Source organism: Chionomys nivalis, chromosome 6 (assembly GCF_950005125.1).
Source record: "Chionomys nivalis chromosome 6, mChiNiv1.1, whole genome shotgun sequence".
Taxonomy (NCBI): Eukaryota; Metazoa; Chordata; class Mammalia; order Rodentia; family Cricetidae; genus Chionomys; species Chionomys nivalis.
Genome location: NC_080091.1, coordinates 64,470,154 through 64,614,332, shown reverse-complemented (window position 1 = coordinate 64,614,332; position 144,179 = coordinate 64,470,154).

The following is a 144,179-nucleotide window of genomic DNA, read 5'->3' as shown; positions in this document are numbered from 1 at the left end:
TTAAATAGGTATGAGAAATTAAAGAAATATATGTAAAATTTCAGTTAGAATGTTTTATCTTTGGATCTATGTTTTAGTTACCTCTCTTTTGCTATAAGAAAATATCAAGACAAAGATTAATTTGATTTATTTTGACCTATGGTGCCAGATTTTTTTTTTTTTTTTTGTCCACAATGCTAAGGGAGACATGGCAGCAAGCAGTCAGGATATACAGCGTAAAGTTGAAAGTATACACATAAGCAGTGAGAATGAAGTGAGGTGAAGCTATTGACCCTCTAGGCCTAGCCATGGCAGCCAACTTCCTCCATGTCTCCACCTTCCTAAAGGCTCTATAGACGTTTAAATACATGGACCTACAGGGAACATTTCCCATCAAGAAAACAATAAAAGCACCACACTATCCATACTGGAGAGAGGCATTGAAAAGAACATTTTCTAGGAAATAGAAGATTACCAAATCGGATGGCATTGCAAAATAGAATGAGTGTCTTAACAATTCATGTGGTAGTAACAATGAGGCATTTTAATATAAGTTGTTTTTCTTTCCATAGAGTTGATTCGCAATACTTCTTTTCTGAACATTGCTTTGTTTGGCCAGATAAATGTCTTAGATAAATCTCATTATCCTCAAGGATGATTAGTTGCCTGTGGTCAGAGTAGGTGTGTTTTGCTGCTCTTTTACTGCCTATAATGTAGTTTAAAGGAATTTTTATTACGTTTGAGACCTAGAGCCCTTGTTTCTATATCTCTGTAACATGGCTTCAGTGACTTGAAACACCAATCAAGTAGATACAGACTGGTAAAGTGGAAAATTTAAAGAGGTCCAGTGAAATAAGAAGTGTCAGATTCTCGCTATGATAAAGAAAGGAGAGATGCATGACTATGATTTGCCAGCACATCTCTGCCATTAGATAAATCAGTGCCTTTAACCTCCACTAATGTTTTCAGGTGGATATGCTTATATTTCAGAGGCTTATGAGTGTGGAATGTTCAGAGGTATGGTATTGTCCAGTACAGGCTGCTTTATCTATCACATTCCTTGCCAGAAACAACATTACATATACTTAAAAAAAGTGTGTTTCACAGTGATTGGCCCTATTGATTCACTCCCTTCCCTATTATTCCTATGAACACTTACTTTATTTTAAGCACATTTATTGTGTACCATAATGAACCATACTATGGTCAAATTTAATGAGGCGTGATTCATTAACTATAATTCTCTGCCTTTAGGATTCTCAAGATATCCCAGAACAGAGTTAAGAGATGAAATAGTAGTTGAGGTAAGAAATTGTGTGTCATCTATATCAGGTACACCTGATGTTGTACACTAGAACTGTAGGAAAAAAGGAACATTTAGACATTATAAGCACCACTATGTAGAAAAAGGAAACTAGTCCTTATTTACATAAAATATATATTTTGAAATTTTATTTACCAAAAAATATAAGATACAAATTGACATTGACTACCTCAGGTACTGGAAATCAGAATGCGGATGACAGTCACAAAATTTTGAGTTGTTATTGCTGGCCCATTGTTTGCCCATACCTCTAGAATCAGAGTAGCATACCATGGGAAGGCCAAATGTCAAGCCTAGATATAGTATTGTCTATCAAAAACTGGATGAAAAGTATGAACCACAATGGAATCAACATGCTTATTTTTGGGGGGATGGGTGAGTGGGAATCAAAATAATAGACAGGAATCATTTTATCCACCTAGCCATTTTCCACTGCCAGATTAAACACAGTTTTGGCATCATTGCTGCATTTTTTCTGAATGCTAGATACAATTCAGTTGTAAGTTTTTCATATATTCATATATTTGTAAATATAGTATTAACTCCTTTATCTATAAGTGAATATATACTTCACTATTAGCTATCTGTTTTCTAGCCCTTTCTCTAGTTATTGGAGAAAGTATATAGAGAGAATGTTGTTTTCCTGAACTCCATTACGAATTCTATTAGATTTTGCTTTAATGTTTTTACATTGTCTATTTAGCCTTCAATAATGTGCAGATCTGAGGCTGTTATTAGAATGCAGGTATTGGTGTATGTAATAAAAGGATACATTTTTATATGTTTTCTGTGCTGTGAGAACTGAGTATTGTATTATTCTATCTATATCATAAACTATACAGTGACAATTGCATGAAATTAAAAGATACACAATGATGTGTCTGTCATTCATAAGTAAATAGTGTACCATGAAATTTTTATGGAAAGTCTTAAAAAACCACTTAGAAAACCTTGAAAGAAGTGTGGAATGTGTTGATTGTTATTTTGAGACAAAGAGTGTTGAACCTTGTCAAGATTTAAGCCCATCAAAATAGTTTCCAGTTCTTCACTTTCAGAAGTACGTTTTACATTCAACACAGTGTCTTGGTGTTTTTGAGGCTCCATCTCACATAACAGATTTGTTTTAGACACATGTTTTGAAAAGCCTCATATATTCTCTGCACATTCAGTCTATCTCTTAAATAATTTAACCTTGAAAGAGTGGTGAGCTATTATTCTTATAAAAGGAAAACTAGAAACGAGAGAGTCTTACACATCTCTTGCTTTTAGGGAAGCAAGAATGTACTCTCTTCTCTATTTTAATGTTGTAACATGATTTTGTCATTTCTAGACTGTAAGAATAATGTTTTTATAATTAAATCATGGGAGAATCTGAGTTTACTTATGTTTACCTTAAATTTAAGAATGATATTGTCTTTTTTTTAAATCAACAAACACTAGAATGTATGGTTTGTCTACTCTTTGCAGCCCTAAATTCCAATAAAATTTATTGGTGGTATATAAACTCAACAGCAACACAGTTCAGTTATTAATATGACTGCCCTTAAATGTAGAATGGGGACCATAGAGGAAACTCACTCACTGGTTTCTTTTATGATATCTCTGTCTTCATTTATAATTATATTTATTTGGGGTTTGTAGGATAGAACATCACACTACACTAAATTAGATTTCTCCATATATAATATATATATATATATATATATATATATATATATATATACACACACACACACACACACACACACACACACACACACACACAAACTATAAGGTTTGATTTAAAAGATAAGTCTACTTAAATTCTTAATATACCTGAATTAAACACCTGAATTAAATGCCTTATGCTAGACAATATAATCCCCAGACTAGGAATAGGTTCTTTCCTTTACAGTTGTTGGTCACTGAAGTTCAATATATGTCAAAATATTTTTAATTGTAAATGCTCTTGTTTAGTCTTCAGATATTCATAGTAGGAACCCTTTGCTGACAATACTACTCATCTAAGTCATATACCGTCATGATATAAAGCTGATATTTATCTGGAAGTTTCAAGAATACTGACTAAATTTTATAGAAGAGAGATAATTCTAAATGTCACCGAATTGAGAATTTTGTAATCTAGAGTAATGGGTACTCTAACAAGATATACCCACTGGTATTATAGTGACATGAATATTATCGGAGTAGCTAACCATTCCTGATTGGTTGTTAGGACTGCTCAATAAGATAGGACCCATACCTGGAAATGCTAACAGACTCAAAAATCTGTGGATTTATGGATCTTAATACTTGATGGAGAACTTATTACTATATCTTGAGAAGTAGACATAGAATCAAAATGATCCATAATGGTTTATTTTTTGCACGTAATGGCTTTGTGGGAGCCCAGGTAGTTTGGATGCTCACCTTAATAGACCTGGATGGAGGTGGGTGGTCCTTGGACCTCCCACAGGGCAGAGAAACCTGCTTGCTCTTTGGGCTGAGGAGGAAGGAAGACTTGATTGGGGGAGGGGGAGGGAATGGGAGGTGGTGGCGGGGAAGAGGCAGAAATCTTTAATAATTAAATAAATTAATTAATAATAAAAAAAGAAAAATAATAAAACCTATAAATAAGTTCAACTCTCAGTTCTTATCAAATAATTCTCTCCTTGCAGTAGATGACAGTTAACCCCAGAGAACCTCAACTGGTCCAAGTGCAGAAAAGAAGACACATAGAGTGCTTGGCTCTAAAATTTAGGTTCATAACATATTGGTCCAGGGATCATTTTGGAAAAGGGCAAAGAAAGATTTTAAGAGCCTGAAGTTGTGAGTGACTTTAAAGGAGTTATTTCTTCTGGGAACAAAGGGAAAGTTGCATATATAAGCTCACAATGATTGTGATGGTATTCACATGACTTATTGCAAATTCAAGCCCAAATCTCAGCATGGGTTGGGAAGGCAGGCAAGAATTCCCACCACCAACTGAGGAGTTATTGGTATTTGATATGTTTTAGGAAAGGAAAAGTCAGGTTTTTTTTTTTTCACTGTGTCTCTTGGTATGGGAGACCATACATACCTAAAAGTAGTTAGCCAGCATAAATAGGACTTACCAAAGTAGAAGGGGGAGGAGGAGGAAGATGATGAAGAATGCGTCTGTATGTTATTTCTATATTCCTAAGTTGTTTAACAGTATGCTGAAAAGAATCTATACACTCTTTTTAAAAATATTATCCCTATTTTATTATACTCTGTCGAATACTAAAAATAAGAAGTAGTAAATGAATAAATTCATTAGGAAACATTTTGTTGTTTTATCTTAACTTTTGAGAGTTGCGGTCTAAAAGTTGTTGTGGGAGCTGCGGGCTGTGTTCCTGCAGCTCCAGCTCCTGGCCGCTTGGCTAGCTTATGCCCCGAAATAACAACACACAAACTGTATTCTTTTAAACACTGCTTGGCCCATTAGCTCTAGACCTTACTGGCTAATTCTCATATCCCGATCAACCCATCTCTAATAATCTGTGTAGCACCAGTCTTACCAGGAAAGATTCAGCATGTCTGACCTGGCGGCTTGCTTCATCGTGTCTGCCCTGAAGAGCAGCTGCATGGCGTCCATCTGAGGCATCTTACCTCACTTCCTCTTCCTCCCAGCATCCTATTCTGTCTACTCCACCCACCTAAGGGATGGCCAATCAAATGGGCCAAGGCAGTTTCTTTATTAGCCAATGACCTTCCTCCATCAAAAAGTGATATATTTAAGTATCAATTTAACAAGGGGTAGATCTGTGAAGACTAATTTTGTCAATTGTCTGAATCCAAAATCACCTAAGAGATACATTTCTAGACATACAATTGAGAGACTCTTTAGAAATGTTTAGCCAAAGAGGTAGACTCAATCATAAATATGGCTAGCATCATTTGTTTCTCTGAGGACCCAGACTGCATATAGATATTCTCTTTTCTTCCTGGTTGTCATCATGGAGCAATCTGCCCCTGCTAATGTGCCTTTCCTACTATGATAGACTCTGTTTCTCTGAACTGTGAACCAAAGAGCACTTTTCTTTTAATTTGCTTGTTTTGTCAAGCATTTGGTCACAATAATGAGAGAAGCAACTAACATACTGGCTCTTTTATCTCTCTGTGTTGTGTTTGCCCCTAACAAACCTCAGTAAATATGTTGAGTTCACAGAAGTTACAAATTAGAATTTAGAAGATCACAGATAATCTACAAATATATTTTGTTTGACTCATTTAGTATTGGCTTATATATATTATTCTATATTATTATATATAGAATATATAATATAATAATATATATAATATAATATTATTATTATATATTATTCTTAAGTAGAATTGGGACTTCACTTTATATGTGGATAATTGCCACATATCTTTGAAAGTCCTTAAGTTACTTTATATGTGGATAATTGCCATATATCTTTAAAAAGCCATAAGATAATTTATGTGTGGATAACTACCACATATCTTTAAAAAACCCTAAGCTAATTTATATGTGGATAACTGCAACTTATCTTTAAAAAACCCTATGCTAATTTATATGTGGATACTGTCACATAGCTTTAAAAAAGCCTAAGTTACTTTATATGTGGATAACTGCCACATATTTTAGAAAAATAGAAAATTTGCTACCAGTAGGTCCTTTACTAAATCTGGCCATTATCAGATAAATTGAGAACAAATTCTTTAGTTCACTCTTGGTTACCATCATTTTCTCTTGTAATCTTATACTAACAATAATTACCAAATTTTATTTATTTTAATACTTTTAGTGTTATGTTTCTTATTGGTTAGCAAGGGGAAAATAAAATATTCCATATTATCCTACTTATTTCTTTAAATGTTCAGTATTATATTTCTATTAATCTTCCTCTAAAAATCACATGATTTTTAACATCAATTTCACTGCATTATAACCTAAATAAAGCAAACAGAATCAAGTAACTTCATATTGTGGCTGACTTGGATTCAAAGCTAACTTTCATTTCCCCACTAGCAGTAATACAAAAATTAATCCAAGAAATAGCTTTGCCCAGTCTTTAATCTGGCTAAGATAAAAATTTAAATACATTTCCATACCTTTAAAGATGTTTCAAAGTGCTTAAAGAATTAAGCTTATGGATACCTTTGAGTCATAGGGAGAAAGAAGTAGATGATATACAGATGGATGATAGATAGATAGATGATGGATGGATGGATAGATAGATAGATGATGGATAGATAGATAGAGGAACAGGGAGTTTCAGACAGTATTCTTATTGGTCCAACATATATGACATTGCCAATATTGATTATTGAGTTTGGTAAGACCTGTGCTTTATGGACATACCTGAGATAAAATTAGTTACTTGGGTTTATTAGGAGAGATATAAAAAAAGAAAAGGCAAAAACTGAAGATAGCCTTGAGTAATTAATACCATAGTGATTTAAAGTTAAGAACTTTATTTATTGATTTGTGTCTTTTATACTGTTATTTTGTAAAATAGCCATTACATTTTGTGTGTGTGTGTGTGTGTGTGTGTGTGTGTGTGTGTATGAGCCTAGCCTATATGTCTGAGCCATCTTTTCAGTATGTACAGGATCTATTCAGCCCTAAGCCCAATGGGATCCCATCACTAAGAGGGGGAAGAAGTAGACATGATTTTCCATTCCAACTCAGAAGCTCTCTCAAATTGATAACTGCTCACAGAAGAAAAATTAGTTTTCTATAGCATAGTCTTACTCAGTATACAAATGACACCTGAGGAAACCCCTTGCCCATAATACATATTAAATTGTATTTTTGCAGATTTTTGTCTGATAATGCTTCGTCTCATCCTTTATTTATTTATTTATTTATTTATTTGCCTTTACATATTTACCTGTGAGGTAAAAAAAAAGTGTAGACAAAAATTATGAAATAAAAACCTCCAAAAATTGAGTTACTTCTGCATTGGCCATCTATGCTCAGGATGAGTCCTGCTCTTACTGTTATGGGGTTAGGGAGAAATCTGATGCTAGGAAAGCTCGCAGGATCCCCAAGGATGACCCCAGATAAGATTCCTAGCAATAGTGGAGGCAGTGCCTAAAATGGCCTTCTCCTGCAAGCAATCAGATTGGTGACAGTGGAACCAGATTCTACTCCTGGTGCGTGAGTTGGCTTTTTGGAGCCCATTCCCTATGGTGGGATGCCTTGCTCAGCCTTTATGCAGGGAAAAGGGGCTGGTCTTGACTCAACAAGATGTGCTAGGAATTGCTGACTCTCCATGAGAGAGCCCTTACCCTTTCTGAGGAGTGGATGGGATATGGTTGGGGCGATGTGGGGCAAAGCAGGAGGAAGGGATGATGGAGGAAGGTCATTGGTTAATTAATAAAGAAACTACTTAGCCTCATAGGTTAGAACATAGGTGGGTGGAGTAAACAGAACAGAATGCTGGGAGGAAGAGGAAGTGAGGTAAGATGCCATGCTTCTGTTCTCCAGGGCAGATGTGGTGAAGCAAGCCGCCAGGTCAGACATGCTGAATCTTTCCCGGTAAGACTGGTGCTACACAGATTATTAGAGATGGGTTGATCGGGATATGAGAATTAGCCAGTAAGGGCTAGAGCTAATGGGCCAAGCAGTGTTTAAAAGAATACAGTTTGTGTGTTGTTATTTCGGGGCATAAGCTAGCCAGGCAGCTGGGAGCTGGGTGGCAGGAACGCAGTCCGCAGCTCCTACCTACAACAAAGGGAGAAAGGGGGAAATGTAGTTAGTATGCAAAATGAATAAAAAATTTAAAATAAGAAAGAATAGCTTGCATACCCAGTGAAACTCCTTCAATAAAAAGGAAAGAAAGAATAAAATTAATTTGCAACTAAAACATTTTAAAGTGGTGTATTAATGGCACTGACATTAACCAGAATAGACATAGTCAGTTTCCATTGTGAGTAGTAAGTTTTCTGTGGTCTCTGATTGTACTTGGTAAGTACATATGATGTGAGCAAGGTATTTATTCTAAATACTCTTAAATTTAAAAAAAGAAAACAAGACTGAGACCATCTCTTTTTCTTTTCTTGATTCTTCCTAACTGGACTAAATAGCACTGTTTTTTCAGGACAGTGGTTTAGACACTCCCTGAAAAGAGAGTGAATGCAGAGATAGGCAGCTTCAGCCAGGCCCTTCCTGGTGAGGAGATAGGTGAGAAACCTGATGCTCAAGTATCTCCTTGCTCCACCTTACAGCCACCTGTGCTGTGTTCCATGCTTAGGTTCATTGGAGCAGGAAAGCTTCTATCTGCTGCAGTGGATCGGAAAGCATAGACATGTATAGATCTGTCTAGGCAGAGACTGCTCGTTCATTTCCCAGCTGACCAGACCCAAATAACAACACAGCAACTATATTAATTGCAACACTGTTTGGCCAATAGCTTATACACATTTCTAGCTAACTCTTCCAACTTTAATTAACCCATTTCTATTCATCTGTGTGCCACCATGAAGCTGTGGCCTACCACATAAGGTTTTGGTGTTCTGGCATCTATCTCCTTCGACAGCTACATGGTTTCTCTTTGACTCTGCCTGCTTTCTCTCTATATCCCTGTTTGGATTTTTTTTGCCTTGCCTTATTCTTCCCTTCCATAGTCCCAAAGCAGTTTATTTATTAACCAATGTTTATAACATATTCACAGCCTACAGAGGGGAATCCTACATTAGATCTGTTATGCATGGAGTATGTGTAATCAACAGGACAAAGCTTCTCTCTTTTTTTTCACATTTTAATTTTTTTATCTATTTAGTTTCAATTAAAGTATTTTCAATGGCTCTCTAATATTAATGAATTAAATACAATTAAGATAAATTTTAATGGAGGGGGAGTGGATTTTGGCAAGAAAAGAGATGGGAAAGAATTGGAAAGGCTGGATCAGAGGAGAAACTGTGGTCAGGATATGTTGCACGAGAGAAGAATCTATTTTTAATAAAAAGGGTAAGACACTGAATTTATCTTTCTTAAGAATGAGGATGATAAGAATACAACTTGTAAAGTGCATTTTTGATGTTTTCCCTCCACCTTGGAGTGACTGGTGTGGTTACATGAAATTCAGAAGAAATAGGAACATAAGAACAAATCAATGCTCAATTCCAAAGTTCAAGTTAACTTGTCCAAAGAGGATCTAGCTCAATAAATTGCTATATATAACTCTGAAAAACATGACTATTCATCTCACCAGAAGCTATACTTGTAGATGAAATATGTGTTGTGGAAAATCCTTTAGCCAATAGTCTTTTGGATATCATCCCCTTGGGGTATGGTCTCAGGTACTATAAATGCAGACAAAAATCATGCATGGCCCTCTTTTCTGTTGAATTCAGTTCCCAGTTTCCAATGTACACAGAGGACTGCAGATTGCTACTCTTACAGTGAATTTATCCACAAAACCTTTGATATACTCCATTCTGGGCTATTATAGAACTCTTTGATATGCTTACATAAGGGTTCCCAATGTTCAGCAATGTACATTCACATAAAACCTAGGAAAGCTTTTTTTAAAAAGCTGGAAATACACTTGAACACATTGGCACAGGAGACCACTTCCTAAATATAACCCCAGCAACACAGACACTGAGAGAAACAATTAATAAATGGGACCTCCTGAAACTGAAAAGATTCTGTAAAGCAAAGAACATGATCAACAAGACAAAACGGCAGCCTACAGAATTGGAAACAATCTTCCAGAGGTCTGATCTCCAAAATATACAAAGAACACAAGAAACTGATCCAAAAAACAAATAATTTAATTAAAAAAATGGGGTACAGACCTAAATAGAGAACTTTCAACAGAGGAATCTAAAATGGCTGAAAGATACCTAAGGAAATGTTCAACATCCTTAGTCATCAGAGAATTGCAAATCAAAACAACTCTGAGATTCCATCTTACACCTGTAAGAATGGCCAAGATCAAAAACACTGATGACAACATATGCTAGAGAGGTTGTAGGGAAAAGGGAACACTACTGCATTGCTGGTGGGAGTGCAAGCTGGTATAGTCCCTTTGGATGTCAGTGTGGCAATTTCTCAGAAAATTAAGAAACAATCTTCCTCAAGACCCAGTAATACCACTTTTGGGTATATATCCAAAGGATGTTCACTCGTTCCACAAGGACATGTGCTCAACTATATTCAAAGCAGCATTGTTTGTCATATCCAGAACCTGGAAACAACCTAAATGTCTCTTGACCTACGAATGGATAAGGAAAATGTGGTACATTTACACAATGGAGTACTACATGGCAGAAAAAATGACATCTTGAATTCTGCAGGCAAATGGATCGAGCTAGAAAACATTTGCTGGAATGATTTTCTCCCTCTGTCTGGTATACCCAGGAGATTGAACTTATGTCATTTATCTTGGTGGTAGGAGACTTCACCTGCTGAACCATCTCATCAGCCTGCAGAATATATTTTAGACTGGCCCACGTACACTCATAATTAATAATCACTTTTAAATAATGTAAATAGAAGCTATAGCTATCTAAACTGATAGATGCCAATACATATGAACACACATGTAAAAAGTTAGTATCACTCAGCTATACATTATTGATAAAAGTATTTCATAACAGGTAGTATATCTTAATGAAAGTGTTACCCTTTCTGTCATCAATTATAGTTTGCAAATATTTGATTCATAAAATAAATTCTATGTACAATGACAACATGTTCTACAGACACTAACTGTTCTTCAGTGAGGTTATATATTTTGAGAAGTCCTCTAAATTGGTTTGAGTTTGTTCAATATCAGCTTTGAAGCCCATCCTGGAACTATCTCTTGTAGACCAGGCTGGCCTCAAACTCACAAAGATCCGCCTGCCCCTGCTTCCCAAGTGCTTGGATTAAAGGCATGTGCCACCATTGCCCGGCGACAGGAACCCATTTTATAGGCACGGATATCCTGCATTGTCTCCAAGGAACAGAAAAAATTTCTTCCCTACACATGAAATAAGCCTCATAAAAGTGCATTTTCATTTCTGCGATATAAATCCATCTTTTCCTTTATCAAACTGAAACAGATTCTGCTCACAAAAGGAGAAGCCCCTTTCCTTCAACTGTTCCTATTCTGACACCATGGTCACTCCTCTGCCATTGATTAAACTGGAGGCTGATATTTACATGTTTTCATTTTTCTCTCCTCAGTAGAAAACGACATGGTTTAATATCTGTTCTGTTCAGATTGTACTAATGATTTTATGCTCTCTTTCTATCTCCACCATTGCTGTAAAGTATCTGTTTTAGAACCTGGTTTATGCTCATTCGAATACCAATTATGACAGATTAAAAAGAGATTCAAATTCATGATGTTTATGTTCACGATATCCTGTTCCTGATTTCAGTTGTCAAACTTAAGCAAGTCACCCGGTCACATAAACAGTATTTTTTAAAGTTTGAATTCTATAGCATTTTTGATTCAGTTATTACTGTTAAGCTTTATCAAGCAAAACTAATATTTATTCTTGGTCTTCACTCCATGTATATTTATGCAGTTACATTCTAGAAATGACCTTGTCACTGATGAGGTGACCATTGGGGACACATCTCATCATCATTACCATAAAGTGCCTTATGCTTTCCAATCCTAAAACCTGAAGTCTGAGAGAATCATGCCTCTGAGTTATTATTCAGCACTCAAAATATCATTATGAATTGAGGTTAATGATAATTACCTACATTAAAGTCAATGTAGGACTTGTGTTTGGAAATCATCAGCCTTTTTGTCATATGAGGTCACTGTAAATTTCTCCTTAGCTTTCCTAGTGGGGAATTGAACTGATGCACACTCTACATTTACTTTTAGTTAGTATAAGTTCATTGCGAGTCTCCTCCCTTGGGAGGCATAAGCATGTTTCTTCATACACAGGTATTAATTTAAGGATAAGTTATCAGAAAAAACCTATACTTGTTGGTAATGACATTGTCAAATACACATGTCATGTATGAAATTACACAATGATTTTATTTTAATGATATTTTTTTGCCAACAAATTCTATGCTTAAAGGAGAGAAAGCAGGATTTCATAAAAAAAATGAGTCAGAGTACTAAGAAAACTGTATATGAAATTAGCTCCATTTCTTGACTTTTCATCAATGTAAGTAAAGCAATACACGTATTGGTGCTGTTTGGATTGCATATTAATAAGCTGCCGAAGAAAAGCATATTGAATCAGTTAAGCCACAAAAATGAATGAAAAGCCGACTTTTCAAATTATACTTTCAAATTTCCAGACAAAATTGTACCTATTTGCTTCACACCCTGTCTAAGATACTTCTCTGTCTGTATATACCATGGATGGATTTTCATTAGGAGACTGACTGCAGATATAAGTAGAAGAAACCAGTTCATATAGAGCTAAGATCTACTTCCACATTTATAAAATTTGTTTTGTATCTAAGCTCCTATAGTATGATGGGCTACACATATTTATAACAGTTAACAACAAATTGGATGATAAAAAGTAACAATTATGGAGTATAATAAAAATTCATATTTATCATCTCTGATAACTGAATGTCATTAAAGAAATTTGGATTGTTATGTGATAAAGTATGCGTGTCTTCTCAACTAACATATTTGTCATCCAGTTATCTCATCACCCATGATGGTTACAATACAACCAAAGAGGTTAAATCTTTCTAAAACATGAGAGAAATCAAAGACCACATCTAATTAGCTGCTAAATCAAATCTAACTTCTTGTTTGGAGCAAAAAATACCAGTGAAGCTTCTGGAGCCAGAAAATTCCTCCCTGTGAGGTTTTTGTTGTTGTAAGATGAATTTGTTTTATATGTATGAGTGTTTTACCTCTAACCTAGATGTCTATTTGTGGACCAGGGTACCATGGACATGTGTGCTGCCCTTGAAGGTCATAAGGGAACATCAGATACTATGAAAATGGAGTGTAGGATAAAAGAGAACCAGTGTTGGTCTAGAAAACTAAACCCTGGTTCTCTGTAAGAGCAACAAATGCTCCAATCACTTCTCTCTGGATTTTATTGGTTAATGAATAGGGAAGATTTCCCACAGAAGTGCTGCCGAGTGAAACCTGATATTGATGTCTTAACTTCTGAATACCTCATGACCTGTAGCAAAGACACCCACTTCTAAAACATTTTGGTTGTTAACGCTTATAATGACATTTATCAGGGCACTTCCTTATTTGTTTTATGTGCTTTATGGATTATGGATCTAATCTAGCACATATTCATAGACAGTGAACATAGAGCTAAATACAGTCGAAGATTAATACTGAAAAATTGTCTACTTTGATATTTTATAACCTTGTGTTATGATAGCTGGAGTTTTGAGTTTTATGGACTTTGTAACTGAAGATAGATATAACAAATTTTAAAACTGTAGGACATTTGATCATTAACGACTTTATCTAGACTTTTAAAGACCCAAAAGCTTGTCTCACTCAAATCTGTCACAAAAATTGATTCTTTTTTTTTTTACAGACTTTTTGTTCTTCCAGTGTAGAGAAAATCTCCACGAAAAGCTTCTTTTAAAATATCAGCAAGTGGTGAAAGTTTGCCTTGTTGTATCTAAGAAAAAATCTATATAAAAATAGAAAACCTTCACATGTAGTGAAAGGCATCAAGCTGAAGTCTCTGTAGAATCATGCAATACCAGCTACAATCTCTTCAGTCCAAATTTTTTCATAATTTTCATTTAATCCTGTCAAGCAAGGCATCCTAGTTCCTAGAAGTATGAGAGAAGGTGATAGAAGAGGAAAAAAATGGAAATAGAGCTCCCAATATCCCCTTCATAATGAGAAGACACTTTATATATGTTCAGTCTTGAAAGCTTAAGAAAACCAAAGATTTGTTACAGTGAACTGATGCTTTACTGACTTGACTTACACTGAATTTTTTGAAATCCTGATGACAAAAACAAAACAAAACAAAAACCCAAAATAAAACCACCCAAGTTCAAAGACGGTGTAGCTCTAGGCTGAAGATCTGTTGAAAATTACGTATTTATTCTCACTTACTCTCTGTGCTTATTGCTGTTATTTCTAAATTTAGGAACCTGATAATACATGTAGAGAATTATGGTGCATGTTAATTTGATAGTCTTCTCTCATTTTCATGCAAAATAAACACATATCTGTATACGAAACAGAAACAGAAGGCAGCAAAGAGATGATCAGAATTTTTATTTTTCATATGTCATGAACTATTGCTCTTTTTACAATAAAATGTACTTGTAAGGGAAAATTGATATTCTTTGGAAATATGTTTACTGTAATATTTCACGGAAATTGCAAAGAACAGTGAGCGATGGACAGTTCTCAGGAACAATTCCAGGGATTTAAATGATTAGTTCACCTGTTGTGCTATTGTTTAATTCATTCTCCACTGATTTATGTTCATAATTTCTGTAACATTGCTCATGTATATGAAGAGGATGGGCTTACCACACAGTGTAGATACATCATGTAACACTAAAATATGGTGATATGGCTCCAGAGATGGGGATGCCAGACACATTTCCATCATTCTAACAGTACACACAGCAGACCAATCCTTTTCTGAAAAGAACCTGTCTCTTCGCTCCATCTTCAGCATGTGAAGCTGACAGCGACTCTATTGATATTATTTAACAGAATATTCTATGTAGAAATATATTTCTGTGAAGAAAGACATCATTGTTATTATAGAATTCTTATCTGAAAGTAAATGGAATTTTTCTAAACAGATCATGCTTCATCTACCTTCCTAATTAATCATCTGCTGCTTGTGATGTTTATTACCGAAATTGCTTCATGTTCGGAGGAATATTGCTAGAACATATCACAGTCCTTATTAGACTACAGAATCAGAGCTATCGGTTACCACTGCATTTTACTGACTGTTTCAGATATGAGAAAATGAACAATGATTTTGTTAGTGGGGAAATTTCTTCCCATCAAATAAACATATATACCAGGTACTCAGTTTCTCTATGGATGCCATGATCATTCACTGAGTATTTTATGTGTTTATTAGCTTGCTAAATTATGTAAACAATACTAAATAAAAACAGGTGGAGGGTGATAAGGCAAGCCATTACTAGGGAACTCACTATGCAGCAATTGTGCATAACGTCATAAGGAAAGCTGTGTTTTATTTTTTTTGATGACATGTTTTCTGAGTACTCTAGCCTTGTTTGCCACCAGCTCTCCCAAACTGCACACTTTAGCATTTTTAGTGTTTATATTATTTGCCATATTTTCACTTTGTAGCATTGCTACCACATGATGCAGTCTTTGGAAACAGTTTTTCTTCTGTTCTCTGACTATAATATGCTTATCACAGTGTTAGAAACAAAACAAATTGCTGTTTATTAAAGCAAATAAGGTTATCAACACAATGACCACAATTAATGCAAATATAGTGAGTTTAAAATATGTTTCCTTTCACTGCAGCCTCCATGGCATGAATGTTTTTAACACTGCTTTTTTGAAGTCTTCATAGGTGTTAGACTAAGAATGCAAGGGTTTGAAGGGAGAAAAGGGAAGGGATAACTGATGAAATTATAATTTGTAACACAAAATTTCATGGGTTTCTTTGGATCCAAGTGACAAGAAATAGTGTACAAAATTCATTGTTCTCTCTAAGACATTCAAAAGGCCCTTGGAAATATTCTATTTTTTTTTTGTGTGACTTACTTTCTGATGTTAAATCTCAAATTCAAATTTTATATGACATCCTTAATTACCAAGGTTTTCTTGGCGTTCTGCTGTCTATCCAATAGCACATGATACTTTTATATGAAAGGATGACTTGATTGCCTTACAATACAAAAATCATTTTAAATACATCCCTAATAACAATGTCTAATATCTACATTATAATGGTCTCAGTATTTTAGTTGTGCTTTCTCATTTTTGCTGCTATCTTTTCAAGCCATTTTATAAGTTTATAAACCTTAGCCTTTCATAGTCAGTCCTTTTATGAAGACGTTTTCTGTGGTTGGATGTCAATATGCATCTTCTGTTACTGTTTTCATAATCCCATTTCCCAATGAGAGTCCATGTAACTTAAGTAAAGCTAGTTCTCAGTCTGCTCTCAAGGCTAAGTTGCCTGACCCAGGATCAATGTTGGCTGTTATACTCTATTCAATGTGATCAGTATGTGGAGCCAATTCTATGTAGAGTAAATTTCCCTAATCTTTCTGATGTTCTGGAAATTATTATTATTATTCTAAATGAAAGGAAAAGTGTCTATAGTGAGCAGGGAAACACAGTTTTAGATCATGCAATGGCTCAGAGCAGAAAACGCAGTAGAAGACAAAGGGAATTATGACCTGGTTTGGTGATGTCTTTGTCATCCAGAATCATACTCAAAGAAAAACTGTTAGAATTAGATTTGGATTTTCTTGAAAGTGAAGTCTAGAGAAATATAAACCTTATATGTTTTCAGTCACAGATAAAATGGATTTGTGGTTCCATCTTTAACTTCTATGTTTTCAATTTTGAAACATCTCTCTACGAAGCCTAGAAGACCTCAGACACTTGATCCTTCTGTGCCAGTCTCTCAAGTGCTAAATTTAAGAATATGTCACCATAACTAGTGTGAACACATTAAAAAAAAAACACACACTTGAAGAATTTGACCACCATTCTTTCACATACTGCTAACTTTTCTCTGTATCCTTTCAATTTCAATGTATGCATTACTGAAGTGAATTCTATGATAACATTTTATTCAAAGTCAAATACACTCAACATGTTTCTGTAACTGAAAGAATCCATAAGCTCTTGGACATAGGTAAGACTAAAATTTAGATCTGTGGATTTTTAATATAGATCTTTACCTACCTCAACATTTCTCCAGCAAATGACCCTCAAAATGTATCTCCTAGTTAATAGCTTTTTCAGGGAAATATTACTTTGTGTTTTAATAAATTAGAAAATTTTATCTCACTGCTTTAAATATATTTAAATGAGTTTCTTTTCTGTCTTTGTATCTTAGAGACCATATAAATTACAGAAGGGAGAGAGAGAGAGAGAGAGAGAGAGAGAGAGAGAGAGAGAGAGAGACTGGAATTCAACATCTCGAGGCCTCATCTTTCATGGGATCTGTATTGATGCCCTATCCTCAGGGTTCCAAGCAGTAAAACACTAGTAGCTTCACTCTTACCTCATGCTTGACACTTTATAATGTCAGTGGTTATAGCAATACAAAGTTTTTTGACTATAGCACTTTTATTTATGTTATGTGAAAGCCAAACATATCTTAAACCCTTCATTTCACCCTTGTCCTACAGAAGGCTCTGAGCTATCCACAGTGCAAAATCTGTCCATTTCATCACTGAGACTTCTCACAGTATCAAAAGTTCCAACAAGAAAAGGGGAACTCTAACTAATGAGACTTAAATTCAAAATTAGAGTTCCATATTTGCAAAATAAAATAAAATGGAGAAATTATTTACATTCCAAAAGAGAGGAATCAGGGATTACCAGGAATAATGAGACCAAAGCAAGACCTTAACACACCAGGTAAACACTGTAGTCTGTAATGAAATGACTGCCATCTGACGCGTGTGATATTTTCATATGAGTTCCAGTGGGCTTGGGAAGACCTACTTCTCAGTCATTTCCATTCACAGAATAAACAGCCTTTCCTTTAGGCTAGCTCTATTTGTTGGCTGGCGACTTACATTGGTGGACATTATACATTCCTGGCATCTCCAGCCTTTTGGGGACTCAGTTATCACTTAGGCTTGTTTCTCATATCTATTTCTCCAGGGCTTCCAGCAGAAATTATTTCCTTGTCATAGGTTGTTTTTCTTCTGAAATGTTGCTACAAACCTTCAAGACTTAATCATTTCTGTGTGTTTGTAAAAAGAGAATCTCACAGACAATATCAAGGTTAAGATGTAGCTGGGTTCTCTTGGACGGTAGCTAGAGTTGTCATTAAGTGACTAGCAGCTGAAAACAGTAAACAAATACTGTAGAAAGGGATTTCCTAGGAGATTATATTTAAAAAACAAAATTTTCCAAGGTCATTGTTTTCTCAAGGGAAAATGTTAAATTACTTTATTCTTTACCCTTGAGTCCTTGGTTCATTCTGACATATCTTCAAGGCATTTTGCCCATTGTTCTAAAACAAGAAACAAACTTGGTTTCTGTTTAATTGCTTTAATTTCTAGAAACCACACCTTCCTTGGCAATAGGTAATATACCCCTTTTTAGGGCAAACTGCCTGTCTTGAAAGTTCTTCTGACCAATATTTTTCTTGTAAATTACTTTAAACTTAAGCTAAAATGAGCCTGTTATACTCATCCTACAACACCAAATTTTCTTCACTCATAGCAATTAGTCTGTCATTTTTATATACAGCCTACCACATAGTTACAAGCCATGTATAGAAGACAAACAAGTTTTTTTCCCCCATGAGCCAAAAGAATGCTTTCTATTCTAATTCTCCAGAGAATGCCTGGTTTTATCTGAAATCTCATGTGCGTAGGCTTTCCTCCCCACATCTTCTCTCTATTCAGAGCTAGCAGCAGAGCAACCCATTAAGCTCTGTCCTTCAAACTGTAGGGCTTTCTTCCTACTTTGGTGCCAGTGTTTTGTACTGATAGGTTCTTTGGTCATTGTTTTGACCAAACACCCGAGGAGAAAATGCTAAAGGAAGAAATATTTATTTCAGCTTCTAGTTTTAGAAGATTCAGGCCCTTCACCACGATGGAGAAGTAGAAGAGAACACTCTCAGTAGCTATCCCTTTATCTTTAAACCTTAGACTTTATTTGCACTATTGTCCATGGCACAATGTTGCCCAGCTTCTGGATGTGTTTCCCTAGTTAGTCCTTCTTTCCTGAAAATGTTTCGCAGTCACACACAAATATGTTCTTTCCAAATGTTCAAAATGTGTTTCAATCTGATCAAGATTATAATCAAAATTAGTGTCACAAGAATGAAGGAAATAACACAATCATTTGAATACATTTTATAAAAATTAACGTTTTCATTGGTTACATCTATGGCCCAAACTTTACCATAGGTAAGTACTTTGATTTTGTTATTCTCTTAGCACTTAGTTTTATTTTCAAAATATTGTTTCTTACAAGCCTTCTAGGTACAAACACCTAGTCATTGTGTGCTTTAGACAGTCAGAAAAGGACCAATTGCTATAGACTTGAATAGGTAGAAGATTTTCCTCATGGGACAGCAGACACTTGGCAGTGAAGAGCTGATAGAATCTGGAGAGGTGAGGAATGACTGATTTTTAAAAGGAAAGTAAATGAACCCCTGTGGGTACCTTCAACATTTCATGTATGTGTTTCTGTATAATAAGGAATGACACATATCCAACATATATTATTTTATGTAAATGGTTCCTATTGACTGAGACAAATTCCAGTGACTTCCTAAGATTCTTTTATAATTATGTCCACTTGCTTTTATAGGCATTGCTCATTAATCATGTACTTTACTTCAAGATACAAAATGAGAGCAAAGAACATTTTAATGTCAAGAAGAAAAGAACATACCTTAAAAACTTAAAAACTGAGAAGTTAGTAAATTCTGATCATAATTTGGAAAATTCAACAGTGATAGTTATTTGTTAACAAAACTTCCTTGTATATTTTATGCATGGAATTTTCCTTTTATTTTGAGATCACAATTGAACTGATACATTTAAATGATTACTAGATGTTCATGTGAGCAAAACCAAGAAGAGTAGCAGAGCTGTTCGGGTAGATTATTAATAAAAGCATCAGGTCACTTGGCAATATGATATGAGTGCTAAAATGAGACACATTTGAAAGTTAAATAAAGTACCTGAAATTACGACAACATTGTAACCGGCTTCTAAATATGTACTCCTGTTCCTCCACCGCCAATTGATTAATAACTTGAGAAACCATTTGTGAGAAGGTTCCAAGACAACAAACTGAATTATTCTACCCCCTTGACATTCATTGTTTCAGAATATTCTTGGTATAGTGATTCTTTGGGTGGGAGAGGCATGTACCTTCAATCAAAAATTAACTTTAAAAAGGAATTCGCTGAAGAATTCTACAAAGAAAGTTTCTATCTTTCTTGGTTTTTTTTTTTTATTGTTGTCCACAAGATAAACATTTCTAGTCTCTGATAACAACTTTGTTGTGTAGGAGGACCCCTCTTAGTTTTACTGGAATCTTTTACTGACTTCTGAATGAAGCAGTTCAGGAGAATAACTCAAGCCACCTGTCCACACAGGCATGCCCTAACTTGTACTACTGTGGCTTACTTACTACTTAAGCACAGTCTTTTTCTTTTCTATTATTACTTTTAGGTGGAAAGTCCTTAGCCAATATAACACCTAGATTAAAAAAGAAAACTATTTCCTGAACTCTCATACGATAGACAAATGGGGCAAATGATTATATTATTCACAGAAGTTATAAATCACAGAAATATTTTACTTAAACTTAAGGAGTATGACAAATTATTTGAAATTCTCATTAAAGCCACTCTTTAGTTTGCCTTCATCAACTTGAGCTGTGTTTCACAAATTTTGACACCAGTTGGGGCAATACTTAACATAGGAGATGCCCTACAAACCACAAGTGATATTGATGAAGTTGATCCATGGAGCGAGCACACTGAATACTAAGGTCCAGGCAGAAAATAAAAATAAAAACTTTTCTTTATTAGACAGCAAGATAATTATGAGCAATTATTAAACGCTATCCCCTGTCATGTATTGTATATCTTCATAGGATTTTGTCCTAAGAAGATAAAAAATGTAAATCTCATACTTGTTAGCACTTTACATATAAAAATTCATCTCACGAGTTTCTAATGCATTATGGGAAAGACAGAGTGCTGGAGGGGAAACTTCTTGATTGAATTTTCTTTCAGCACTTAATTCAATTTCATAGAATTGAATTGACTGACTATGCAAAAATGGGAAAAATTATTGACATATAAATTGGATAAAATAAACAATTCTAAGATACTTACACAGATTTATATAAAGAAGCATTGTGCATAACATGGCTACTTAAACAGCTAAGCCTATTCATCTTGGAAATTTAAGCTATGCCCTGGCTCAAATGAATTTTTTTTATTTTTGCTCTAATTATTTGTTTATGGACTCTAAAATTGCCTTAATTATTTGTGTTTCTTTTCTTTCTAAAAAAAAAACAGTTCTTTTGTTTTTTGGGCAAAGGAACAGTGGTTATTAAAATGAAGCAATTTTATAAGATAAATGTTGTATATATTCTGACAAATAAAACTTGCCTGGAGATCAGAGGGCAGAGCTAGACACTAGTCAACCATAGAGGCCAGACAATGGTGGTGGCACATACTTTTAATCTTAACAACTGGGAGGAGGAAGCAAGAAGATCAGAAGTTCAAGGATACCCTGGTTACCTGAGATTGAACCAGTCTAAAAGAGAAACAGTCTGGAGGTTGCGACATACACCTTTGCTCCCAGTACTTGGGATCTCATGTCTCTAATCCCAGTACTTGGCAGTCACAGTCCTTTAATCCAAGCACTGGCAAGGGAGAGACGGGATCTCTGGCCCATTCAATCAGAGAATTCATAGAGACAGGATCTCAGCTGCCCATTCGCTCTGAGGATTCCTAGAGGTAATAATTGACTGTGGCTGTGCCTTTGCTTCTCTAATCTTTCAAGATTTATCGTGATATCTGACTCTAGGGTTTTATTGTTAAGACTAGTTAGGATCCTGCTTCATCCTGTCTAAGAATGATACATTAAATATCACCATTGGTAACTAGTCATATTAGTTATGTGGGAGTTGGAAAATAGAGTCCACATTTGAACACATTTTCCCCAGTAAACTGGCTCACTATTATTAACCAGGAAGTACACCTTGTGGCATGGAGTCACCTCTGTTCCAGTGTTCTTCATATATTATCTGTGAGCTGACCCAGGTGAGTCAAGAGAAAGGCAAGACCTGGACTACTAAAATATGAGGAGAAAAGCGTGTGGGAAAATAAAACCCTTGTAATGCAGTATGGTAAGTAATGGGAAGTGAAAATATCTAGAGAACAGAGCTGAATTGAAAAACTGAGGAAAGTTAATTCTTTGATAGAAAAAATGAGATTCAGGTGAAACAAAACTTAGAAGGAAATTGATATTGTTTATGTTAGTATTAACAAGAGCTTGAAGCTCCATATCGGCAGTGCAAGACAGAATACCAAAGGCAATATATTTATCGATCTTAAACATACATTGCACAATAAATAAACGGAGAAGAAAATGCAGTACATCTTATTTGATGCTGACCTTGACAAAAAGGGTGGCTGATAATACTGACTGTTAAAAAGAATTAAGAAAGCAAAGCAGACTGTGAGTGAGTTACAGTAAACTGTTCATTTTGGGATGAACTATGTTGGTCTATGAATGAAAGCTATGTTCTTGTTCTTACAGCATGAGGAAATGTCAGAGATGGAGAGTGACAGAGAGAGTTCTAGAACTCAGGTTTAAAGACAATGACTAGAGCCTGAAATGGAGATGAAAGAGTAAGGAAGAGCCTGGACAGTTACCGTACAAGATGATTAAAGTAGAAATATTAGTTATTTCAAATAAAAAAGAAAATGAATCATAAAGGAATTCAATTTACTCTGTGATTCTTTTTCTCCAGTTAAAAGAATATTGACTAAGTGACACAGCCTTCAGAGAAGCATACATTTGGATGGCCTTTCAATGATTTAAGGTTTTTGTGAGTTATGGACATTTGGTTAACTTGACCATGAAAATGAAGCACAGATACTCGATTAAGCAATATGTGTGTGTATATAGATACATACACACACAGTATAATAGGCTGTTTCTACAAAACGCTAACACATAAGGTGGCAATGAGTAAAAAGAGATTTCCCTCTTAAATATGAATTATCATTGGTCAGAAAATAAATACAGCAGAAAAAAAAGAGGGGATGTTTGAATGATTTTTGCAGCTAACGCTTAAACTGGAAAGCAGATCTTCTGATTATGGGTTTTCAGGCATTTTACTTGTACTAAAATTATGCTACAGACTCTGCTGGATCTCCAGTGTCTACATGGTTTATTGTGGCAATCTATGGATTCAATGCAATTCCCATCAGAAACCCATTTTGTAAAAAGAGAAAGAGGGAGGAATGGATAGAGGGAGGGAGTGACAGATGCAGACAGACACAGGCTGACTAAATGTCTGAATGTTACTTTTGAAACATCAAAGGTCACTCCCTATAATACACCTTCTCCAAAAAGATCACATATCCTTATCCTTCCCCAAAATCGTCACCAAATGGGGACCAAGTATTCAAACTTATGTACCTATGGGGACCCTTCATACTCAAACCACCACAGTTACTTACACTAAACGTTGCGAGTTATATTAGAAGCCTTAGGCTATTATGATAACACTGAAGCAGATTTCTTTGCCTGTTCATTTTGTCACTGGGTATTAAAGGCCTTCTATTGATGTTTTTTCTTTTACCCTCTCAGTTCCTGTACTGCAGCTCTCGTAGTTCTATAAATAGACTATATTTACATTTATGACAGCAATTTTATACTTTGAAAGTAATTGTTTTTAACAGAAATGTGGCAAGAGCACAAGGGGGCTCTTTAGAAATGCACCACTGCATGGTAAGATTGGTAACACTTCCTGAACAACAGAGGCATAGTGAGCACAGTATAGAGTAAGTTATAAAGGCAAGAGTAATCAAAACTTAGTGGAAATTTACAGAAAAAAAAACTGAATAAGGCATTACCACATAATTATGGAGGGTTTCCTTCTCGTTTTCCTCTCCCATTTTCTTTTTTTTTCATCTATTGTATATTTATTAATGTAATTTTTGTAAAGGTCTTGCTCAAAACTTTATGATTATTTAATACTACATAGTGTACATGCACCAAAATCAATAAAAATTTTACAGGATGGATGAAGTTTTATCTGTTCCTAGCATGCACTACTCAAGTTACATCAATATATAAAATAACAGTATACTAAACTTATTGGAAATTTGGGTGACTAACTTCTCAGGTACATTTTATTTATTTTTTTTATTATTTTTATTCTTTTTTAATTAAAATTTCCACCTGTCCCCGTTTCCCATTTCCCTCCCCCTCCTCCCAAATATTGTCCCCTTCCCCCCACTCCCCTTTCCCTATCCCCACTCCTCTTCTCCTCCCCCCACTTCATTCCCCCTCCCTCTCAATATTGAAGAACAGTCCAAATTCCCTGCCCTGCCGGAAGACCAAGGTCCTCCCACTTCTATCTAGGTCCAGGAAGGTGATCGTCCAAACAGGCTAAGCTCCCACAAAGCCAGTATGTATCAGGATCGAAACCTAGTGCCATTGTCCTTGGCTTCTCATCAGCCTTCATTGTCCGCCATGTTCAGAGAGTCCAGTTTCAACCCATGCTTATTCAGTCCCAGACGAGCTGGCCTTGGTGGGCTCCCAATAAATCAGTTCCACTGTCACAGTGGGTGGGTGCACCCCTCGTGGTCCTGACTTCCTTGCTCATGTTCTCCCTCCTTCTGCTCCTCATTTGGACCTTAAGAGCTCAGACCTTTGCTCCAAATTGAGTCTCTGTCTCTATCTCGATCCATCGCCAGATGAAGGTTCTAAGGTGATATGTAAGATATTCATCAGTATAGGATAGGATCATTTCAGGTTCCCTCTCCTCAGTTGCCCAAGGTACCAGCTGGGGACATCTCCCTGGACACCTGCAAGCCCCTCTAGAGTCAAGTCTCTTGCCAACCCTAAGATGGCTCCCTTAGTTAGGATATATACTTCGCTGCTCCCGTATCCACCCTTCCTATATCCCAACCATCCCAATCCCCCAAGCTCCTCCCATCCTCCCCTTCTCACGTTTCTCATCCCATTTCCCCTTAGCCCCAAGCCACCTCACCCGCAAGTTCCCAGTTTTTGCCCGGCAATCTTGTCTACTTCCCCTATCCAGGCGGATGACTATACGATTTTCCCTCTCCCATTTTCTGTTCCTAACATACACTACTCATGGGTAAGCAGACTATTGCCAAAGGCAGAAACCATTATCCTCGTAGATTCCACAACACTGAAGTTCTGTGACGGTGTCTGGAAGGCGCATGCAACTCAGAAATAATTGAAATGAACAGGTTTCTTCTTCTGCACTCAGTGAGTTGATCTTCAGTCATTGAGGAAAGCATAATTAACTGATTATTAGGCTTCTCCCTCTGCACTAGCGTGGCTCCTGCCTCCTCCAAGCACTTTGTACTTTGTGTAAGAAATGATTGAAAGAGGAGACTGAATTCCTTCAGGCACAGGCCAGGGATTTTTGAATTTGCTTGTTATTTACCATTTATTTATTTCTTCATTTACATATAAATTTTGAGATGTAAGTCGCCCGTGAACTCCTAACTTATCTTCAAGGCTAGGATTGCAGGTACAAGACACTACATCCAGCTAGTTATGATGTTAAACTGGCATAAGTTTTGAAGGATAATATAATTTGATACACACATGTAATTCAGTCATGAAAATTTGCCTATACGTTACCTTATAGTTTTTCTCCCTTTGTGTTAAGAAGTTTCAATATTTTCTCCTCTAATTGTTGTTAGATGCATAAGTAGCCACGGTAGAGTAATAGGGTTTGTTTTATTGTGCTGTCTAACAGTGGGTTGGTTGCCTCTGTAATTGGAAAACACTGTCTACTGTTTATACCCCTTCTCTTGTTCATCCTAGACTCTAGAGGTTTCTGTTCCACTCTCTGCATTGATGTAACTTTTGTATATTTTAAACTATAATACTGTGCTAGACATAGAATAAAACTCAAACACTTATTGGAGAAGTGAATAAGTTAATGATTATTTCTCAACTGAAGCTTTTGAATCATTTCTCAAATTAATATGAGATTTGTTTATAAAAATAATTGCTAAATTTTTAATGTATTATTTGCAAATTTATATAAATGAAAGTTGGAAGTTCTTTATGAGCGGGGAATTACTTTTATAGGTATTACAGTATAAATTGTATGATATGAAGAAAAATAAGAATGCAGTTACTTTCTTCAGTCTATGTCAGTATATTTGTGTGAGGATTGGGATTTGGGTAGGGTATAAATCAGTACCAGAAAGAACATGTAAGCCTGGGAAACAAACATTTAGCTTTCAGTTTGGGGCTTTTTAATTTTAATTTTCCTGCAATAATTTTATTTTTTGATGAATTGTTTAATGTAACACTGCTCTAAATTCCTCACTGATTGTGTTTGAGATTTTCTGATAGCTTTGAAGGTGATTTCAATTCTAAACAAAATGACCAATAAGCCAAAGGGCTGAGATCATGTGACTTACCACTAGTCTGTTGTTTTTGACATACCTCTTTTGTAGCCCAATGAATCTGAACTCGTTGAAGCTGTAGAATAAACTGTTATCCTGAAATGTTTTACTCACTTTGTGATTAAAGAAACGGAAGTAGTTAATCTACGTATGCTTAGAGACCAGTAAGATTAGCACCAATAAAAAAGGGTTTATTTTATATGTGTGTGTGAGAAAGAGAGGGAGAGAGAGAGAAAGACAGAGACAGAGAAAGAGAGAGAGATTTCAAAATGCATTCACCTTCTTTATCTAATACTATTTCTTATTCTATGAGACTAATTCTACCGTTTTGTAAATCAGAAAATAGATGACCTTAATGATGGTTTTTTCATGAACATAAAAATAGAAATTTATTTTCTATTCCATTTTTGATATGCTTTCTAGAGGATGTAGAAAAACTTGAAATTACAGACTGGATCTGCTAGGTTTTTATTTTTTCTGAGTATCATCTCTATTTTGCTCGTTCCAATCTGCCTGGCACAAAGAAAGTCATATTATTGATTAAAATTAGGTTCATTCCATCTCTATCCATACTATCTATCAGTAAGATTGCAGAAATTCTAATGTGTGCTGAATCAATCCCCAGAGATCCCAGGAGGTCATAAATATCATACTCTTCTCCATACACACAGACAAACACACACACACACACACACACACACACACACACACACACATATATTTGCCATTTAAAATTACTCAAAAGTTATTGTTCTAAAATGGGTATTTCAGGAATACTATTTTTTATGTGTTATACTTTAAAATATATAATAACTAATTAGAAAAAATACTTCTTGTTTTTCTATCTATTTTAAGATTTCATATGAGCTCTTCAATATGGATAACACCAGGAACAAGAGATTAATTTCTATAGCAGGAGTATGAGATCATTTGTCTTTGGAAAAAGCACAAAGATCTAGGGATTTTCTCCATTTGATGAAAATAATATGGTTCCTATGACCAAATGAATTGGGAGGAGTCTGTTTTAAAAGAATATCCAATATGCTGATACTAGACTTGAGTAACTCCATCTCATTTGAAAATATTCATTCTCTCAATTATGCATGTTGAGAGTAATTTTTTCTCTCTTATATAATTGTTATCTCAGTATATAGCTCACTGGAATACTAATGAATAGCATTATTTTAAAAGAATTAATCCTAAATTTAGTTTGATACTATTATTATTGATTATTAATTTTTTTTCATTCATGGTACCTTTGTCCTTATATAACATTCCCAGTCTCAAAATTCTTATTCAGTGGTAGACATCCTGCTCTTATTGTGGCTGCAAGTAATTCTGCTATGCTTAAGGATATATAATAGATATTAACAGCATATGTGCTATAAAACTTTATCTCAATAAGTAAACTAGTTTATGAGGAGGGTGAAAACTATGCAAACTGTATATGTTCAAAGAGTCATAGTGTAGAGAATGTGTGTAATGCTTAGCAATTTCCATTTTCTTACTTCAGTTCTCACAATCTTTCTTTGTAGTTATCAGATGGTTTAAGCTATGAAATACTTCTCCTTCTTAAGAGAAATATAGATATGCTTATAACTGCAAGATAAATTTGAAATTCAAAAGATGTAGAAATTACATCAAGAATACCTACACGTAATCTTAGGGTTTAATTACAAGTTTACCAATTTTTCTTCTTTCAAATCTGAAGTGACATGTGTGTAAACTTACCTTTCCCCAACATGGATGTCTTCCATGCTCCACTCACATTTCATTTAAAAAATGTGAAAAAATAATTCCAGGTCCAAGTTATTGGACACAGAGTCTTGAGTTTTTGAGCTAGAGAAAATTTGGTGTTCATTTGGCTGCACTTCTTCATTTTACAGATTACAAATTTGAGCAGGAGATAGAGTGGAAAATATTTCCAAGGTCAGCTGACTAGTTTTGGAGTAGAACTTAATTTGATCTCAGAACTAAGATTCCTCTGCTATTGGCAATCTTAATTCTCCACACTTCAGACTGTTTGCTTGGTGATAAGACTACACAATTTGAGGAAATAAATATGCATATAAAATAATCTGAATTGATTTTGTATGAATGAATCATATGAAAGTGATAAAATATTAGACAAAATGAGAAAGAGAGGATTTGTGATCAAATGAAAATGTTTAATGCCCCAGTATTTGAGGAACCAATGGAATTTGCTTAAATAAATATTACAATCAGATATGAAATGTAATCCATTACTAGTACATTAAAATCTATCTAGTAATTAAACTGTTTTTATATTTTTCTTCAGAAAATCTTTGGGAAAAATTGACAATGTGTTTGAAATTAAAAATAATAATTATTTTTAATTAATTATTTTCAACAGCTTGGCTTTAAAAATTTCCTGCTTCAAATTATTTTTATTATGCATACAAAATGATTTACTTAACTATGTCTTTTTCCTAGTGCTACATTTTGGTTTCTAACTTTTATCCTTTTTCTCAAAGTATTTTTGTTTCAGTCCTGCTTACTATGAAGAACAAAGACAAGAAGTTCATCAGCTTCCTGAAGTATTTTAAATATTCCGTAGAAAAGTAGCCTTATGTCTAGAAATATCGCCATCTTTTTTTACATAAAGGAGACAATGTGATCACTAAATGTTAATCAATACTAGGGAATCATATTGGCCACAATGGTACAATTTAAGTCTGTGTTTGTGTGCTCAGGTGGTGATTAAAGGTTAGCCAGTGATGGAAACTATTCCTTTTCTGTGTCTTCTATTTTATAATGATTAAATGGAAACACATTCCCTTTGCAATTATAAATTTTCTGTATTACAACATTTGGATACTCTGATTACAGTCTTTGTAACTGACAGCTACACATTGGATATAGACATTCACTCTTGAAACAGTTGCTAAAGATGATTCATCGGTATAAAATTACTGAAGGAAAAAGGTTCATATACAAGTATAAACTTCATTATATAGTTGTGAAATATATGATTTGTACAATGTTTTAAGGAATTCTAAAATTTACCCCGGTGGATTTTCACTATAGGTTCTTCTTGCCAGGGATCATTTTCCCCTGAACACTTTCCTTCTCTCTGAGATCTCTGTGTACAAAGCATTCTAAGAAAGAAGTATGTCGGTTTATTCATCTTTGCAGATTTATTGCCAATCTACAGATGCAAAGGAAATAACATCAGGCTATTGCCATTAAATTTTTTAAAATACTACCCATGCAGTAAGATTTCCTGACCTTGCAGGCTAATAAAATGCTTTAATGTTATCAGAATCAGCGGAGCATGTGGGTGGATAAGTCACTGAGCTAATTAGTCAGTCCTCTCCCAAGAGCCGGGTATGACTTAGTGGAGTGTGTTTAGCATCACAAGTAAATCAACATTGTTGCACAGGGAAGCATCATTTCTGAGTCATTTCCATAACTCTGCCACCTTGACTTTCCAATAAAATCCTCCAAGTTTATGATTCCTAGAGCTTGTAGAAAGAACGTGGCGGGATGGAAAATTGATGTCACGCATAATCATATGATAACCGTAACACACTAGCTTTGAGTCAGGATGTATTCCGTTCCAGGGTAACTGAAATAAACATGCAAATATACAAGATTGGGTGCATAAATGAAGAATGGTGAGTAAGTCACTTTTATTACAGTTGACCTGATGCTATTACGCTGGCATTTTGGCTACTTTATTTACCCTTGCTACTTTCTCATGTGAGTAGAATGAAATGAATTAGGAGGATGGATCTATAGCTTGGGCTGTGTCTCAGGCTGGCATCACATGAGAGCGAGCAGCTAAGAGAACTTGCATATTCGTTTCTGTGCATCTTCCAAAGAGCAGGAAAGAAGCACTATTTTTTTAAATTTATTTATTTATTTATTAAAGATTTCTGCCTCCTCCCCACCACCGCCTCCCATTTCCCTCCCCCTCCTCCAATCAAGTCCCCCTCCCTCATCAGCCCAAAGAGCAGTCAGGGTTCCCTGCCCTGTGGGAAGTCCAAGGACCTCCCACCTCCTTCCAGGTCTAGTAAGGTGAGCATCCAAACAGCCTAGGCTCCCATAATGCCAGTACCTGCAGTAGGATCAAAACCCAGTGCCATTGTTCTTGACTTCTCAGCAGCCCTCATTGTCCGCTATGTTCAGCGAGTCCGGTTTTATCCCATGCTTTTTCAGACCCAGTCCAGCTGGCCTTGGTGAGTTATTAATAGAACAATTAACCCACTTCCTGCACGACCGGACCATTTTAATTTTAACTTTTTGTCGTAGATGTTACAATATATTTTGTAAATATTTCTACTCTGGATGCCAAATAAACATAAGAGGTATACACCACTATGCTTATTTAATTGTATAGGTACAAAGTGACACACTATAGAAAGAAACAAAAATAGTAGATCTAGAAGACAAACTAGATAGCATCAAGACCTAGAATACCCAACTGCCAAGTGTATTGAATGGATGTCTTCATGAAGATTTGACAGTGATCACGGGATTGAAAACCTGAAAGTTAAAAAATAGGATAAAAGAACAGTTTATTTTCCCTCTTTCAACCTTTATATTAACAAATACAAAGAAGCAAGCAAACAGCAAACATCAGAAAGCACAAGTCTTTTCCTCCCCAAATGTATTGTCTTCGCTCCATTCTTTCTATCCTGTTTTTATCTCTCTATTCAACTGTAAATATCAGAAAAGAACAAACAACTGTTCCCTTTGTAAACATTTGCAATCTGGCTTCTGCTTCTCAGAACACTGGAACTGTTCTCTTGACAGTAGCCAATGCCTAGCTGTAACTCCAGAACTTAGTTCTCTCAAACTCCTCAGCCCTCTTTGGACCCTCTGCAGCATTTAGGAATCTTAAGATCTTTATTGACTTTATTCATCTGTCTCCTGCTTGGATTTAAATAATGTTGCCAGCCCAGAAAGAGCTCTTTTCTTAGTCTCCAGTGTAACTCAGTACTCTTAACTCTTTCAACGAGGCCTTAAGTTTCTTTGCTCAAATCTCTTTCCTATTTGTTATTTTGTAGACACTGAATGGATTCGAATTCCTTACTGGTTGCTTCAGATGTCTTTCCTCTCACTCAACTTTTTCTCTTCAGCTGCTACTTCCTGTTTCCAGTCTTCTCCTTTAAAAACACTGCAATGAATACTATCTCACCAATTATATCACAGTATCAAAATTAAAGCAAATCAGTATATGTTGGTCCATGGCTGTATCTCAAGACACAGGAGTCTGAAGTCCAAGAATTGTGAGTTTGATGCAACCCTGAACAGCCCTGTATAGGGAGATCTTGGGTCTGAAAACTACACATAAGTCTGTATGTGAGTGTACACACACAAATTAACTTCAAACAAAAATGTACATTTGACCTTCTTTCCTTTTCCCTCTCTTCCGTACTCCTTTCTTATCTAGGTAATAGAACCTAGGGGCTTGCACAAGGCAAGAAAACATTCTACTGATGATCTACAACGCCATCCCTCAACCATTTCTTTTAGATTCTGTTTCCATTCACTTGTATTTCCTCTATCTCTTCCATTTTCAGTGTTTCCTTTGTATATCAGATCTTAAAGTACTAAATGTCTTAAAAAAAAGGATAAAGTCTTTAAAGAGACAAAATACAGATAATTATAGATTAAAAATTAAATAAAATAGAGTCAGGCCCGGCAGGCAGGCCTAGGCGGCGGAAGCACCGGCGCACAGACAGTTCCGGGTGGCGGAGGCACCAGCAGGCAGGCCTAGGCGGCGGAAGCACCGGCGCGCAGGCAGGCCCGGGCGGCGGAGGCACCAGCACGCAGGCAAGTCCTGGCGGCAGAGGCACCGGCGTGCAGGCAGGCCCGGGTGGCGGAGGCACCGGCAGTCAGGCCCGGCAGGCAGGCCTAGGCAGCGGAAGCACCGGCGCACAGACAGGCCCGGGCGGCGGAGGCACCAGCACGCAGGCAAGTCCGGGCGGCAGAGGCACCGGTGTACAGGCAGGCCCGGGTGGCGGAGGCACCGACAGTCAGGCCCGGCAGGCAGGCCTAGGCGGCGGAAGCACCGGCGCACAGACAATTCCGGGCGGCGGAGGCACCGGCAGGCAGGCCCGGGCGGCGGAGGCACTGGATACAGGATAGTGCGGGCAAGAAACAGTGAAGCCTGCACTGAGAACAGATTGCCCCGCTACAATTAAATCAAACCCAATAGATAGCATCGGTAAGAGGAGATGGGCAGACGCCAAGGCAAGAATTCACCCAACAATCTGAAAAACAACATGAAAACACCAGAACCCAATGATCTTACAACACAAGGACTTGAACACCCTATCACCGGAGAAGAGGAAAAAACTGACTTTTTGAAAGCAATAGAGTCCCTTAAACAACATGTAAAAAACGCCCTCATAGAAATGGATGAGAAGTATAACAAAAAGTTTGAAGAAATGAGTAAATACGTAAATGATACCCTGGGAAGCCAAGAAAAAACGATCAAACAGGTAATGGAAACAGTCCAAGAATTGAAAACTGAAATGGAAGCAAGGAAGAAAACACAAACTGAGGACCAGCTGGATATGGCAAATATAGGTCAACGAGCAGAGACTACAGAAACAAGCATAATCAATAGAATACAAGAGATAGAAGAAAGAATCTCAGATTCTGAAGACAACATAGAGAAAATAAACGGACTGATCAAAGAAAACACCAAAACCAACAAATTCTCATCACAAAACATTCAGGAAATATGGGACACAATAAAAAGACCAAACCTAAGAATAATAGGGATAGAAGAAGGAGAAGAGGCACAGCTCAAAGGTCCAGAAAACATTTTTAACAAAATTATGGAAGAAAACTTCCCCAACATAAAGAAAGATATTCCTTTGAATATTCAAGAAGCATACAGAACACCAAACAGACTGGATCAAAAAAAAAGTCCCCTCGCCATATAATAATCAAAACACAAAATATACAGATTAAAGAAAGAATATTAAGAGCTGCAAAGGAAAAAGGCCAAGTAACTTATAAAGGTAAACCGATCAGACTTACACCTGACTTCTCTATGGAAACCATGAAAGCCAGAAGGTCCTGGATAGAGGTACTACAGAAACTAAGAGACCATGGATGCAAACCCAAACTACTATACCCAGCCAAGCTATCGTTCACTATCAATGGAGAAAACAAGACATTCCAGGATAAGAACAAATTTAAACAATACGTTGCCACAAATCCAGCCCTACAGAAAGTAATAGAAGGAAAATCACAACCCAAGGAATCCAACATTGCCAACACTGCCTACAATAACCCAGGCATCTAGCGACCCTTCAACAGCACAACTCAAAGAAGGGAGACACACAAACTCTTCTACCAAAAGCAGTAAGAATAACCGGAGTTAACAACCACTGGTCATTAATATCACTTAATATTAATGGTCTCAATTCACCAATAAAAAGGCACAGGCTAAGAGATTGGATACGAAAACAGGATCCAACAGTCTGCTGTTTGCAAGAAACTCATCTCAACCACAAAGACAGGCATCTACTCAGAGTAAAGGGTTGGGAAAAGGTTTTTCAAGCAAATGGTCCTAAGAAAAAAGCAGGTGTGGCCATACTAATTTCTAACAAAACTGACTTCAAACTAAAATCAATCAGAAGAGATCGACAGGGACACTTTATACTCATAACAGGAACGATTCAACAGGATGAAGTCTCAATCCTGAATATCTATGCCCCTAATATAAAAGCACCCACTTATGTAAAAGAAATATTGCTAAAACTCAAGGCAGACATCAAATCACACACACTAGTAGTAGGAGACTTCAACACACCTCTCTCACCAATGGACAGGTCAATCAGACAGAAAACTAATAGAGAATTAAGAGAATTGTTGGAGGTAATGAATCAAATGGACTTAACAGACATCTATAGAACACTCCACCCAAATAGGAAAGAATACACCTTCTTCTCTGCAGCTCATGGAACCTTCTCGAAAATTGACCACATACTTGGAAACAAAGGAAACCTCCACAGATACAAAAAAATATCAGTGTCCACCTGTGTCTTATCAGATCACCACGGATTAAAGTAAGAAGCCACCAACAAAGCTACCCCCAGAAAGCTGACAAACTCATGGAAACTGAACAGTCAACTACTGAACCACACCTGGGTCAAGGAAGAAATTAAGAAAGAAATTAAAGTCTTCCTTGAATTTAATGAAAACAAAGAGACAACATACTCAAACCTATGGGACACGATAAAAGCAGTGCTAAGAGGAAAGTTCATAGCACTAAGTGCCCACTTAAAGAAAATGGAGAAAGCATACATTGGGGACTTAACAGCACACCTGAAAGCTCTAGAAAAAAAAGAAGCAGACGCGCCCAGGAGGAGTAGAAGACTGGAAATAATCAAACTGAGGGCAGAAATCAACAAAATAGAAACACAGAAAACAGTCCAAAGAATCAATGAAACAAAAAGTTGGTTCTTGGAGAAAATCAACAAGATTGACAAACCCCTATCCAAACTAATTAAACGACAGAGAGAGAACACGCAAATAAATAAGATCAGAAATGAAAAGGGGGACATAACCACAGACACAGAGGAAATTCAGAGAATCATTAGATCTTACTACAAAAGCCTGTATGCCACAAAACTGGAAAATGCAAAAGAAATGGACACTTTTTTAGATAAGTACCATATACCAAACCTAAACCAAGACCAGGTGAACGATCTAAATAGACCTGTTAGTCGCGAAGAATTAGAAACAGTTATCAAAAATCTCCCTTCCAAAAAAAGCCCAGGGCCAGATGGTTTCAATGCAGAATTCTACCAGAACTTCCAAGAAGAGCTAATACCTATACTTCTTAATGTATCTCACAATATAGAAACAGAAGAGTCATTGCCAAATTCCTTTTATGAAGCTACAGTTACCCTGATACCAAAACCACACAAAGACCCAACCAAGAAAGAGAATTACAGGCCTATCTCACTCATGAACATCGACGCAAAAATTCTCAATAAAATACTGGCAAACCGAATCCAAGAACACATTAGAAAAGTTATCCATTATGATCAAGTAGGCTTCATTCCAGAGATGCAGGGCTGGTTCAACATACGCAAATCTATCAATGTAATCAACCATATAAATAAACTGAAAGAAAAAAACCATATGATCATTTCATTAGATGCTGAAAAAGCATTCGACAAAATTCAACACTCCTTTATGATAAAGGTCATGGAGAGATTAGGGATACAAGGGGCATACCTAAATATAATAAAAGCTATTTACAGCAAGCCGACAGCTAACATTAAATTAAATGGAGAAAAACTCAAAGCCATCCCACTAAAATCAGGAATACGACAAGGATGTCCACTCTCTCCATACCTCTTCAATATAGTGCTTGAAGTTCTAGCAATAGCAATAAGACAACATAAGGGGATCAAGGGGATCCGTATTGGAAAGGAAGAAGTTAAGCTTTCATTATTTGCAGATGATATGATAGTATACATAAGCGACCCCAAAAACTCTACCAAAGAACTCCTACAGCTGATAAACACCTTTGGTAATGTGGCAGGATACAAAATCAACTCCAAAAAATCAGTTGCCTTCCTATACACTAAGGATAAGGAAGCAGAGAGGGAAATCAGAGAAGCTTCACCTTTCACGATAGCCACAAATAGCATAAAATACCTTGGGGTAACTCTGACCAAGGAAGTGAAAGATCTATTTGGCAAGAACTTTAAGTCTTTGAAGAAAGAAATTGAAGAGGACACCAGAAAATGGAAGGACCTCCCTTGCTCTTGGATTGGGAGGATCAACATAGTAAAAATGGCAATTCTATCAAAAGCAATCTATAGATTCAACGCAATCCCCATCAAAATCCCATCAAAATTCTTCACAGATCTGGAGAAGACAATAATCAACTTTATATGGAAAAACAAAAAACCCAGGATAGCCAAAACAATCTTATACAATAAAGGATTGTCTGGAGGCATTACCATCCCTGACTTCAAACTCTATTACAGAGCTACAGTACTGAAAACGGCTTGGTACTGGCATAAAAACAGAGAAGTCGACCAATGGAATAGAATAGAAGACCCTGACTTTAGCCTACAAACCTATGAACACCTGATTTTCGATAAAGGAGCTAAAAGTATACAATGGAAAAAAGAGAGCATCTTCAACAAATTGTGCTGGCAAAACTGGAAATCAATCTGTAGAAGAATGAAAATAGATCCATATATATCACCATGCACAAAACTCAAGTCCAAATGGATTAAAGACCTCAATATCAGTCCAAACACACTGAATCTGATAGAAGAGAAAGTGGGAAGTACTCTACAACACATGGGCACAGGAGAACACTTCCTACGTACAACCCCAGCAGCACAAACACTAAGGACATCATTGAATAAATGGGACCTCCTGAGACTGAGAAGCTTCTGTAAAGCAAAGGACACTGTCACTAAGACAGAAAGGCAACCCACTGACTGGGAGAAGATCTTCACCAACCCCGCAACTGACAAAGGTCTGATATCCAAAATATACAAAGAACTCAAGAAATTAGACCGTAAAAGGTTAATCAATCCAATTATAAAATGGGGCACTGAGCTGAACAGAGACTTTTCAACAGAAGAAGTTCAAATGGCCAAAAGTCACTTAAGATCATGCTCAACTTCCTTAGCAATCAGGGAAATGCAAATCAAGACAACTTTAAGATACCATCTTACACCGGTCAGAATGGCTAAAATCAAAAACATCAATGATAGCCTCTGCTGGAGAGGTTGTGGAGAAAGGGGCACTCTCATCCATTGCTGGTGGGAATGCAAACTTGTGCAACCACTTTGGAAAGCAGTGTGGCGGTTTCTCAGGAAAGTCGGGTTCAACCTACCTCTTGACCCAGCAATACCACTATTGGGAATATACCCAAGAGATGCCCAAACATACAACAAAAGTATATGCTCAACTATGTTCATAGCAGCATTGTTTGTAATAGCCAGAACCTGGAAACAACCTAGATGTCCTTCAATGGAAGAATGGATGAAGAAAGTATGGAATATATACATATTAGAGTACTACTCAGCAGTAAAAAACAATGACTTCTTGAATTTTGCACACAAATGGACGGAAATTGAAAACACTATCCTTAGTGAGGTAAGCCAGACCCAAAAAGAGGAACATGGGATGTACTCACTCATATTTGGTTTCTAGCCATAAATAAAGGACATTGAGACTATAATTCGTGACTCTAGAGAAGCTAAATAAGAAGGTGAACCCAAAGAAAAACATATAAGCATCCCCCTGAATATTAACCTTCATCAGGCGATGAAAGAAGACAGAGACAGAGACCAACATTGGAGCACTGGACTGAAGTCTCACGATCCAAAGGAGGAGCAGAAGGAGAGAGAGCACGAGCAAGGAACTCAGGACGTCGAGGGGTGCACCCACACACTGAGGCAAGGGGGATGATCTATCGGGAACTCACCAAGGTCAGCTGGCCAGGGACTGAAAAAGCATGGGACAAAACCGGTCTCGCTGAACATAATGGACAATGAGGACTACTGAGAACTGAAGAACAATGGCAACGGGTTCTTGATCCTATTGCATGTAATGGCTTTGTGGGAGCCCAGGTAGTTTGGATGCTCACCTTAATAGACCTGGATGGAGGTGGGTGGTCCTTGGACCTCCCACAGGGCAGAGAAACCTGCTTGCTCTTTGGGCTGAGGAGGAAGGAAGACTTGATTGGGGGAGGGGGAGGGAATGGGAGGTGGTGGCGGGGAAGAGGCAGAAATCTTTAATAATTAAATTAATTAATTAATAAAAAAAATCAGCAAGAAAAAAAAATTAAATAAAATAAGCCTTGGAGCACCTTCCCCCTTTTTCTAAATTTATAAAAGCAACCCTGCAAAGGAAATTCAGGGAATTCTTACCACATTATCCCAGGCCATCTCCATTCCTTGGAGTGTCTTCTATGATTTTATGATACTTTTATTGTTGTTTAGAGAAAGTCTAAATGTGCAGCCATGGCTGTCTAGGAATTCCTTTGTAAAACAAACTTGTCATGAACTCACGAAGTTCCTCCTGTCTCTCTCCCTAGTGCTGGAATTAAAGATGATTACCCCCACGGCAAGCATACTATCACTTTGATGGGTCTATATTTTCATTACTATTCTATATTTAATCTAATATGTTGTCTAAGATACCAGATTATGAACATCATATCATGAAACAGACATCCAGCTATATAAGTTTCAGAGTCCATTGTATAATGAAAATGTGGAGCTTCATTTTAAATAAGCAGAAAAATAAGCTGTCAGTATTTTTCACCTGTCGTGCCCTAATCACATTCCAAAATCCAATAACAAGTGCACCATTAAGGAAAACCTCATTGTTCACTTGTTAATACTGTAAGATAAATTTTATTCAGAATTAGGAAACAGGAGCCAAATATTTTGCTGTGAACTGAGCTCAATTTTCCTTTTAGTTTGTGGAGAGTTTTTAAATGTTCTGTGTAGCATGAATAATAAAAACTTACCGACCGAAGTTGGAGTTTACCCTGATGGTCAGAAAAGCAAAACAGTCAGTTACTGGCTTTTACTTCTGCCTAAGTCCAAAATTGTGTTCCTGCCTTCAGGAATTACAGAATGAGACTGAGCCCGAGAGTTGTCTTCTTCCATTTTATAATCCTAGTTCTGGGATGAAGGCTGTGTACCACTACTGCCTGCTATCTATGGTAAGCTAGTGTGGCTACTGTGATTTAGGTGTGTGTCCTCATGGCCTGGTCTGTAAGACTGACCAGTGTGGTTGTTTTACTTTTTTGATCCTTAGGCAAGCTCTATTTATTAAAAAAAAAGCAAATGAAATGCCACTATAGTTCTGATAGACTAAAATTATTGAAAACATATAAGTATCTGTAGGTGTGTAGAACAATGTGCCTTGAAATCTAAGTTTGTTAATTGGTACATATCTGGAACAAAAACAAAGCATTTTTTTATATGGGTGGCGTATTTATATGGTGTGTGTGTGTGTGTGTGTGTGTGTGTGTGTGTAAACTGAATTCTTTCATCTGGGTATTTGCTATATATATATGATATATAGTATAATATATGATAATTATACAAAATATAAATAATTTTAATATATAATATAACTATATATAACTGGAAAGCTGGTGATTGTTCTGAAAATTCTAAGCAGTAAAAAGTGCTGGTGTTGAGTGTGTTCTCTGGCAATCATGTAAAATGTTTGAAAGTCAAAATATAAGTAAGCAAACAAACAAACAAATCCCCCACAAAACCAAAAACAACAGACACTTTCATTTGAATGAGAAGGCAAGATAAGGTTGATATCATAACATGATAATCAGACTTGAAGACATTCTTGCTATTCACTTGAAGAACATTTGATTAGATGTTCATCAACTTGCATGAGGATGCTTATATTATAGAAGCAATCTACTTTACTCAGGGTAGACCATCAATTCAATCCAAATGTTTTTCTCTTTCAGGTACACCCTCAGACACATATAGAACAGTATTTGGTGGGAAATATCTGGGTGCTTTGTCATGTGGTCACTTTAAAATCTAAACATTACCACTGCAATTGCATTTAGCTTTTAAAGTAGCCAATAATGGTTTTGGAGTCACCCTGGACACTTCAACTGGGACAACAGAAGCCATCACAATGCTTCAATGCTTTTCAGCTCTCTTACTGGGCTATACTCGAGTTCCCTACTCTAAAAGATTTTAGAGTTCTTAGCAATTAAGCACATTTTCTATACATAATCTCCCTTATAAAAAAAGTCACATAATTGGTAAAGATTTAAGGTCAGTTTAGAATTTTTAGAAAACTTAAATCAAAACTTCTGATGAAAATAATTCTACAGATTTGCATACCACTGTAGAATTATAAATTTAAAGTTAAATTTATTTGTATATTTTGTCTTCAGTGTTTTGAAAATATGAGAGCATGAACTCAACAATTCAGGTTTTTAATTTCACAGAATACTCTTTTGGCAAAATAAATAGAGACAGTTTTATGTTGTCTGTACTTTTCCCTTTCAAGATCAACATTCTTCAATTTATTATTATTGCAGACCTGGATCTTGTTATAGAATTTTATCACTGTAATTAAATAAATAATGAGTGCAATAAATATTCGTAAGTGCACATTTAGCACTAAGCACTATGAAAAACTAGTTCTATGTAATCCTTTTAAAGTTTATTGAATTTTACCTACACATCACATAAACTTACTCTCTTTCTTGAAACCTGCTTCCTAAGGGCAAATTCTTTATCTTCTAAAGGGAAGAGCAGACTCTATGGAAAGCTTTAACCTGTATATATAGCATTAGTTTTCCTTCTCATGATTCCCTAACTAGTCTATCAATAGCTTTTTAAATCAAATGGAAAGGATCCAGTTCTGAACTTAGTACACCATGGGAGAGTTTATTTAAAAGATTTCTTAATGCCATCTCTGCTTGCATATCCAAGCTTCTTAAAAATTTGCCTATCTTTATAAGATCAAAATTACTTATAATATATGAAACTCTTCTATTTGCAATAGAGAATCACTAAGGTCATGGGAAATAGTCTTGTTTGCATTATTTTATACATACTTTAATGTTTTTAATAATCCCATTTCACATTCCTAATCATCATGTATTTGCTGCATTTCTTTTGTGATCTGCACATACATTCTTCTAGGACTTGAAAATGCACTTGACAATGCTATAGAGAATGGACTGACGAACACTTATTTTCTATTTCACTCTCAGGTGTCTAATCAAATGTGAAGAGGTGTAATGATATCATAAGAAAACAAGAGGACTGACAAGTAGTGAAGCTACAACTTTTAGCATATAAAAAGAACAAGTTTTGTTTCCAAAGTAAACTTCAGAAGAGAACCATGAAGACTCTCTGAAAAGTGAGACAGGAAAATCCTTGATATTTTAAGGAATAGCAGAGATGCTATCGTGTTTGAAATGGTATGAGCTGTTGAAGAACTGAAAACAGAAACATAAGCTTGGAGAAATAATGCTGGCCCAGATCCCATAATGCTTGTACACAATTAGAAAGACATCGGCTTCCACTGCAACTGTAAAGGTAGTATCTTGTGCAGACTAGCAATATAGGTGCCCATATTTTATAAAGTTACCCTAACTGCTGCTCAGAGACCAGAATAGAGCAGAAGGGACTTGAAACAAAGAAACAAAGTACATATTTTTGATTGTACTTGGAATGATTGTGCTTGGATGAAGTCACCTTAATGAGAAGTGTATATATTCTGGATTAGTTCTCAGGGTAGGAATAATAATAATAGATTTGTAGATTAGACAATGAACGAGTAAGTAAAGTTGAACATAAACAACAAAACCATGAGCTATTTTCTAGAAAGTGGTAACGCCAGAAGCTCTCTGATAAACATGGTAAATCTGAAATTCTGTCATTAAGTGGAAACATAATATGCAGTTGACCACAGGAGACAACAATATCAGGAGAGTTACATTAAAGAGTTGTCAGTTTATAAATGATGCTTTTAGTAATGATATTGCATGAAGTAGCAAAAGAACGGTGAATATGTAAAAGATCAGAGGCTCAGTGATAAAGTCATGCCTGCTTCACAGGGTGAACATGTTGGAACATGATGAATTGTGGTATAATAGACTGCAGAGAGAAAATCATGAGCATTTCCTGGGGGCACATTGAAGAAAACTAACAATATTACTTTGCTTGAGAGTAAATAATTATTAATGCTTACTAGTTTTAGCAATGTAGAAATTATTCTTGACTGAAAAATGACAGTCAATGGAACGACTTGAGTCGTGGAGTAGTTTAAAAGAAAAGTCATTGGGATAAAAGTATTGAAAACTCTTGAATTTGAGGATTATTTTTGCTTGTAAAGGAGACACAGAAAGAGTACCTAAAGAGAATTTATTAAAGAGAGGAGAAATTGTGTTTTCCTGGAATGGCTGTAGGAGGAAGTTTTAGTACTGTTTATAGCTATAGAAAAGAATTGCTTAGTAATCTTAATGTCATCTAGAAAGTTATTTAGACAGTAAAATTTTATCTTTATCGGAGGCAGTTGCAAAATACAAAAGTGTTAGTAGTCCTACAGAAGTCATTGTGTGGGGCTGAGAGCATGGGAAACACTCTATTGCTACTTCAGGGAGTGTTGAACCTAAATATGAGGTAGATTTCATCGGCTTTGGATATATACTGTCATTTTCTAAGTACTTTTATGTATCATCTTGTTTTGCATCCAGGCAATAAGTGGAAGTTATAGTACTCCCAAATCAATGAAAGATACTGTTAAACTAGAGTTTTAGGTGCTGACCTGATTTCTTTGGCAAGTTTTCTTTTCACATATTAAACCAATGTCATAGCACTAAGGTCTTCAGCTGCTTGTTCTGAATGTAAGACAGAAAGTCCAGGAAAATCATTAGTTCTTTCTAAAAGTTTTTTTTCCATCAAAAATACATGAAAGAAGTTAAGTGAGGAATGTAGAAAACATGCACAGTAAAATAAATTATAATGCAGTTTCATTTAAAACAATGGCATTATAAATATAAGAGTTATATGAGACTTTTGTAACATTGAAATGGCAGATTAAAATTAGATTAATTGAGTTTAGTAATTTTACATCGATTTAATTACAATGTGAACTCTGGTATTTCTTGTACATAGCAAAGGTACAATTCTTCTCAGATTTTTAATTAATACAGGATTATCATGTACAATATGTAAGAAGGTTATCAATTTTCCAAACAATTAGAATACAGCAGAATGTTCTTATACTAAATTAAATCAAGCACAACGTCATCACTGTCATGACCCCAAGGTTTATATGTGTAAAGTAGATCCAGCCACTGTAAAACGTGACTTAAACAAATAGGTACAAACAAGGTTAATGTCTGTACTATAATTTAAGTATGGGAGTAGGGGAGCAAGAGAATTAAAGTTCAGAGTAGGGAGTTTGTATGGATATGGAATTTATTGGTTGTGACAAAAATTACCTGTTCATTTAGTCATTCTGCCTTTGCACAAAACATGAAACAGGCTTGGTATTGTGTTACAGGAAATGTGATAAGTACAAATTTCAGTCATGGAACTCCCTTTATGAAGTTGGCAGTGAAATTTGAGGTAGATCAGGAAAGTGTGAACAGAAAACAGCTTTTAGATGTTAGCTTTAAGGGAGGTAATTTATGAGAAAACACACATTTCTGAGATTGAAGTCCAGAGATTTCTTAGAACTGTATCATTAAGGCATATGGCAGCATATTTAATGGTAAAAGAGATAAATAGGTTATTTCCAAATAAATAAAATATTATTCATGTCCAGTGAGACTGCCTAAAAGAATGGGGAAAGTCTCCTGCTGATGACCTAGAAAACATTAGAAGACCAAGATCAGGCTACTTTCTCCCCCGAAGTACAGTTTTATATACGACTTTGCTTTCATTTGTAACGACCCCTAGAAATTGAAGTACATCTGAAAAATTCATTAATATTCATACATTGATTTCGTGTGTCAATAAACAAAATGTGTGCACAATAGGATTTAAGCAATCATTTATTAATCTGTAATGATGACATATGAGCCCTTCAGGATCTGCCAAGGACATAGAAGCCCTGAGGCTGCTTGTTTCTTGCTGTCCTTGTTAGTGGATTGTGCGTATCTCAAAATATTCCATATAAAGATATGAAACCACTTATGAGAGGTTTGAGGATGTATAAGGGAAAAACTAATGTACGAATTGATGCTAATTACAAGATGGTCCTCCTGAAGGTTCAGACTAATAACGTTCTGAAATTAGTATAAAGGGAAATCTGCAAAGCAGAATCCCAGGAGTCTGAGGGGGAGAAACTGCTCACTCAGAGAGTAGTGTCTCTGATGCAGTGGCATGAGCTTGGTTCTAAAAAGTGTGGGGAAAAGTGCAAACTGGGATAAGTCACTGCTGCTACTGAAATGAAATGTCACTATCAGATGAAAAAGTGTCACTGTGGTGACACTGTGAGCAGCTGGGTAGCAAAGGCGGGAACAGGAAGCTAAGAGGAAAGAACACCTCCCTCTTTCTCTTCTCATGTCAAGTGCTATTCTTATTCTGCATGGTGGAGAGTCAGCAGTCAGGTGAACACAGCAGAAATAGATCAGCAAGCTGTAGACCCAGTAGCTCAATGCAGAACACAGGAGACAGGCTGTGAGTCCAGAGTAATCATAGTACGTGGTTGATATTTATTTAACTTTTTTCTTTAGTTTTTTTGTGAAGATTTTGCTTTAATTATGCAAGTATATAAGAGCAAAGTCTAGAAATATTTATCATGAACTCTCATTGTTTAAAACTCGTTTCCTTACTCATGCCACTAAGAGAATAATGTTTTGCTCTGATCCTAAAGTGGCCTCATTTTAGGGTTATCCTTTTACAATTTTCTCAATTATCAATCAACAATTAAAATGAAAAGATGTTCTATGAGTCTCTGGTTATCTCCACCAAAATCAGAGAGAGCCTGAGATTAGAATTGCTGTGAGATAAACTTCTGGAACCTTTACAAAAACTAAAGAAATCAGACCACTCAAAGAAGTCAGTCAACAATGAAATAACATCTATAGAAAATTATTTATTTTACTATTTTACTTTATTAATAGTAGTGCTAAATTGTTCAGTTGGGCCTCTTGTCAAAGAAAGCTTTTCTGTCTTAAGGGAAAAAAGGTAGGCAGAAAAGTTGATCAGGCAGAACAAGAAGAAATAGGATTTTGTAAAATAAGTAGAATTTAATTGTACCAATCGCTAGTGTTGTTTTCCCTCAAGTGTTCTAAGGCAATTCTTTCTATGCCTCATTGCATAAGACCAGGGTTACTTATAGATCTCATCTAGAATATTCATTTCTCACCATTCTCTGAACTAGCCCTTGAGATGAAGCAATACATTTAATTAGCTCCTGCAGTTTTCTGAAAATATATTATGGACTTATAATTATCTGATGTAAGTTTTTAAATTCGCTATCTGAGATCAGTTATACACTGGGAAAATTTTAGTTTTAAATTGAAGTGTATCCCTATGAGAAATTGAATTGTAATATATGTTTATGCTGTAGAAGAAAAACAACTCATCATCTTTCTAGTTTAAAAGTAGTTGTCTTCAAATACACCTTTGGATAGTTTTTATTTTCAGATTACAAAAAGAAAGGTCAGGATGACATTTTTATATATAATTAAGTAGTAAACATTTTCAGTTTAGCTTAAATCGATGGAATATTATGAGATATTAATGTAATCTAAGGTTTAAAAACTGAATCAGAATAGATTATTTAAATATTCTTATTTAAAGCAAAAAAATTCTATCCAGAACTTTTCACAGACTAGTGACATGTTTCCCTTCTAACAATGGTTTGCTTAAAGAAGTGACAATTATAACTCTGATAATAATGTTAGTGCTAATTTCCAGTACAAAGACTCTTTTGCAGCACTTGGTTAGACTTGATTGCAAGATTTATTGAGTAGTTTCCTGGTTTAGGTACTATATCAAATCATTATGACTTCAAAATTAAGTAGAAAAATCTGTCTTTATTCATGGGGTTACAGGGTATTGTATCTGGGCTCTTGAACTTGATTTCAGTGAGCTACATCATTAACACCTATTATTTTTGTCCATAGAAATGTATATGTACTGAAAGATAAAAAATTATGATATTAAAATTTTGTTTATTTTTTTATTCTCATCATCATGTAATAAATAAAGTATCTACTTTACCAGGCACAGTATACAATTGTGTTAATTCAAAATGAATAATTGCAGAAAAAATACTTTTGTTTCTATTTTTTAAATTTTAATTTACTTTTTAAATTTCAATTTACATTTCTTCCATAGTTTTCCCCTACACCCCTCATTCTGCCCCAGTCTACCCCCACCAGCCCACCCACCCCTCATCCACTCCTTCCATTGGGTAAGTGCTCCCATGGGAAGTCAACAAAGTCTGATGCATTGTGGGGCAATACCAAGCCCTTCCCCTTGCATTAAGTTTTGGCATGTCAACCTACCATAGAAAATAAGCTCCAACATGCTAGCTCAAGGATAAATCCTGGTCTTACTACCAGGTGCCTCACAGATAGTCCAAGTTACACCACTCTCTCCCACATGTGGAGGGCTTAGTTCGATTCCATGGAGACTCTATAGTTCTCAGTCTAGATTTTCATGAGTACCACGAACTTGGTCAGCTGTCTTTGCATATTTCTCCATCATGATCTTGACCTCCCTTGCTCATATATTCTCTCCTCCCTTTCTTCGATTGGATTCTAGGAGCTTGGCATGGTGCCTGATGTGGATCTCTGCATCTGGTTTCATCTGTTACTGGATAAAGGCTCTATGATGATAGTTGAGGCATTCATCAATCTGATTCCAGGGAAAGGACAGTTCAGGCTCCCTCTCCACTATTGCTAGGAGTCTTAGCTGGGGTCATTGTTATGGATTCTTGGGTATTTTCCTAGCACCAAGAATCTCCATAACCAAATAGTGGCTCTCTCTTTTATTGTTCCCACATTCCATCTCTGTCCTCACTCCCACTCAATCATCCCATTCCCTCATGTTACTATTTTCCATCGCCTCCTATGTACCACCCCTTTACCCAGGAGATGTTACCTAGTTCCCCTTCTCTGAGTGATCCATGTGTCACTCTTAGGTTTTTCCTTGTTTCCTAGCTTCTCTGGATCTGTGGATAATACTCTGGTTACCCTTTCTTTTACATCTAATATCCACTTATAAGCGAGTACATACCATGTTTGTCTTTTAAGTCTGGGTTACCTCACTCAGAATGCTTTGTTCTCATTCCATCCGTCTGCAGATTTCAGGGTGTCATGGTTTTATACAGCTTAGTGATACTCCATTGTGTAAATGTACCACATTTTCTTTATACATTCTTCAGTTGAGGGGCATCTAGGTTGTTTTCAAGTTTTACTGTTACAAATGATGCTGTTATGAAAATTATTGAGCAAGTGTCCTTGTGGAATGGGTTATCCTTTGGGTATATTCTCAGGAGTGGTATCATTGGATCTTGAGGTAGATTAATTCCCAATTTTTGGAGAAGCCACCATCCTAATTTTCAAAGTGACTATACAAGATTACACCCTCTCAGCAGTAGAGGAGTGATCCCCTGATTTCATATCCTCTCCAGCATTAGCTGTCTTGAGTACTTTTGATCTTAGCCATACTGGCAGTGTAAGATGGTATCTCAGAGTCGTTTTGATTTACATTTTCCTGATGATTAAGGATGGTGAGCAGTTTCTTAAATGTCTTTCAGCCATTTGAGATTTTTCCACTGAGAATTCTCTGTTTAGCTCTGCACCCCATTTTTAACTGGATTATTTTGAAATACTTTGATTTCTAAAGGGCAGATTATAGAGAATATAGAAATTAACAGGATTAATTATATATTTTACATAAATTTTAAGTCACATTATTATAGGAACTAGAGTGGAATGAAACAGCAAAACAATGAAAGGGCCTGGTAGAAGTGTCTGTCCAAGTTTAAGGTGGTAACAAAATATGATGTGAGAGATTTGAGGACCCTTATATGTGGAGGGGAGATAAACCAGAACTTTGGCCAAAATAAGAGTAAATAGTACGGCTATAGGTGCTGGAAAGAAGGTATCATTTGAGAAATGAATTGATATAAGTATTAAATGAATAACAGTAAGGAATTAATAACTATTTTAGTAGCTAAAATCTGAGCCATGAACTATCTTTTTATTCTGAAATTTAAAGTTCTGTGTTGTTTTGGGGTTCCATAAATGACAATAAAACAATTTTATTCATGAAGGCATCAAAAAGTTAAAATTCCTAGTACAATACTTAATCAATAGAAGTTCCAAATGTATACACTAAAAACTACAGTTAAAAAAAGTTAAAACACAAATGAGTTTTAAAACATCTTATGCCATAGCCTTATACAGACCTTTAATTTCAATTTAAGAGTTTTTTTTCAACATATCCTCAGCCTCAAAAATTGATGAGATGTTTCAAATTTCAGTCACAGGTCCTCATGGTACTTTTGAAATAATTTATTTTTCATTAAAGGAATATCCCCAGCTCCAAGGAGATTCAAAAGAAAGAAGTGGATCAGGACATCTGTAGGGCTGGCTAGCCAAAGGAAATTGAGCTCCCCACCATGCACATTTGCCTCAGTTCACTGGCGGCTCTGAAGCCAGTCCAGAGAGAAGTGCTGTTCCTGAGATTCAGTAATTAAAAGAACATGCCACAGAGGCTAGGTAAGCCTGCTTAAGGATGTTGAAAAGATTGCTTTATCACAGAGGTAATAAATAGAAACAAGTCTTGGTTTTTGAACTCTTTCTGAAGGGCATGATTTGTGCACAAGAGTTGAAGACTAATAAAATGCCCTGCTTATCTTATGTAGCTGTTCCTTAATGCATTATAAAACACATCTAAAAAGCTCTGCGTCTCAGGTCTTTATTCGCAGCTGGTTTTGCATTTATTTTCTAGGATGCAGAACACTGCTGGGTTAGACTTGGGAGTTCCATATTAACTCTAACCCCAAATAATGATACAATAAGAATACAAAAACAAAGGAACAGCTGATATTTGGTTTCTAAACACAACGAAACAAGGGCTACTCCATGAAGCAGTGTTTCGGAAAATAAAACCCTATGGTTATGATTTTGTTATTCTAATTTGGAGTGTGATGAAATGGAAGCTTGAGAAGGACATTCACATTAAATTACATAACAAATAATGAGAAGAATTTTAAATCAAGCTAGTATCATTTGACTCCAGAATACACATTCCAAAATTCATTGTTACATTATGTTTATTCATTAGGAAGGATATAGGACAGAAGGTTACTATAAATAGTGAGCAAATCATTCTCCATATTTCCGCTGTTAAGTCAATAAGTATGTAGTTGTAATATGCACAGGAAGCATGGACTACTTTTTAGGGAGAAAATAAAGCAAGTAAAAGAGAATTTTAATGAATTCTGACAGAATCATAAAAGAAAAATTATTCTAGATCATCGCAAAGATTGGTTATTTAAATCCTTCTTCCATATTTGCAGGAAATACTTAAAAACATAGCAGGGTATTTATAATACTATCATTCTCTTCATTATTCATAAGATCCAGGTAAGAATGCAATAGTTACATTTTTTATTTTCCTGTCACTCTCTTACTTAAACGTTTCCATAAAACTTTTGTCTTTATTTTATTTTACATATGAACCTCAGTTTCCCCTCCATTCCTTCCTCCAATTCCCTCCCCTACCTCCCTCCTAACCCCCATTCACTCCCCCACCCCATCTTCATTCAGATTGGGGTAGGGTCTCCTTTAGGAATCCACAAAGCATGGCATGTCAAGTTGAGGCACTACCAAAGTTTCCACCTCTGCTTCAAACTGAGCACGCCATCGCACCGTAGGGAATGGGCTCTAAAGAACCAAATAACGCACCAGGGAAGAGTCCTGGTCCCAGTGCCAGGAGATACACAAAAGGCCAAGTGTCTTTACACAGCTGTCACCCCAGATGCAGAGGGCCTAGGTGGGTTCCATGCGGGTGTCCCAGTGTCTTCCACAGTCTGTAAAATTCAGGTGTGCTGTCTTTGTTGGTCTCCCGTCATGGTCTTGACCCTGACTTTCTCAAGTAATCCCTCCATCCTCTCTTGAACTGAATTCCCAGAACTCAGCCCAGTGCTTAACTGTGGATCCCTACATCTGCTTTCATCAGTTACTGGATTAAGGCTCTATGGTGACAATTAGGGTAAACACCAATCTGATTATAGGGAAAGGCCAATTCAGGCACCCTCTCCACTATTGCTAAGAGTCTTAGCTGGGGTCATCCTTGTGGGTTCCTGGGGCTTTCCCTGGCACCAAGCTTCTCCTAACCCCATAATGTCTCCAAAATATCTCTTTCTTTATTCTCTCACTCTGTCCCTTCCCCACCTCTACCATCCTGATCCCTTTTGTTTCTCCAGGAGTTAGTAAAAGGTTTACAACATGGCTTACATACAGACTTTCTTTTGGACTATGTGGCAGAATAAAAGAACCGATACAAGTAATCTATGTTGACTCAAAAACAATGTTTTAATTATATTTTTATCTCACTCTTGAGTGCATTGGAGGCTTGCCCATGTCTCCTTACTATAGCCAGGCTGGAAGGCTTTGTTCAGTAGATCAAGATTAATGCCGCATGTGAGTTCAGAAAAAAAAATGTTATGAAAATATGACCTATTTAGTTGTAAGTGTTGACAATATTCTGCACTCAATTTCTTAAAAATACAATTTGTAGTTCATTAGATATAGTTAAGATTTAATCATTTCTCTCCTTGTTTTTCTTGCTACATTTTACAGAAATGTAGAAAAACAGGCAAAAAAAAGTAGTGAATTTATTTTACTTTATTTAAGTAAAAGTCCACTCCGACCACAGGGCCTCAGTGTCATCTTTTGTATCTTTATTTTTTTAATATAACCCTTTTTTAAATGTTGACCTTAAAGTATGTTTTGATCATATTTACCCCACAATACCTTTTTATGACTCCTCCAAGATCCACTTCTTCTTGGCATACAATTTGTGTTACCAGTATATTCTTGTGTATGGGGTCATCCACTGGAGTTGTAACTGTCCTACCAGCAACTGTATACTTAAAGAACGTTGACTCTTCCTTTCCCAAAAGCCATCAATGATCCATAGTTTCTCAGTTAGAAACTGGGTCTTGTGAACCTTCCCCCACTCCATGCTAGAAGTTAACGAACCAGCTTTATCTTTTGCCAGTCCTGGTAGGCAAGCACAGCTGCTATGTATGAGCTCACATGACAGAGTGATGTAAATAATGCAAGTAGATCTATGTATCCCAGTCAAAATATTGTTATGCTCTGGTCCCCTCTGACCTGTGGTTCTAAAAACTTTCTGTCTGCTCCCCATTGATGGTACCTGGACCTTGCAGGAGAGAGACCATGTTATAGATATTACTGTCTTATTTGTGAATGAGCACTTTCCTGACACTCTCTGAATGTTGATTAGTTGTGTGAAATTTTTGTGATGGTGTCTGAGAACAGCACCAATCTATGGCACAGGGACATGAATGGAGGAGGCAGTTTTTAGTATGTCCATTTTTCAGAATAATCATTGTAGTTTCACTTAAAGAGACTATGAGCTCCAAAACGATGAAATTTTGGAAAGACTTAATGTGCCAGGAGCGTGTTCCCTTCTGTGGAGTGAGCCATAAATCCAATTGCAAAGCAGTTAGGTCTATCTCCTTTACTTATTCAGTGATAGGCTCCAAACATTGAAAATATTTATGCTCTGTTAAAAGTCTATTTTACATTATGGTCCTACCATATAAGATAATAGCCTGACTTATTAATGCCTGCAAAGAAAGTGGTTTCTGTCACTAGGAAATTATATGTATAATATTTGGCATTTTGTTAACATTCTCATATATTCCCTCAAGAAATTTATGATATAAAGTCATAATATCCAGTTTTCTCTATGCATCCTTAAAGTCATCTGAAAACAAAGGAAAATGTCACATTAATTTTTTCTGTGGTTCTTTTCAAGTTCAAATTAAACCCCAGCCTGCATAATTTTCTCCATAACCTGGTAAATCTCAATCTGTTTATAGAAAACCAATTCCAGGAAAGTGATTGCAGAAGGCCACTACACAACAGTGAAGTGAACAATGCTCATCTCAGCTATGCTAACTGAAACCACTGGTTAATTTTAAGAGCTACTGTATACACAATTAGGCAATTGTTCTATACTCCTCCCCTTGTTAACTAGTTTTGAGAGATTCTGCTGGACAGGATGTTGATAAGTGTGGTAAACATGCTCCAGTTGCCTAATTAGCTCAGGTAGGACAATTACGACTGTTAAATATCCAGCCACAAAGCAAAGGTGCATCAAATGTCACCCAGACACTAGAAACCGGAATAGAGCACCAAGGACGTCACATGAGTAGCCAACTGAATGAATCTGACTTCTTGTTAATCTTGTCTTGTGCTATATCAGACTCAACATAGGAAAGAAAGACAGCAGGCAAAACCTTCCAGGATTTGAATTTACTTTTTCTGAGCTTTAGAGAGGAATTTAGAAGGACATCTTCTAGGCTCTTTAAAATTCTCACCAAATAGTTCTTTTAGTAAAGCCACTTCTACCATGCCGTCACAGGTTTTCTTCCTTCTGTCTCTCACACCATGCTACAGAGCTTATCAGCAGGCTTCAACAATCAGTTATTTTATTCTACAAGATGGTATGAAATTGCTACAAGTACAAACATGCCAGACTTTCATATCCATTTTATTTTTCTTTTTAGAATACATTTTTTCTACTCGATCATTTTACTAATTCTTATAAAGCCCTTTTATTATCTCCCCATCATTTGGCTATTGAGCTAGCCTTTTTTTTTTTTTTTTTTTTTTTGAATTTTTTGAGACAGGGTTTCTCCGTAGCTTTTGGTTCCTGTCCTGGAACTAGCTCTTGTAGACCAGGCTGGCCTTGAACTCACAGAGATCTGCCTGCCTCTGCCTGCCTCCCGAGTGCTGGGATTAAAGGTGTGCACCACCACCGCCCGGCTTTGAACTAACATTTTTAAGGAACTATATGGTAACATATATTTGAAATGTTTTATTCTCTGAAGAATGGTAGGTTTAATGGACCATCTTTTATCAACAGTCAAAGTTAATTTTTGGTGTCCAGCCTTCCTTCTTTCCTAAAAGAGTTCGTTCCTTTTACAGATTCTGTGACTTGAGAAACTTAACTCCATACTTAACCATAGACAAAGGATAATTGAAGGTCAACACCATCTCCACTGCTAGACTGCTAGACTTTAGTAAATGCTATCTGTTCAAATTATGGTCATTATTCAATGTTATTTCCATCTTTAAAATTCCCATTAGTTTCCATAACTCCCTTCTGACAGATTGTGTAGAATATGAATACCAACATGAGAAAGCTTTGGTTATCTTTTTAACAAAGAAAATAGCTTGAAGAAAGGAGGCATGAAGTGGAGTGATGTAGGAGTTCCTTCTGTTTGTGTGTTGTTTTCTTTGGATAATGAATAAAGAAACTGCCTTGGCCTAGGTGTTAGGAAAGAACTTAGGTAGGTGGAGAAGACAGAACTGAATTCTGGGAGAAAGTGAGCAGAGTGAGAGAACTGCCATGGAGCTGCCAGAATCAGACATGCTTAAACTTTCCCTGTAAGCCATGACCTCATGGTGATATACAGATTAATAAAAATGGGTTAAATCAAGATGTGAAAGTTAGCCAATAAGAGGCTAGAGATAACGAGCCAGGCAGTGATTTAATTAATACAGTTTCTGTGTGATTATTTCAGGTGTAAGGTAACTGGGCGGCTGGGACAAACAAAAGGCCACCCTTCTCATGCAACAGGGGAGAGCATGTTCAAGACAACAATAGCACCCAGAAACAATAACCGTGACTACCTTTCATTTGTGGCTTGCATCATTCTTAGGTCAGAATGCATTTTTAAATCCTTACAGTCATATTAGTATAGTGGATAAACCAGAGAAAATAGTCCTTTAATTCTTCTAGAATTTCCAGCTAAATACATGTATAACATTTTTCCCACTCAAGGACATTAAGATCACATGTTTATCAGTATATTAGAGAGAAATTGCTCAATCATTCATTACTTTGCTTGTAAAGTTCATTGTTCTAGTTATCTTTGGCTTTCAACTAGACAGAAGCCAAGAGTCAAGTGAGAAAAGAACCTCAGATGAAGAAATACTCAGATAAGATTGGCCTTTTAGCATCAATGGTAGATTGCTTTGATTGTTAATTGATGTAAGAAGGCTGAGTCCTTTGTGGGCATCACCAGTCCCTGGGCAGAAGGTCATATAAAAAACTTCTTAAACATAAGTCAGTGAGTGAGCCAGCTAGCAGTATTTCCTCATGATTTCTACTGATCTACCTTGGCTGTGAGTTCTTTGTCAGTGTAGAAGAGCAAATTCCATATATATATATATATGTTACATATATATTACACATTATATTATAAGTAGCCTATAAATTCAAGAAACTCACCCCTTCCCCAAGTTGCTTTAGTCAGAGTATTTGATCACTGCAGCAGAAAGAAAATTAAAGCATATATGTAAATAACTCGTACATCAAGCTGCGGAAAGTTACTCATGACCTTTGACTTCAGTTTTGTATTTAAGCTCTCTGAAAGTATAATGTGGTATTTGAATATTCCTTCTACTCTGTATAGTCTGGGTTTTCTCTCGTTCATTTGATTGCCATTTTTATTATACTGTTACTTTTTAAAGTGCATTTTTAATAAAATATGTTCATTCCTGGATATTTTATGATTGATGCAATTAAAACAGTAGAAGACAATCTGATCATTAAAAAAACACAATATTGGAAACTCTCAGCAAGTAAATTTTGACTGTTACATTTTTTGTTTATCAGAGGTCTCTATACTTAACTGCTGAACTGTCTTGTGAACATATTTTAAACTTTATTCTCATTTGTCTTATTCCCAGAAACCTTTTAAAGCAATGTATTTAATGTACATCTCCAGGCCAGCCAGCCTTTACCTTGCAGTCAGGGCTTAGAAAACTAATGTTTACATCAAATGAAAAGACACAATATTAAGAATGTATGCATGTTTCTTCATCTCCCTCTTGCTCGTAGCTTATTCAAGGACACAACACAGATTCTTCGCAGAGCTACATTGGCATTAACTACAAAATATTTCTCATTAATTCTTCAACATATATACTAAACCTACGGCTTTATTAAATTCAAAGTTTTGGTCGTAAAAAATACATATATAAATTTAAGGTTATTTTGAAGGAGGTGGAAGTAAATGATGACTAAAATAAGTCCCGGAACAGTCACTGTGCTTTCAGATGCTCGAAGTGTACGTCATGAATCACTGCCTCAGTGACCTCAAGGAAAGGCTCCAGCCGTCATTTGTAAAGCAGTTTCAGCGTGTATATGTTTGGCTTCAGGATGACTGGGAAAGTGAGGTAATGTCTCATGAAAGAAAAACTGTGATTTGTAGATGGAGAGATGGCTCAGTAGGAGAAGGGACTTGCCACCAGTTGAGGTCCTGAATTCACTTCCTAGGATTCACAAGGTTAAAGGAGAAAACAGACACCTGCAAGTTTTTCTCTGATGTCCACAACCTCTGGCGAATACATCCCTACACATACCACCATAAATAAATAAATAAATAAATAAATAAATGCTTTTAAACACAGAGATGTGTTCAATGAATATGCCATGCTTTCAGATAAAGACTGAGACTACTTGGTATAGAGGATTTTACAGAAATTCTTTTGAATTTGTGTTCATTTTGCTTAAAGCTACACTTGAGGAATGATACCAAATAGTACAAACAACTTAAACTTATTAAAGGTGTTCTTATGATTAAAAGACAAACCGCTATGGAAAGTTTTGAGGTTGATCACTCAATGATGCCATTTTAAGAAACACTGAGAAGTGGGTGCTCCCTGTATTTGGGAATTTTGTTAATAAGCAAATGGTGAGAAGCAGACAGTGTTTGCTACCATTATTTTCTTCCTGTGCACTCAGATATCAACTCCAAAAAGTACAGTTTTGTTGATTGACTTTCATGTGGATGGTGCTAGGAAATGGCATGCTGATTACTGTAGGAAGCCTTTCCCTCCTCATGATCTCATGGCAGACTAGTACTTGCAACACAAAGGAAAAGATGGCATCATGAAGTCATATATAATAGAGTGAGGGAGCAGTGATTATTTTTGGGTTAGTCGATATGTGTCTAAGGGTATCTGAGAAAATCTGAAGGACACTAACAGTGACTTAATTTTTACAATACGGTAAATTCTGAACACTTGTTGAGGCACCACAAGGCTTTATTTTAGCCAAATCATAGTTGATAGTTTTATGGTCTTAGGGAATTGAAGATTATTTTATGTTGTGCATTAAGAGTTATAGAACATGGTAGAACAGTGTGGGTATATATTTGTGTATACATTTGTGTGAGAGACAAATATTCCCTTGCAGTCCTCTACAAAGGAGTCCCCAGTTGCATCTCACAGCACCCCTAGAACTCAAAAGGCTCATGAAGAACTCAAAAGAACACAAAAGAACTCATGAAGACCCCCTCACAGGTTTGCATGGCAGCAACCTGAAAGGTTTTGCAATTCATGACTTTTAAGTTTTAATAAAGCCAACAGGGTTGAAAAGTCTGTGTGAAATATGTGTTTTAAAGGTATAGATCTGTACCTTTCAGTTAAACCAAACCTCCTGACACATATGATAAACTTTCTTTGATTATACTTATATTTCAGGTAAGAGTAAGCTTGATACAATAAAAAAGAAAGCACTTGCAAACCAGCGCCAGCAATTTCTTTGATTCCGCAGTAGTGAGGGGGCTGGATTGATGTGTGGGGTGCTACACACAAGTGCGGCAGTAAATTTTCCCAATTTGGTTGTCATTTGTCTGCCTCCTCCAACCTTGGTACATGCTAGGCTCCCTCCTCTGTGACTTGCAGGGCACAGCATTTATTAGCTGAACATTATGCACAGTTGTTACCATTAATTACTTTGATAGTAAATCTGGATAACAATACTCAGCCTTAAAATAAATTAGAAGTTGTGGCTGCTTTTATTCTGGAGGCTGACTTGGTTTTAAGCTTAAAAAAAAAAAAAGAAAAAGAAACAAACTTCTAAACAGAACAATCTATTACCGAAGCAAAACAAAACTGGTAAAATGCTGTTTTAGAATTCAACTCAATATTTTAGATAAGAAAAAAAATCCTTAATTTTCACTATGAAGTAAAATAATGTATTGTCTAATAATTACTTCTTATATATGCTGATTGCTTATTTCTATAAAATATTAATGACCTCCTGAGACAGAATAAAACAGTGTAGGCATTGGATGTGTCAGTGTTTGTTTCATAAGTTGTTGCTTTCTTGAAAATTCCACCTTGCTTGCTTGCTGTAATTGTTATGTTAAGACAAGAATTGTCCCTTTGGCCTTTAAGGATGTTAATTGTGAATGGAGAACAAAAGGAAAATAGATGTGTCTACATGAGTGCATTTCATTCTGAGTGCTGCCAGGCTTTTCGGAAAAGGCCATTAATAATTCATAAAAGAAAGAAAACCCTCTCATCCACGGGCATTTTGGTCTCAGAGGTGTAAACTGAGGTATAAAATAAAAATAAAATATTCTATGGAAACTTATATAGCTACCAGCTCCCTGCCGATCTGGTATCTGTAGTCTTGGAGAAGAGAAGGCTTCTAGCAGAAGAGGAAGAAAGTCTGAACGGAAAATAAAAGTATTGCAAACAAGAGAGTTTTCAGGTGTGCAGAGAAATGCCGAACAAAATGTGTGAGGATACCTCCTAACACATAGATTCCACGGGTTGTTCTAAATCACACCTACAAATATCACTCTTGCTTCCTTACAATCGCCATTTCCATTACCCCTTCATATCCACAATGAGAACATTAAAAAAAAAAAAACAGTATTATCCCGTAACTTTTATTAAACACCAATAATAACTTTAAAGTTTTGCTTTTTTGGTAGTTTTTTAGGGAAAAAAAGACATGTATATCACTTAATGTTCTCATCTCTTTTAGGAATATATTCCATTTTGCAATTTTAAACACTTCTTGGAGCCTAGTTCTGAACCTTTTTGTAATATATCAGTCATTTGTGGGTCTTTCCAAATGTTTTTCCAGACTTTTATTATAAGAAAACTTTATAAGTAAAAATTAAAAAGAAGTTCACCAATTTCACATCTCTTTTAGTCCCCAAACACACTTTCTAGAAATATTTCTGAGTTACTTGGTATGAAACAAAGAAAACACCAACACCTCCAAAATGCTTCTATCCACCAATCCTTGAATCTCCCAAACCATACTGTATGTAGGCATTTGAACTATTTGGAACATTTCTAATATTTGGAACTGCAAAAAATTTTATAATAAACTTCTTTTAGTATTTTAAAGTTCAGGTGTTTACAATTCCATGTTATTGCAGCTAAGGTATTTTTTCATTGGATACAAATTGAAAGGACACTTTGTATAAATATTGAATTTATTTCCATAAATGATCCAAGAAATATTATCTTCTACTTCATCTGGACTATCAGTAGTTACTCACAATTTTAATTTATTTTCAAACTAGTACTAAAGTAGTTTACTTTCAAGTCTATCTAATGAGTACTGGGGTTTTAGCTACTTTCTCTAATTCATTGGCCATTAGCATGGCTCGTTTTCAGTTTTAATTTTTTTTTTTGAAAAACTATTTCCACTAATTTGCTTACCTTTCAGAAGTCATTTTGCTACTAATGTATTTTTTACTGTAGTTTTGTTCTCTCATTTAGTGTTAGATGTTTTCCCAGTCTCTCAGATTCATTTTATTTTGTTTATGACGCATTATTGATGTTAATTAAGTTCAGAGTAAAATATGCTTATGAATCAAGTAATACACACATGCTTAGTTTATCTTAATGGTCTACAAATACTCTAGTTCATTTGTTATTTTAATGAGTAATATTATTTTTTACAGTGTTAGGTAGGGTAATCCAGCATTATCTTATTCTATTCCACTGAATGATCTTACCTCTGAATATTACCGTGCTGTGACACAGTGCTTGAATAGCTGCTTCTGGATACACACAAGCTCTGAGTTTATACCATCTTTCACACCTCTGCCTTTTTGGTTTTGCGTTCTTATTTAGCTAGAAACTAAATTTGCTTGCCCAAGTAAGGAAGCCATTTAGCTTTTGGTTTCCATACATGTGTAAATTACAGTTTCATTAAATAATCCCAATAATTCTCAAAGTAGTTCTGTTGGCTAGTCTTATGTTAACTTGGCACAAGCTATAGATATCTAAAAGATGCGAACCTCAATTGAGAAGGTGCCTACATATGATTGAGATTTAGGGTGTTTACTTAATTAGTGATTGATGGGAGAGGGTCCAGACAATTTGGGGTGGTGTCGTCCTTGGGCTGGTGATGGAGAGCAAGCCAGTAAGCAACACCCCTTCAGGGCTTCTGTATCAGCTCCTGCCCCCAGGTTCCTTCCCTACTTGTGTCCCCTTCTTTTGACAATGACCAATACATGGAAGTATGAATCAAATAAATCCTTTCCTCCTCAAGTTTCTTTAATCATGTTTTCTCATCACAGCAATAGTAACCCTAAATAAGAGAGTAGTTGATGCTAATTTCCTTTTTTTTTTAAATTTTATATTTATCAAACTTTCTGAGCATTTCGGAGTTAGACTGTCTAAATCTATCCTCGTTTAACAAATGCAGAACTATGAAGTAGACAGAGTACAATTGTAGCAGAATCTTTTTGATCCATTTAACCACTTTCTTTTTTCTTTTTGACACATTTGCAGGTCACTCAGTGGCTCAGTTTATAAACACAGACAATATCTAAGGGTTTCTGTATACTCAGCTTTTTCCTCAATTTCTCAATTTCTTCTAGGTTTTCAAAGTAAAATCCCATCCTGACCATTTTCCACTCAACCAAATACCCTGAAAACATATATGAAAACACCATAATAGAGACTCAACAGGTTGTGTGTAGGAATATATGCATATACAAATACATCTATGTATGCAATAACAAATAATGAAATAAAGAGATCACGAATTTGAAAGAAAACAGGGAGGGGAATATGGAGACAGTGGAGAGAAGAAATGGAAGGGAGACATGTTGGAATTAAAATACTGTCTCAAAAACAAAGAAATAAAGAAACATCACCATTCTGTTTGTGATGGTGGTAAACTAAAAAATAACAAAATTTTCTAATAACATCATATTAAGCAAGCATAATTAATATCTGAAATTCCATATTATTTCTCTGAGGCAAAATCTTCATGAGTACCCTAGGCCCAAGTATAATTCTTTACTATCAAATAAAATCACATGAAGACGTTACTGTTAGTAAGATTCCATCAATATAAGGAACAAAGACCACTTCTCTGATTTTTGTTTTTGATAGAAAGCATACAAATTCATTTGGAGATATTTATTGAATTCAATAATCAAAAGAATAGGTGTTGACATCCTTAAAAAAATACTATTTGTGCTAGACAGTGGTAGTGTCTGGCTTTAATCCCAGTACTTAGTAAGCAGAGGCAGGTGGATCTCTGTCAGTTTGATGTAAGCCTGGTCTGCAGAGAGTTCCAGTTCTCAAAAGCTACACAGAGAAACCCTGTCTCAAAGCACACTCATTCACATCACACACACACACACACACACACACACACACACACACACACACATTGATTATAAAGTATAAAGAAGGCCACTGATCATTATAAACTCATTCAACCCCTTGTTGGGGGGAGTAATGCAGTTTGGTGCTAATTGCTCAGTAACATCAAAGGTACCATTCCAGGAAATAGATTGACACTTCCTAAATTCTGACTCTTTTATAATTGTTGTACTCCCTAAAGAGTGATTTATAGCAGATATCTTTAGCATGAAATTTGCAATGTATGAAAAACCCTCCTAAAATCCTGAGAAATTTAAAATGGCTCTTATGGTGGGCATCCCTAGGGTTGCCTCTAAACCATCACCTTCTATTAACCATACATTTCTCTAGGTGCTACAGGAAGCAGCGATTTGCCTCCAATTAATGGTACCTGGCCATGATGATGAGCTGCACACAGAAGACTGGCCTGCTAACAGAAGCAGTGGTCTAGGGTCCATTGTGTAATCAAACAAATTACCATTTGCTCATCTGGAAGCACTTCACTCTCGGGTTCACCCCAGACCGTCGGAGAGTTCACTTCCAGCCACAAGATAGTGACCTCAGCTTACAACTGGAACCTGTCTGGAGCTTCATCCATTCAAGCCTAGGCTTGAGGTAAGCACCCCTGCTGGCTGTCACTCTGACTGCGACCTACTGGGAATACCATGAAAGCTGTTACCGTCATGGTTATTTGTTATGCAGCATAAAATACTAACATGAAAAATTGCTCAAAATGGGTTGTAAAAACATCTCATAATTATTTTCATCTTGCCTTTCCATAATCAAATAACATTAACAAATTGAACTGGAAGCAGTCTGTTTTGAGAGTTCAGCAAGATCAATTTATTGATTTTTGAAGGTATACTTTATAAGGTAACGACAGTACCAGTTTAAGAACTGTCTGCAAAATGAGACTGCACTGTTTGTATTTCACAAAATGGACAAGCAGTAGCTAGGCCTGGGTTGGCATTCAGCTCCCTCTAATTATAATTTCAATGACTAGCAAAAAGTTATTTGTTATGAAGATAACTTTTTTATTTTCTGTCCCAGTTTAGTGACAGAATGCAACACAGAACTGTCAGGATTTTAAAATGATTGCATAAATATTCAATTAAATCTAACATGTAATTATCAAGCAGCCAGTAACGTGATTAACCACCCCAATATGCTAACATTCTAGATGTACATATTAAAACATCTATCTGTTCCAGCACTCGGTGAAAACAGGTGAAAATAGTTCTTGTAGATTCTATTTCTTTTGTAGTAAGCAATGCTGGGCATCTTTTTGTGTCCTAAAAGATATTTTCCACCATCCTTTTATTCACTGACCATTTTCTCTGTGTGTTTCTGGTCTTATTTGTATTGGATTTTTATTAGCTTTACTTAAATCCATGATACAAATCACTTAAATGAAGTACAAGGTTCAAAAGTTGGGTGAACAGCAAAACAATCTAATTTTAAAACAACAACATTTCTTGAGGGAACCCCAGTACCTATTAACCATACTTTTCTACCTCCAATGCTCACCAACCTCTTCAACTCCCCAAGCTTAAGAAACCACTAATCTGCTTTCTGTCACCATAGTTTTGCTTATTCTGGACACTTTATATAAATGGAATTATAACATGTGCAGTTCTTTGTGGTTGGCTTCTTTCACCTAGCATAATGACCTCAGTGTTCATCTCTGTTGTATCAGCCTGCATACTGAATTATTATTTTATTATTAAACAGTAGTCTATTAGAAACGTTTTTTTCTATTTATTCATCAATAGGACATACCATTTACTTTCACTTTTGACAATTTTGAGTGATGTTGATTCATATATTCTTGTTGGAGTTTGTGAATGAATGCAGGGTGGAGTTATTAGGTCTGCAGATAATACTGCTTAGCCCTTTGATAAACTGACTGCTTTACGTTCTGACTAGCATGCTCTGAAGACTCCAATATTCTTTGCAGCATATTATTTATTTTTTTTAAATTTTTATTCATTATGTGTACAGGGTTCTTCCTGCATGTATCCTGCAGTACAGAAGAGGACACCAGATCTTATTACAAATGGTTGTGAGCCACCATGTGGTTGCTGGGAATTGAACTCAGGACCTCTGGAAGAGCAAGCAGTGCTCTTTACCTCTGAGCCATCTCTCCAGCCCCCAGCATATTATTTTTTAACTTTTAAAGCTAAAGACATCTAGGTAGGTTTTTGAAGCCTTGGTTTGCATTTCTCTTAGCAGTTAAAACATTTGAGAACTTTACTTGAAAAAAAAAAGCATTTGCAACCATGTCCAAAAAGTCTTTTGTGCCTGTCCAATATCATCTATATGCTCTCAGGTAACAATATCATAGTAATTCTTTTCTGAAGAAACTGAACAAAACTCACAAATCCTAAATCCAATTTATGAAAACATCTATATCTTTATCTATATAACTTTTACTAAGATTTTCTACTTCTCGTTTCATTTTTTTTGTGTGTGTGATTTTTATATTCCACAAATGCTTTGTAGCCTAGGAAGTAAGGAATATGTGGGAGTCATATTCATGATTGGGGCATGGAGTTTGTCATGGAACAAAATGTGAGGGTATCACTATGTAGCCTGGCTGTCTTGAGTTTGCTGTGTAGACCATGGTGACCTTAGACACATAGAGATCCACCTACCTTGGTCTCCAAGACCTGGGATATTTCTTGTTACATTTAACTATGTGAGGTGACATGTTTTGTATGACAACTCTTACTGGAGGTTAGTCATAAGAGCCCTGTTTGTGGTACACACATGTTTGTATCATAGAGATCCTAAAGAGATGTTGCTGAAAGATATGGAAAATCTTCATCACTCTTCTGGACTTAGTCTACAAGCCATTAGTCTACATATTATCTCTTATACATGGTTACTTCATAAATAAATAATTTGAATGAAATATTTTGTTCATATCAGAATAAGGACAAAAATCCAGTATTTAGAACTAATTTTTCAAGTATTTGAAAACAAACAAGCTAAAACTACTACTACAGGGATGCTGAAAGAATCTAGGACTATAATACATACATTTGCTTGAAGACAATTGTAGCTTTCTACACAGAGAAGAGCATGTTCTGTTTTGTTCTTCTTGAGACTGTCAACATGAACCAGGTTTTCCTGACTAACACTGTATGAGAGAGAGAACTAGTATACTCAAGAGATTTCTATAATATGGTTATCAATTACATTCATTTCTGCACAGGGTTGCCTTACAGAGCATGGTTACCCTGACGTCCCTAGCTAGGCAGAATGTGCTATGACTTGACTTGCGTTCGATACCCTAAGACAGGTTAGATCATCTGTGTAGTTTTTAAGAACCATAAAAATGTAAGGACACAGACAATAGTTATGGGATGGACTCTCCTGCCTTCTTTTTTTTCTTTTCTTTTTTTTTTTTACAATTCAAATGGGTGTTTTATTTTTTCCATTCTTTTTTAAATTTTATTTTATTCTTTTTTAATTAAAATTTCCGCCTCCTCCCCGTTTCCCATTTCCCTCCCCCTCCTCCCACATATTGCCCCTCCCCCCACTCTCCTCCCCCTATCCCCACTCCTCTTCTCCTCCCCCCACTCCATTCCCCCTCCCTCTCGATACTGAAGAGCAGTCCAAATTCCCTGCCCTGAGGGAAGACCAAGGTCCTAGCAATTCTATCTAGGTCCAGGAAGGTGAGCATCCAAACAGGCTAGGCTCCCACAAAGCCAGTTCATGTATTAGGATCGAATCCTGCTTTATTTTCAAAGGAGAAGTTGTGTCTGCTATAGCAGAAGCAAGAGAGACCAGAGGTCAAATGGCCATTGAGAGTCTTGGTTTAAAATACTTTAAAGCATTTCAGCACAAGGGTAACTGTAGATTAAGAACATTTCCCCAAATTGATAAAGAGCTTAGGTGTCACTAGTGGTCCATTATCCAAGGACAAAGTAAGAAGAACCCCAACTCTTTTTCTCAATATCAGTACTTATTTAATAAGCTGAACTACAATGACTGACAGGCAGAAGGTGATAGAAAGGGCATTTTTGATGGTTGAGTTGGGGATAGCACAAGAGGATTCTTGAAGCACTTTTATTAGAAAATTATGAGGTTATTTTTCACTACAAGGTGATGTGAGTCAAACAATTATATGTGTCCAGGAAGTCTTAAATACTGGTCTGTTCTCATCCTCAAAGCTAGGTGACAAACGACAAAATTGAGGTTGCCCTTTATTGGACCTCCATTTTCAAATAGCTTAAACTTTTCTTCCTCTGACCCCATTATATTAATCACTATTCTTTGTATTAAGGTTTTTATATTAGGCCAGGTTCTTAAAAATAGTGAGCTTTTTCTTTGATTCTATATTTCCATGCCATGCTATTATGCAGCTTTGTTTCCTTGGATCTCCTTTTACCGTCCTTTGATGTTCCTTAAGAAAATATTTTTCTTCCTTGGCCATGCCATAAATCTAAATTTATTACTCCCTCTGCTATTGTTTAATGTTTAACACTAATAAAAGTGCTACTTAGCATTTACACGAGGTTCATATTTTAAAGTATTTTGCAAGGCCTATTACTCAGATCTTTTTAATGAGGGTATTTTCAGAGGTAATGTGTATGAATATTTAGGAAAAGTTATGCATGTAAAGTTAAAGCCTTAGTCCTATAATAGTTTGGAACTTGGATAGTTGAAACACAGTGTAGCAAGGAAAGGCTGTTCCAGTAACAAAAAGCATTTAAATTTTGTTGAAGTCAGCACAAAATACTGTTATCTATAGATCCCCATAGATATGTATATGCTATTGAAATATATCTTAGAACACAGACATATAAAATAGGATTTTAAATATATTGATCGTGTTATTATAAATTACTGACATATTATTTATTAAACTGGAAGTTTTCCCCCTTAAGTTTAAAATGAACTTCTATTTTTTTTATAATATAAAGTTTTAGGTCATGTTGCCTTCCTTCAGTTCATTATGGATGTCCTAACATTCTAGTTATACTGGAAAAGAAAACATATTTTTCTATTTAGATAGTCACATTTTAATATAAATTGCTTACCACAATACATTATTATAGTAACAAATTAAAAATAGATTTAAAATGTCAGAAATAATATATTAATTTTTAACATGTTTAAATAAAGAATTCCATACACTCAATTACTTTCTATATAAAAGAATTTAGTTATATGGAATACATATAACAAAATTCTGGTGGTTGTTGCATTACTTGTTTTGCTGGATATTCAAATGTATCAAGGCAATGGATGAGGTCTGTTTGTTCTTTGAGTCCTCAGTAATTATAAAGTCATTGGTATGTACTATTTGCTCAGTAAGTGTCTGTGGGATGCTAGGTACTAACCCTGAATGGTTCAGTGTTGTTTCAAACAATACTAGTATTTTGTGAGGGAGATGGAGGGGGGTCAATGCTGATTCATAGATGTATCATTTATCTCAGTTAGATACATTGCAGAAACTTTCTAACTGACCCTGAATTGAACTTACCCTTGTAAATATTCTAAGAATACATTTTTGTTCCCATATTTGTGCATATTTATGAGGTTCAGTATAATGTTTCTACTAATGCATACACTAGATATTTATTATAGTAGGATGACTAGTATATTTATTTTGTTGCAGCTAATGTATTGTTGTAAATTAAATGGATCTTGCTGTACTACAGAATAAAACTTTGTCCCATTAAACCATGACATGACATTAAGTGAATGGCTTCTTTCCTAATCCCTACTGTTCTCTCAAGTCTCTGTCAGCAACTATTCTAAAATTCTATGACAGTATAGTTTTAAATTTTACTTTTTAATGACATCTCATGGTATTTGGAATTTTCTGTTTTATGAGCACATAGGCCTTAATAGTTTTGTTTTTGTTTAATCCCCAAGGCCTGGTATGAATCATGCTATAATATATGCAATATGTATGTATAATAATAACTATTCTCAATGAGTTTAATTTAGAAACTCTTGTGATTCAGTGACATTAAAGGTATGAATTTTCTCTTAGCAGAATGAATATCTGGAATAACAAGTAATGCAGGACATGGCATTATTTTTTTATATCAAAGCCCCTGTATTATTAGGGGTGGCATACTTAGATTTTCCTATTTGACACTTATCTGTATAATTTATAAATGATGTGTCTATATGCTTGATAGTCTGTCTAGAAAAAAACATACCTGTAGCATTATTCTCAAAAGCAACATATTAACACTTAGAAACATTTGCCAAACACATTATAAAGGAAATCAAATACAGTATACATTCTGCAGGTTAAATTTCAGCCCTAATATTTATAAGCGAAACATCTCAGAAGGTAGATTTTTATTTTATAAAATGAGGGTAACATGAATACATTTGAGTAATGATGTGAGAACTAAAGGTTATCATTGAGATTTAATAAATATAAAATCAAAGTAATAAAGGTGTAACTTTTTTCCTCACACATTTTTTTGGGTGTAAAGGAAGTATTACTAGCACAGTGGAAATGTGTATATTTCAGCATCATTTTTACCAAGTAAGTAATCAAATATCATTTTGCGTTCTCACATTAATATCACTTCTATATTTATTTCAATAGCTTTAATTAATCAATCATTTCTGTTTATAAAGATTCTTTCGCTTCTTCTCATCTTTTTTTTATAGCAGTCTAACACATACAGAATTTGTCAAAATAATTAGAGTTGTTTAAGAGTCTGTAAGACAATTCACTTTGCGAAATAAATCCCATGGCGTTCAGGTGTTCTCTATTTAATTCTTCTGAGAATTTCTTTTAACTATAAGAAAAGGTTTATAACTTTGGATAATGTGTTGCCCTGTCTGGCGACCTTAAATTCAAATTTTCAAGAAAAAAATCAGAAAGCTTAAAAACTAGAAATCACTATAATTATTTCTATATTAATAATAGAAATATCATCTTATAATGTATTATTTATTTGTACATAATTGAATACATGTTTGAATAGTAAGCTGTTTGCAATCTGAAATAAAAACTTCAATATACAACGAATCATTGATGTCTTTACTAAAATATTTTAAGTAATTTCTTTCAAAATAACAGATTTTAAATACTATGAGAAAATTTCAAATCATTTGCAATAAAGTTAATTTATATCTTCTAAATTTGAGGGCATTTTTATATGGAAAAGAGGTGAGATAACTGATTTTTTTTAAAGATCAATTTTTTTTTAAAAAAAAAAACTAACATTCCTATTTCATTTGGGTACTTTCTCTCTCTCACACACACACATATGCACACACAGAGGGGGAGATAAGGAGACAGAGGAAGGGAGGGAGGGAAGAGAGAGTTTTCCCTACTTCTGTTAAAGATGCATTTTGGGACGTTAGGAAAGCATAGCCCACTCGTTAAATAATAGGTTTTCAACCCTCCTGCTACTAAGTTATCTTGAACAGATTTTTAAATTAGTTTGAAAGGTTTTCAGTTATTCTCCATCTTATAGTAATCAAACCTTCTTAAAGATGAGACACATTTGAGAAAAAGAAACATATTCAGAAGAAGTGTTTTCATCATCCTACCTCATTTTACTTTGTAAAATAGAAATGTATACCGTCAGTGTAACTGGAAGTCGGTGACTCACCATTCTCTCCCACTACCTCAACACCTCAGCAGGTTCTTTGTAATTCCTCAACTGTGCAATAGTGAGCCTTTCCCATTTCCTGATATGTGTTTAAAATTTTAGGGGAAAAATCCTTTATCTATACTTTCCCCTTGGTTAGTCTGTCATCAACTAACTGGGAGTTCTTTTTTTTTTGTTGTTGTTGTTTTTTTTTTGTTTTTTTCGAGACAGGGTTTCTCTGTAGCTTTGGAGCCTGTCCTGGAACTCCCTTTGTAGACCAGGCTGGTCTCGAACTCACAGAGATCCGCCTGCCTCTGCCTCCCGAGTGCTGGGATTAAAGGCGTGCGCCACCACCGCCCGGCCTAACTGGGAGTTCTTAACAGAGGGAGATACAATCAGGTGCGATCCAGATGCCTTAGTAGCAGTAGTTCTGAGCATTGAGGCCCAATGGCCTTCAGATCTCAGGACTTAGGTAGTATTAGTGCTCTAGGCTTTGAGTGTTATAGGCCTAGCACTAGCCAGCTAGCTTCAGAATTCTGTCACCTCCCTATGTCTGGTTGCTCCTTCTTCCAATGGAAGAACTCCTTTCTAAAAGGAGGAGGGAGGTTCAGGGGAACCACATTTACAAAACTTGTAAAGCCACTCTTTCTAGTATTGAAAGCAATACTGGAGAACAGGAAGGGCTCTTGCCTGGTACTTGTGCAGGAGATATCATAAAAAGAATAATGTTTGCAAAGAATGATTCAAACTTTAATGACTTGAGAGGCTAGAATGTTGCAATTTCAGAGAATGAGTACATTTTTCTTGGGCTCTCTTTTTCCCTCTAAAATAGCTATTTTTCCTCTCACTTCTGTACCAACCTAACAGCCTGATAAACAGATAATATCTAAGTTCACAACTGAGTTTTCTCTGCCTAACAAGCCCTGTCAGTGTTGTCTTCATTCATTAAAACTATTCTTTTATTCCTACAAGTGAATGTTATGGAGATTTTTTTTCAAATTAGATACAGTGATGGTTAATTTTCATTGTTTGCTTTACATAATTTAAACATCACTATGGAAGCAAACTTCTGGGTATCCCATGAAGGAGATTTAGATTAGGTTGTTTGATGTGTAAAGACATACCCAAGTATGAGTGCACCATGAGCTTGGTTCCTGAGCTTGATAAAAAGGAGAAAGGTGTCTCAACACTGATGATAACCATGCTGTGCCTCTGACTCTACCACCATGATTTTTTGGCCATGACACACTGTACTTTCCAACTGTGAGAACAATTTTTTCTTTTTTCCTTAAGATGATTTTTCAAATATTTTTCATGGAAATAAAACAGTTAACAAACACAGCTTTGACACTAAAAATTTCCTGGCAGAGTTTCTAAGACACTTAAATTTTTTAATTCATATTTTCTAATTTATTTTTATAATGATTTTGTTTTTTGAACCACACCATCCTTTTCTTATTATTGTTGCTCATTTTAACATTTCTTACCATCACAGCCAGTAATAATAGATATCCCATATTTTTATTTGAGAGGTTTTTATGGTTTTGTGGTTATGGTTTAGAGGTTTAATTTTATGAAATTGCTTAGGTCATGAGTTCTCTGTTTTGGGAGATAGTATAAAACCTTTAGAATAGTTGTTTTGTTTTGTTTTATTATCTACTGAAAGATACATAGAGTATGATTTTCTGTTTTGAGTGGACATTTCTGTTTTTGGAAAGTGAATTCATATGCTTTCTGCTACCTCTGTGCCTTCAGTAGCTGCCTTATTTCCTGTGCAATCTCTGTGATTCATTTAGATCGACTCTGAAAGCTCTTTGTGGGGTCTTTGATACATAATCCTTATATATACACTGAAGTGTATAGTGTTCTCAGTCTCTAAGCTATGTTCTTTTCAATAATAACTAGTTTTATAACAAAAAGGACTAATAGCTACCCAGCAAGTCATTAAAATACAGATACATACATCAGGAGAAGCAACACATATCACCCATTTCTTCTACATATTAGCCACCTTTGCTACTGATCCACATCATGAAGATTGTTGGGCTAACCTTTCCCATTTCCCAAGTGACAGTATGCTTGAATACAAATGCAACATCTTATGAACAATTTATTACTAATCATAATTAACCAAAGAATGTCAACTTTAGTTCACAAGACCATAAAATCTACCTTCACTTAAATTTCACCCCTCCCTATGATGTACAACATTAATAGGAAACTTAAAAGAATCTACAATAACTTGGGAGATGGACTTCTAAGCATGCCTGGTGTGTGAAAGGGGTCCTATTTTATTAGTTGAGGTAGACGTACCCTACACCCCGAGTGGCACAGTCACCTAGCTGAGATCCCAGACTATATACAGAGAAAACGAAACTGAGCAGCAATGTGCATTCACATATCTCTGCTTTCAAATTATGAGTTTAATACAAGTCAGTGTTTCAAGACTCCACTTCCTTGATTTAATCCAGCAAGATGAATTCTGTCCTATTCTTAGGAGCCAGAGTATACTATTTCTACTGATTTTGCCTGAGTATCAATAATGGGTCTCAAAATTAAGACACCTATGTTCCATTAAATCAATTAGATAGCTTTGATCATAATCACTATTGAGTCTCTTAGTATAGATTGATGAATATCTTCCAACAAACCTTACAGTTACACCTCACTATCCTTCCTAAGTACACTGATGATGACATGAAGAAATCTGAAGAAAGTTCTGAAACCACGAGCAATCTCTCAACCTCTGGGATGGAACTCCAGGATCAAACACAATTAACCACAGTCAATTCCTGGGATAAAATAAATCTCCGGTGCTGTACTAATGAAGTTTCTTCCCCGCACCAGGAGAGAGAGCACTTTTCCTATTTGGTTCTTTGTTATGGTATTGGATGAAGTAGGGAAAGAGCATTTTTTTGTACAAGTGGGTTTAGGAAATGTCTACTTAGTTTTGACCATTTCCTTTTGTCTAAAGCTGGAGTCTCAGACTCATTCCCAGGTGTACCACTGTTAGTGTCCAAGGGGAAACTCACCTTATAAAAAGATGACATTCCTTGAAAGAACAAGGAAATTGCTCTGCCCTTAGCGTAGATAGTTGTTTTATTGCTTTCCTTGTACATCTGTGTGGCTTGGAAGAAATGTGTTAGGATGTAGATGTCAGGAGCTGCTATTCTTCTTCAGAAGCCCTGCGGCTCAGAATGGATTTGAACGTGAGTCTCTATTGACAGTGTTGATGTCCGTATCCCCTCCTATGCATTTTGCAATTCACAGCTATGTCTGTTATACTTACTCTTTAAACTAAGCATTCTGTATTTGCTTTCTGTCCATGGCATCAATGTTATTCCATTTGCTTTTGTCAGGAAGAAGGTTTTTAAACCCTTTTATTAGAACACAAAGCATTGCTAGCTTCCTGAACAATGTTACCTTCCATTTGTTCACCGTGTCAGGCAATGTGGGAGAAGCTCCCTTTCCAGCACTGCATTTGTAAGAATGAACTAACAATTGCTTCTATTCCGAGGTAGAGTATTCATCTTTATACATGACTCTGGGTGGATTTCAGACTATTTTCTACTCTTTTCACTCTTTAGTTGGGCACATTTTAGTGAAACCCTGTAACAGCTCCAATTCTACCTACCACGGACCTATAAGAAGCAAAATCATCTTTCAAAATCTAAATACCATTTAGAACTAAAATAAATGTTTGAATAGATTTTTAATAACAAATCATTTCCTCTGGTGAATGATAAGAATAAATACAATTTAAAGGTAGAAAGCAGGGAAGTAAATCTGGGATGTTAATGGTGCTCAAGATAGGTGACTATAGATTATCTCTCAGAATGAAGGCCACTGAGATTTGCTACTAATGGATGGGGAAGTCTAGGTGCACTTGACAGTCTTTCTGAAGATTTAGAATGGACGCAAAACACTCTGACTCTGTAAGAAGTTACACTCCCAACTTCTGAGTATTTGTAATTGCTGAGCAGAATGCAGAAAAGACTCCTACAACTACTAATTGACAGGTTGATTTAATATTGAGTCACAGTTTCACAATAATTTTTGAAACTCTTGGAAAGAAAGCCTCCAGAAACTGGCTAAGCGAGATTCACCACTAAAGCTCTATCTTGGTAAGTGACACTAATTGAGAAATAATGGCTGACTCTATACTTCCTGTTCTGACTTATACTGACAGATAAATGCTTTATTATTCTTTAAGTTACCACATTATAAATTCAATGTCCATCCAGAACTTCTTCTTAAATTATCTTGGAAAGGAGCCTGTGCATGGGCGATGCTCCTGTTTGATAGATGCCAAACTGTGAACTCATTGTAATTGAAGCCATTATTATTTTAGCACCTCAACCTCCTCAACTAAGTTGTAAGGACTGATAAATTAAGGTTTCTTTCAAATCTTGCTTTCCAAGGGTTTTAAACTGAGCTGTGAAGTTGCAATTTCCCCAGACACTTGATATAACACATTTATAGAGTGAAATAACTTATATTCAGCATTGTTCAACTCCTATCCTCGTCAAACGTTCAAAACAACTTTTCTTAGTTGTTTTAGAGTATTAACTCAGCATTGGAAAACTATTTCTTTTTTATGATAAACATGTTTTAAAATGTTTAAGATAGATTTAGAGATACTGACCTGAATTTATTTTGCATCATGAGCTGGCAATCAGCCTGTAAGAGAAAGGACAGAAGGTTATGGTTGAATCGTGAAGTCTCCCCACAAACTCAGGTGTCCTGTTCTTTTTTGTTTTTTTGGAGGGGGCAACCAACAAGCTCCCAAATCATGACTCAGAGACTTATTATTAGTTTTGAAGGCTTGGACTTACCTTATCTCTTTATTACTAGCTTTTTAAAACTTAAATTAACCTGTTCTCTTTATCTACCTTTTGCCTTGGGGCTTATTACCTTTATTACTTCTGTATATCTTACTTTCACTGCTTCTTTATGTCAGGCTGTTGTATGCCTGATTTGTTGTCCTAGATGTGTCCCTTGTCCTCCTCTCCTTCTCTCCTTCTTCTTCTCTTGAACCTAGATTTCTCCTCCTATTTATTGTCTCTGCCAGACAGCCCTGCTTATCCCTCTCAAGCCTAGCTATATGTCATCAGTTTTACTATACCAATCAAGTGCCTTAGGCAGGTAGGGTTAATCACATGTGACACATCTCTAAATTGAGTGTTGAGGCAGATGTATATTATTAAGGGTAAGTCTCTGAAGTTTATACCTACCTGCAGAATCCATCTAGCTTTGAGCCTCCTGTCTTCCACTATGTGAAGAAGCAACAATAGCAAGCTCCCACCTCCATATCCTGGAGCCACTTTGCCATGCCTATGTTGCCATGATAAAATGAAACCATGGGTAAAAATAAACACTTCCTAATTAAAGGTGTTTTGCAGCACTTCATCACCACAAAGAGAAACATAACTAGCATATTTATACTTTCAAGGTATCTTACTGTGCCCTTTCAAATGACTTTTCTACGGAAAATGTCAGCAATGTAATGGACAAATAAACAAAAATCTGTGCTTCATTACAGATCTCTGGAGGTTAGTACTCATGGACTCATGGACAGACACAAGGCCTGCAATAGAACAGCACTGCTTTCCCACCTGATGTATTCATTTTCCAAACCACGGACACACTTTTTCTTTTTCTTTCTGCCTCAAAAATTTTAATTTGTAAGTTGGGCGGTGGTGGCGCACGCCTTTAATCCCAGCACTCAGGAGGCAGAGGCAGGCGGATCTCTGTGAGTTCGAGGCCAGCCTGGTCTACAAGAGCTAGTTCCAGGACAGGAACCAAAAGCTACGGAGAAACCCTGTCTCAAAAAATCAAAAAAAAAATTAATTTGTGGGTTTAAAGAATCATTATTACTATACTTAACCATGATAATGCTCATAGCTTTAGATGTCTTGAATTTTGTTAGATATTACACTAATCACTTTAGAAGGACTTTCCTATATAGCTACATAATTGAATTTAGTACATAATATTACCTCCATCCCATTAATGGTTAAAGTATATTTTCCATGGACTCATGGTGCATTAGCTACTTTTCTCATTGCTATGATGCAATATCATATTCCAAGAAGGAAAAAAAAGCATCAATGAAGAATTTTATCAGCGTACATAAATGCAATTGCAATTGGAATTTAAAATTGTTTATTGATGATATTTCCATTTACTATTTTAAATCTTTGTTTGTTGTATGCAATTAAAATCATCAAGTTTAAATCTGTAAGGACAGTAGCATTGTGTTATAATGTGGGTGGTATGTGGATGGTGCTGTTAATTACTCTAAACTTTCACTTTTTTCAATTATCAAATCAAAATAGTTTCAGAGGTATGTTCCATATTTAAGGAAGAAAATCTGTAGACTACCTAGCATGTATACATTTCACATCTTAGTTGGATAGCATGTATGTTTCTTCTTGTATGATATTTATGAATGAAAATGATCATTCATTGTTACTATGTTTTATGTAAGATAATTATGTAACTTAAAATCTGTTTTTTTAAAAACAGAATCTGTTTTATCTTTAATATTATTAAAACACTATGATGACTATGAAGCTTCATCCATCAACAGATGGAAGCAGAGGCAGAGAGCAACAATGGAGCACTAAGATGAGCTCCCAAAGTCCAGTTGAAGAATGGGAGGAGTGAAAATATGAGTAAATAGGTCATGATGGGGATACCCACTGGAACAGCTTACCTAAACTATGGGAGCTCACCAACTCTGGCCAGACAGGGAAAGAATCAGCAAAGGACCAATCTAGGCCCTTGGAATTTGCATGACAATTTATGGCTGGGGCAGACTATGGGATCACTGGCAGTGTTGATGGATGAAGCTTCTATGGTGACATTTAAAATATTCATTAATCTGACTATAGGGCAAGACCAGTTCAGGCACTCTCTCCATTATTTCTTAGGGTCTTCCTTGTGAATTCCTGGGAATTTCCGAGTGCCAGGCTAGGTTTCTTGCTAGCATCATGACTCCCTCAATCATGATATTTCATTCCTTGCTCTTTGTCTCTGTCCTTTCCCCACCTTGATTATCCCATTTCTTCAAGTTCTCCTCCCCTTTCCTTTCTCCCCTCTTCCTCCCTTTCTGTTCTCCCTTCTCCAGGAGATCTTGTCCATTTTTCCTTCCCAGGGGAATCTATATATGTTTCTCTTAGGGTTCTGCCTATATAGCAAAACAGTTTTTCAAATATACTGCATCAAGAAAATTTCTCCTAGGTAATATGGGTGTTACAGTGTTACAGAAGAATTTTGAGTGACCCTCTAGGCAGTAAGATATCTCTGACAGTTCTAGAGTTTTGAAAGTTTCTTATAATGCACTTCCTGTTTACTTAGGTAATGTTATATCCTTCTGGAGTTCTTGGTGGTGTTGAAGACTAGATAGTTATAATTACAGATTTTTAATTGTGATAAAATCTGCATTAGTTATAAAACGTTAGACCTACAAAGAGAGGCTAGATGATAGAGTATTTTCCTTAATTTGTAAAATGTAAATTGACTAAATATTATTACAATAATTTTTGCTTGATAGCCGGTTTGTATATGCAATTTTACTATGTTAAAGTTAAAACCTTCCTTTTTAATTAGAAAAGGGGAAATGATGTGAAATGTCCTTCTGTATATGTGTTGTTTTTATTGGTTGATGAATAAAGCTGCTTTGGCCAATGGCTTAGCAGAGTAATGTCAGGTGGGAAATCCAACCAAAGATATATAGAAAAAGTAGGCAGAGTCAAACAGACTCTAGCCAGCCACTGAGGAAACAAGACATGTCAAAAATGAGATAATGCCATGGCTAGTGGCAATGCATAAACTAAGAGAAATGGGTTAATTTAAGATGTCAGAGCTAGTTAGAAATAGGCCTAAGCCATTGGCCAAACAGTGTTGTAATTAATACAGTTTCTGTGTCATTATTCAGGTCTGGGTGGCCAGGAAATGAAAGTACAGTCTCTGTTTGCAATGGTATGGAAACCTAGTGCAATGGAAACTGTCTAAGGTCTGTGAAGACAATCTTTATGAAGTTTCAAATAATAAAACAGGAAATATGTCAACTTAGCATCTCTTGTTACCAAACAAAGCTTCTAGTATTAAGAATGGTTTACGTCCATTTGAGTTGTTAGACCATGGAAATCTTCAAACAACCCTACTGTTGTCAAAACAATAAATTACTCTCTACAAACTGACAGTAGGATCCCATTGCTAAAGACAACACCCACAGAACTCATTGATAATAGAGAGGGTGAGTTGGTGCTTATATAGAACTTTCACCCCTATGTCCTTGTGTCTTTCATATGAGAAGTTACTCTTCAGACTACTAGAAGAAAAATATAAACACCAACAGAGCCACAAGCCTTTGATCTACAATCTGTACTGCCTACAAAGAATGCTAGACCAATAGTGGCCCAAAACTGACAAGAGTAACAATGTCTGGTTTGACTTCCAGTCCTCTCCATTAGATGGAACCCATTCCTGATACTGCCTTTGTGACCAATATCCAGAGACTACATAGCCTAGAGACCTAGGGTAAAACCAATTACTAAAAAAAGTCTAAAGGTCTAAAAAAAGTAAGAATAAAATGACTTCTAAAGATACTCTGCTATACATATAAATCACTGCCTTATTCAGTCATTATAAGAGAAATTTTCCCCTGCAGCAGATGGGAAGAAATACAGAGACACACAACTAGGACATAACACAGATAGAAAGAGACCTTAGAATACACAGTTTTAAATGAAATGTCTCCACCAAATCCCTTCCATCAAAGGTCAGGGAAACTTGTGTAAGCGGACTGAGGAAAAATAACAGAGATGACAGGTACCAGATGAACAAAGCAAATCCAATTAATATGAAAATATTAAAAATATCATGAAAATGACCAAAATTGTGCAATGACACAAAGGTGGTGCAAGCTTTTGGGAAATACGAGACTGATTTGATTGGCACAAGATTTTCAGCAGCCTTTTATTGAATAATTCATTCAGTATCTGTAGTTTAAAATTTTTAACACAGTCAATAAGTACACTTAAAAAGTTTTATTTTTTGCATAGTCTTTACAATTCATTTTGACTTAATCGTTTTGGTGAGTTTAGATGATAGAAGTTTTGTTATTGTTGTTTCTGTTTATCTTGCTTCAAAATTATTACAATACCATCTGTAACATCACCCCATCTTTGATTGTTTCCCCATGATTTGGTTTATATGGGTGCAATATAGCTCTTAATTAACTCATTATTTTCTTAGAAAAACAACAAGAGTAAAAAAAAAAAAAGCTGTGAGGTGTTTGTCCTTTGTGATCAAATGGTTGCTTGGATTATTTCATTATGGCAGTGAATTCTTAGATATTCCAAATACACACATTTAATTTTTTATTTTATCTGCAATTTCTTTTTGACAAGAGTTCCACTCTTTTTTGTTTCCCTCTTTTAAAATGCAATTTAGCAAAATTCGTCTGAGGAAATTAAAACTCTCAGTTGCTTTGGGAGAGTTACACACACACACATACACACACAGACATACTAGTGATTGTAAGAATTCTGATTCAAAAAGAATAACCAAAGACTTTATCAATTATCTATTTATAGTTTATCCACAAAATTAAAGCCTATCATTGAAAAATGCCACATTTTAAGTGCCTCCCTACACTGTGGTAGGGCATGGTATCTCTGCACCATGATATGATCTGTCACTTTGTAATCAATTTCCTTTTCATAAATCTAAATCAACAAGCAGTGCTTTTGGCCTCTGTGTTAGCCTTGGTTTTGCTCTTCCTCTGTGTTATTCTTTCTATTATCTTTCATAGGGAACAATATATTCTTGTTCTTATGTTATATATCATATTATGTGATTGCTGAATTTGTGGGAATAAGTATTCCCGTAGCACTACTGGTTCAAGTACATAGAGAAAGGACCATGTATGAACAGTGATACACCAGCCTTCTGTAAGCAAAGAACTGAGACTGCATCCTCACATAGTTCACATATTTCTATCTTTTATGGGTCATCCTAAATAAACGTCTTATAAAACCTAATGCTTTTTTAACCTCCATTTTTTCTGAGTTTTTCAAAGACTTTATTATTTAGACAGTGTTGCCTGTCATACCATCACTGAAAATCATCAGGGACTGAGTGGCCTTATTTGTTTCATTGATTTTTGTGACATGTCCAGTAATCAACAAATATTAGTTGACTGTTTTAATGCATAGGAATGAGAAATGTAAACACTAAGAGATAATTTGGCTCGTGACCCTGTCAACTGATAAGTCAAGGACAACAAGAAAGAGGACTGCCAGGTAACAGAGATTATCATCTTTGTGAAATGCCCAAGCACAAACATTATTGGGATGAATTGAATATATAAAATAACCTAGAAAAAAACTTTAATACTCTACATGTAAATTATGTCAAATTTGATAAATAATCAAAAAACTGTTACTGAAATGGTCATTTAAATCAAGCAGATAAATTATTATATCTACTAATTTTCTCATGATATGGAGCATTCTGGTGATGGTAAACCATCTATGATTTTTTAGATTTTTAGTCTTGAAATTTCTGTATATAAATTGGGTTTCATTTTAACAAAATCAAAACTACAATATAAAATATAGTAGGGATTTATAAAAATACGTAGCACTAGAAAAGAGATTAACTTTCCTTCACATATTAGATTTTACTGTTCAAAATTCAGAGCCTTGCCAATGCACCATCAATATAATAAGAAAGTACTACAATAATGTCTTACTGATTCATTGATTTAACCATCTTATTAGCAAGTGCCTTCTAAATAATTTCAGTATAATGTGCTGTCTCTAATAGATAGGGTATTTTCCTGACTTAAACTTTAATTTTCAGCTATTTCATAGAAAGAAAAATGTGTGTTTTGCTTTTCTGCCCTACAAAAGGTCCAGGAAGGCTGCTTTTTCAGTGATTTCTTCACCAAGGCATCCAAGACTTTTTACTTACCGGGACCTCAAAGACTATTCATCAGTGAAGGTTTCAAGTTAGATTTTATGGCGTCCATGAACTTTAACTCTTGCCAGAGCACCTTAAAATGTTGAAAGAAGGTGTGATGAAGCAGGGGAGACAGATGGCACAAGGGGAGAAAGGAACACTGGGAGCATAGCAATTTCAGGGAAGTAAATGATCCCAAAGGAAAATCACAGAAATTTATGAGGTGCTGTGTGAACTTTTACCTCAATTCTTACCTTGAGAAAGAGGGCACAGCCATTGCTTTCCTTGTATCAGGTCTGAGTTCTGAGTGTTATTTGTTATTTATACACTAGCAACTGAATTTTTCACGTACTATTTTTAAAACGTATTTTTCAATAATGATTTTTGTTAAAATTAAATAAAAGAAAACAGGATTAAAAGACTTAGATATAGATCTCGTGAGATTTCTGTCTTTTGGTGAATGAAAAATATCAAAAGATTATTTTTTTTTTCTAAAAGAGAAAATCTTTGCTTCAGAATTTCTTTATTTTGAGAAATTCCCAAGACAAGGTAAGCCTCAAGGTGTTTTAATATTGTTGAATTTTTTAGATATTAAGAGTCTGAAAACGAAGATGTCAAATGTACCATTGCTGATGCATGCCAGGTTTACCAGTTTGGCAAGGAAAGCAGTCTTGTATAAATAGATAATTAACTCACCCAAGATTGGAGATGTTCTCCTCTCTTTCTCTCTCTCCCCTAACTCCCTCTCTTGCTATCTGTGTTTGTGTTTTTAGGAACAGTCATGTATAGAAAACAGCAGAAACTTGCTGTGGAATCAAAACTGTAGATCTTTGCCAGCTTCTGATGCAGTAGTCTAGAGAAAAGGGCATGATGTGCCAAGTACCATTTAATGGAGCACAGCATACTAAAAGAAGCCAAATTTGGGAAATAAACTAATTATTATTGTCATTATTCTACATAGACTGTGGAGGTCTAGCCCAGATCTGTAATAAAGCAATGTGTGAGGAGGAAGACATAGGTGTGATGAGACGATTCTCCCCAAATCCCAGGCGGAAGTATCAACCTTGGAGGACAACTGACTTAGGAAATATGGCTTATCAACACTAAATTTAGAATCAGGCAGGATTTCTCAGGATGTTTCCAGTGGAACTGAAGATGAAAATAGAGATTAAGTGTCTGATTTTTGTATGTTTATTTGAGGTATTCTCTGGTATTTAACAATGAAATTAAATACTTGTATGAGCTCAGGGATAAATGAACACAGTTCCCCATCTATTTCTTTCTCAGACACATATAGCCAATCTCAAGTAGTTCTATATTAATGTGGTTTACTATAGAACAGAGATTTCAAGGCTAAGTGAGAACTTAAAAGACAAATAGGGTCATCTTCTCTCTGCTTGAATTCCTTGTGTAATGGTTTAGTAAGTGCTTGGCCACACTGCATTGTCAGGGATATCATCAACTACTGAGGAAATATATTCAATCCACTGATGACACAGAATATTACACAATGACCCCATATCTGTCTTATTGGCACCAACCTATTTGTCCTATTACCCAGGGTTATGCAGAGGCTCTTTGGAGGTTATTAAAATGACCTAGTGTAACCCATATCTTTTTATCTGGCTATACATTTTCCGCCAAACTATTTCTACTACATTACCTTCTGTCCACTCATTTTTTGTAGTATTTAACTTTTCTTGTCTATTGATCTTCACTCTTTCATTTCTTGGTCTCAAACAGTAACTCTTAATCTGCACATCATGACCATTTCACAGGGGTCATCTAATACCATTGGAAAACATATATCTCTACAGTGCCATTCATAACAGTAGCAAAATTATAGTTATGAAGTAGCAACAAAAATAATTCTATGGTTGTGGGTTGCCACAACCTGAGGAAATGTTTTCAAGGGTTTGAACATTAGAAAGGATGAGAACCACTGGCCTAGAAGGAAGATTGAAAAAAAGAAAAAGCAAGTCTGAGTCAGAGGTTGTTAATCTCATACAACTTTGTAATCAGAGTTTGAATAAAGGAATGCAAGGTAGTAACAGTAATATCTCTCCTGAACAATTTGAAGTACTCTGATAATCCCTTCTCTTGATCTTTTCATATTTTAATTTTCTGACTCAAGAAATGTGTTAATTATTTTGTCTCCTTTTACAACCAATCCTCTGCATTTGACTTTACTACCTCTGTTTTAGCGATGACTGCATAAAGACTAGTGGAATTATAGAGATTTGTCAAATTTCCTTGAACCCAGATTCAACTTCTCATGTTTAACATTTAACATGCAGGATCCACAGAAAGTGACTGCTGAAGTTGCCTAAAGAAGGTAAGACAGTCCTTTGGGTTTTCTGCTTCATGAAAGAGTCTGCCAGACATCCTTCAAGACATAGAAAAAAACAACTAATGAACTTTGCCATTACAAGGCAGATCTTCCAGTTTCCTGCTTCATGGAAAAGTCTGCCGAATCCTATAGGCCAGTGAGCTGAAGATGTATGCCTTAACGGTACAGAAGAACTTTCTGTGACTGTCCAGGCAGTGAGATGTCTCTGACAGTTCTAGACTTTTGGAAGTTGCTTAAAGTTCACTTCCTGCTTACTTAGGTAATATTATATCCTCTGGAATCTTTGGACTATATCTCTGCAGTTGCAGAACAGATAGTTATAGTTACAGTTTTTCTTAGTTATGATAAAAGATAAAGTAGATATAAATATTGTAATTATAATTCTTGCTAGATAGATACCTGTTTTGTTATATGTAATTTTACTATGTTAAAATTAAAATATTTCTTTTTATTTAAACATAAATGGTGTGGGAATTACTTCTGTATATGTGTTGCTTTTATTGGTTAATGAATAAAGAAGCTGCTTTTGGCAAATGGCTTAACAGAATATTGCCAGGCTGGAAGCTATATCTATAGAGAGAGTAGGTGGAGTCAAGGAAATGCCATGTAGCCTTCACCTGGTACAGACAAGCTAGAACTTTGCCAGTAAGCCACAGCCATGTGGTGATACACAGATTAATAGAAATGGATTATATTAAGATGTAAGAGCCAGCCAATAAGAAGGTAGAGCTAATAGGCCAAGCATTGACTTAATTAATACAGTTTCTGTGTGGTTATTTCAAGTCTGGGCAGCTGGGAATGAATAAGTAGTCTCCTACAACAAACCTCAATGTGTGTAGGATAGGCAATCTGAGTCTGAGGAGAATCGGTAAAAGTTAACTGGTGGATAGGAAGTTATAGGTCAACTGGAGCAAGTATTTATGATGTTATTTGCACAATGAGGTGATATATAATGACATGTTGTATATTTTAAAAAGCTATATGAAATCTGTGAGGAAGTAGATACATTTAACATAATTTGAAACATATGAAATGTATACCTATAGAAAACATCACACCTTAATATAATAAGTACAATTTTAATGCCAGCTCAAAACTTTATTTAAAAATGAAAGAATTTAAATATAAACGAATTCATATTTTGCATTATTAATGAAATATAATTTGAACAAGTATTAATGCCAAGAACCTAGCACATGTATCAGAGGACTAGGTTAAGGAATTCAAAACTATTTATTTCTGCTCTTTTTACCATTCGTGTTTCTCGACATTAGGAGAAAGAAAAGTATTGCTGTCAAACTATAAACCAGATGGACTATGCAGCCTAGTACTAATTCCAGATTTGAGAGTAATTGAACCATGAGAGCCTTTGGTATTTGTTGGCTGGCATTGCTGGTGTTAATGTTTTACTCTTAGAGGTTCTGTTTCTGAAGTATATTAATTATCTCTTAATTTTTCTAAAATATAATAAATGGGGACTTCAGAGTTATGGAGAAACTTTGAAAAATACCATCTGCTGTAAGCTCTCAGCATGGAAGTTAACATTGTCAACAAGCCTGTTTTTGTGTGGGTTGCACTGGCATGGCTTTCAAGTTAGTTTTGACTTCAGCTCCAAGCACACACTCACACACACATGCTCATACAGACTCACTCATTCCTACATAAACAATTACAACCTGCTTAATTTTGTGTAAGAATTGATGCCTAAACATTTGAAAAGTATATACATTGACCATATCTTCTGCCATATACCTCTGCTTTGTAAAGAATGTAAAGGTATGCTTTCTGATATAGAATAATCTTGTGGTTCATAAAAAGATGAACAAACCATGGGAAGCCATATGTTGCTTAAAAGCAAATAATTTTGCAAGATTGAGTGTTTCGTGGTATAGGTGGATAAATTTACAATAATTCTGATTCAGGAACACCTAAGATCTTACTGATTTAATTTTATTGACCCTTTTATTGACTTTTTATTTCTGACTTTATTGCTTAATCAGGACAAAACTATTTTCACCTTGAAAATAATAAAAATATGAAAATGTAAGACATTATCTAAAATAGTCTCATATATATCCTATTGTATCTTTAGGGAGTTAGTTGTATTGGATGTTCTTTAGGCTGTGTTTTCCTGTCTCAGACACAAGTAAACAATTACTACACAGTTCTCTCAGGAGTTAAATACAGGTCAGGTTGTGATCATTACCCCGTGCAATAGACCTTTCTGAAGTCAGGGTACTGTCAGTTCACATTTCTAAGCACTGTCTATACATTCTGCCCTCTTACCTTGATAGCTGCATAGTTGGTCACAATTCCATGATTAAGGCAAGAAACTACAGCACCCTTAGCAGGTCATAAATCATCTCCTCTCTATGAGTGCAGATTAGAACAGGAGTGCAACCTCATCACTTTTATGGATGGTTGTTTCTGATTAGGCGAAACACACAACAGGTATATTTTCTCAGCCATTAAAATGACTCTAACTTGCTGTGGTGCAGAGAATATCTGTCATTTTTCCTCCTGAACATCCATCAAGCAAATTATTAAATCAACATGCATCATTTCATGTAATAGAACTAAATTCACTGTTATAGAATATAATTCTGGGATTGATTTTTCCTGCTCCGAAAAACAAACAGCTCCGTATTCATGGTTATGTAACAGCAGGAGATCATTATCTTGTGACAAAACACTATCTTATTGATATTATCTTTAAATGTTCCCATGATATGATATATACGTATGCTTATATATATTATATACATTCAATTTATAAAAAAATCCATTAACTTCATCCTGATACATATCTATCATTTCAGTTTATTTTAGAACAATGCTTGAATTCAAAGGATATTCATTTCTGTGATGTTTCCTTGCTGTTTAAGACATCCATCACGAGGATAATGCTGATGAAAATTCTGATCTAGCATGAAGATGCTGACACCTAATGCTTTGAGGATGGATCCTTACACTAAAAGTGTGATCTAGAATAAGGTTCTTACTATCTCTAATTGAAGTTTCTCATCAACAAAATGGGGATAGTAGCAAAAAATACAATTCACATTATATTGCCTGCTTGAATGAGTTTATCCTTTAACTTCATTTAGAACATTACCCCACATGTACTTGAAATAATATGAACAAAATTCGTTTTGCAATATTCTCATTTTTGTTCCTTTAATTTCTTATTTGTATGGCCCAAAACAATATATTTAAATTGTTTAAGTTATTGTTTACTAACAATATCTGTTTTCAAGCTACTTAGAGTATTGATATTTCTAAATGTAACTTTTAAAAGATAATAAAAATATTACTAATATCAAAGATCCAGAGAAGTTTTGGAGAACTCTGCAAAAAATTGGTTATAGGGACTTATGGAACTACTACAAGGAATCACATATTCCTTTTCAAGAATATTGTTCTCAGATTAGCTATATACTATTGCTCAATATTTTATCTTTTCTTCTTGAACATTCATTCATTACTTTTATCCAATCTGCCTGTGTTGGAGAGACAATCTAGTGATCACATCTGTCTGTGTACTTGTTTTATTGCATACCTGTGGATTTGGTACAAAACAAAATGGGCGCTTATATAACATTAAAAATCAAAGGTGGGGTAGGAGGTTTTGTCTAGCATTATGGAGCCCTAGGGGGAAAACTCAATCGTTTAACATGTATGTGCAAATACATAGACACACACATAGAGAGAGGCAAAAGGTGGGGGGTGGGAGTGGCGAGATCATCAACGTTAAGGGAACTTGGAATTTGTTTTCTTGACTTTCTTCACCAGCCACAAGGACGTATGTGTAGCTCTTTCCTCACACTCAGCTGGATCTCAGTACTCTGGTTCTGATAAGTATTACCTCTCCTTATTTATTGAAAGCAACAGAGAGTTTTCTGGATGACCCAGTTTTCCTATTTTACAGGTATCTGTCAAAGATAATTGTAGAATATTCTGAAAAGGGAACATCCTGAGATAAGAAAGAACTGAGAAGAGATATCTGTTCCAGTGCTTTTTAGAACAGAATGCCCTACAGTGATTGTCCCCACGATGTCTTAATGCACCAATGGATAAAACACAGAGTCATCAGCTTCCACGAGATGAAAATAGGCACCACACGACACAAACGCTGTCTTCCGTAGACACTTGTCTAGACCTCTGAGAGAGAAAAGCTCAGGAATTCTATGTTGCAGTTGCCCCTTGCTGCATAGAATAAGGGAAGAAATCCATTTGGATATTGTGTACAGGGCAATCCTGTATCTGGAGACTCAATCAATTCCCTAATGATTGCCAATTGAAGCTGCTTACAAAGTCACAGGGTAGTAACATCCAGGAAACTACAGGGTTCCTTGCTATTTTCGCTAGCTCACCCTTTTCGATAGCATTTTTGTTATGCTATATTCAGAGATCCAATCGCAGAGTGTCACCTGCTTTGCATCCAGATCCTTAGTGAACCATGAACTCAGACTTGTGTAAATTGTTATTTCTAGAGTGTGGAAAATGTTAAGTGTTTTAGAGAGATGAGTTTTATGCTTTCTTAACTTCTTCGTGGTGTGCTGGGTGAAGTGCCTGTTTGTGTCTAATCATTTTCAATGTGTGTAAGTATTTATCACCCTCCACAATAAAAAATATTCAAAAAGTCCTAAAAAGCAAGAGTAGCTTTTGGAAATATAAGGTCAGTTCAGCATTCATTTGGATTGCACAAGGTAACAGAAGACAGATCTGAATTGCAAAGTAGCTGCAATTATCTTTTTAACAGTCGCAGTAACTCTTTTTGGCACCTAGCTCTGTAATTACAGACATTGTGTTCAGAACAAACTTCTATTTTTTTGACAGGCTAGAAGATGAAAAGATACACACGGACTTCCTGTTGTTTCTCTCACTTCTTGTCTCTTCACATCTCCTTACATGTGAAACTATGACCCAAATGGGATTTATGCTTCATTATACATGACACATTATTCTCTTTAGAGGAATAAAGAGAGCATGCATTCATAGAGTAAGGTTGATTTTTACTGCTGGGATGCAATTTATGGTTTGTCTGATGATAATAATCTTTCTAAATAATAAAATGTGCCAAAGATATTGCAAGTTTGGATAGGGCAAATAAATAATAATGCAAAATAATCATAGTAGAAATGAAACAATTCCTAATAATAAGATGTAACAAATCAGACCTGTTGTGAATAAGAAAGCATATCATAAAACCTGGGAGAGATTCCTCAACAGAAATGGAACAGTGTCTCTGTTTGTACTGCCACTTGGTAGCTTATGAAACTGAGAAATGGTCAGTGCAATTTTTTGTCATCCAAGTAATTTGTCTTAATTAGAACAAAAATAACACGAATCCCCAAATTATCAACCAAAGAAATGTGCCTCATTGGAAAAGATTCTGAGATCCACAATTTGGCTCATATCTCATTGTCTAGAAGTTTTTTTTCCCCTTTCTATCTCCCTAGTACCTTTTGATTTGACATGGATTAGTGTGCCTATGAATACAAAGATAAAGCATTATATGATTTCTTATAAAATAAAAATAAGGTTAATGAAAGGGGATGGTTATCAATGTCTTTTTTAATTCAGTCAGGAATGACAATCATATGTATATTTGGTAATAATATGTCTAGGTCAAAGGAATAAAGGAAGGTGTATTATTTTTAAGAAAATAACTTAATAAAACATAATGAATGGTTGGATCACAAACTTCAAAAAAGAAATTAGGATCGTCCATTCACTATTTCTTTTTTTGTTTCTTTGTTTCTGAGACAAGGTTTCTCCGTAACTTTGTAGCCTGTCCTGGAACTTGCTCTGTAGACCAGGCTAGCCTCAGACTCACAGAGATCCACCTGTCTCTCCCTCCTGAGTGCTGGGATAAAACATATGTGATACCACTGCCCAACTTGTCCATTCACTATTTACAAAATATCTTTCTAATTATTTAAAAATATTTAATTTTCTAAATTTTTTAACATGTATATATGTACATATATACAAATATGCATATATGATATATTATTATTAACAATTCATCTTCCATCCCATCTGGTTTTACAAAAGAGAACTATGTTCAAATTTGACTTTTTTTTTTTAAAAAAAACCTATTCTTCTTATTTATCCTAATGAATAGCAAAATACCTTGTTTTTGGTAAAATTATCTTTGCAATTATAGTTCAAATAACTTAAAGAAGAAGGCCAATAACTGTATTTTGGAGCAAAGACACAGACTTAACACTTATATTAGTAATTATTAACTAATCGGTATTTACTACATGCAGTAAACCTGGAGAATGAGAGTTGTTATATGTTTCTGAGTGCACTGATTAGAAATAAAAGTAGAAAGTCTATAGCTGATACTTGTCTAGAGCAAAGTTTAAACACACTATCATCATCAATTACCTATCTGGAGGATAGGAGCATCTGAAGATTTGCAGACGTTGAATCTGTATCTATGCTGCTATAACTTCATAATCTATACGGTTTCTTTCTTTGTGTAACTTCTTACGTTGAATCACATTCAAGAAACAAACTCTTGTGTCTTTTGAATTGACTGACATTTTAACCCAGGCAAGAAATATTTAGTCATCTGCTTTTCCAGCAGCAAGGGCTAACCTCGTGGAATTCAGACCTTCTTTGGGGAAGCTTTTGACATCTTCTGTTCAAGTCACTCTCTTTTCGCTGCTGTCTACAGTTCTTACTACTTTCGCCTCAACTGGCTTTTAACATTGCTAATCTAGCTCTGCAGAGTCTAATGTAGTATTTTACTCTTCTGGGAACAGATTTCTTACCTTATGACATCTGGGAGTCCTGCTGAGTGTTCTGAACCTCATTAAGATGCCAGAAAGTCTCCAATTTTATGTCCTTATAAATAATAAACAAGACTAAAGTGCAACTGCCAGTTTTACCCTTATGTTGGCTGCAGGGCTCTTGCCCACATTGGATTCCTGGACACCTGTCTCAGTGCCTTTTGCCTCTGAATTCTCTTCGAGATAGTCTTAAGTAAATCAAAGGCCTGTGTTCATCAAGCCACCTTGTATTATTGAGACTCTTCCATCTTGTGTGTTTAGATATTACCTGTCTTCTAAATGACCTATGAGTGTGTACTAAAATTATAATATTCTTTTAATCTACATTTTTTTAAAAAATCAGTGTTTGCTGTGACATAAGCAAGCTTTGTTCTAGATGCTTAGAGTTGTAAGGAACTTATAACATATGCCTAATATCACTGAACCTATATACATTTGAATATTTTATCATATATTGATTATCTTAAAATGATTTCATTCCTATACTTTCTTGCATATACAGAGTGTATTTTTATTAGATTTAACTCCTTTATCCTCTTCCACTCTCAGTAATACCTTCCTCTCCCCAATGAGACCCCTTTCTACTCATTTTTTTCTTTGTCTTTTCTTTATATTGTGAGTCAGTGAGTTTCATTGGGGCTTTTTACAAAGCATGTGTGAGGGTTTGTTGACAGGTACATAAACACATTACTAATAGCTACAACCACTGGAAAAAAAAAACATATCACTCTCTGACCAATCATCATCGACATCTAAATTCTCAGTGGGTGGTGGATCTCATGAGCCCCCCAATTCAGTGACAAAGTATTGACAAGGCAAGTGTGTAGATTAGTGCAAGCACTAACAGCTTTTGTACACAAGTGCAGCAGCCATAGCATGCTCAGAGGAGAATCACACTGCTCCCCTACTTCTTCCAGCTACTATATTCTATCAATTAACCCACTTTTTATGAGATTCAGTGAGCCTTGGGAGTGGAGACATCCCATTTATGGTTGGGAAGTCAACATTCATTGCCTTTCTTAGTTCTTTAACCAGTTATGAGTCACTGTTGACCACTTAAGAAAGAAGATTCTGTGACTAAAAGTGATCTGTGGGCACCAACAAAAATTAGAAGAAAATTTGTTGTATATGTTGTCAATTTGGCAAAATGACAGCAAAAGATCCACCACTGTAGCCATGTAATTTTGATCAGGTTTACTGTAATAACAGCAAATTCCTTCCTGAAAAGCAAGCATCAATCCATTAAGAAAACAATTAAATCCCTGAGCAACAGACTTGTCACTACTGAACTAGCAGGTTCAACTTGCCTGGCTCGTTGGTATTGTCTCATATAGTGTCCACAGTTGAGTAAGACTGTTGGTCAGAATTCTCTACTCTGCTAAAGCAACCTACAAAGTACAGTCACAGTCACCCACTATCAGAGCTAGAAAGCAGGAAGAAAACAGCTTAAATTTATTATGTCTTGAAATCCAAGCATGTGTCATGTTTCACAATAGGCTCTTGCCATCTAATGTTTGAATGTATATTTTAATGAGAATAAACAAAAGTAATATATGGACAAGAAAAGGAAAGAAAGTGGTAAATGCCACAAGATCATATCAGTGAGCAGGGAAGACATTTCTGAGGAGGAATACTTTTTTTTTTTTTTTTTTTTTTTTTTTTTTTTTTTTTTTTCTTTTATTTATTTTTTTATTCTTTTTTAATTAAAATTTCCACCTGCTCCCCGTTTCCCATTTCCCTCCCCTCCTCCCAAATATTGCCCCCTCCCCCCACTCCCCTCCCCCTATCCCCACTCCTCTTCTCCTCCCCCCACACCATTCCCCCTCCCTCTCGATACTGAAGAGCAGTCCAAATTCTCTGCCCTGCGGGAAGACGAAGGTCTTCTATCTACGTCCAGGAAGGTGAGCTTCTAAACAGGCTAAGCTCCCACAAAGCCAGTTCATGTATTAGGATTGAAACCTAGTGCCATTGTCCTTGGCTTCTCATCAGTCTTCATTGACCGCCATGCTCAGAGAGTCCGGAATCAACCCATGCTTATTCAGTCCCAGACCAGCTGGCCTTGGTGGGCTCCTAATAAATCAGTTCCACTGTCACAGTGGGTGGGTGCATCCCTCGTGGTCCTGATTTTTTGCTCTTGTTCTCCCTCCTTCTGCTCCTCATTTGGACCTTAAGAGCTCAGACCGTTGCTCCAAATTGAGAATCTGTCTCTACCTCGATCCATCGCCAGATGAAGGTTCTAAGGTGATATGCAAGAAATTCATCAGTATAGGATAGGGTCATTTCAGGTTCCCTCTCCTTAGTTGCCCAAGGTACCAGCTGGGGACATATTCCTGGACACCTGCGAACCCCTCTAGAGTCAAGTCTCTTGCCAGCCCTAAGATGGCTCCCTTAGATAGGATATATACTTCGCTGCTCCCGTATCCATCCTTCCTATATCCCAACCATCCCAATCCCCCGAGCTCCTCCCATCCTCCCCTTCTCATATTTCTCATCCCATTTCCCCTTTGCCCCATGCCACCTCACCCGCAAGTTCCCAGTTTTTGCCCTGCAATCTTGTCTACTTCCCCCTCTCCATGCGGATGACTATATGATTTTCTTTGGGTTCACTTTCTTATTTAACTTCTATAGGATCACACATTATATGCTTAATGTCTTTTATTTATGGCTAGAAACCGATTATGAGTGAGTACATCCCATGTTCCTCTTTTTGGGTCTGGGATACCTCACTCAGGATAGTGTTTTCTATTTCCATCCATTTGCACGCAAAATTCGAGAAGTCATTGTTTTTTACTGCTGAGTAGTACTCTAATATGTATATATTCCACACTTTCTTTATCCATTCCTCCATTGAAGGGCATCTAGGTTGTTTCCAGGTTTTGGCTATTACAAACAATGCTGCTATGAACATAGTTGAACAGATACTTTTGTCATTTGATGTGGCATCTCTTGGGTATATTCCCAATAGTGGTATTACTGGATCTTGGGGTAGGTTGATCCCAAATTTCCTGAGAAATCGCCACACTGATTCTGAGGAGGAATACTTAAGATAATATCAGAAGGAAAAGGTTAAAGAACAGACAGGAATGGCAGCATTTAAGTGAAGAAATGAGAACATGAAAGAAGCAATCAGAGACATGTAAAACAGAAATTTACAGAGCTATTGAGAGAATAGCATATTAGGTCAAAGAGCTCAACACTCTATCAAGTCACACTTGGGTGTCTGACCACATTAAAACATCATGTACAGAGGGACAGTTTTCAAATTTTCAAGGAAATGTCTATAATAACGTGGTTTGTCTTTTTCAAAGGTAACTCTGAGCTTCCTGGAATTCTATGCTGAGAGTACAGTAAGGCAAACAGAATGACAGAGAGAGAGAGAAAGAGAGAGAGAGAGAGAGAGAGAGAGAGAGAGAGAGAGAGAGAGAGAGAGAGAGGTGTCTGAGATATGTTAGCAATGTGGCGATAACCAAGGGCTGTAACCTAGAATTATGTGAGTTATTAAAAGACTGGTTGCAGTGAAAGTGACCCCCCTGAAACATGCAAGACTACATTTTTGGCTGAATAAGTAAGCAGATGAGTTTTATGTTTATAGAGGTGGGAAATGTAGATTTCCTTCAGCATTCCAGGATCAAGGTAGTTAGTTTTCCACACCAACCTTGTATATTCTATTATAACTGCACGATTCAGTCAGCAGCTTGTTAATAAACCTTGTATTTATAATTCCTTGAATTATAATTGTATTCAGCCTGTTTAAATTATACTTGTACTCAGTGTTAATTGAATTTAATATCTGGTCTCTTTCTTTTGGCAATCCCATGTGTCAATACACACACACAAAAATGGCATTCTGTTTTAGAGAAGATGTCTTAGTCATCCTTGACAAAACAATTTGAAGCACAAAGTATAGCCTAAGTTTTAAAGTACCATGTGCATAGAGAAATAACGCAAGGACATGAATGTCAACACTGGCTTGTGCATTTTAGTTTTAACCCCCTTTTTTTTTCTCTAAAGAAAACAAGGCACTGGAATACTTAGTATAGAAGTTTATCTGTGGTAAAAGGAACATTACTGAGATGGAGAATGAACTGAAATATATTTTGTAAGCCTTATCATCCAATATTAAGAATTCTTTCACAGAAAGTATCTGGTTATGTTTTCGCTCCCAGGGATGAGTCTTTGTTGCTGCGGTTCTATGGGGGGAATCCACAAGCTGTCTTAGTTGAACACAGGAGACAGAAGCTGGAAACTGCTCCTTGGCTCTCCTCCTGAGGCTTCCTCAGAGGACACATTAAAAAAATTCAGAACGGGCTTTGAAATTATTTGTAATTTCTTACACTTTTAGAGTAATAAAGGAAACAAGGATGAAGCAGAAAGCTTGGGCTCACTGATTTTCCCTTCATAAACTTGCTTTCTCCTAAATTATTCGAGCATGATAATTTTTGGAGTATGAACATTGAAGGACAGTATGCATCTGGATCCTTGTACACATTTGATAACCTGTTGGATAAATGCGGCACCTGAACTTATTATGTACAATTAATTACACTTGGAAATAACAGCCAATTTTAGACTTGCAAAATGTGTTTTCAGCTTCTTAATGCTGGCATATGTTTGTGGCGATTTGCAATTTGTCTGGTGAGGTGTTGGTGTAAGGCACATCTGTGGGAGAAATGACAGGAATGAAGAGGCTATGTGATCAAGGATGCCTAAGGGAAAATTAGGTTATACAGAGATAATTGCTGAGTGTTGTCTCATAGATTACATTTGTGTATTTCCCAAGACTTTAGAGAAGTGTGAGCACACAGCTGCGTAGAGAAAGAAAGCAGGTCTGAAGTTGAAAGTGTAGTCTACAGAATTAACAAATGCCTTCAGCTTTTTGCTTTGCCAAACAATGATTGCCACAATTGTGACACTTTCTGCGGGTCTTCTGTGATAAGATGGGTCTTGCGAGTTGTCAGTTTGGTTCAGTGAAGCTGAAAAACAGCATGCACTCCATTGCTATTATATTCAAAAGAGCTACTCACTTTTATGGCTCAGTTGATGGATTCATTTGAATAATGAAATTACATTACTACGCTGCTCCTCAATGTCAAGTTTTAGCAACATATTTACCTCATTAACCTATCACTTATTTTACACAAATAATTACTGAATAAAATGTGGAAAACAAGTGTATCCAGAGAAGTCAAATACAGAAGGATTAATGTTGCTAGAGTCTGAGATCTGGTAAATAAATATGGTTTCAATTATACATCCCTATATCTTTAAATTAATAAGTTCTTATCTCTGTTTAGGACATTTTGTATATTGATATAAATTTTAGGATATATTTTCATATTGCATTATTTATTACTCCAACCTCTGATCAAGATACTTATAGGTTGTTTACATTTTGAGGTCATTGTCATCATTTGTTGCACATTTGTTTACAGATTATTTAATATTCTGACATGAAGTTTTATTCTTTAAGTTATACAGGTATTAATTATTATAGGTCAATAGTTGTTCATGTTTGTTGTACATACAGTCAGATAAATTAGGTTCTTTAGATACATTGAGGTTGTATTCTGTCTAGCTAGGTAATCTTTAACCACATCAAGTATCTGTGGAGCATGGCATTTAAATAACTTAGGGTTCTGTTGACATGAGACATGACTGCTTCTGACAGCACCAATCAATTCCGGAGAGAATGTTGAGCACCAAAGACACTCCACTTAGAGCTTGTTTTCTTCTTGGCAAAACTGGCCTTTGGGCAAGGAACTGACAATGCCTCAACCACTGACAAGTTACATGATACCTGGCAAAGGATAAGAAGGACTGTCAAATCTTGCCAAGACAGGATAAGGCAGTTTTGAAAATTTACCTGCCTCTGAAAATGGTCTATCAATTACACTAGGCCATAGCCAAAGTTGGTTGCTTAACATTGCAAAATGAGACTTTGGGTGACTGCTCAGGTAGCTAATTCTCTCTATCATACATTGCTCACTTTGGAAGCTACTTGATTGTACTTCCTGCCTGCTCAAGTAATATTATCTCCCTTCTCAGGCCTTCGATAGGGTTAAAAATTAGATAGTCGTAGTTACTGTCCTCTTATGATCTAGCCAAGCCATTTCCAATATAAGATGTAGAATCCTTAGGATAGAAGGATTATTAAAAAATTTAGCATATATTTCTTGCTTAATATTGTTTATGCTGATTGTAATTCTAATCTTATACTTGATATCTGTTCCTAGTGTATATTGTTTTGCATTGGGTCTGGAACTCTCTTGCTTGAACAAAACGGGGAAGTGCTGTGGGAGCTCCTTCTGTTCCTTCAGCCAATAGCCTTTAAAATATCAGCTCACTTGGGCGTGGTCTCTTTTGCTTTAAAAAGCAGCTGTAGCCCTTCTCTTGCTTCCAGCTCCCACTTCTGGCTGCTAGACTCTGTTCCTGTTTGCTCAGAGGGCTGTTCTCTAGGACAGTGATATGTAAGTTTTCCACTTAAATAAATAACCCTTTTATTAATCATAATTCCAAACTGGTGTGGGATTGTTTTGTGACTTATGCCCTCAAGTTTCCAATGTGGCTTTTCAATTACCAAACCATGCATAATCAGTCAAATTGTGTCCACGGTGATTTAAAGATTTTAAATATATATATATATATATATATATATATGACATGCATACACAAATATAGATACATATGGAAATGTGTACGTAGATATAGATGTTTAGATAAAACCCCTCAAGGAAGGATGGAGAGGGTCAGAGACTCTCACTTCAGTATCCATTTTTTTTTTCCCTAAAATTTGTTGTGTGAAACACAGTCTTAATTGCAAGTGACCTCAGGAAGGGTTAGAGTATATATGCCAGGAAATACTAGATGAGGGAACCTCTATCTGTTTGTCTTTGGACACTGTTGTAAGGAACTAGAGGAAGCTCAAGGACAATGGCGAAGTTCTTTTAACTGGAAGCAGAAGGAGCACATGCTTAGGAGAATGAAGCTCCCTACCTTATAGTAATTGATGAATATGGAATGTGATTTGCATAGTTGCTCTCTAACAAAGTCTCATGCATAAATAAAAAAGCAGCTGTGCTCAACAATACAATTAGAAAGAATGAAACTTGATTAGGACTATACTTGTGGGGATTATATGCATTACATGATCATAATTTGAAATAAGGCCTGTGATTAGGCCAACAAGACATTATGACTAGAAGAATCTGCAAATAATTTCACTTAAACCACTTTAGCTTCCATTGAAACTGAGATTTCTTATAAATTTCTTCATGGTTTATAACCCAAATATTGAGTATATTCTGCACAACTGAGAACCTGGCAATTTTTTTCTGGAGGCTTCTAAGACTCCTTATATTTCCTTATGTGGTTTACAATGTATTAATGTTTAGCTCTGAGTCACCAATAATGGATGGGTGTCACATTGATGAAAGCAATAAAAGCATTTCCACTTGATGACATTTAACCATTTCAAATTTGAATTCTCTGCTTCATGCTCTCAGTGTCTTTTTTCTTCTGTTGGTTGCATGAGTTTGTTCAGGCCTTACAGGCTGTCTTGTGAATCTTCATGTCCCTGCGTCTTTGTCTTTCTATCTCTATCTTTGTGTGTCTTTCTGTAAAAAAAAGGTATTTGTTTAATACTTTATATAACATGACATTGAAATGGAACAGAATACATTAAACAGATCTTTGACAGAGGCTTACAAGGGATTAACTCAGTGGCTCAAACTGATCCAAACTGAGCTAGATAGCAAATATTAATTTATCATTCTTTATCTGCCAATATTCGTAAATGGTTGCTTTGAAAATGTGTGGTAGATTTTAACAAGTTGTCTTCAATTTCTGTATTTCCTAATTTTACCAAATGATACACATGTGTTACTTTGGATCAGGACAGAGAAGATTACATACCTTAAGATTACATTTAACATTACACCAACATATGTGGTAAACTTTTATGACATGGGAACTCCAAGGCAGGTAAGGTTAGTTCTTTTCTCCGTCTCCACCCATCTTGTTTGCTTGTTTTATGAGAATTTTGCATCTTTTTCATTGTTTATATTGAGCTATAAACTTTTCTCCATTTTTCTTCCTTCCTCCCCTTCTACCCTCTCTAATGACTCTTATGCTCTCAATTTACTCAGATCTTGTCTTTTTCTTCTTCCTATGTAGATCTATGTATGTACCTCTTAGTGTCCTCTTTGCTGTCTAGGTTCTCTGGGGTTATGGATTGTAGGCTGGTTTCTCTTTGCTTTATGTCTAAAAGGAACTTATGAGTGATTACATATTATGTCTGTATTTCTGTGTCTTGGTTACCACACTCAATATGTTTTTTCCTGGATCCATCCATTTGCCTGCAAATTTTTAGAGGTCATTTTCTTACCACTGTTTAGTACTCCATCGTGTAGATGTACCACATTTTCTTTATCCATTCTTCAGTCAACAAGCATCTAGATTGTTTCCAGGTTCTGGCTATTACAAATAATGCTGCTATGAACTTAATTAAGTACATGTCCTTGTGGCATCATTGAGTTTCCTTTGGATATATGTGCAAAAGTGTTATTTCTGAGTCTTGAGGTAGATTGTTTACTAATTTTCTGAGAAATCAACATACTGATTTCCAAAGCAGCTGCAAAAGTTTACACTCCCATCAACAATGTTGGAATGTTCACCTTACTCTACATTCTCTTCAGTATAAACTGTCTTCTGTGCTTCTGATCTTAGTCATTCTTACAAGTGTAAGATGGAATCTCAGAGTTGTTTTAATTTGTGTTTCTCTGATAGCTAAGAATGTTGACTACTCCCTTCAGTGTCCTTCAGCCATTTGAGACTCATCTGCTGAGAGTTCTCTGTTTACATCTGAATCCCATTTAGTTTATTGTATTATTTGTTCTTTTGATGTCAAGTTTCTTGAGCTCTTTGTAAATATTGGAGATGAGCCCTCTGTATGATGTGGGGTTGGTGAAGTTCTTTTCCCATTCTGTAGGGTGCCATTTTGACTTGCTGACCATGTCCTTTACACCTTACAGAAGCTTCTTAGTTTCAGGAGGTCTTATTTATTTATTGTTACTGTTAGTGTCTGTGCTATTAGTGTTATATTAAAGAAGTGGTCTCCTATGCCAATGCACTCAAGTGTATTACCCACTTTATTCTGTGAAGTTCAGTGGGTTGGTGTTATGATGAGGACTTTGATACATTTGAAGTTGAGTTTTGTGCATTGCAATAGATATGGATTTATTTGCGTTCTTCTACATTTTGATATCTAGTTACAGAAACACAATTTGTTGAAAATGCTTTCTTTTTTCCCATTTTATATTTTTAGCATCTTTATCAAGTTTAGATGTTCATAAGTGTGTGGATTGATATCTGGGTATTTGATTAGATTCCATTTGTCCTCCTATTTGTTTTTATGCCAATACCAGGCTGTTTTCATTACTGTAACTCTATAGTAGAGTTTGAAGTCAAGGAAAGACAATATACAGCAAGCCAACAGCTAAACTAAAACATCAAACTTAATGGAAAGAAATTCAAAAGAATTTCACTGAAATAAGAAACAAGATATGGTGGTCCACTCTTTCCATATTGAGTCAATATAGTACTTGAAGTTCTAACTAGAGTAATGAGAAAACAAAAGGAGATCAAGCGGATACAAATTGGAAAAGAAGTCAGTTTCTCACTATTGCAGATGATATGATAACAAATATAAGTGACCCCAAAAATTCTACCAGGGAACTCCTACAACCCCAAAACACCTTTAGTAATGTGGCAGGATACAAGATTAACTGAAAAAAAAACCCAGTAACCCTCCTTTATACAGATGATAAAGAGGCTAAGAAAGAAATCAGAGAAACATCACCATTCAAAATAGCCACAAATAACATAAAATATCTTCGGATAACTCCAACCAAACAAGTGTAAGACAAGAACTTTAAATCTTTGAAGAAGAAATTGAAGAAGATACCAGTAAATGGAAAGATCTCCCATGCTTTTGGGAAGGTTGAATCAACATAGTAAAAATGGCAATCTTACCAAAAAACAATCTACAGATTCAATGCAATGCCCATCAAAATCCCAGCAAATTCTTCACAGACATTGAAAGAATGATACTCCACTTCATATGGAAAAACAAAAAACCCATTATAGCCAAAATATTCCTGTACAATAAAGGATCATCTGGAGGCATCACGTTGCCCTCTTAAAAGCCTGTTAAATACATAGTTAAGTACAGTGTATGCTAGTAATACCTTTTCTTAAGTGACCTCAAGGTGTATTCTTATCTCTGACTTTGAGGTCCAGTAGAAGTTCCAGTCAGAATGACTAATAACAAAAACATTGATGACAGCTCATGCTGAAGAGGATGTGGAATAAGTGGAACACTCCTCCACTAAGAGTGGGAGTGAAAACTTATATAGCCACTTTTTGGAAATCAATATGGCTGTTTCTGAGAAAATTATGAATCAATCTACCTCAAGACACAGCAATACCGTCTTGGGCATATATCCAAAGGATTCACAATCATACCACAGGATATGTTAATACCCAGAACCTGGAAACAATAGATGCCTCTCAATTGAATAATGGATAAAGAATTTTTGTATTACTCAGCAGTAAAAAGCAATGACATCTTGAAATTTTTAGGCAAATGGATGGAACTAGAAAAAAATATTCTGAGTGAGGTAACCCAGACCCAGAAAGACAAACATGGTATGTACGCACTCATAAGTAGATATTAGATGTAATGCAAAGGATTAAAAGGCTACAATCTTCAGCCCCAGAGAAGGTAGGTTAAAGGAAGACCCTAAAAGGGGCAAACATGGAGGACCCCAGGAAAGAGAAATAGTTAAGATTTCCTGGGTAAACTGTGAGGGGGCTATAAGAAAGGAGATAGGAATGGGAATATGAGAACTTCAGATGGTTGAATTAGGGGAGGGACAGAGAGGGAGAACAATGAAAGAAATGTCTTGATAGAAGGAGCCATTATGGGGTTAGTGAAATTCCCAGGAATCCACAAGGATAATTCTACCTAACACTAGCAGTAGTGGAGAGGGTACCCAACTGGCCTTCCCCTGTAATTAAATTAATGACTACCCTAACTAGATCCATTAACTGATGGAAACAGGTGCAGTGATTCACAGGCAAGCACTGGGCTGAACTCCTACAGTTCAGTTGAAGAGAGGGAAGAGGGATCATATTAGCAAGGAGTGGACAAGATCATGATTGGGAACACCACAGAGACAGCTGTCCCGAGATAGTGGGATCTCAAGGACTCTTGACTGACAGCTGGGGAATCTGCTTGGGCCCAAATTAGGCCTCTAAACATGGGTGTCAGTTATGTGGCTTTATCTGTCTGGGGGTGAGGACTGACAGTGGGACCAGGATGTATTATCCTGGGTGTATGGATTGACTTCTAGAGCCCATTCCCTAGGGCCGAATACATTGCTCAGCCTTGATACAGTGGGGAGGGGCTTGGTCCTGCTTCTACTTGGTGTACCAGACTTTGCTGATGCCCCAAGGGAGGCTTTCCTCCCCTCAAGAGTGAATGGGGGTGATATAGGGGGAAGTAGGGAGTGGGTCAAGGGCGGGGAGGGGGAATTGGGACTGGTATGTAAAATGAAAAAAATTAAATAAGTAAAAATAAAAAGAAAACTTAAAAAGATGCAACAGATATTTTCAGAATACGACATTACCTTTCTTCCTTATGATTTCCTTCCTGTTTAAAAATACATTCTGTCCATGTTTATCATAATTTGAACACAAGGTACAGTTATTTGAGAAGGGGGAACCACAGCTGAGTAAATGACTCCATCAAACTGACCTGTAGGCAAGGCTGTGAGGCATTTCTGAATTAGTAATTGACTTGGGAGGGCAAGTTCACTGTGAGTGATGCTACCCTTGGGAATGTAGTTGTGGGCTTCATGAAGAAAAATGAGGCTGAGCAAGTCAGAAAGAGTAAAGTGCTAAGTATCACCCTCCATGGTCTCTGCTTCAGTTCTGACATTCAGATTCCTGTCTGGAGTTCCTGCTCTGACTTCCTTTGAAATACTTGATGTGGAACAACAAGGAGTAATAAGCTCTTTCTTCCCCACATTGACTTTGGTCATGGTATTTTGTCACATCAAAGAACAAATGAAATAAGATAAGACTTGTTACTAGAGAGTCGATCATTGCTGTGACAGACCTGGTCATGTTGTCATTGAGACTAGGAAGGAAATTAAACATTGGGCTTGAAAATCCATTAAATACTCAGAGCTCAGTTGACTGTTCTGTGGGAGCTTGAGAGATGAGTGCTGAAAGAAACACAGAAGATGGAGGCCTGGCTTGTGAAGTGTCAGAGAAAATAAAAGCCATTATGAAGGCTGTTCAGGTTATATTTTGAATTAAGAACCATGGTCTGATCAGTCATGGCTGAAAAATAAGCTGTGATTAACAAAGGAGTTAAACAGTTAGATGAAGCTAAGAAATTGGTGTCAATTACAGCGTTATTGAATTGTAATCTTTTAGAAGTATTTCCTTGACTGGTTGCTGGTGGCACACACCTTTAATCTAAGCACTCGGGGGGGCAGACTTAGGCAGATCAAGGCCAGACTGGTCTACAAGAGCTAGTTCCTGGACAGGCTCCAAAGCTACAGAGAAACATTGTCGAAAGAAAGAAGAAAAGAAGAAAGAAAGAAAGAAAGAAAGAAAGAAAGAAGGAAGGAAGGAAGGAAGGAAGGAAGGAAGGAAGGAAAGAAAGAAAGAAAGAAAGAAAGAAAGAAAGAAAGAAAGAAAGAAAGAAAGAAAGAATTCTTCTCCAAGTTATCCAAGTTATTATAGTAGAACTGGGTAATGTGTAAGTCTCACAGGTGTTAAGAAGTTATGGAGAGAAAGTGAGGCTTGATGCTGTGTGGCAGGTATGGAATCTATGATGAAAAGGCAGAATAAGCCTTTAGTGAACGTGCAACCTCACGTTTGTTTCATTTTGTTTTGTGATCTTGACACATGAGGGTGACACACGAGAGAGAAAAAAAACAAGATTCAGAAAATGACTCAGAAGATTGGCCTGTAGACAACAAACCTATGGTGCATTTTCTTAATTAATGCATCATTAATGCAAGAGTTCCCAGGACATATAAAATAGCAGCCTGAGCAACCCATGAGGAACAAGCCAGTAGGCGGCATTTCTCCATGGCCTGTTTCAGTTTCTGCTTCCAGATTCCTGCCTTGAGTTCCTGTCATGATTTTCTTTGATGATGGACTCTGATATAGAACTGCAAGATGAAACAAAATTATCCTGCCTAAGATGCTTTTAGTCATGGTGCTTTATTGCCACGATAGAAACCTTCACTAAGATTCATCCTTTCTGTGATTGACATCTCACATGCCTGAACTGGGAGTGGTTTCCAGAGTTTCTCTACTTCTTCCTCATTTCCAAAGGACAGCAGTGTTGTTTTACTGCTTGTCCCTCAAGATAGGTGAAAGCGATAGGAAAAAATGTCCCCTAACTCTTTGATGTAAAGCACCTGGGAGAGACCCTTAAACCCACAGTCGAAGAGAGGCATGAGGAGAGCAAACAGGAATACTAGCAGCCTTTTAGCACAGCTCTGCTTCTTTGTAGAATTTTTCCATTCTTATTGAAATTAATTCTTTTGATCTTAGCATCCCTTGCTAATTGTATAACCTTTTTTTCCAAAATATAGTCACAATATATAATTAAAAATACCTAAATGGATGCTCTACCTAACTTCGAAATTCAGTTCTTTGGGTCAACACAATTCACCAGAGATTCTGAAATGAGATCTTGTGAAAAACTAAATGTACCACAGTTACAGAATTTGAACAATAAGATTCTGCACAAAGAACTATTGATGATATGTTTAATGTCTATAACCAAAATTTTATAATCATTCTTAGTATATTATTAGCATTTAAAATAAACTTGACTCTGTATCTCTGCATCTGCTTCCATTAGTCCTGGATGAAGGCTCTATAATGACAATTAGGGTAGTTATCTATCTGATTACAGGGGAAGGCCAGTTCAGGTACTCCCTTCACTGTTGCTAGAAGTCTTAATTGGAGTTGTCCTTGTGGATTCCTGGGAGTTTCCCTGACACCAGGTTTTTCTAAATTCCATAATGGCACCCTCTATCAAGATATCTCTTTCATTGCTCTCCCTCTCTGTCCCTCCTCCAACTGGACCATCGAGAACCCTCATGTTCCCATTCTCCATTCCGTCCCTCTACTCCCCTCCAGCTCCCAGTTTAGCCAGGAAATGAAAAATTTCATAAACGGGGGGGGGGAGAAAGAAAGAAAGAAAGAAAGAAAGAAAGAAGGAAGGAAGGAAGGAAGGAAGGAAGGAAGGGAAGAAAGAAAGAAAGAAAGAAAGAAAGAAAGAAAGAAAGAAAGAAAGAAAGAAAAAACTACCTTACTTCCAACTAATCCTTTAGCAGAGGATTATCAGAGGATATTTTCAGACAAACCACAAAAAGAGTCTTTTCCTAATTGATGTTAATATAACTGTAGAATAGCAAGTTGGCAGTGCTATTGTGTTTGGAATGGCCTTGCCTTTTCATTACTAGCAATAACTGCCAGCCTGTGTGCTTGCTTTTCTTTTTCCATGGCAACTGAACAAACACTCACACAGATTCAACTGCTTCTCCAATTGACTGTTGGATACCACTCTTACTATAGGCTTCTTCTTCTACAATCTGTCTCTTACCTGTTTTTTTGATTGTTTGTTTGGTTTGTTGGTTGTTTTTTCCCTTTAACAGCACACTAATTTCCTGATGTATATATCCTGTTCTTATCTGTACAGATATGCATTTGTTTCTTCATGCGTCTGTATATTCACCTTTGTGGATCACACTGCAGCCTAGCAGCAACAAATGTATTCTTAAGATGACTGTGGATTTGATACATAAAAGGAAACACAAAACTAAGATTCTAAAGCCTTAATATCACATAGGGTAATTGTAGAATTAAATACATTTCAGAACATTTCTTTATATCTATAACTAATACATTTGTTGAGCTGAAGGCATTAAACTAAAGCAATTATAAAACTTACAGAAAATAGATCAGCTAGAGGGTTGCGGATGTGGGTCAGTAGTAGAGATGTTACTACTAGGCTTTGAGCTGAATCCCCTGTCCTGAAAAATAAAAAGCTCAGATATGAGTGCTTCTCAATAGACATCAGCTAAACTTTCCCTATCCTATGCCTGCATATGGATGACTGGAAGGGAGAGCTGTCAATTAGGTAGAATTTACTCTCAAGTAAACAATAAAGTTTCTAGATCGTCACCATTAAGTATTTTCCTAGTGTCATCTCAAAACAGATGGAGAAGTGATAGGAGAGGAAAAATGCCTGCCATAATCTCAGAACAGGACTTACACTTCACAGTGTGACAAACTGTATTCAGTCTTCCCAGAACTCTACAAGTCAACATGGTTGTTCTTCCTATTATCATCCGACTTTCAGTTCCACTGTTAAATTTATAGCAGTTTTGAAAAGAAGTCTGCACCTTAAGTTTCATAAATATTTAGCTGCTTACTTCGAACAGTTGAAATCTGAAGCCAGGTGGAAAGAAATAAATTTAATGCGGAGAAATAGACAAAACAGCAGAAAAATCTCAAACAGTTCCTAGAGAAAATAGCAAGCAAATACATACACAGACATAATTGCTTCCTTTTGTTACTAATTCCAATGTACCCAAAGTCTGAAAGAGTACAAAAAAAATTTATAAAGTTAGATCAATATAATTTCTGTATTGTATAGAATAATTACATTCTCTTTTAAAACTTTGGACTCAGTATTAGCATCTTGGGAAGAATCAAAAAATTAGACATCTTTTTTTGTCTGGTTTCTGTTTTTTGTTTCCCTCATTTGTGTTAAAATATTTGAGGTTCAGTATTTCTTTTATTTGAGGAAAAATGATCACATTTACACAGGGATCACATTTATTTCAATTATAACAAAATGTTAAAATGTTGTCAAGTATGATGCTAACTGGTATGTGGTACTGAGTGTATTAGAAATATTAGTACATGCAGTTATGTCTGTGAGGTTGAACTTATTCACAGGTTATACAATAAACTTAGTAGTGATTGAAATAAAGTAGCTGAGTAACTTCATGAGATTAAGAATGGATAAGGCCAGCACTCTAACCCAAAGCTGTGCTATTAAGTTTATGATGCTGATCACACACACACACACAAAATAACACTCATATTCCTCAGTGTAGTAATAGGCCCAAAAGTAGTTCCCAGAAAATATATTTCCTGAATTCCATGTCTTATACTGCCCCTTCCATTATAGCACAAGTAGGACTTGTAGCATCATTTTCTAAACAGAATGCCAAAAAGGTGAAGCGCTTTTGCAAATGTGATTAAGACCTTAAATCAGATCTACTAAGCAACCTTGATGAAGTTAAGTGGCCATATTTGGAAGGCAATACAGGGACTGTAGAAAAACTGTGAGAACTAACATCAGCTTCCAGTTTATAATAGAGCTTCCAGCTGATAGTCCACAAACCCCAGCATCATTAATCACAGAACTGTAAGGTAATACATTGTGCCAACAATTTAAATGGCCTTGGAAATGAATTCCTCTACAGTATCTGTTCCAGATAAGTGCACATACAAGGTGACAACTTGATTTAACCCATGTGAAACTATGAACAGAGAGCCTACTAAACTGAATTCAAATGCCTGTCTTGTATAACTCAGAAATAATAAACACATTTTTGCCATGTATATAGCAAAGTATTAGCAATATAACATTACTATGACATCATTGCACATGTATTACATTAATTATAAGACTATTTCTTTAAAAAATTGGATGGGTAAATATTATGTCCTTTTAAAAAGAATTTAAAAATCCAAAATTGATGGTAATTGAGAATAACTAAGTAGAATATGGAGAAATTTGAGGAAAGAGAAACAGCTGTGTATTATATTATAATAGTGGATGCATGATGTTATATATTTGTTAAGACCCAACAAGATTATAATATTGAGAGTAAACCCTAATTTGAACCATGGAACATTAGTGATAATAGGTTGTCAGTGTCAGCTCATTCTATAAAGAAAACAGTTTTCTTCTGTCAGGTGATGGGAGGACAGGGGATGTTAATGGTGGGGGTAAAATAACAAGGCAGGGAATCCTTGAAGTTATTTCCAACAATAAAATTTACTTTTTTTTTTTTTTTTTTTTTTCGTTTTTCGAGACAGGGTTTCTCTGTGGTTTTGGAGCCTGTCCTGGAACTAGCTCTGTAGACCAGGCTGGTCTCGAACTCACAGAAATCCGCCTGCCTCTGCCTCCCAAGTGCTGGGATTAAAGGCGTGCGCCACCACCGCCCGGCTTAAAATTTACTTAAAGGAAAGTAAAATTTAAATACATCCTTCACATAATATTTACAAATTATAATCTATGTATAAATCATGGCCAGGATATTGTTCTAATTTGACTTCTACAGAAGACTAGAGATGCTAGTTTTATGCAGTGGTGTGGGTGAGAGGCATCTTAGATAAGTGTCAGAACTTTAGTGGACTCCAAACTTTCATTGACTAGTTAGTTGTGGAGACACAAAACAGTGCACCTATTCCACCTTGTCTGAAGGTCAAAGAGTTTGAACTTATTTTTTGCTCTTTCAAAGTTGTTGACAACAGGTTTGGCTACAAAACAAGATATCCTGACCCCGTGTGTGGTTACTTGGTGTTTTGGACATTAGGATGCTCTACCCTGAACACAGGTCAGAGAATTCAAGCTTACTTCTGTTCCTTCTTTTGAAATAGGAGTCAGGACTTAGGGAGTGGCTGCTTTCAGAAAACTTGGTCTAGGGTGTGTTCACTGCCACAGGCATCAAATGCTTTAGTCAGGAAAGAATGTCTTGACCTCTCAAGTATTGAACCAAGTAACTGTTCTGGTTGTCCTATGTATCATGTTAAAGCAATCTTTTGCCTTCTTTCCCCCTTTTTGTATTGGGGGTATAAAAATGTATGGGAAATAAACACAGGTGCAATTCAGCATTCAGGATCTACTGAGTTGTCCTTCTGATACTATCCTGCATCTCTGTGTTTCTTTCTTATTTCTGTTCCTCCCACCTAACATTTCTACTGCTCACTCCCCTAAACTGGATGTACAAACCTGCTGTGGCTAGAATTGCAACCGAAGTCACTCCAAAAGGTAGCTTACTACAGTTAATGACTTCTGAGTTGATTCCTGTTTCTTGACCACTGATAGCCACAGTGATGTGACTGGGTTTTGATCTCTATCTTTCCGATGATTTATAAGCACCCACTCCCTTACAGTAAGCCTGTTTCTGCCCATAGTACCTTGAAGAGTTAAAGATGTTTCACATTTGAGTTACTAATTTTGAAAGACTTCTGAGTTATTGAAAAACATATAAAACCTCCTCTTACTAAGAAAATTTCTTCTATAGTAGGATCTATTGATGAGCAACATTCTAGGTTCTTTCATTTCTGACTATATTTTGCTGCTTCTGAAAGCAAACCAGCGGGGGGAGGGAAAAAAAAAACCTCATTGAATAATTTATCTTGAAGTGGATTTGATTCCATTCTGCATTAGTTTCTTGGGCACTGATAAGACTAAAACGTCATCTTAGTTACTTTTCTACTGCTGGGCCAATGCACCATGACCAAGGAAACTTAAATGAAAACATTTAATGCTGGACTCACAGTTCAAGGGTGCAGTAATTTTTATTCAGTCAAGGACTTCATCTTATGGAATAGTATGGGCCATATTTGGCTGTGTCTCTCTACCTCTGTTATCATTATATAGACAATGTCTTACAGAGATTTGTTTGTATGGTGACTATAAATTACTACTTTGGTAATTGGGATAGAAAGTTTGGTTGGGTAGAATTTGTATTGTGATTATTGCAGTCAGAAAGGATTGTTTACATCCTGGGACTTGGACTTGTGCAGTCTTGTAATCAAGGTGGTTTCTGGTAAATTTTATTTGAAGTCCCCTATCAGTAACCATAGTTGTTTTGTTTGCAATAATCACAGGGAAACTGTGGCCTTGAAGGTACAGTAGTTAATAGGGGTGAGTGGGATACTCCTGTGTATGAATAAAGCAACCATTTAAAAACACAATTTGTATAACAGCAAACCTACAATTGATCTCTCATGAACATAGACACATCAATAGGAAGATGCATGTTCACTTGTATCTTCAGAAAGAAAGATATTGAAAATTTGTAGAATATATATTATAAATTTGTTACACACATAATAAATTGCTTAAAAATGTATGTATATGAGTGTAAACTTGTTTAAATTTATAGGAATAATGACCTTTAAATTTGTAAGATATATTTAACAAGACATAAGTACATCTTTTATATTTCATGGAACAGACTGAAACAAGAAAATCTGTACAACATTAGGATTTAATAACATTAAAAGACCCATTTATTTAAGATATCACTAAATTGGTCATTTATGTATTATGATAATTTTCAAGTTAATCTTAATAGGGCCTACATATTATCAGTGTTCCAAGGGGCTCATAGGTGTCAGCCTATGAATCTAACTACTACAACAATTAAAGCCAGCAGCCTAATCTCTCAGAATATGTATTTGTATTAGAGTCCAGAGAAAGTACTGCAATCCCAGAAAGTTTAAAAGTTACTTTGTGCATTGGTACTAAGAAGACAAAGTCCTCACTTTGAGCTTGTGCTGTCACAGCCTTCCTTCTTAAAAAGAGGTTGGAAGGAAGCACTGAACAGTTCTCTTCTGTTTTCAAAAAAAATTGCATTAAACAATTATATTCTTTTCCTTTCCGATCTGTGCAAAGTGACTCAGATTTCCTTCCTCTACTGATTGTGAGTTTGGATCTTCCTGTAACTCTCCCATATGATTTCCTAAAATACTTCCTAATGTGCTCAGCAAATTCCATTAGAAACAGCAAAAGTATGCATTTGGTAAGAGCTGTATGTATTTAAAATTTCATCCAGAAGAAAATGAAGCAAAGATAAAAAACCACACATTAGTGACCAATTTATAAGCATAAGATATATTTTCTATTTTTTCTAATTGGAAAGACAGAAAATTATTTATATTTCTTTCAAAAGTACTCAAAGAAGTCTTGTATTTATACTGTATAGGTCTTATGAATGTGAATTCTCCTACAGAGAAATCCATTCATATTTAAAATAGAGCACAATTTTATAGTCTATTATTTTAGCTAGTTGTTGCACTCCTTTGCACTTTCAGATTATTTTATAATCATGTAAAGGTAACCTAATATTGTGGCCTGAGTATTGGAAAGGAAGAAATATCTAGTCTCCTTACATATTCGTTTAAATTGAATGTCAGGTGAATAAACTGGAAAGATAATTTATAAAATATATATAAATAAACTCACAAGTTAACAGTTTGTTAACTACATAAATAATACCTTTAAAATTTTTATTTGATTAAACAATTTTCTAGCCATATACTCCTTTTAAAGGTGTGAGAGCTGAGACACTGTGAAGTTCAAGGATATTTGTGTCATACTGTCAGTAGCATGGGTGGGGCAGAAGCCCGTTTTTGGTTTCAAGCAGCAAAAGAAGCAAGATTTATTTTTTTTTCTTAGAAACAAAACAAGGATTAATGAAAACCCTGTCAGTAACTATGGAAACCTAAACAGGAGAGCTAATCAGTAGCTTCCATTTTCATACCTTCGTATAACTAAGTTCTACAGGAAATTAGAATCAAGTCATTTGTGTTCCATGGTTCTGATAGTTGTGCAATGCTTCAAATATATCCTTCCTAAAGATAAACAAAAATGGTTCAGTTCCATTATATTGTGAAAATATCTGGTGCATTTTTTTCTCTGTCTCTGAAACTTTAGTGTGGTTTAGATTAGAAAGCTATGGCAGCATTTTAAACTTAATTACAGTGACAATAAAGAAAGATCTTAAGAAAGCATGCAGATGCCCTATAATGTCCATTAACCTACAACCACTTGGATTTTCCTGGAATATTCAAGACTTCTCAAACTGTTCTTAGATGGAAAGTATCTTGACATTATTCCGTTTCATAAGTTCATAATTAATTAAATTTACTACCTGGAGATTTGCTACATGTTCTTCATTAGCATAACCATCTGCTGTGTTTGCATAAACACATCTCAGACTCTAGGAGTTGCTGAAAGGAAGGTAAAGTATTTGCAGGCAGCTGCTCCTATGGTGGCTGGCCTAACATTTGCATAGAGTTTGTATTTGTGATATCACAAAGGGGATTTAATCTTATTCTTTAACAGATCTAATCATTGGACTAAGCATTTCTTATACCTTATTTGATTGTTATTTAAAGTTGCAGTAGATTCCCATTCTTGACTCATGTTGGATGTTGGTTCAAGTGGTCACCTGTAGCTCATGATTTAGCTTTCGGTGTGACAAAATTAATACACTTCTTTATCAGCTTGCCTTATATCCAGTAGATATGTGCTGTCTGAGAGACATAAGGAGAAGTGTGTGTGTGTGTGTGTGTGTGTGTGGAGAGAGAGAGAGAGAGAGAGAGAGAGAGAGAGAGAGAGAGAGAGAGGACCTGAGAACTATTTAAGTTTAATTGATTGAAAATGTAGGAGAGACAAGTTTAGGAGAATAAGAAGACGTATTCAACAAATAGTGAGGAAACGAGATGAGTTTACATTCTTAAGAACCAAGTGAAGGAAGAATAAAAAGGAAAGTAAAATGACCAGCTGATTGAGACACTATCCATTGAGTTTTCAGTACGAGTAATATTTGTGAAACTTTTGGAATAATGGAATCTATTACTAGTTAGAATGGGCATAAAATAATAGAATGGAAGAGAAAATTAATAAAACTAGAGAAAATTAATAAAACATAAAAAGAAGTTTCTTTTGAGAAGTATGATATTAGAAGAGGGCTCTCAGAGGATTAAGAATTGAGATATTTCTTAATAAATATGGTGGTAGCATATTGAAAGGAGTGAGTATGAGTGATAAGTTGGGAAAATAGAATGAAGACATTTTCTGAATTACTATAATAGGTGAAGTTAAAGAGAAAATAATCTGTTGCTGATATAAAATGCAAAATTAGGCAGAATTACACTTGAGCCCTCCACAAAAACAAAAGAAAACCAGAGGTGTACAGTCAAGGGTACATATTTGTGAATGGGTGCATATACGAGTTGCTTAAATATATCTATGAATCAGTTCTTTGTGTGTGAAATAAAAGCAGAAATAAGAATAAAAATTAAGCCGGGCAGTGGTGGCGCACGCCTTTAATCCCAGCACTCGGGAGGCAGAGGCAGGCGGATCTCTGTGAGTTCGAGACCAGCCTGGTCTACAAGAGCTAGTTCCAGGACAGGCTCCAAAACCACAGAGAAACCCTGTCTCGAAAAACCAAAAAAAAAAAAAAAAAAAAAAAAAAAAACAATAAATTTTAAATCGGGATAAAGTAGTCTTTTAAAAAGCTTCAGAATCATAGAATTGGAAAACACTGAATTTTTCCGGAGGTCACATTAAAGAATGACAGAGGTTATCTATGCGAACATTAATTTGAGAACTTACAGCATTTTAAAAGCATTGCCTACATACAGTTATTTATAGAGCTTCCCAATGGAAGTCATGTTATGGGCAAATTTAACTAGGTTTATGTTTTCGTAAAAGAACATGTCAAAAATAGAAAATAAGACAAAGGCCTGCAAAAATATAACAAGTGTTAAAGGGACATGAGAGAAATGAATTCAAGAAACAACCAATGAATAAAGACCCCAATGTGCCTGTGATTCTATTGGAGCTAAAGGCTTGTTAGGACACGGTATCAGTATAAGTAAAGTGCTTAATGACAAATGGAAGTTGGGTGGTTGAAAGTATAAAAATATGATTACTTAGAAGGCAATCATTATTAAACAATAATTATTGATAGAAGTATAAAGAATATACAATACTGAATGTAGAAAGAAGGGTTCAATTTACAATTTTGTATTACTTGAAGATTTATAATGGCACGAAGGATACTGAAAGGTATGTAAAGATCCAGGAGATACATTTAGTCCAGCATGGGGTTCTGTTATAGTATCTGTATACTGTATAACAGAAGTTTCGTTCATAAAGAATGAGAGACAAACTTCTTTGTTCATATAAGGATAAGTACTTATAACTCAGTTATGGGTAATTTTGATTTTATAAAGTACTTGGTCATTCTCTAGGGTCCATGGCCTCACCAGACACAACGAGTTAGTAACTTTCCAGTACCCAGCATGAAGTACCTTCTATTGAGTGGACCTTAAATACAATCTACACCGCTGTTGGTTGCTCTCAGGAAATAAATGCCACTATTGCACTCTTGAGGATATATTGCTGTGCAGATCATTGTTGTGGTTCTTAGAGTTTACAATTAGCTAAAACTATAAATTGCTTTTTTTCTTTTTTCTTGGCAACCCACGCAGCACCTTCAGATATTATTTGGACATTCTAGATCAGTTTTAGTGTGATTCTTCTAAGTTCTATGTCTGATATATGTGATGTCTTCAGTAATAGAGGTTTGCCTTCAAGTTATGGAAGGCAAGGTAAAATGGAAAGCAAGGGCAATATTAACAGCCTGTATTAGGAATATACATTATGTATTATGACCCATGGGAGAGGTCATAAGTATTATTAGAAAATCAGGACATTTGCTATAAGATAGTGTGTGTATATACATGACAGGGAAGTGAAACCATTAAATTTTAACAATATTGTTACCTAAGTATGATCTATACAGTGAGACCACCAGTTTACATTCATTCATGAATGGTGATAAACCTCAAAAGTCTCAATCCTGGATGCAGAGCTACAGTCAATTAATGACTTTTGAGGAGAGAGAGAGAGAGAGAGAGAGAGAGAGAGAGAGAGAGAGAGAGAGAATATAAATCTTATCCAGTTCCTTTCACTTTATAGGTTATATAATCTGAAGTGGCAATAACTAGACACACACACAAACATATAGAGAGCAGTAAATATACCCAGAAGATTCTATTTAAATACATATGTAATAATGATAATTAAAGAAGAAGACAATATTAATTTGAGAGGGAATAAGGGGGAAACAGGGAAGAGTAGGGCTTGAAATGCTGTAATATTGTATTTGGCATAGAATTCTCAAAAACAACATAAAATGTGTAACTTAGCATACATATTTTAGGATTTTAATTATTGTTCTTCCAACATCATTGGCAAAGTCACTGGGGGTATTGCCCAGGCATTTGCTCAATTGAAAAATCATGGTATAAGGACATGAAAAAATTTAAAAAGCATTCTTTAGTCTGGAGCTGGTTAAGACACTGGCTATGAGCTCTTTGCAACATCACAAGAGTTAGCTGGAAAAACCAACTGTTCCTGACAGCTAGCCACCTAGCTTTGTGGTCTAGACAGGAGCAGAAATAACTGCTTGGGGAGAGGGCAGTGTGGGAGCATGCACAGAAGCAGAAGTAGCCGCTTAAGGGAGGAAGAGGGTATGTAGAAATGGTCCATACCCTGTATCTAGTGAAACAAACCCCCTTAACTCTGAGTTAACCTGGCTTGTGGTTTTTGCCTATATATGTCAACCCCAGATGAGAAATGGGGGTTCTCCCTACTGGGCTGCTCATATGTAGTGGACAGCCCCCAGCTAGTTGGCAAATGAAATAAACCTTCCTTTTGCATTCTGAACTTAAATGGGCTCCGGTGGTCTCTCTGGGTGTCTCAACTTGGGCACAACAATGGAAGAAGGAGAAACACCTAAAAAGCAAAGAATAAGCACATACCAATAAGGTAGCATTGTAGCTATTTTATGTGTTTCTTCAAGATTCAGTAGTAACTCAGAGGAAGTAGTGAAGGATACTACGTGGAAAGAACGAATCAGAAAACCCTTGGAAGAAAAGGTGATTCATCAACTAAGTTCCTGGAACATGTTTACATTTTTGTCAAGTGGAAATCATGAGAGAAGGAAGGATATTTTCTACTCCAGGAAAACTAATGTAAAGAAGAGACATTTGGAAAAAAATTCATGATTTATTATATTTTGAAAGTGCTAGAAATACTATTTTACAGCAATAATAAGCCTTAAAAGAAATTAAAATACACTGGCAAATTGAAAGAAATTAATTGTCATCTACTTATTTAGAGAATTGATGTTTTCAGTTGGTGATAAATTATATATTTATTTAAAATATATTAATATACATATGTGTAAGCAGATTAAAGTGCTAATGATCCTCAACAGAAATTTGTGCATACATTTTACACACAAAGGCCTGTTTTTGCTGTTGTTGTTTTATACCAGCCTATTAATAATGAGAGGTTTGTGTGAAAACACTGTGAGTTACTTAAGGAATTTCTTATACTTGTAGTCAGTCCAAGAAAACAGAGCCTATATATATATATATGTATCTGCATATCTTTATATTCATGTCCTCTCTCATCTCCCTTGCTTCTTTAAATACTTTTCTTTATTCCTTTGTTTACTAATATTTTTTTTCAATTTTATTTTACTTTGAGACAGGGTCTCATTAAGAGACTCCTGCTGATCCTAAGTTCATCTGTACTCCCTTTAACCTGCCTAGCCCTGGGATTGCAGATGCTTCCTCCTACACCAGGCACTTGCCTTCTTCCCTTCTCCTCTTCTTTCTCCCCTTCGTTGTCTTTTTGCTCTCCCTGCATCCTCCCTACAGACCCCCCCCATTTATCAATTTGTTTGACTGGGACATAGAAGTGAGGAAATATTTTCATGGAGTATCTTTTGTTACTGTCATGGTTGGTGACTCCAGATCTACAGAATGGGTCGTCAGCCCGATAGAATCCCAGGGAAGAGCTGCTTTTGATTACACCTTTCAGGCAGTCTGTAACAGAACTCCTTTTTGTTATTGTTGTTGTTGTTGTTATTGTTGAGAAGCTTTATTCTTTTGTGCTGAAGCCTTCAAGTGTTTGTCTAAGCCCACTTTACATTATGAGGGATAACAGTTACTCGCTTCCTGAAGAATGAAATGATAACATCCAAACATGACTTTGAAGGAACACCTCTGCTAGTGTTTGAGTTTAATGGCATAGACAACTTGATTAAAATTTAATCATCGCTATGGTATACAAGTGACTTGTCATTAGCCCACATGACACTATACTCATAAATATATTTTTATATGGGATATTTTTCTAAAAGTTTAATTTGGGGGAAAGTTTTTATATCTTAAATATGAAAGAAATTTTTATATGAAAGTGTTACATCAGTTTACACTCCAACAATTTGGAATTGCAAGATTTATCTAAAGATTTCCCAGCAGTTTCCTGGGGTCATTCACCATAGAATGTATTCTTTCGTTTATTCACTGTCCCATCCAATCTTTAATTATTGAGTACCTTGCATTCTTCAAGCCCAGAGGAAGTAATTATGTAATTAAGCCATTGTCCTTGAAGAGCTGAAATCTCCTGGACAATCGGATAATTATAAATGATTTGGAAAGTGCTATCAGAGACGTCTGCACAGGCTATTACTCCAGCCTGCAGCAAGCACTTCTCATTACTCTGAGCATCTGGGAGGGAAGCGCATCAAGCTGAGGCTTCAAAATTCAACGATATCTCACCAAACAGAAAGGGACAACATTTGACAAAAATATATATATATATATTATGATTTTATATTATAAGCACCTGACGCATGAAGTAAACTACAGCAGAAAGCAGGGCTGGAGAGAGAGAGAGAGAGAGAGAGAGAGAGAGAGAGAGAGAGAGAGAGAGAGAGAGGAGAGAGAGAGAGAGAGGAGAGAGAGAGAGAAAGAGAGAGAGAGAGAGAGAGAGAGAGAGAGAGAGAGGTTAGAGTAGGAAGTGCATAAATTTGAGATGTGCTAATGAGATAACATTTTATGTGCCAGGTGAAGGGAACATTGTACAGGGCATTAAGCAGTCAGAGATTTTATACTCAAGTTGTCAGAGCATGGTGTGAAGAGGAGATCATGAGGAATGAGCAGGTAACTGAGAAACCAGCTACTGAGTGACAGAAGAGAAGTACTGAGCTCCTGACTGAGCTAGGTACCAAGTCTTCATCTCAAAAAACCAAAATACCAAATAAACAAGTAAGTAAGCAACATATCTCATAGAAACTCCAAACAAACAAGTAACAATACAACCACTCAACAAAACTCACATAAAAATATATTGGTAAGGATATTCAGCTTTTTCTTGACTGTCATGGGTGATTTCAAGGAGAAGATAATTTTTTTTTATTGAAAAAAAATTTTTCCGCCTCCTCCCCGCCTCCCATTTCCCTCCCCCTCCTCCCGCTCCTCTCCCCCTCCCCCTACTCCTCTTCTCCTCCCTCTCCAGTCCCAGGAGCAGTCAGGGTTCCCTGCCCTGTGGAAAGTCCAAGGTCCTCCCCCCTCCATCCAGGTCTAGGAAGGTGAACATCCATACTGTCTAGGCTCCCACAAAGCCAGAACATGAAGTAGGATCAAAACCCCAGTGCCATTGTCCTTGGCCTCTTCTCAGCTCTCATTGTCCGCCATGTTCAGAGAGTCCGGTTTTATCCCACGCTTTTTCAGTCACAGTCCAGCTGGCCTTGGTGAGCTCCCAATAGATCGGCCCCACTGTCTCAGTGGGTGGGTGCACCCCTTGTGGTCCTGACTTCCTTGTTCATGTTCTCCCTCCTTCTGCTCCTCATTAGGACCTTGGGAGCTCAGTCCGGTGCTCCAGTGTGGGTCTCTGTCTCTATCTCCATCCATCGCTAGATGAAGTTACCTGAGTGAGGTAACCCAGACCCAAAAAGAAGATCATGGGATGTACTCACTCATAATTGGTTTCTAGCCATGGATAGGGGGCCACTGAGTCTATAATTTGTGGTCCTAAAGAAGCTAAACAAGAGAGCAAACCCAAGGAAAAACATATAGTTATCCTCCTGGCTATGGGAAATAGACAAGATTGCCGGGCAAAAAATTGGAATCTTGGGGGTGGGGTGGGATGGGGGTAAGGGGAAATGGAGAGAGAAAAGTGTGAAGGAGAGGATGAGGGGAACTTGGGGAAACGGGATGATTGGGGATATAGGAAGGTTGGATAGGGGAGCAGGGAAACTCATATCTTAGTTAAGGGAGCCACCTAAGGGTTGGCAAGAGACTTGAACTTGGAGTGGCTTCCAGATGCCCAAGGCAATGTCCTCAGTTAGTTCCTTGGGCACCTGAGGATAGGGAACCTGAAATGAACCTATCCTATAGCCATACTGATGAATATCTTGCATTTCACCATAGAACCTTCATCTAGCGATGGATGGAGATAGAGAAGATAATTTTTAATTTTAAGGAGAAGTTAATTTTTCAAAAAACTTCTCAGAAAAAGTAAATGTTACATTTTGTTGAGTATGAGGTGCATGCCATTAATCCTAGCACTTGGGTGACAGACCCTGGCAGATCCCTGTGAGTTGAGGCCAGCCTGCTCTACATAGTGAGTTTCAGGACAACCAAAAAAGGGAGGTCCTGACTCAAAAAAAAGGAGAAAGAAGAAAAATTTACTCTTGAAAAGTCATAATCATGACAAAGTTAAAGGGATTATAGGTTTGATGTTATGATAACTAATTTATCATAATTTAGTTTATAACTAATTTTCAGACAAAAGAGTACTGCCTATAAATATTAAAGATATTTTGTGAATTAGAAAGAAAAGTCAAGGAACTAATAATAAATATTGCCTTTTTTTGAATCCCTTTTCCAATGCTTTGGAGGGTGGGAGGACTCCAGGAAATAGTGCTAATTTCCTTCTGGTGTGAAAAGGTAAAATGCTAGTTTAATTACAAAAGTAGTATCTAAGAATTGGGCCTGGGCTGTTTTCTATGCTCTAGAGGGAGCAGCACTGGAAGGGACACACAGTTACTATTGAACTCCAGTTCCTCTTACTTCCATGTTCGTGGGCCACAAGCTTTTACAGAAAGGCAAGGAACATGATATATGGCAGAGAGAGAGAGAGAGAGTCAACTTTCCTAGAACACTGGACTGAGGTGAAACAATTATTATTAAATGTTGTGTAAGATGCTGGTGACAACAGAAGTTTTGTGCTGAAATCTCTTAACCTTTGATTGTAAACACCCTATAGATTCATTTTCCTGTGAATAGGTACAGTTTTAGAGAACAGACTATACAGGTGTTTAAAGGAAAGCAGGTTGTCCCTTCCCTTATCCCAGGATACCTGGGCAGGTAACTGTCAGCAAAAGGTCCCATTACTTGTAACCAGATGGAGTGTCCTTATGATTTCCTCCTGATTTGAATACTTGATTAAAATTATCTTGAGAATACATCAGCTTTAAGGACCATATCAACTTCCTCCTTCATTGAAGAGACCTTGCTAGTCACAATTTCTCCAGATAGCCTACACAGACTTCCATTAACAACAGACTTGCAGATAAGACATAAGCTGGTAAACTTAAATGACCCTTCAGCAATTCTCACATGAGCTTTGGGTGGAAGCATCTCCCTAATGGCTCACAAAGAAGTCAGTGGCAGGTGCAACATGAAGTTCTGCAATTACTGCTTAAAAGGATCTTTCATTTGATGCTACACCCTCTTCTGGACATTTTTTTTTCTCAGTCAGAAACACGTCTTTATAAATATCTAATGTTTGAAAAAACAGCAGTGACACCAGAAGTGATAGGTAATAGTCAGAATTAATCCCATTGTTCCAAAAGTCAGAATTAATCCCATTGTTCCAAAAGTCAGAATTCATCCCATTGTTCCAAAAGTCAGAATTTATCCCATTGTTCCAAAAGTCAGAATTAATCCCATTGTTCTTGTCTGTCCTGTGTCCTATGGAGTCTTCACAGTCCCTCCGTGCAGTCTGTTTATGCCCCTTTCTGGTTCTCCTGCCAGCAGTAAGGTTCTTGTGGAGTGCTTGATAGTCCTCGTCATCCACAGAACCTTGCAAAGTAGGCTCTTACTAGGATGGGAATGCAGCACACCTTGCCTTCCTATACACTAAGGATAAGGAAGCAGAGAGGGGAATCAGAGAAGCATCACTTTTCACGATAGCCACGAATAGCATAAAATATCTTGGGGTAACTCTGACCAAGGAAGTAAAAGATCTATTTAACAAGAACTTTAAGTCTTTGAAGAAAGAAATTGAAGAGGACACCGGAAAATGGAAGGATCTCCCTTGCTCTTGGATTGGGAGGATCAACATAGTAAAAATGGCAATTCTACCAAAAGCAATCTATAGATTCAATGCAATCCCCATCAAAATCCCATCAAAATTCTTCACAGATATGGAAAAGACAATAATCAACTTTATATGGAAAAACAAAAAACCCAGGATAGCCAAAACAATCTTATACAATAAAGGATTGTCTGGAAGCATTACCATCCCTGACTTCAAACTCTATTACAGAGCTACAGTATTGAAAACAGCTTGGTATTGGCATAAAAACAGAGAAGTCGACCAATGGAATCGAATAGAAGACTCTGACTTTAACCCACAAACCTATGAACATCTGATTTTTGATAAAGGAGCTAAAAGTATACAATGGAAAAAAGAGAGCATCTTCAACAAATGGTGCTGGCAAAACTGGTTGTCAACGTGTAGAAGAATGAAAATAGATCCATATCTATCACCATGCACAAAACTCAAGTCCAAATGGATTAAAGACCTCAATATCAGTCCGAACACACTGAACCTGATGGAAGAGAAAGTTGGAAGTACTCTACAACACATGGGCACAAGAGACCACTTCCTACGTGTAACCCCAGCAGCACAGACATTAAGGGCAACATTGAATAAATGGGACCTCCTGAGACTGAAAAGCTTCTGTAAAGCAAAGGACACTGTCACTAAGACAAAAAGGCAACCCACTGACTGGGAGAAGATCTTCACCTACCCCGCAACTGACAAAGGTCTGATCTCCAAAATATATAAAGAACTAAAGAAAGTAGACCGTAAAGGGCTAATCAACCCAATTAAAAAATGGGGTACTGAGCTGAACAGAGAACTCTCCACAGAAGAAGTTCAAATGGCCAAAAGACATTTAAGGTCATGCTCAACTTCCTTAGCGATCAGGGAAATGCAAACCAAGACAACTTTAAGATACTATCTTACACCTGTCAGAATGGCTAAAATAAAAAACACCAATGATAGCCTTTGCTGGAGAGGTTGTGGAGAAAGGGGTACACTCATCCATTGCTGGTGGGAATACAAACTTGTGTAACCACTTTGGAAAGCAGTGTGGCAGTTTCTCAGGAAATTCGGGATCAACCTACCTCTTCTGGACATTTATCCAACCTGTTTAGCTCATTCATAGTCATCAAATAGACACCCTTTTGTGATGTCCACTGAGACTTCAGTCCCAAGACAAGGCTTTTTTTGAATGACCTTTTCCCAAATATATGTGATATCTATCCTAAACAGTGGCACAGTTGGTAACAAGGATGGTGCAGAAGCAGGTGGTAGCAGCAGTTGTGGAAGAAATCAGCCACAGGGTTTCAGAGAGAGGATGCAACAGAGGCAGTGGAGCATGGAGCACCAAACCAAATGTGAGTAAATGAACAGAGAGGCAAGAGAAAAAAGAGAGACAAGAGTGCAGATGGTCCTGGATAATGTCATCTGTTACAGTCACTAGCTACCAAATCCCAGACAATTGTCCATGAAAACCCAGATAATCATGTCTCTATCCAGAAGACGTGAAGCTATGTATCTCTGGCTTCCACAGCAATAGCCACAATCTCTAGTTCTATGACTTTTAGCTATTGCAGCCCATTCCATAAGCGGTGAGCATTCATAAACTCAGCCCCAACATCTCTAGAAGAATTACTGCTCATCTACACAGAATTCTTACCTGATCAGAGAAAAAAATGTCAGCTAATTTGCTGATATTAGAGCTATAAGAATCCAAGCATAATTAGTGTTTGTGAAGATGCCTGTTTAGAATGTATGTAGAGTTTGAGATGGTGAATCTGGAAGCACAATATGCTCAGAGAACCTTGTAGTGCAAGTGTGTTGATTCCTTCCAGTTAAATTCTGCAAATAATTCTACAGTTTGTCTAAGAACCGGTAGGCATAGGCTGTTCGTTTGTTTCCTGGCCTCTCAGACCTGAAATGATGACACAGAAGCTATATTCATTAAAACACTGCTTGGCCTATTAGCTAATGCATATTTCTAGCTAACTCTTAAATTTTAAATCAATTCATCTTTATTAATCTCTGCATCGCCACTAGGTTGTGGACTACTGGTAAGGTTCTGGCAGACACTGGCAGGCATCTTTCTCCTTTGGCAGCTGCATGGTGTGTCCCTGACTCTGCCTTCTTTTCTCCTCTATCTCTGCTTGGAATTCCCACCTTACTCTTACACTTACAGAATTCTGCCCTTCTGTAAGCCAAAGCAGCTTTATTCATTAACCGATGAAAGCAACACATATACAAAAGGATTTCCCACATCATTTCCCCTTTTCTGTCCAAATAAAAGTGAAGGATTTTAACATCGTAAAATTACAAATAACAAAACAGTTATCAAGCAAGAATTATAATTACAATATTTATATCTAAATTTTTATTATAACTAAGAAAAATTATAATTATAACTATCTACTCTTCAACTCCATCAAAGACTCCAGAAGAATATATTATTACCTAAATAAATAGGAAGTGCATTGTAAGCAATTTCCAAAACTTTAGAATTGACAGAGACATCTCACTACCTGGTCAGTTACCCAAAGTTCTTTTGCAACATTGGGGCATCCATCCTCAGCCTACAGGCCCAGAGTATCTAGCAGACTTTTCCACAAAGCAGGGAATTTGAAAGACTCTTTTCCCTTTATTGGCAGTTTGTCGCTCACTTTCTGCACAGCTGGAAAATGAGTGAGCAGCCTCCACCTATAAGAACCTAAAATGACCTTGGCTTCTCATCAGCCTTCATTGCCCACTGTGTTCAGAGAGTCCGGTTTCATCCCATGCCTATTCAGTCCCAGTCCAGCTGGACTTGGTGAGCTCCCAATAGATCAATTCCACTGTCACAGTGGGTGGGTGCACCCCTCGTGGTCCTGACTTCCTTGTTCATGTTCTCCCTCCTTCTGCTCCTCATTTGGACCTTAAGAGCTCAGTCCGTTGCTCCAAATTGGGTCTCTGTCTCTATCTCGATCCATCGCCAGATGAAGGTTCTAAGGTGATATGCAAGATATTCATCAGTATAGGATAAGGTCATTTCAGGTTTCCTCTCCACATTTGCCCAAGATACTAGCTGGGGACCTCTCCCTGGACACCTGTGAGCCCCAGCAGCACAGACACTGAGAGAAAAAAAATTAACAAATAGGATCTCCTGAAACTGAAAACTTCTGTATAGCAAGGGACATGGTCAGCAAGACAAAACAACAGCCTAAAGAATGGGAAAAAATCTTCACTAACCCCATATCAGACAGAGGTCTGATCTCCAAAATATACAAAGAACTCAAGAAATTGGTCATCAAAAGAACAAATAATCCAATAAAAAAATGAAGACCTAAACAGAACTCTCAACAGAGAAATTTACAATGGCTGAAAGACACTTAAGGAAATGCTCAACATCCTTAGTCTTCAGAGAAATGCAAATCAAAACAGCTCTGAGATTCCATCTTAGACCTCTAAGAATGGCCAAGCTCAAAAACACTGATGACAACTTATGCTGGAGAGCTTGTGGGGAAAAGTGAACACTTCTGCATTGCTGGTGGGAATGTAAGCTGGTACAGCCCCTTTGGATATTAGTGTGGCAATTTCTCTGAAAATTAGGAAACAACTTTCCACAAGACCCAGTAATACCACTTTTTGGTATATATCCACAGGATGCTTAATCATGCCACAAGGACATGTGCTCAACTATGTTCATAGCAGCATTGTTAGCCATAATCAAAACCTGGAAACCACCTAAATGCCCCTCGACTGAAGAATGGATAAGGAAAATGTGGTACATGTACACAATGGAGTATTACACAACATAAAATATAACAACATCTTGAATTATGCAGTAAAATGGATGGAGCTAGAAAACATTATTTTGAGTAAGATAACCCAGTCACAGAAAGACAATTATCACATGTACTCACTCATAGGTGCTTTTTAAACACAAAGCAATGAAAACCAGCCTACAAACTATAATCCCAGAGAACCTAGATAACAATGAGGACACTAAGAGAGACTTACATAGATCTAATCGATTTGACAAGTAGAAAGTAGAAAAAGACAATGTCTCCTGAGTGAATTGGGAGCATGGGGGAGAGTTGAAGGGTGTGGGGAGAAATAGGGAGGGGAATGGAAAAGAATGTAGACTTCAATAAAAATAAATAAAAAAATGTTGCACAAATCATCTACAGATCGATTCTAGTGTAGGAAGATGTTATGTGAGCTCTTCAGTTGTCTAAAAGATAAAGGTGTAACCTTCTTCTCTTTTCAGGGAACCAGAGTGTTGCTTTAGTAGTATGCTGTAGAGCAAATGAAGTAATAAGAATAAAAGGCTTAGAGGAAATCCTAGGGCTTCTGTGCACTATATGATTAAATTATAATGAATGAGTTTGTTCAATTGCGGTTTCCAGTCCTTTATAATTCACTCATTTGTTCAGTTAGGCAAAGCAGTTTCATCATGGGTATATGAAATGCCTCACATGTCCTCTCTCTTCTCTTCTATCCTGAACAGAGGACGAGAACCATTTCCCTCCTCAGGCACTACTCAGTAGTAAAGAAAATGGATATGTCCTTTACTTCAAGGGCTCCGAATATTGAGAGGAATGATTTTCTGGGATCTTAATAGGAGTTAAACTTATTAGCCACATTGCTAAGTAAAAGAAGATGAACAGATGCCGAGCTATTTGAGGAAGCTTATTAAAGTGTTTGCAAGAGATGTTCAGGTTGCAGGATAGTGCAGTTCTGTATATATTTAATTAGGTTGCTATATGGAAGCTCAATACATGGACCTCTCAAAGCAGCGGTATTGACACAGTATCTTTGTATATTAAGAAAATAATTTTGATAACCTTTAATAGCTTGAAATTGTTAATCAAGTGTGATGTTTCTGCTTTTCCAGGCTCAAACATTTAAAAGAAATCTAATTCAATCTGCTTGCTTAAATATTCCCTAATGAGAAATAGAAGCTCAATTTAAAGTTGCCTCCTTTGTTAACTGTTTAAAAAGATGAGACCTGTAACAATAATGGACAGATTGCATTCCATAAGATTAAGGGTATGATGATAGTCTTCAATATTGAATTTAAGCACTATAAACAAGTTTTAAAATCTTCTACATTATAAATGTATATACATATTAGGTAAGCAACAATAATAATATGTCATTTCATGAGTTATTATAAGAATATCACTCTTTAAATTTATTTTTCTTCAGACCAAAAACTATTGCTATGATGTGGGATTCCCTTAGTGAATACATGCTGTGAATACCATTGTTGAATAAGAAACTGCCTTGGCATGTTGATAGGGCAGAACTTAGGTAGGCAGGTGAAACTAAACAGAATACTGGGAGAAAGGAGGCGGAGTAGAGAGAAGGCATGTAACCCTGCTGGAGACAGAGGTCGGAGCTTTACCAGGTAAGCCACTGCCACATGACGATACACAAATTAATGGAAATAGGTTAAATTAAGGTATGAGTTATCCAATAAGAAGCTAGAGCTGATGGACCCAGCAGTGATTTAAATTATATAGTTTTATGTGAATATTTTGGGTCTGAGGTTCTGGGTGGCCGGGAAACAAACTAATGGCCTCTCTGCAACTTTGCTATATTTTACATACCAAGATCACTCCCTGTGACCATGAATGGTTTTATAATCACAAATATCAGAGAGAATTGGTTACTGTTCAGTTTTGCTCAAGAATCAGGGCATATAGGACTATACCACCTTACCTGACATTTTTTTGTTCTTCCTTAAATTGAAGGTATATAACCAATAATTTTACTGTGTTAAATCAAATTCAATATTACTTAAAATTTGATTATGAGCAACATAAATTATAGTATTTTTCTCTGTGCATATGTATCAGTTATGGATAGTTTTGTACTTACAATTATATAATACTCATGTATTATGATAAATATGACAGGAATTTCATAGTTTAGCCACCTAATTTTACTTACCATTTTAGTCATCAGTGAACTATATGTATATGGTAGTTAGTATATTTGTATATAAGAAGCACTAACTCCCAATATCTCAGATTGTACTTGCTTAGAGAAAGACTATTTATAGAATATAGTAGTGGTGGAAAGTCCTGGAAAATGACTTTCATGTGAGCTTTGGGGTGTGAAATATAATCGACAGCATTGCAGGGAGAGTGTGGAGTTAATGCTTGTTATAATTTCCTCCGATAGCTCTAATTATGACTAGCTCTGTAGAAATGTCCATTGCCAACAGTTTGTACTGAATGCCGAATAGAACGAGCTCCGATAGTGCCAACTTTGTTGACAGCTCTGCTGGTTTTCCTGTGAAATGGACTCAAAGAACAGCGGCTTGCCCAGTGGTACTGGAAAGGGCACATGGATTTGTCAAGCCAGAGGCAAGCACCCAGAAGCTTCTCAGCACTGATAAAAAGCCACACACAGCAATATAAATTTGGACTGTCGATATGAGATTATTCCTGTTAGGGAAGGTGGGAAGAAGAAGGAGGAAAAGCCAGGAATCTTGCGGCATTAGCATATGTTAGACACACATTGTCCTTGGCAATCCATGATCAAATGCAGACCCCCTAATCTAGTTCACACCAAAAAGGACAGCAGAGGGTGAAATCTTCAGTGTTTATACAAGTACATCAGTAAACACAGTTGTTGCTTAGTGTGACTTTGTTTCCAGAACTATTTCCTGCAATCTTTTTGAGGATCTTTATTGTACAGTTGACTGAATTCACACACATATACAGCAACTACAACTCTAGAGGTTTAGCCGTGCATTACTTCTAATAGGATGGTGTATTCTAAACACTGCCTATAGTATTGACTTATTGATACACTAACAAAAAATATTTCTTAAATCTTACTCAGTACATTATCGACTCTTATGTTCTGGAGATCTGCTAAGGCTGAAAGGTTTGAAATATTAAGTAAGGAATAGTAAGGACAGAGTAAAGAGAATAGGAAAGAACACTCAAAGTTAATAAGCACCATAGCTTAAATTATTGTTTTGGGCTTTAAAACTCCAGCTTTTATATTGAATATTTTAGAAGATATCTATATGTTTAATGAAGTGTTTCTTGTTATATTTATATGAACAACAAATTTTTAGTTATCTGAAAACATCAAACTATAATTGTTATAAGGCATTTAAAGTTTTATAACAATTTTAAATTATTAAGCCTTTAAAGTTTTAAAATTGTTACCTCTGTTTTGAATACCTTCTGAAAATACTGTATTAGTGGTTGTATTTCACATTGCTATGATCAAATGCTTGACAGAAAGCAGCCTATGAAAAGAATGCCACTTTAGCACATGGTTTAGGTAATAGTTCATCTTGAAGAAGAATTCACTTCCTGTCATTGGCAACTGTATTCTGGTGGATCATGAATGAGAGAAAAAGGAATACACACCTTCAGCTGACTTTACTCATTTTTCCTTTTATTTTTACTAGAGTGCCATTTAACTCGAGTTCTTTTCGTTTTCAGACTCAATCTTCTCCCTCCCCATTTAATTCTATTATGAAATGCTTTTCCAGGGACCTCTAATGTCCTGATTCACCAATAACATCTATGCATTTATTTATCCAGCCATATAGAATATCAAAGTCAACTATTAAAATTACAGATATATCATGGATATTTCTTTTCTAAAGAAGAGGATATACATAAGATAATTTGAAAGCAGAACTGAAATTACCTACTTAGAACCATAGTCTCAAGTGCATCAAATAATTTGATAACCCTAGTTTTTCTGATTTCAAGCATTGGTGGCCATTGATGAAAGTTCAGAAGTCCTTTGACAAGTCATGATCTCTCACATCATTTGCAGTTAAACTTCCTAAATCTTGGAGAAAACTGTCATTGAGTATTGGCATCCTCATTGCAGAAGGAGGTAAGTGCTTAATATTTTTGAGGGATATTTAGCAATAAAATGAGAGATATGTAGAAGAATGGTGCACTTGTCACATCACTAAAGGGAAATCATATTCATCATGTCTTGATCAGTAGGCTCAGGAATGCAATATGACCTATTCCTTTAAAACACTGGGCATATGGACCCATGGAAGAATATGAAATGCTACATCCCCAAACCTGCCATGTTTTATTCACGAAATGACTCATGACTCTATTTTATACTCCAATATAGGTAACACTTTTATGAATCCAAAAGTTCTGAGTTTATTTACCAATAGTAAGTGTATTTAATGTACACAAAAAACTTTTCCTAGCAATTGTTAGTCTGCCACCAGGAAGCACAGCTATTTGAATATTTTACAAGGATTTTAGATAACTTCAAAGAAATTTTTAAGAAATTATTCGAGAAGAATTTCCTTAATTTCTCCCACCATATTACCAGCAGAGGCCAATTATCACATGTATAGTCTTATCTATGTTTTAAACATTCAGCTCTAAATACAGCATGCTCTTGTTTCTGTAGAATAGAAATTTTACCACCATATTACCAACAGAGGCCAATTATCACATGTATAGTCTTATCTATGTTTTAAACATTCAGCTCTAAATACAGCATGCTCTTGTTTCTGTAGAATAGAAATTTTATACTAAAAGGATTTTCAAGGAAACTGTCTCTGATGGTTTGAATGAGAATGCCCCACAAAGGCTCATATATTGGAATGTTTGGTCACTAGTTGCTGGATCTGTTTGGGAAGGATTAGGAGGTGTGATCTTGTTGGAGGAGGTATGTCATTGGGGGTGGAATTTGAGGTTTCAAAAGCCCTCTCCAGACCTAGTTAGACCTCTTTCTGTCTTGGCTTTGAGGACCAGATGTGAGCTCCCAGCAACTGTTAGAGTTCCAAGTCTGACTGCTGCCATGTTCCCCACCATGATGGTGCTGAATTAATCCTGTGGAACTGTAAGCTCAAATAAACTTTTTTATAAGTCACCTTGGTCATGGTATCTCTTTGTAGGAATAAAAAAGTTTAAGAGTAGTTGGTATCAGAGAGTAGGCCATAGATATGGCAGGACTGATCATTATGTTTTGTTTGTTTGTTTGTTCTGAAGAGATGTGAACAACATTGGAACTTGAACTAGGAAAGGGATTAAAATCTCGAAGCAGGATTAATGGGCCTTTCTAACAAGCTAACAGATGACAGAAGCACTGAGATCAATGTGGATTGTGGAGGCCAAGCTCAAGAGGTTTTACAGAGGAACAATAATATCAACTGTGTTAGAAACAATTTTTTTGTTATTTCAGCAAAGAATGTGGTTGCTTTCTGTCTTTGTCCTAAGAATCTTCCTGAGGCAAAATTGATGCATTCTGAACTAATTTTTTTACAAAGGAGATTTTTGAGAAGCCTAATATATAGAGTCTGTGGCTTAATATTAATAATTCTTATACAAATCCACAATTAATATAATAAATCAAGGCAAAAAATTAAAATGTCCAGCTTAAGGAGAAAAGAGTTTAAGAAATATACTGTTGGAGCTTTGGTTTGTGCTGAAGGATATAAATTAAAGAAATTATGGGGAGTGATATACTCAAGGGGAGACCCCATCCATCTAATCCTTGAACTTCTGGTAAGAAAATCTCAAAGAAATTATCTGTCCCTACAGAGCAATAACAAATCATCAAAGCTTATGTAAATGTAATTAAAAGACGGGCCAGGTTCCATCCCAAGTAGGCAGCAAAACCTGACATCTTTGGCCAGGTGTTTCTGGCTTTAGAGACATGACAATAAAAGGAGAAAGGGGCTGTAGAATCTTCTTGTTTAAAAAGGGTTGTCAATCCAGGGCTGTGGCAGGGTTTTCCTTTCTTGGATGCTAGAAGGAGCCATTGCATGTTGTTGTGAAAGTGAATCATAGATTACATTGGAAGCTTCAAGATATTGGAGATGCCAGAGTCATAGGACATCTATCAAGGAAATCAGAAGAAAGCCCAAGAGATGGAGATGTGTTGAGTAAACAGTGATGTACAGATGCTAACATCTAAATACTTTGATGTCAGTCAGAGAGCTACAAGTTTTGGAGTTTGTCCTGAGGGATTTTAATCTTGCTTTGTTCTAGAATTTCCTAATTATGCCCTTTCTTCTCTCTTTTAGAATACATTACAAAAACTGTATGTTGGAAGTATTTAATTTGCTTTTTGATCTTACAAGATATTAGAGTTAAGAGGTTGCCTTGAATCTCAGAAGAGACTGAACTTTTTTATTCAAGACAGGGTTTCCTCTGTGCATTCCTGGCATTCACTCTGTTGACCAGGCTGCTGCTAGCATTGAATTCAGAGATCTGCCTGCCTCTGGGAATAAAAGTGTGTATCATCAACACCCAGGGAGACTATGGACTTTTAAGCAGTCTTGAGATTGAAAATCTCTGGGACTATTAGAACTGGACAAAATGGGTTTTGCATTTTGATGTAGCTATAAGTCTATGTGGCCAGAGAGTAAAATATTGTGGTTTGACTGAGAAGGAGCCCCACAGATTCATATATTTGAATGCTTGGTCCCTTGTAGGTGGAACTGTTTGGTAAGGATTAGGAAGTGTGGCCTTGCGAGTAGACATGTGATTTGATTTGAAGATTTCAAAATCCCCAACTATTCCCAGATAATGTTTCTTGTATCTGACTAACGTTTATGGACAATATTACACACTCTCTGCCTGATACCACACTCACCACCACAAACATGTGTGCACATATGCACATTTTCTGTCTGAAATCAGCATCTCCTTGTATTTTGTCTTCCTGTTTCTTACTGCTTTTAGTGGCTTCTTTACTTAAGAACTCCATATTTACTTTAAAGCCTCAGGGGCTGTCCATTTCCAGACAGCTTTTTAAATTGTTAAAGTGTTTCAGGTTTCAGTTCTGTGAGGTTTTTCATCCAGTCCCATGACGACAAATGTCATCAATATGGAACTGAAACTGTAATTTATTTAACTCTCCCCTGAGCTTGACTCTGTTAGATCAGCCACTTTCTCTTATTTTTTTTTTCTCCAAGACCTGATATAAAATCACAAATATGCATCCATACACACAAGAACAAACACTTTATCCCACACTTCAAAGTTTTCTTTGTTGTTTTGCCAGCAAGTTCCATTTGAATTTATGTTACCATTTGTCTCTTCTGTTGTGAAGGTCGAAAGTACCAGCATTTTAAATAAAGCTTTCTTTGTTCTTACCTTCATTTAACAAGTAGTCATGTCTCCAATTTTGTTTATAGATAGCATAACTTTAGTCAGTATTCCCTGAGAACACCTAATCTTATAACACAAGAAACTAATCTTTTCCCTGAACTATCCAAGCCTCCTTTGCTTCCCACAAAGTTTCCTTCACTTTAGAAGTTGTGTTATAGGTGGATAAACTGAGGCTGGGCACCCCAGGATCACTTGTTCTCTGTTGTTTGTTCTGTTGTGACTTCCTGTACAGTTCTTCATCTGTTTCAAAGAGAAGTTTCTTTGATGAGGCTTGGAAGTTACACTTTTTTGTGGATATAATATAAATACTTCAAATACAGTTAGGAATTATGCAGCTTTAATAAATGTTATTATAGATTCTCCTCCAAGATCCATGACAGCCCAACATAACCAAAGGAAACTAAAGACTGCTTCGAGTGGAAAAGACATAGTCTTCCCCAGAGAAGAAACATCTTCCAACCAGTTATGCAATATCTAATAGTCAATCATGAAATAATATACAGGTAATGTTATGTGAGGTGAGATAAGTAAAATATGTGTGTGTGTGTGTATGTGTAACAACAACCAAACCAAAAGAGGCCAAAGACCATAAATTTGAGAGACAACATGGGGATGGGGCAATATTGATGAAGTAGGAGGAGGAATATGAAAGGGATATATTGTAATTATAGTAAAATATTTAAAAACCTAAAAAGAAACTTGCTGATAAAAATAATTACATGTTCCAATATAAAAATTTAGGTCAGCATCAGATTTTATATAAATCACAGTTTAATGCAGAAACATAGAAAGAAGAATTAAACTGTGTAATCCACATTATTTCTTAATTTTCATAAATTCCCTAATGATTAATATAGATACAAAAACATCCCACTTTCTTAGTAAAGACATAGTATGACTACATTTTTATATTTGTTGTAAAAAACACAAGTATGAGCTCAATAATCATTAATATGCCAAGTTTTAGATAATGTTGTTTAAGCAAGTTAACAATCATTAATGTTTCAGTCTATTTTTCTTTGAAGCAAATACTTCCAGCACAAACTCATCTCCCTTTTTCCTTGTGTTCTTATTAAGAACAAAGCTTCCACAACCAGACAGCACACATTTGAATAACAGTGCTGCTACCTGTGAATGATGTAGTCATGACTAAGCTACATATTTCCTCTAGATCACTGACTATCCTCTATGGAGTCCTTAAAGAGTTTGATTGAATGTTGGGATCTGCCAATCACTTAGAACTATGGTTAACATAATGAGCTCAGAGGTACCGTTTGGCACACAATCTTCCTGTTTTAAATCAAAGTACAAACATTGGCATATCCTAACTAATGACTTCAACTGAATTAGCATTATCCCTTCTACAAGTTAATGTATTCCAAATAGATTTATGGTGAAATTAGAACTTAAACAATGTGGGTTTCTAGTGCTTCAGTGAACTTAGCATCAATAGCTACTTCCTCATGTCTATATTGAAACAGGAATTATTCTTTATCTGTGTTGGTAAGAGCACAGCTGAAACACCCCCAAACACTTGCAGATCAACTATGAATGAGCATGTCCCTGAGGTATGGCACAAGCAGAGAGGCCCCTCTATTATTTTGGAGAATGTGTATTTCTAACACTGCCAGGAAAGATTAATTGCTGCTGGTTCAGTTTTGATATTTTTGTATCTTGCATTCATTCTCTTTCTGGAGGATGTGGCCCACTTGTTCAGGAGAGCCACAGGTAGTCCAGCCTCTGGGTCAGAAAGCCAAGCCTCTGTTTGATTTGCTCATCATGGTTTGACACTGATCTGATCCAGTTGTTTTGGAAAAGTCCCTAAGGGAAAAGTTTTACAAAATGGTTCCACAACCTTTACAGGAGTCAAATGTTAACTTCCAATATTTAACCTTTTGTTGTTTTTTTCAGCCTTTGGCACATAAAATAGGCCATTTAGGACATACTGTGCTAAAACTTTTACCATAATGCACTGAAGATTATGCATATAGGCTCATAATTTAAAAAGAAATAGAATAAATGTTGTCAGGTTTTATTCTTTATTTTTTAGTCATGTGTATGTTTGTATGTCTGAGTGTAGGTTTGCACATTCAAGTATAGTGTGTGAAGAAGTCAGCAGGCTTCAGGTGGTCCTGGATCAGCAGTAACATTGAGGAGCCTCTTGATATAAAGACTAGGGCCTGAATTTATGTCCTTGGTAAGAGCACTGTGTACTTTCAACTGCAGAATCATCTCTCCATCTCAAATTTAGTAATTATTTTATGCTCAGTTTTTACACATTTAAAAATAGGGTACTTGGCCATTACAGTGAAGATTACTGCATAGCTCATGTAGAGGGTATGGCTTTGTGGTCATTAGACACTGAAAAACAGTGGTTCATGAAATGTGCTCTAGAGAAGGCTACTCAGCTTTTGTTATAGGACTTTCTTGGAATCATAATCTAGAAGAATGCTGGAGGTCTGTGGCTCACAGTTCTAAAACTAATGAAAACAATATATAAAATTGTGTAAACTATTTGAAAGTATGAGAATAGTGTTAAAATGATACATACAGCTGCATCTTATTATAATAAAGATCATTTTGTTCCTCTGGTTTTTAAGTTTCAGATTGCTTCCTTACCTGATTCTTGTTTAACCAAATTTTAATAGACATATCCAAGACAATTTTGATTTATTTAAAAATAATAGAATTTTCTAAAAAATAGCAAAGTATCTAAGAATAATACTTAGGCAGATAAAGAATGTCAGACCAGTCACAGAATATCACTGAGAACTTAAAAGTATCAAGGAATATTTGGTTTCAGACAGAATCTTACTATGTAGCCCAAGTAACCTTGAGTCTGTAACCCTCTTTCCTTAAATACATTTAGACTGATATTACAGACATGTCACCAACTTAATTAATTATTCAAATATTAATAATGATATTAACATAATTTATGTAAACACTTATAAATGGAAAAATCTTTCTCCACTATCCAATTTATATTATGATAGAAAAACAATATAATTAAGATAGAAAATTAATTATATAAAATATTAATAACCAGTTTAGAATACATTGATTATTCCAAAAATCACTAGATTAATATTTTCAATAAAAAAATGAGAACTGTCCAATTAGCAAAAGGAAAGGAGAAGTAAGACATTTGTAGTTTGGGGAAAATATTTTTGTAAGAGAAGCAGCCAATTCATTTCTCTGCCTCGTAGCACTTATGAATGTTCAAGGAAGACTGAAGAGACCACTGCGACTACAACACTGCTAGAAACATTATAAAGTTTTGAACTTTTGCTCTGTACAGAATGGTAATCTGTGTGAGAAAAGTGTAGCTTAGTGGTAGGGTCCATGCTGAGCATTTCCACAAAGTCTTTGCATCATCATAAGAGCACAGATGCAATTTAGAATAAGGAAAGCAAAAAGCCAAATAAAAATAGGTTTCTATTTGAGTGTATGACAAAGAAAGTATATGAACTAAGCTGCACTTTATAAAAGGATCCCTGTAAATGCTGAGTTAAGAATGAACTTGGTTGGAGCTAAGAGTACATACAAGGACATAGCAGACACAATTTACTTTCTGCTCTCAGGACTGGAAAGCTGAAAGAATAAATAATACATATATAATTAATTAGTGATAAACTGAGGAAGATTATTTTTATTATAAATATTTATAGTGTGAACTGCCCAAAGTTGTATATCATCTATTATTTATCTGTTTCAAATAATTGCCTAAACAATTCTAAACTTAATAAAACTGTACAAAAAAGGAATTCTGTACTTATTCCTTAATATGTTATCTCTTACAGAAGATTATGTAACTTCAATTCCAAGCATCTTGTATAAACAGCATTTGTAATTTCAACATATTTATGAGATATCTTTTCACCATATTACTGTAATCTCTGAGTTTTACTTGAGGAAGAATAATTTTGAACCTCTGCTAACTTTTTCTACACTACTGAAGGGATGTGAACTAAACAGCTAAATACTCTTTGAATGAGAAATTGATTTTGTTACTGTTTATACCTAATCAGTTCTTCTTATAAGCTTTAAGAAGTACTGTGCTGCCTGGCATGACTGCATTCAGCTATAATCCCAGGACACTGGAGATTTTGGCATGAAGATTGAAAGTTCAAGACAAACCTCAGCAATTTACAAGAAAGAAAAGTTCTCTGAAACAATACTGCAATCTTTGTTTTTTTTTTTTTGTTTGTTTGTTTTTTTTTGTTACTCTCACCAAATAACCTAGAAGAACGTTTAACTTTGAAACCTGTGCTGTAGAGTTATTTTTATGGACTTGCCTCTGTTTTCTTTTTGCAGACTGAAATACACCCAAAATATATTTCAATTGGCATTTTCACACTAAGACTGTCAATATTTGATCCTATTGACAATTTTTGTGGATTTCCATATTAAAGCATAGAGATATTAGTTAAAATATAAAATAGGTGGTCTGCCTCTCAGTTTAAATCTTGAATTATAAAGACTAATTATGTTTTGTTTACATACATTGCTCTGAACAGTTTAATTGGTTATAAAGTTATACAGTCCTCTAAAAAATTAATTTTTAATAGTTGACTTGGGGGCCTCTTGCATCTGTGAAATTTATTAGCAGTTACAACTTTTGTTTTAGAAACAAACTAATTATTTAGAAAAATTTTATATGTGATAATCATATGTACTTTTTCATGGGGATATATTAGGTTTTTAGTAAAAACAACTTGCTAATTGCATCTGCTATAGAGTGATATGGTTTAGTTTAAGGAATAATCCAGACTGTGTTAATTTAAAAGAAGAAGTACTAATTTCACTTATTTTGTAGAAACTCTTTCACATTCTTCCTTTATTACACTGACCTTGGCAAATCTCAGTCATATCTTGAGAAGATGATCATGCTACCCTGTGAAAGAGTAGAAGATATTCTAGTAGAATAGTATTGCTTTAATGCACAGACTTCTCATCTTTACTTCCTGACCCTAACACACTTTCAATGGATAAAATGATTCTTTATCATCTTATAGTATCTCCTAATTTGAGTTTAGTTCCTTATCCTGTAGAAGTTAGCTCAATTTGGGAAATAACCAGGCTAGCTAAAAGATAAAAAAAAATTATTTTTATTTATTATAACAGGAAAACTCACAAAACTGTAATGAGTAATCCAAGATCAGCTGTGCTGTGAGGGATCCAAACAAAGGGCATTTGAACCACACACCATTTTTCTCTGAGTTTCAGACAGTCACACACTAACGTGGTCCCACCTCTTAAAGATAATTGTTTGGCAAAGATTCCCCATCACCTCCATTTTTTACTAAATAAGAGCAATCTAAACCCAATATAAAACTCTATACAATAGGAACAGATGTCTAGAATAAAATTACAACCAACATTAACAATATTAAGCAAGGAACACATGATAAATGTTTTAATAGACATTCTATTTCAAAGAATCTAAGTCTTGCATTGGAAATAGGCTTGGCTAACCATAAGAGGATGGTAAGTATGACTATTAATCTTCAACCCTGTCTAAGGCCTGAGAAGGGAGATAATATTACTTGAGTAGACAGGAAGTGTAATCAAGCAGCTTCCAAAATAAACAGTTTATGACAGAGACAATTGGCTACCTAAGCAATCACCTAAAGTCTTATTTGCAATGTTGAAGTAACCAACTTTGGCGAAGGTATAGCGTAACTGACAGACCATTTTTAGAGGCAGGAAATTAGTTAAAAGTGTCTTACCCTGTCTTGGCAAGGTTTGGCAGTCCTTTTCCTTGTGTCCTGCTTGTCCAGTCTGGATACCATGTACTTTGTCAGTGGTTGAGGCATAGACAGTTTGTTGCCCAAAGGCAAATTGTGCCATAAAGAAAACAAACACCGAGTAGAGTGTCTTTGGTGCTCAACATTCTCTCAGGAATAGATAGATTGGTGCTGTCAGGAGCAATCATTTCAACAGAACCCTAAGTTATTTAAATGCCATATTCTACAGATTCTTGAAGTGGTTGAAGATTACCTATCCAGATAGAATATAATCTCAATGCATCTAACGAACCTAATGAATCTGACTATATGTATAACAAACATGAACAACTATTGACCTATAATACTTAATACCTGTATAAATTAAGGCTAAGACTTTATGTCAGAATATTAATTAATCTGTAAACAAATGTGCAGCAAATGAGGACAATGACCTCAAAATGTAAACAATGTATAAGTATCTTGTTCAGTGGTAAGAATAATATATAATGCAATATGAAAATATATTCTAAAACTTGTACCAATATATAAAATGTCCTAAACAGAGGTAGAAACATGCAAGTATATAATCTTACAGAATAACATTGCATAGGTGCACAAATATTTTAAACTAAATAAATTTAATTTGAACTTGTATCAATATATGAAAAACTATACCAATGTAAATTATCCATAAATAATAGATCACAAGTTTACACTAAATTATCTATAGCTGTTGATTCTTTGGACTACTTAAGTCTTTGTCACCATCTAAGGTTTTGTTTAAATAAATTATTAGATCAGGTGTTATCCCAACAGATGGTTGTAGACTGGAAATGTACCCTATCAATCTTTGAATGTCATTAAGAGTCTGCAACTGGGTCTCTCCTACTTTGTGCCACTTGTGTTCTAATTTTCTATAAACCTATTCTGTAACCTAGGTAATTAACAGAATCTCCTCTTTGAATCTTTATAGGAATAATTTGTAATCCCAATTTAGGCAATTTTGTTTTACTTTTTCAAACGTTTTTTTAAAAAATATCTGAATTTGAAATAGATAACAAAATGTCATCCATGTAATTGTAGATTATAGACTTAGGAAATTGCTTATGTATTATTTCCAATTGGTGACTGACAAAATATTGGCACAGGGTAGGGCAATTAAGCATTCCCTGTGGGAGAATTGTCCATTTATATCTCCTAGTAGGCTGGCAATCATTATAACTAGACACTTGAAGGCAAAATTTTCTCTATCCTTTTCTTGTAAAGGTATAGTGAAGAAACAATTCTTTAAATCAATAACTCTGAGAGGCCATCCTTTGGTAACAGAGAAGACAGAAGAATTCCAGATTGTAGAGGACGCATAGGTTAAACAATATTATTGATAGCTCTAAGATCTGTCACCATTTTCCATTTTCAGATTTATTTTTAACAACAAATGCAGGAGAATTTCAAGGCCTGGTAGGTTCTTTAATATGGTGAGCATCCAGTTGCTCTGGTACCAACTGTTTTAAGGCTCAAAGCTTTCTTCTGTTAGAGGCCACAGTATAACCCATATTGGTTTCTCAGTTAACCATTTTAAAGGCAGGGCCATACTACTTCTAAATGTTTGACAATTGCTTTGCCTTCTTATACAGCCTGAATGGCTGGTGACCTTTGTCTATAATATCTTCTAATATCTGCCCCAGAAACATAAGTTTGGGGGGCTGTAGGAAGTACCTGAAGGCTAAGTCCTTTTATTGTTGTCATATTCAGAGGAGATATTATTTCTATGAATTTCTTGTCTACAATCCCTTCTTAGATGGACTATTCTACCACAATTAAAACATTTGGTATTTTGTCTCCTCATATCATTGGAAATTGTTTCTTCTACCCAAGCTTTAGTACTTTAGTCCAGTGTCTTAACATTTATTGTATGTAAGATTCATTCATTCATTGGTGCTGATCTGACCTTTAAAGGCCCAAGAATCTTATTGAATTCTAAGTTGGCATTTTCAAAAGCCAAAGATTCAATTAGTACAAATATAGTTTCTGGGTCTGTTACTCCTATTTGTATAGAACTATTAAACTTTGTAAAAAGTCACTAAAGGGTTCTCTCTGACACTGTTTAATGCTAATGTATGATTCAATTCTATTTCCTGATTCCTGAATCCTGTCCCAACCATTTAAAGCTGCAGTGTTTCATAGGGACAAGATGTGTTCATTGTAAAGAGCCAGATCCTGAGGATCAGAGTAATGTCAGTTTCCCAGAATTTGATTTTGGAAAATCTCAAGTCCTTGTGCTTTTCCTTCTTGTTTTAAAATTTTTGCTTCTTCTCTCCAATAACACATCCAAAGAAGCTGAGGTCCATTTTCTAGGACTGCTGAGATTAACTGAATCCAATCTTGTGGTGTTGGTTTGTTACTTGAAGCCACATTTTAACCATGTCCCTAATGAAGGATGAATGTATTCCATAAGATAAAATTGCTCATTTAATTTACTTTAGATCAGTCATATGCATGGGTTTCCACATATATTCTTTTACTATCTTAGGGTATTTTGTGCCAGATGCTCTTTTTGATGGTATCACTGGAAAGGCAGGTAGAACTCTGTGTAATCTATCCCAGAGTTTGGTATACTGATGAGGCTACATTTTATCTTTGTACCTTTTATCCCTGGTCATCAAATTTGATAAATTCCTCAATCTTTTTAAATCTTCTTACCACTGCCTTTTGTAAAGTCTGGATCTCCTGTTCAGTGTTCTGTTCTAATGCCCTCATTGAGGATTTCAAGTTGTGAAGTCTGTCCACTAAAGATAATGTCTCATCTTTGAACATAAGTTTTATTTATATCCTTATCTTCCTGGAGAGACATTCTGTCAGTCATTCTATCATAACCATTTGACAGAGTCTGATTAATACATTCAACAGTATGAATTCTCTCAGAGAATGTCTCAGCACCCTATGTCATTGACTAAGTTTTGTTTGTTAAATTGGTTGTATCCTTTTCCAGGGTGTTGAACTTTCCTTTTAGCTAGTCACTATCAGTCTATAAAGACTGTATCATTTCTAAAAGTGCCTCATTTTATTCCTATTATTAAATAATGCTTTTAAGGAGAAAATATGAAGGACAAAGCTAATCCCCAGAATCAAATAGAGGGATGTAAGAAGGAAATCATATAAACCTTTCATAATATCATACATGGTATAAGTAAAAAAGATATTGAATTCTTGGATTTTTAAATTGTCCATCATCTTGCCCTTTAAATTATAAATTTATAATTTATATTTTAAATTATAACTCTTACCTGTGGTTGACTTTGAGCAGGAGTAGTTGCAATAACTGTTACCTGCCAGTAGATGTCATGGCACACTTGTAGCCACGTGGCCAGCTTCAATCTGATTTTAGCATTAAATATTAAAAGATATGCTCAAATTAAAACCAATTATTCAGTGTAAATTACAGACTATGTGCTCCACAGAAGTCCCTGACTGGTCAGCAGTCATATGAGTACAAAAAGAACCAGAAAGTAAGCCAAACCGAGACACGGTGGGGGGGTGGGGAATCCCACCTGAGCTTCCTGCAAGTGCTGGAAAAACTGGACTCAGAAGCCAACCATGCAGTCACGGGTAGCCAATGTGCTTGGAGACATTTAATGAGAAAATATGAAGGACTGCAGCGAGCTGCTATTCAGGGCTGCTTCGTGGAAATCTTATACCCAAATGAATGGTGTGGAGCCTGATAGGCAGCTGACTAGAGCTGCTAGAGACCCATGCCCCATGTTAGGCACTGACTGTAGAAGTTAGCTCAATTTGGAACGTAACCAGGCTAGCTAAAAGATAAAGCAATTACATTTTTATTTACTGTAAGGGGAAAATTCATGAAACAGGAATGAGAAGTCCAAGCTCAGCTGTGCTTTGAGGGAACCACACAGAGAGAGGGCACCTGGGCCACATGCTGTTTTTCTCCAGGTCCCAGAAATCCAGACACTAATTTGGTTCCACCTCTGAAAGATAATTGATTGGCAAAGATCTCCATCATTATCCTCTCTGAATATCTCTGGAATTGAATGATAATCAGTTATTCACTTGTCCTCTTCCCTTAACAGGCAGCATTTTCAAAGGTTTCCCCATTCATATTTCACATGGTTCATTATCATCTTTTTCAGGTTGAAGAGATATTGTTCTTCATCTGAAGCTACCCTAAGCTCCAAACAGAACAGTACATCTCTTCTCTCTTTTTCACTAGAACAACCCTGGATTTCACATGCACTCTTGGGTCTATTCATATCTCAGTTTCCTTTTGTCATTTTCCTAAATTCACTTTCAAGAATAGCTCTCTCTTTTCTATGTCCAAATGCAATTTATTGTCCCCTATTATTTATATTCATTTTTTTTTCACAAAACTTCTGGCCTCTTCAATTTCATTAGGTGAATTCATTTTTTTTTTTTTTTTACATATGACTCTGGCACTTCATTGGTTTTCTTTCTTTCCTTCCTTGTTTCCTTGCTTCTTTCTTTCCTTCCTTAGTATATCTATCTGCCTGTTTTAAGGAAAACTTTCCATTTTTGATACTTTCATACATTCATTCAACCTCAGTGATACAATACACACCATCTAAATGCCATGGCATTGTTTGATGCCAATCGAGTAAAGAAATAGGTGTTAGGCACAAATTAAATAGAATTGTTTCAAACTATTATTCTTGTTCACTACAGATTTCTGCACTTTGTAAAATTAAATATAAATAATGTGAAGTTTGTTGAGTTAGAGATTTATTTTCCTTCTTCTTGACAGCATTATTTTAAAAATTAGGTGGAAGGACAATATTTAAATCTGTGAAAAAAAATCAAAGAAAAATAACTGCTCTAAAAAGAGAAATAAAACCTTATCTGAGCCGGGCGGTGGTGGCGCACGCCTTTAATCCCAGCACTTGGGAGGCAGAGGCAGGCGGATCTCTGTGAGTTCGAGACCAGCCTGGTCTACAGAGCTAGTTCCAGGACAGGCTCCAAAACCACAGAGAAACCCTGTCTCGAAAAACCAAAAAAAAAAAAAAACAAAAACAAAACCTTATCTGTATTTTTTTTACTAAATATATAAAGAACTGGAATATTTGGCATAAATGATTGATGCTCTACTCCAATGAGGTTACATAGTCAGACTCATGACGAATAAGTTTAGCCTTGTCTTTGGCTCCAAATTTAATTATACCCCTAATTTAAAAATAAGTAGCAGTTTAAGCTACCATTTCTGTCATCTGAGAACAAGAGGGCTGACAGTTCCTCATTATATAAAGAAACACTGAAATACACAGATATTTGTGCAACTTTAATAGAAACCTTATAATTGCTACTCCCTAAAACATTATAAAATAAAATATTCTTATCATTATCTAAGTATAATAATTTCACTTTCCTAAAGTTACTGATTTTGTTACTGACTTTGAAAATTCTAGAGAGGTTTAGCCAAAGTCTATTTCTTTAAGGCCTTACCAATTCTGTTTTAGGTTTGAATTATCACAGACAGAATTGCATATTTTTCAATTTACAAAGCTTAATCAAATTGCTTACGCTGAACTTGTTATTGTGTACTAAGTTCACTGTCCAGAGGGTCTATAATATTACTATCTATTGATATTTAACTTTTCCATTAAAAATAAGGAGGGGTTTACATTACAGAAAGAGTTTACAAAATATTTGTGGCTTTGTATCTTACATTTTCTACAACTCCTAAGATTAAAAGAAATTTTCAGGATGTCTTCATAGCACAATAAATCTCTTATACCCATGAACAATGAAAGCTTTCATTATTATTTAGTTACTGACTTCAGTGATTTGGAATAATCTTTTTTTTTTTAATTTGGCACAATGCTTCTTTAAACTTTATGAGGCAAGAGTAGGAGACATCTCATAGATTCCCACTAATATTTCATAGCAAGCTTTAGTGTGTCAGCCATTCTTGCCAAGTCTGACACGAAGTGGCACAAATATAATTGCATATTTCCTGGAACTATCCTTCAATTTTTATATTCCACTACTTGGTACAAAATGAAAATTTCTCATCTATATTTCAAAAAATATACTGATATGAATGGTTGTAGATCTCCTCTGTGACACACACCACCACCACCTCCACCACCACCTGCATCACTACCACATTTATGGGTGCATTTCACTGGGAGGAAGTTCACAGTCACACATAATTTAAATGGTCATGTGTTTATACTTCTACTTGAGCATATTAAAACATGAAGTGACAATGCAAAGTAGCAATGAAATGAAATCTAAGACCTCATAATCAATCAATGTCAAAGCCTTCATTGATAGCACATCAATAATAGTTTCAACATGGTTTTAACTATAATTAATATAATTACCTATTTTGCAATTTAAAGCAATGATCAGGGACATTGAGTTGCTCAAAGAGACAACTACAAAAATAGTATATCCACAATTATGATCACTTCTGTGATTTCAACATTCTTACTATCAATTTACCTTATTGCCTCCAGATAATGTAAACTAAATGCTGTCTTGCAAAATAGACTATATGGGTAAACTTGCTGTAAGAATCATATACATATACAAAATTATGTGTTTTTGTACTTCATGATAGATTTGGGAAGGTCACTAATGTATTGTTACTGTTGAAATAGTGGATATTGAAGCTCAAATAATATTCACAAAAGCTATTTGCATTCTAAATACAAAGACGCTTTGACAAACATGAGATTGCAATTTGACATTTGCTAGGATTAAGTATTATAGTAACCGCAAGTGAAATCATGGATTCTGGAATTTCATTTCTAAAGCTGTTGTACCGAATTTATTATTAGACTCCCAGAAAAGCTTCAACATGGCTCATTTCAATGTGATGTGGAGAGTCACATTGCTTCTTGGTATGTACCTGCTTCCAGTCACTTCTTTCAGTAAGCCAGTAAGTTAGGAAACAAACTAATTTTTTTTAAAAGAAAGGAAATAATAAAGAAATAAAAAGCTTTCTTTGGAAGATTTCCTCATCATTTCTAAATTCTACTCTTTTCTGGTTTACTATTATGAGGTTATCCTTCCTTTGTCCCATTGTATCAGTTTCCAAATTAAAAATTTCCTCCACAATTTCATTTCTTTCATTATTCTCTCTTGTTTCTCACCTGGCTTTGGTCTTTCTCATGCATTTCTTCTCATTGGAAGTTCTTTTATAAACCACATACTAATAAAATGTGCTTTTTTAAAAATAATATTTATTTATTTTACAGTCTGAGCACTCTTTTCCCTCTCTCTTCTCCTCTCCCATTCCTTCCCCCCATCTCCTTTCTCCACAGTCCCCTGTACACTTCTCTGTTTCTGTTCAGAAAGGGGTTGATCATATGATTATTAACAAAGCATGGCATATTGAGTTGCATTAAGACTAAGCACCTTCACTTATGTTTAGGGTAGGCAAGGCAATCCAGTATGAGGAACAAATTTCCAAGAGCCAGCCAAATCATTAGGGACAGCCCCTGCTCCCATTATTAGAAGTTCCAAATAGCCCGAACTATACAACTGCTACATAGACAACATAGGTCAGTTTCATTCAGGCTCCTTGGCTATTGATTTAGACTCTGTGTGTTCCTATAAGCCAGGTTCATTGTTTCTGTGGGTTTTCTCATGATGTCCTTCGTTACTCTGGCTCCTATAATCCTTCATCCTTCTCTTCAGTGGGATTCCTTGAGCTCAGCCTAATTTTTGGGCTGTGGGTCTCTGCATTTCCTTATATGAGTTCCTGGGTAAAATCTCTCTGGTGAAAACTAGGATAATCACCAATCCAATCACATGAGATGGCCTGTTCAGGCTAGGTATTCACTATTGCTGGACATCTTAGATGGGGGCATTCCTTGTAGATTCTGGAGTTTCCCTTGCATAAGGTTTCTACCTGACCCTGAAAAGACCCCTTTTCCAGTTATCTCTTTCAGTACTCTCTTCCTTTACTCATCCCCCAACATGATTCTACAAATTCCGATCCCAGCCTGTCCACAGCTCACCCAGCACATCTCTTCTTTCCCTGAAAGATTTCCTCTTTCCAGAGAGGTCTATGTATCCCCTTTGGGCCCTCCTTGTAACCTCACTGTGTCTGTGGATTGTAGTATGGTTACCCTGTGCTTTATAGCTAATATCCATTTGTGAGTAAGCACATACCATGTTTGTCTTTCTGGGTCTGGGTTACCTCACTCAGGATATTTTAGTGAGAACCAAGTAAGGTGCTTTACTTAGCACTATGAATAAATATATTGAAGTTATTTTATAGTATGTATGCTGTGAAATCAAGATAATTATACTTTTACAGATTAATAAAATTTAGCTTAATTAAAGAAAATTTGCTGATTAATGGTTTAAACATAGTTACAAAAATAGTTTTTGCAAAAAACACTTCTTATTTTGTTATTTGTAGATAAATAAAGACTAGATTTCTAGTTTACAAGATATACATGGAGCTCTTATTTTTCAAATTGAATTGAGATCTCAGATGCCTTGTAGGATATACATGGGCTTAATAGTCTCTGTATGTAATTACGTTTTCTCTGAAGCTAGTAAATAAATTTCTAAGTGGTTCTCATTTCTTCTGGGGCTTCCAGATAGAAAGGACAATTTGTCGTTGGATTGTAATTTCAAGAGCATATTTTGATCTTTGTAGAAGTTATCTATTTTAGCAATTACCTGCCATCTTCTGGGAAAAGGATGGAAATGGAGTCAGAGTAAAGCAAGATTTCATAGAGAGGTTTTTATAGACCCAAAAGACCTTGCATAATTGA